The sequence below is a fragment of the Haliotis rubra genome, unplaced genomic scaffold, assembly GCF_003918875.1.
Source record: "Haliotis rubra isolate DU_JTF1 unplaced genomic scaffold, ASM391887v1 Scf282, whole genome shotgun sequence".
NCBI classification, from domain to species: domain Eukaryota; kingdom Metazoa; phylum Mollusca; class Gastropoda; order Lepetellida; family Haliotidae; genus Haliotis; species Haliotis rubra.
In genome coordinates this window covers 1,114,100-1,232,065 of record NW_025766914.1, presented here as the reverse complement: position 1 = coordinate 1,232,065, position 117,966 = coordinate 1,114,100, and the positions used below count along the sequence as shown (strand labels likewise).

The 117,966-nt window shown below is 38.5% G+C and overlaps 3 protein-coding genes across 3 annotated transcripts; 2 read left to right on the top strand and 1 right to left on the bottom strand.

Moving 5' to 3' along the window:
- Positions 1–24,443: 24,443 nt before the first annotated feature.
- On the top strand, positions 24,444–75,979 carry LOC124281313. The gene is made up of 14 exons (XM_046717336.1): positions 24,444–24,567; positions 54,429–54,507; positions 60,698–60,881; positions 62,093–62,156; positions 62,683–62,758; positions 64,087–64,182; positions 65,075–65,149; positions 65,217–65,297; positions 66,626–66,769; positions 68,402–68,536; positions 70,216–70,795; positions 71,627–71,728; positions 73,363–73,469; positions 74,112–75,979. Exons 1-14 carry the CDS (start codon positions 24,509–24,511, stop codon positions 74,214–74,216), a joined length of 1,887 nt encoding a protein of 628 aa, XP_046573292.1. The 5' UTR covers positions 24,444–24,508; the 3' UTR covers positions 74,217–75,979.
- Positions 75,980–77,737: 1,758 nt separating this feature from the next.
- On the bottom strand, positions 77,738–90,510 carry LOC124281338 (39S ribosomal protein L3, mitochondrial-like). Its single transcript, XM_046717372.1, has 9 exons — positions 90,365–90,510; positions 88,129–88,335; positions 84,812–84,902; positions 84,042–84,170; positions 82,996–83,095; positions 81,288–81,348; positions 80,592–80,703; positions 80,228–80,305; positions 77,738–78,326 (listed from the first exon to the last, which is right to left on the bottom strand). Exons 1-9 carry the CDS (start codon positions 90,451–90,453, stop codon positions 78,093–78,095), a joined length of 1,101 nt encoding a protein of 366 aa, XP_046573328.1. The 5' UTR covers positions 90,454–90,510; the 3' UTR covers positions 77,738–78,092.
- Positions 90,511–90,870: 360 nt separating this feature from the next.
- Positions 90,871–107,469, top strand: LOC124281337 (unconventional prefoldin RPB5 interactor-like). Its single transcript, XM_046717371.1, is given in 11 exon segments — positions 90,871–91,005; positions 91,635–91,747; positions 92,204–92,282; positions 93,088–93,223; positions 94,192–94,294; positions 96,420–96,423; positions 96,426–96,483; positions 97,506–97,668; positions 98,259–98,496; positions 99,695–99,910; positions 106,332–107,469. Coding segments are annotated over 10 exon segments (1,212 nt in total). The 5' UTR covers positions 90,871–91,005; positions 91,635–91,667; the 3' UTR covers positions 106,467–107,469.
- The last annotated feature ends 10,497 nt before the right edge of the window (positions 107,470–117,966 follow it).

The window sequence follows — 117,966 nt, the reverse complement described above, 5'->3', positions numbered from 1 at the left end:
TTGTCCACTGTGTGTCGTGTTTTGAAAAATATTGCAAATGGATATGGCATTGAGCACCGAATATGGCATTGAAGGCGCAGGTAGGCCCAGAAAATTGACTGTCGGTGACAGGAGGCGGCTTGGTATTCTTGTTTCTAAAATCAAACGAAGGGATTTAGAAAACTTAAGGCTGGATATGATTGACAGAGGAACTGTGGCTGTTTGTAAGGAGACAATTAGAACTGAGCTGCATGCAATGGGTTGGCAGAAAAGGCGAGGAATTCCATCACTGATCATGAAACCTGAACAAAAGGAGCGAAGGTTGAACTGGTGCTCACAGCATAGAAATTTTAACTGGGACAATGTGATTTTCTCAGATGAAAGTTCTGTGTGGCTGTTTCCTAATACACTGAAATTCTGCTGGACCAAACAAACTGAAAAACCTTTGTATCAGCGCCCAAAGTACAGTCCGAAATTTAACGTGTGGGGGTGGCATATCTGTGTTAGGGGCAACGCCCCTCTGTGTATTTGAAGGGAATATGAACAGTGAGCGGTACACAGATATTCTTGAGAGACATTTACTTCCATCTGCTCACGTGTTTTATTGAAAATTTTTGATTTTCCAGCAGGAAAACGACCCAAAACATCGTTCAAAGCTTTCACAGGCCTGGTTTCGGACCCAAAATATTACATTATTAGATTGGCCAAGCTATAGCCCTGACCTAAATCCAATAGAAAATGTTTTGGGACTTATGAAGGAAAGTGTCCATAAGAAAAATCTGACAAATATTGCTGAAATGAAAGAAGAGGTGGTCCGATATTGGCACAGCATGGACCACGACTTTCTAACTTCTTTGATCAGTGGTATGCCGCGCCACATTGAAGCCTGCATTGCTGCCCATGGTGACTTGACAAAATACTAACTGTTCACCTGTCTTTGAATCTGGAGTTACGTTCTGCTAATATTCATATTTAATACGTGAGTAATGTGTGAAAAAAAATATTACATTCTTTAAATTCTCAATAATTACTGGTTGTACTGTACATAATCTAAGTCTTCTATTCTCCCTGGTATTTTGTATCAGGTACTGAGTTCGACATTCACGAATGAAACTGTGGTTTAATTGGTCACCCGTGAACATGCGGGTTAGAACTGGTCTTGAGCAGCCCATGCTTGTCGTGAGGGGTGAGACCCGTGTAGAATTGGTCTTCAGTAACCCGTGCTTGTCGTAAGAGGTGATTTACGAATTCGGGTGGCCAGACTCGCAGACTTGGTTGACACACGTCATGGTATACCAGTTTCGTAGATCGCTGCTGCTGTTGATCACTGGATTGTCTGGTCCAGATTCAGTTACTTACACACTGCCGTCATATAGCTGGAATATTACCCAGTGTTGGGGTTAACGACAAAGAAACTTTCGCGAATTAACAGAAGCGCTCATAAAATATTTCTTATGCCCGGTTCAAACCAATAGTTTTATTTCCTTCAGTGACACAAATATATATCCGTTAAATATTTTGCCCAAAATGTAACTCTCTATAACTTCTATTTCATTTAATTCTGAAGATAGAAACGTGTTTGAAATATAGAGGTGATAAAGGCTTTCACTTTTTATTGGTCCTAATATCAAAACCATTTCAAAACCAGTTATTAATACATTGTATATGCAGAAAAATAAATGCTGATTCCAATGTAAGTATTTTATCGTGCATTTGCTTCAACGGTTATGAAGATGTATGTTCATTTATGTATGACACAAGCTTAAGTCTCATTTTTTTTTATATTTCTACTCAGATACAGTTATTTTAGTTTGACTCTTAGAGAAAAAAATAAGTTGACCCTAGCCTAAATTAAATAAGTATGCATGACCTTATTCTTTTAAGTGATAGAGGGAAGACTGATGGATTTAAATGACTTTTTAAGTTGCTATATTGCTTTCACTTTATGAAATAGAAAATACCTAATAAATAGAACATTTGACTTTCCATTTTAAATATTTGTTTTTGTTTTTTTATTTTTTTTCTGCTTGTTTGTTGTTAACTAATTCAGCTATATGATGGTGGCCTGTTCAGTCTAAGTAAATGTATGCTCAGTATTATTCGTTACACTGCTAGTATAAGCAGTGTACCAAAGCCATCCATTCATTATTACATCCAAAGGATTTGATTCATAAAAGTCTTGTTGTTTCTATTATCTTCCTAATTGTATCAATTGACCACGAAAAACGAAACAAAACGAAGATAAATTGTTGATATCCAAGATTGCTATTTTCAGAAATAACTTGTTATAACAACTATGTACAGTATTATGCATAGATGTGAACCTTCACATGCATCATGGAGTGGCATTAATAAAAGCCATTTAGGCTTGTTTGCCAATCCTTTCCTTTCTTTTTGAATGGAATAAAATATGTTTAAACCAAACTTAGACAGGTGGTCTGTTAACAATCAAGCCTGGACCAGACAATCTTGTGACTGATATCATGAGCATCAATCTACACCACTACTACATTGGGAACCAAGTGTCAACCAAGTCAGCAAGAGTGACTACCCCATCCCATGCTAGGATAAACATGGGTTGCTGAAGACCAATTCTACCCCAGACCTTCACAGGTGGATTTCCAGTAGAGCTGGACAACTCCAGCTTCGCCAGCCTCCTGTGTTACTTCTACGTTGGGTTGCTGTGTAACATGCACTAAGAAATATTCCAGCTATATGGCAGGGTCTGAGCATCAATTTACGCAAATAGAAAACGATGACATGTGTCAACCAAGTCACTGAGCCTGACCACCAATCCCGTTAGTCGCCTCTTATGACAAGCATGGGGTACTTCAGATCAATTCTAACCCGGATCTTCACGGGTCATTGACAGGCTCGCTGACTTAGTTGACACATGACATCGTATCCCAATTGTGTAGATCGAGGCTCATGCTGTTGATCACTGGATTGTCTGCTCCAGACTTGATTATTTACATACTGCCACCATACAGCCATCCTCGATAATCTCTAGGGTATACGTTACGATCACTCTCCACTATACCCTGGATGCATCCACGGCTTGGCCCGATAATTTTATTACCTCCCTTTGCTGGCTCCGCATTCTCACAGTAGCCAATCAGCTAAACCACCGTTACATCCGAGCTTGCCAGTGTCAACAAAGACAACGGTCGCAGTCGCGAGGTTTGTTCGCAGTGCCACTCAGATTTTTTAGGAAATAATACAGGCAAATTGACAGATCTGAAACTTTCAAAAAATATATGAAAGAGCTCCTTCTACCTCTTTCGGAGTACCTCTGTATCAATTGTGTTGCCAAGTTCAAACGGTTAGATAATTTAAGAAGCGAAAGTAAGTTGTGATTGGTTCGCTCAACTTCCCAGCATAGACACCTGATTGGATAAAAAGCCAGCCAAGGGAGATAATAAAAGCATAGGGCCAATCCGTGGATGCATCCAGGGTATAGTGGAGAGTGATCATAACGTATACCCTGGAGATTATCGAGGATGCCATATAGCGTGAGTACAGTGTTAACCAAGGAACCAACCATCATCTCAGATTCAGGTGGGCCACAACAAAAACCCACATAGGGTGGTACATGAGAATACAATGGTATACAATTTAACATAAATATGCAATCAAGATGGCGGATACCAGAATAGTTAACTAAATTATTTTTATAGCACAATTCGTTTACAGTTTCAGTGCATTTGACAAGGCATTTAAAAATTTAGCGAGGTTTTTCAATGTTTTGTTTTCTTTATTGAAAATAGCCATTTAAGTTTAAGTAACTGTTCCATGTCATGCAATGCGTGGATCAATGCTCACGATGTCAATCACGGGATTGTCTGGTCAATATTCAATTGTTTACAGAAGGTCACGATGTCACTGGAATAATTCTAAATGCAATGTTAAACAATTCGCAAACAAAGGTACACTAAAGCTACAACTGTCCTAACTGAAATATTTTCAAATAGACTTATGATAGTTAGTGCTATAATGATTGTAAGTTGCACACTTTTGAATAGGCCTATGATGATCCTAATGCTAAAATAATTGTTGGTCCCATACTTCATCATTCAGGTGTGATAAATATATCTTTAAGTTTACTCTAAGTGTATGGTTGGCAGCACTTGTGAAATTGTGTGCTTTGTCAGATCAGTCGATGAAACGCATATTGCCAAAGATGAGCCACATGGGCGCATCCAAGGGTTCAGGGGGTTCGAAACACACACACACCCACCCCCACACACCCACACACCCCACACACCCCACACCCACCCCCTTGAACATGACTAAAGACCACATCGAAGTTAAAGTGAACCCCTTGAACCAGAGACAATATCTATTATATGGTCTCTGCTTGAACAAACCCCCCTTTGAAAATTCCTGGATCCGCCCACTAGCCAAATAGTCTTTGTATTGTACTTTCTTAGTTTTAGTTTCATTTTTTATATCTTTCAATTTTGTTTTTCTTCATCGATTGATTAAAGACACTTTCGTTTTCATAAAATGGTCATTTCCTAAAAGAACAGTTGTAATATTCTATTGTGGGCCTCAGACCAGTGTTGTGTTGCTAAAACTGTGATTCATCTCAGGCGTGAAGCTGTATAAGTAGAGAAACTTTTTCATGTCATAATTTTTCTAACCTTTCCATTAATGAATATTAAAACTGTTTTGGAGATTTAGGAGAAAGCAACCACACTTTATTGCAGTAATTACAGCCTACAACTCATTTTTCTCTGAGCATGCAAATTTCTCATTAGACCAAAAATCAATTTTATTGATCCCAATAATGCACCATGGATAGAACTCAGTAATGTAAATTGAAGAACCAATTTCCCTTCGGAGCTACCAAGAAGGGCAAGAGCATGGTGGAAACTGGTTATTACTGTGTTTATTTCATTACCAACACAGAAAGAGTCAAATCAATGCAATGTGATTTATGTTGTGTTTGGGGCAAGGCAACTAAAGCTTAATGAAGTGGTGTTTATGTTGTTAAGGAGATCTGATGTTTCCTCGGAAAGCTAAATACGAGAAATTAAATTAATTAGTGCTGACTGGAAGATTATACACAACAGCTGCTTCAGGTAGGATATGAAATATTCATGTTTACCTGTGAAATGACAAGTTTTAGAATCAATCAACTTCAAAGATGTCAATTTCACTTTGAGGGCACATGGAAAATTATGAATGATTCACATTTCAAATGGTTTCTATTACTGATATAATACCTTTTGATTCTTTGGAAAGATATTACAGTTATAGGAGTGTGCTGAATAAACTGTTTCTATCAAATTCTAAAAATAATGAAATGAGTGTTCCATGTTCTTGAAATGTCAGTCAGTTGGCAAAATGCACTGAAGCAGATGGAAGAAAAAGCTATCAAGACCAAATTATTGATGCCTTTACTGAAACTGGGCGAGACTGAGGAAATTGTTCTCTGAATGTCTAAAGAAATTGTCAGGAAGACACAGAGTACAGGTGTTGTGACGAGGCAGACTGACAGATGCAATGTTGAGGAGACAGGTGGTCAGGTAGACAGCATCATTGATTGTCAGGTGAGTAGACATTTTTTGATTGAGGAAAGATAATTTGAAAGATTTGATGTATTTACAATTTTCTTTTAATAATCATGTACATTCATTCTGCTCTTAGTAGTTTTTTTATTTTTAAATATACTCATGCCAACAATGGTTGTCACCCCCTCCCACCCCAACCCTCCACACACCTCACCCCAACCCACACCCTCTCCAATTAAAAAAATTGAAGGGGGTGACAACCATTATTGGCATGAGTATACAAGTATGACATGTTTGTTATTTCATTGATGTTAGCATGAATTTTGTTTGTATATGTAGAAAGATGTGAATTCCATAGTCTACTTGGTGACCTCATGGTAGGGAAAGACTAGCAGGAAATCTTTAACTGTGTTTAAATAAAAAAATGAATGTAATATACCCTTTACTCTTTTGTTTATTAATCATAACTTTGCTCTTGGGTGGTGGTAAATATGTGTGATGCAAACTGCTTGGCAAAAGAAAGTATGCACAAATGTGTAATGGTACTGAAAAAAAGGTTTATTTGATGGTGATGTATCTGGCCCCGATTTCTCGAAACAAACTTGGTTTTTACTCAAATTTCAAACTGAGTTTGACAATTTGAAACAGCTGAATATTTAACTCTACTGCATTTTTTAAAAAAGGCCAAACAACTGTCAGAGTAAAATGAATGGGAAACTGATATTGGATCCTGCTGCCTAAGGGACATAACTCTTATACAGCAACAAATTACAGCATCTTAGATCACAGTGCTTCCAGTGCACCTGTATAGTGAGAATAGAGGGAATATGTGATCCGGTTCATTAAAGCGTGTCCCTGATGTAATGCCACATTCAATCCTTTACAGAGACAATGTGTGATCCGGTTCATTAAAGCGTGTCCCTGATGTAATGCCACATTCAATCCTTTACAGAGACAATGTGTGATCCGGTTCATTAAAGCGTGTCCCTGATGTATTGCCACATTCAATCCTTTACAGAGACAATGTGTGATCCGGTTCATTAAAGCGTGTCCCTGATGTATTGCCACATTCAATCCATTACAGAGACAATATGTGATCCGGTTCATTAAAGAGTGTCCCTGACGTAATGCCACATTCAATCCTTTACAGAGACAATGTGTGATCCGGTTCATTAAAGCGTGTCCCTGATGTATTGCCACATTCAATCCTTTACAGAGACAATGTGTGATCCGGTTCATTAAAGCGTGTCCCTGATGTATTGCCACATTCAATCCTTTACAGAGACAATGTGTGATCCGGTTCATTAAAGCGTGTCCCTGATGTAATGCCACATTCAATCCTTTACAGAGACAATGTGTGATCCAGTTCATTAAAGCATGTCCCTGATGTAATGCCACATTCAATCCTTTACAGAGACAATGTGTGATCCAGTTCATTAAAGCATGTCCCTGATGTAATGCCACATTCAATCCTTTACAGAGACAATATGTGATCCAGTTCATTAAAGCATGTCCCTGATGTAATGCCACATTCAATCCTTTACAGAGACAATATGTGATCCGGTTCATTAAAGCGTGTCCCTGATGTAATGCCACATTCAATCCTTTACAGAGACAATGTGTGATCCGGTTCATTAAAGCGTGTCCCTGATGTATTGCCACATTCAATCCTTTACAGAGACAATGTGTGATCCGGTTCATTAAAGCGTGTCCCTGATGTATTGCCACATTCAATCCTTTACAGAGACAATGTGTGATCCAGTTCATTAAAGCGTGTCCCTGATGTAATGCCACATTCAATCCTTTACAGAGACAATGTGTGATCCGGTTCATTAAAGCGTGTCCCTGATGTAATGCCACATTCAATCCTTTACAGAGACAATGTGTGATCCGGTTCATTAAAGCGTGTCCCTGATGTATTGCCACATTCAATCCTTTACAGAGACAATGTGTGATCCGGTTCATTAAAGCGTGTCCCTGATGTATTGCCACATTCAATCCTTTACAGAGACAATGTGTGATCCGGTTCATTAAAGCGTGTCCCTGATGTATTGCCACATTCAATCCTTTACAGAGACAATGTGTGATCCGGTTCATTAAAGCGTGTCCCTGATGTATTGCCACATTCAATCCTTTACAGAGACAATGTGTGATCCGTTCATTAAAGCGTGTCCCTGATGTAATGCCACATTCAATCCTTTACAGAGACAATGTGTGATCCAGTTCATTAAAGCATGTCCCTGATGTAATGCCACATTCAATCCTTTACAGAGACAATGTGTGATCCGGTTCATTAAAGCGTGTCCCTGATGTAATGCCACATTCAATCCTTTACAGAGACAATGTGTGATCCGGTTCATTAAAGCGTGTCCCTGATGTAATGCCACATTCAATCCTTTACAGAGACAATGTGTGTGATCCAGTTCATTAAAGCGTGTCCCTGATGTAATGCCACATTCAATCCTTTACAGAGACAATGTGTGATCCGGTTCATTAAAGCGTGTCCCTGATGTAATGCCACATTCAATCCTTTTACAGAGACAATGTGTTGCCACATCCAATTCTTTACAGAGACAATGTCCCTCCAGTGTAAAGCATGTCCCTGATGTAATGCCACATTCAATCCTTTACAGAGACAATGTGTGATCCAGTTCATTAAAGCATGTCCCTGATGTAATGCCACATTCAATCCTTTACAGAGACAATGTGTGATCCAGTTCATTAAAGCGTGTCCCTGATGTAATGCCACATTCAATCCTTTACAGAGACAATGTGTGATCCAGTTCATTAAAGCGTGTCCCTGATGTAATGCCACATTCAATCTTTACAGGAACACAATGTCTGGTGCTAGTGGCAGTAAGGGCTGTCCTCGAAGTAATGCCACATTTAATCCTTTACAGGAACACAATGTCTGGTGCTAGTGGCAGTAAGGGCTGTCCTCGAAGTAATGCCACATTGTCCTCGGTACGCCACATTTAATCTAGTGGCTTAATGCCACATTCACAGGAACACAATGTCTGGTGCTAGTGGCAGTAAGGGCAGTCCTCGAAGTAGGGCTGTCCTCGAAGTAATGCCACATTTAATCCTTTACAGGAACACAATGTCTGGTGCTAGTGGCAGTAAGGGCTGTCCTCGATGTAATGCCACATTCAATCTTTACAGGAACACAATGTCTGGTGCTAGTGGCAGTAAGGGCAGTCCTCGTGTAATGCCACATTGCCAATCCTTTACAGGAACACAATGTCTGGTGCTAGTGGCAGTAAGGGCAGTCCTCGAAGTAATGCCACATTTAATCCTTTACAGGAACACAATGTCTGGTGCTAGTGGCAGTAAGGGCAGTCCTCGATGTAATGCCACATTCAATCTTTACAGGAACACAATGTCTGGTGCTAGTGGCAGTAAGTGGCAGTCCTCGGCGGGCCACATTAATGCCACATTCCTTTACAGGAACACAATGTCTGGTGCTAGTGGCAGTAAGGGCAGTCCTCGGCAATCTTTACAGGAACACAATGTCTGGTGCTAGTGGCAGTAAGGGCAGTCCTCGAGTAATGCCACATTTAATCAGGAACACAATGTCTGGTGCTAGTGGCAGTAAGGGCAGTCCTCGATGTAATGCCACATTCAATCTTTACAGGAACACAATGTCTGGTGCTAGTGGCAGTAAGGGCAGTCCTCGACATTTAATGCACAATGTCATTAAGGGCAATCCACATTTTTACAGGAACACAATGTCTGGTGCTAGTGGCGGTAAGGGCAGTCCTCGAAGTAATGCCACATTTAATCCTTTACAGGCAGTATGTCTGGTGCTAGGGCAGTCCAGTCCTCGATGTAATGCCACATTCAATCTTTACAGGAACACAATGTCTGGTGCTAGTGTAAGCAGTAATGCCACATTTAATCCTTTACAGGAACACAATGTCTGGTGCACAGTAAGGGCAATGTAATGCCACATTCAATCTTTACAGGAACACAATGTCTGGTGGCAGTAAGGGCTAGGATGTAATGCCACATTCAATCTTTACAGGAACACAATGTCTGGTGCTAGTGGCAGTAAGGGCAGTCCTAGAAGTAATGCCACATTTAATCCTTTACAGGAACACAATGTCTGGTGCTAGTGGCAGTAAGGGCAGTCCTCGATGTAATGCCACATTCAATCTTTACAGGAACACAATGTCTGGTGCTAGTGGCAGTAAGGGCTGTCCTCGAAGTAATGCCACATTTAATCCTTTACAGGAACACAATGTCTGGTGCTAGTGGCAGTAAGGGCAGTCCTCGATGTAATGCCACATTCAATCTTTACAGGAACACAATGTCTGGTGCTGTGGTGCAGTAAGGGCAGTGGCAGTAAGGGCAGTCCTCGAAGTAATGCCACATTTAATCCTTTACAGGAACACAATGTCTGGTGCTAGTGGCAGTAAGGGCAGTCCTCGATGTAATGCCACATTCAATCTTTACAGGAACACAATGTCTGGTGCTAGTGGCAGTAAGGGCAGTCCTCGATGTAATGCCACATTCAATCTTTACAGGAACACAATGTCTGGTGCTAGTGGCAGTAAGGGCAGTCCTCGATGCCACATTCAATCTTTACAGGAACACAATGTCTGCTAGTGGCAGTAAGGGCAGTCCTCGTGTAATGCCACATTCAATCTTTTACAGGCAGTCCTCGATGTAATGCCACATTCAATCTTTACAGGAACACAATGTCTGGTGCTAGTGGCAGTAAGGGCAGTCCTCGATGTAATGCCACATTCAATCTTTACAGGAACACAATGTCTGGTGCTAGTGGCAGTAAGGGCTGTCCTCGAAGTAATGCCACATTCAATCTTTACAGGAACACAATGTCTGGCGCTAGTGGCAGTAAGGGCTGCCCACGGTGTAATGCCAGTTCCAAAGTGTGGGGAAGAAAGAGAGTGGTCCTCCAAAGGCCGGATGCTGAGAAAGTCCTAATCAAACAACTTGAAGCATCGCTGGCAGAGGGGTAAGCAAGGTTTATAGCAAATATTACTTTGGTTTCAGTGTTTAAAATGTTCTGATTTTTCAGTAGATGAGCAAAAGGTAACCAAAGTAAGTGTCATAATGAAAGATACTTTTGGAATCAGCCAGTGAAAGTGAATCCTGATTCACAAAAACTCTGGTCAGAATAGAATGAAGGATGATACTTACCACCGAACCTGAATATAACATCCTCTCGTACAGTTTTTATCACCCGAGTTCCCGATTTGACCCCTTCTTACCCTACCTGGGTACCTGCTGTACGTCTCTAGATTTATGTACAAAATATCTGATTGAGCGCTGGCCAAAAGTATTTAGATACAATTGTGAAACAATCTGCACATTAATAACCACTTGATTGAAGTTTTATCTTTCTGTACACATATACATACAAGTAAGAAGGAATATATTCATTGTCGGTAAAAATGTAAACATTTTCATTAGTTTTATGATTATGGTCCTTAAACAATATACCAAATGACTGAACATTGGAGTTCAAGTAGTCCTGAATGGACATCTGTTATAATAGTCAAAAATAAAATCCACGAAAGAATACTTAAATTGGTCTGTTCAACATATAATAAATATGAAATTATATATTAAACCATGGGGTTCCGTTAGTCCCACACAGGATCCACAGGGGTGGAAATAACCAATTGCCCGACGTCCGAGTCCAGTGTTTTTTTCCATCGGGCAAGCAAATTTGTATATCACGCTGTACCGGTGTCCAGTTGACTTTCCAATGTTAATAATGTTGTTTATTTAAAAACCAACAAGAACACGGACGGTATAGTGGAAAACTTATCAGGGCAAGTGATTTTATATGTGCCACTCACTCACCTGCCTTTCCCTGGTCCAGCCAGAGTAGACGGTGTTGTGATCACCATAAATAACTTATCTGTTTACCATAATGTTTCATTGATGCAGCATAGCTTATTAAATGTGAAATATAAATATTATATTAACAAATCCATGGACAAAGCAATAAATACTGTGCAGGGTCAGAAGGTTGCCCAACACTTAACCTCGGATTAGTTCCCTTCAGGAGAATAGTATTTGTGTATGTGCTGCTTACTAATGTTTAGCATGCACACAGCTCAGCAACAAATAGAACTGTATAGTCAAACTGTCCAGGTGTTTATCAGTCACGTAGACACTGATGTTCCTTGTATGGAGTTCTAAGTAAACAGCCCCTTGCTAAGTGGCCAATACAGGCTTGTCTGTTATCAGACAGAGAAAGGAAAATGTTTTGTTTGTCGACGAGTCTAGATGGTACAAAATTGTAGTGTGTTGGCTATTTGATCTTGTCCTGAGGCTCTACAGGGAGGGGAATGGTGTTTGAGGTTTTCCTAATGGGTATATACTGCACTTGGGTTGATAGTAATGGAAGGCATCAATCCAGGCCTGAAGGCTTGAAGACCTAGAGTATCATGTGACCTATCATGTCACTATGTATGAAAAAGTATGGCATTATAGCCAGGATGCTCTGTATGTATTGGTCTTTCAAACAAACTTCTTTTCTAAAACAGATATGAAAACAGGTGAAATATTTGTATAAACTTTTCACGCTGTAACAGCTGTATTATGGTTTTGTACAATATTGTATAATGGTTTTGTACAATATTGTATAATGGTTTTGTACAATATTGTATAATGGTTTTGTACAATATTGTATAATGGTTTTGTACAATATTGTATAATGGTTTTGTACAATATTGTATAATGGTTTTGTACAATATTGTATAATGGTTTTGTACAATATTGTATAATGGTTTTGCAGTAACTGTAGCACATATTGATCCCATGATGCAGTATAGCTGATGGCATGTAACCATGCCCCAGTTTGCAGATCTCTGCTCTCTCTCCTGTGATTAACTCACTCCCTCATTGTTGGATCAACTGTCATTAGGGGGCGGTGGGATAGCCTAGTGGTGAAAGCGTTCGCTTGTGGCGCCGAAAACCCGGGTTCAATTCCCCACATGGATACAATGTGTGAAACCCATTTCTGGTGTCCCCAGCGATGATATTGCTGGAATATGGCTACAAGCGGTGTCGAACCATATTCACTCACTGTCATTAGACTTCAGTTGCCCTCTGACACAGGACAGTAACATCAAACGCCAACAGATGGTTTGATGCTTGGATATAAGAAGACTATTGGGGGCTATATAGCTCTATTTGACCTACTCACTAAGATAATGACGATGATAATGAGTCATGGTGGTGGTAAATATGAAGTGGTGGTGGTGGTGGTGGTGGTGGTGGTGGTGGTGGTGATGATGATGATGATGATGATGATGATGATGATGATGATGATGATGATGATGATGGTGGTGATTATGATGACTACGATGATAATGAGTCATGGTGGTGGTAAATATGAAGATGTGGTGGTGGTGGTGGTGGTGGTGATGATGATGATGATGATGATGGTGATTACGATGACGATGATAATGAGTCATGGTGGTGGTAAATCATCATCATCATCATCATCATGTTGATGATGATATTGGTAAATGTGAAGAACTGCATCCCTCCATGCTCCTCTCTTGCATCAGACTGACTCAGTGCTAGTATATAACTGGAATACTTCTCAAAGTAGCAGTAACCACAGCTCACTTAAACCCATGCAGAGCTCAGAAAAGGGTCAGTGTGCAATCCACCTCCATTCTCAACTTCCTGAGGAGTATACAAGACACAACATTGCATACTTTGAAAGGACTTAACAGCATTTACTGAATATTCAGATTTACACTTATTTTCTTCAGACAGTAACCCAAAATCATTAAAATTTCTTCAACTTTCAACTCCCTTATAAGAACATCAAAGTGACGTGATCATTTCTAAAGAATTTTGATAAGAGGGAACTTTTCACAATAAAATTCTTGAGTCACCGAGATCACATTTCTGACCCTGTAGTAATTACTTTCCCCAGATTAAGATATTTTCAGTAGATAACATTTAAGTCTATCGAACCGTCCCAGAATGTTATCTCACCATTGTTAAGTTCAGATTACAGGTTAGCAATATGGAGGACAGTCATTAGGTAAACAGTGTGGAGGAGCATATGTTTAGTGGCTAGGTGCATAGGATTAACTATATTGACTTGTTGGTTGGGGAGTAGTGTGTACAAGAGGTTGTTGTTGGGTGTAGTTGTTGATGACTGATCTGTGGGAATGGTGTAGATGCTCATGGTCGTGTTGGGATGGACGGATTGGAAGAGTAAGTACAAGCTTTGTTGTGGAAGGAGTCTTTTTTATGTTAAAAATATGTTATGTTATGTAGTTAGGTCGTTAAAACACTCCTTGTTTTGGATTAAAAATATACAGTCAAATGAGGTTAATAACACATGGGCAATAGGATTGTAAAAAATGTAAAAAAACCATGACTTTCAACCAGTCCTATAGAACTAGGCTATACAATTCTACCGTAAAACATTCAATCAGAAATTACTATTCATTTGTAAAAGCAAATCTATGGTGTTACTGTTTAAATGTAGAACCTCTCAACAGGACTCACAATTCACATGTAAACCCTTGAAACAAAACCATCAGCAAGATACTAATAATACTTTAGAGAAAAGTGGCAGTAGATTTATGAGAACAAGTAAGGCCCGTGACTATAAATACATAATTCACACATCATTTGAATACAATCTAGTATTGTTTTTTACGTCATTCCTTCATTCATTTGATGTTCTTCCTTCATTCATTCATTTGATTTTCTTCCTTCATTCATTCATTTGATTTCCTTCATTCATTCATTCCCACGATCATTTATGAACCACTGGAAAATATGTTTAAGGACTACAGACAATAACATATAGCTCAGATATACCATTAATTAGATTGAGTTAAATATTTACGGAAATCAGTTAAATACAATTTAGCAGATTATGACTAGTCTTGAGGGCAAGTGATCTCATAGAACTGTGTTGCCTCACCAATAATTTTCCAGCTCTCTAAATGTCACATTAATGTTACATATTTGACATATGCTCACTGGATTGTCTTGTCCAGATACAGATTCAGGCAAACCTCATTTAGCTCTAATATTGCTGCATTGCAGCTGACACACTTGCTCCAATTATTACCTAGCTCCTAGTTCCATCAAATCGTTGTGTATTTGACATATGATGGGTAAGGTATTTCATTAACTTTCATTTAAATACTTCTCTAAGAAATAGTCCATCTGTTTGACAGCAGTCTGTAAATAGGGGTGAAACAGTACGCTCTTTCCACGGTGTGGTACATATTGCGGTACAAGGCCCTCGGTTCAGTCCATTTCGGTTCGGTATATGAGACATGATCCTAATGCAGAAAAGAAAAGAAACGCATAGATTTTGACAAAATGATTCAATTTCTAGACATTTTAGAAAAGGTTTAAAAAGGTTAATAAAATGATGGTACGAAAACCGAATATACTGATATTTTGGATTGCATCACAATATACCGAACCGAAGGCAAAATACCTCGGTTCTACTAATACCGCGCTATACCGTTTCACCCCTATCTGTAAATATTCTGTCTTGACCAGACAATCCAGTGATTGATATCATTAATATCAATTTAAATAGTTTGTGTATGACATGCATCAGAAAGTCAGCAGGCCCAACCACTAGATCCTGTTAGTTGCTTCTTACAACAAGTACACTCGTAGGTCAATTCTAACCTTAATATCGTCACGATAAGGCTGAAATATTGCTGATGTGACATTAAATAATAACTCACTCACTCACTCTAACCTTAATCATCCAGGCATTTCTAACTGGTAGTGAAGGAAAATCATCCCTCAGACACAAGGGGTAGTGGGATAGCGTGATGGTTAAAGTGTCCGCTCTGTTCCCCCCCATTTACTTAATGGACTACACCACATACATAGTCCAACTTAACATTCATGTTTCAGGTGGCAAACAAGGTATGACACTTAAAGTACTCAAAGGCCTGGAACATCTTGAATAGATTGTATTAAAATAAAAAAGTAATTTTAAAAGATAAAATCCCTCCTGCATAACATATTTGTAAACATGCTGTAAGATAACACATTATCTGGGACTTTATACCTGTGACAGGCAAACCAGGAAAAGTATTTAGTACAAACTAGTTTCTTGAATATTATTACTTTCAATTAAATACATTTTAAGCATTTTTGTTGGTCTGGTACTCAGAGTAATGTAAGCCAATAGTAAAACGGTGCAACAGTAGTTATTAATATTACCTGTGTTGGGAAATATAAATAAAACAAATTTCCATCATTTAAACTCTGTGATATGACTGGTACTTCCTAACAGGTCATGATATGTCTGTGAGAAAGAAAAGCCAGCAAAATCTAAAAATAATGACTGATTATGTTAAGCTTCTATTTATACTGTTCAGTACACATTCTTCCACTGAGAGACACACTCCTATGTATTGTCCAGCTACTGTGGAACTGAAAGCTGGGTTCTCCATTGAGACTGTTACCTTTAACAATGGTCTGTATATACACGAACCACCTCAAGACCCTCACTCCCATTTGTGGGGTGACCCCTCTCCCACCCAGGGTAACAAACCATGGCCTTTACAAATTACAATTATCTCATAGATCACTCTCATTGGTCCCTTCTGGCGTGAGTTGCATTTCACTAATGTTAAATATAGGAATATATCCTCCAGTACATGTCCTTGGGTAAATTCCTGGATGGGATCGGTGGAATTGGAATTATGTCAGTGTAGATTAACTTAAAAAATTAATGATTTGGTGAAGATGTTTAATAACGTCATTTATTCAGCTTGTGACATATTCTGACTGCTGTCATGTCTGTGATTCAGTGTGTGACTGTCGGACTAAATCCGACTATTATGATTATGATGGATGGAGGATCATGATGATTCAAGGATATGTCTTTGATAAAACTGACTCTACATGTATAAATTTGAGCAACGTTCAATGTGGATCTATTTGATTGAAATAAATTGGCATGCTGTGTCTGGGGAAGATTTAGACAGAAGTTTATTCCAACATTCTAAGAGGAGATATAGGAAATAACAGTTTCTACAACATGTTCTCAACAAGGTAAGATGAAAAAATGATTTTGGGATTATATTTCAAGCTTTCATTCCACAGAGACTTTTGTTAAGGGAAATATTGTTAATCCAGATTTTGCAATTTCCAGAATGCCAACAGGATTAGTGAAACATTGACCTGCATGGTATATCAGCATTCTCTATTTTCTGTGGTAGATTTCACTGTGCTTATTTCTAGAACACTGTGAGACTTTAACCACTCCAGCCTGCATTGTGAGGTGGGGTAGCCTAGTGGTTAAAGCGTTCATTTTTCACGCCAAAGATCTGGGTTCGATTCCCCACATGGGTACAGTGTGTGAAGCTCATTTCTGATGTGCCCTGCCATGAAATTACTGAAATAATGCTAAAGGCGGTGTAAAACTAAACTCAATCTCCAGTCCTCCACCTTATTGAGCCTGTACATGTGACCTGTCTATGGCAGTGATGTTATGAATGATACAGTATGTATCATGATACAGTCTCACATCAAGGGGGAGCCCTTCCTCTAATATAATACCTCTCTACTTGAAGGTGTGACAACTTGGGGCGATGTCATATTTGTCAAGTTAGTTTCAGTTTATTTTTGTTTTCACCACCGTTCAATCTTTCAGTGATTATAAAAATAAAAATAAAAGTAATGCAAAATATAAGTCACTATTATCACAATAAATGATCAGTATTTTCATGCAGTCTCTGGTCCTTGCCGAGGAGAACAAAACCATCTCAGAATATAATGAAAATGCATGCTGTAAATAATATGGCTTGCACTTGAAAAATTACTCCTGTTTTTTCGAAATAGATCAACCCATGAAGATATGGGTTAGAATTGATCTTCAGCAACCCACGCTTCTCGTAAGAGGCGACTAACGGGATTGAGTGGTCAGGCTCACTGACTGGGTTGACACATGTCATCACATCTCAGTTGCGTAGACTGATGCTCATGCTGCCAATTACTGGATTGTCTAAATTATTTACAGATCGCTGTTATGTTGCTAGAATATTGCTGAGTGTGGTATTAAACAACAAACCAACCAACCAATAAATCAACCAACAGAAACAATGTCATGTCATATGAAATAAACAATTATCAAGCTCATCAGCATTTATCTGTTTTATTTTGAATGGCTTTAGATAATTGTTCGCAAATATCCATAAATAATTTTGAAAAGGTGTACCCACATGTTAAGACTGTCTACCTGAAAACTTATTGTCACTCAACCTATGAGTACAAATTGCACAAAATGCACCTATTGATGCTAAATACAATCTAACTGAAAGGAAGCAATGTATTTGAAGTAGCCGTGAACGGTAATATTGAACAATCTGAATAAAAGGTTTGTATCCAGTGCCCTTGGCTAACTTTTGTGTACTCAGTTTGACTTACACTTTAACACTTATAGACTGTTTATTCTGACATCTTATGTCACCATTCTCTGACAATTCTGTCACAACCTCCAGTGTAAGTAACTAGATATACACTCCCCATTCTACTCTCAAACTGATCTTCACTCATACAGATCAATAGTCTCACCCTCATTGTTTACATTTTACGTATACAAGTGTTTACATGTAGATTTCTTCTTATTTGAAGACAGTATAATAGATTCTTTCACTATGCTGTAATTCTTTTCACAAAAAATGTCAGTATGAAAATGAAGAAGTTAAACTTTAAATTTTATTTCAAGCTACTGACCTCCTATTCCCTACAGGTTTTACAGAGCCAAAATATTGCATCTTATGATAAATATTGTGGATTGATTCAAATTATATATACTGTTTGTCCTGTGGGATAAAACTGTTTAATTAAGGCCAGTTTACTTATATATAAACTTACAATAATAAATATACATTACTGTCTGTGTCACTTTTCCTAGGGCAATCAATAACTTGCATTTCACACAGGAAACCAGCAAACATATGTAACGTAAAAAATTTTATTTAAAATATTAAGAAAAGTTTCATCATCAGCTGTCCATATTTTTCCTGTTTTCCATCTCCCTGCCACATTGAATTTTCATTCTAATATGAAATAATAAATAGTTTTCTTGTGTCAGTTTTCCCTGCTGATGCGGAAATATTTGCCCTGATGTGATTAAATAAATACCCATACCCTTCAGTAATCATAAAAAAAACATGTCTTCTTGATTTTTCTTTATCTGCATTCATTTCAAGAAGCAAAGGAATTTGATTTACATTATATATCAATTTCAGTATCATTACCAAGTGGTCTTGATAATATAATTTTATAAAAACATTACACAATTAATGAAAAAAATATTTTTATATTTTCTTATTTTCATTGTTGTTCTTATACTTGTCTTGTTGGTTGAGATTTGAGATGAGAAACATAAAGAGTACAGATGTCTATAGTGACAAGCTGTACAAATACTTCATGTTTCCATGGTTGTTGGTACCATTGTCACCCAAGCCCATGAATATGATTGGTAAACAGGAAAACGTTTTCTGAGGGAGGTTAAATGAGGTGAAGGGTCATGTTCAGGATAGTTCCACTCATATAGCAATGTGTGTGCATGTGGCTGCTTGTACTAGTCTGACAACTGTTGGGTTTATAGTGCTATAGTCTGTTTGCAGTGAAAACGTACCGATGAAATTCACTCTAATCAAAAAAGTAAATCGAATAAAGTGAAATTAAGATTGCGAATCCTCATAATTTTACCTTGCCAATTGAACATTTAAATCTCAGAATTTTATTCAACTTAGGATTAAAGTTGTTTAACAAACTATCATAGTTTCAAATCGCTATTATTGGTTTGTATTACAAGGGGGTATGTACTTTAAATGAAACACCGAGAACAAGTATGGTTGGTCTAAGTTAACGCTCATCAAGTACCGCACGTGCATTTGTTTCACTGTTCCATCTACTGCCCTTACCCCCTTGTAATACAAACCAATAATAGCGATTTGAATCTATGATCGTTTGTTAAACAACTTTCACCCTAAGTTGAATAAAAATATGAGATTTAAATGTTCATTTGGCAAGGTAAACTTTGAGGATTCGCAATCTTAATTTCACTTAATTTGATTTACTTTTTTGTTTAAAGTGATATTCATCGGTACGTTTTCACTGCAAACAGACTATAGTCTGCTGAGAAACTTACAGTTAAACACTGACACCCACACAGACACAATATACTGACTTTGTGATGACTAGTCCTTAACATGTACCACCACAAACATGTTTTGGTATGAAGCAACCAGCCAATCACACCACCCATATTCCTGGGTGGAGGCAGTTTCTCCACAAAGAATCCTCCACAAGAATTATTTGAAGTGCTCTTATTACCAAAACAAACAAATTGACTGCAGAGTCCTTTATGTTTTAATCTTTATTTCAAAACCAGATTTTGAGAGAAACATCTATCCTCCAAATGACAAACATAAAGACCTTTGCATTATTTTTCTATTTTGCATTCTTTGATATTCTGAACAAAAACATGACTTGTTTTAAATTGAAGTCAGCTTTCATGAAATTATCAATTCATAAACTTGCTAATAAGAATTCTTTTAATGGAAATTGTGATTCAGACTCAGTGCTTACAACTGATCTGTTTTGTGGTGTAGGGCAAATGTTTTTGAAAATGTGTATTTTCCTAAATTGTTGCCATTTGTGCCTAAACAAATGTCACATATATCTGTTTCTATGATTACACTGACAACCCTAGTTTGTATTATTGATTGAGTATTGGAATGTATTTGACTATTATCTTGATTGACGTCCAGACTTGTTTGACCAACACCGTTCAGTATTCAATAAAGAAAGTGAACAGTGATTTGTCTTGTGGGAACTATGTCTGTGATAATTTACTGAGAGCATATCACAGACAGTTTAATATCAAGTTTATCATGTACACAATCTTCAGAAGACTTTGTAACCAATATTCCCCACAACAAACACGTTTAAATGCTTGTTTATCACTTTCTACAGCCTTCTAAAGGGAGGGTCATAATATGGTTGTCACAGGGACTCTATGGCATGGTCTTTCTAATCTGTCTGTGCAAATATTCGGCTTAGGCGATGCCTTTTTAATGTAATGGTTTACAGTGTTATTGATACCAGGCTAATTGGTAAAGGTGAATATTTCATTTGGTATTAAATTATTTGGGTTGGTCAGATCATTTGGAAATAGGTTAGTGAGTGATGAGGAGCCATATTCAAGCAATTTAAGGGTGGGGTACAGCAGAAATAGGCTTCACACACAGCACGTATGTGGGGACTTAAACCAGGTTCGGGCAAAACATTTAACCACTTGACTACCCTGTCACACACAAAAAAACAAAAACAACTTGAATATGTTTCACCCATGAAGGTAAGATTTTACAAATAAAATTGTACCCTACTTGAACACCCTGCCCACCCCAAAAAGAAGGTAAGATTTTACATAGCAAGAATTTTGAGAGAGATCATGACTTGAATATGTTTTAATATCATGAAGGTAAGATTTTACAAATAAATATTGTATTATGCCAGCAAGTATTTAGAGAGCATTTGGCTACTTGAAAACACTGCAGGAATTTTCTGCTAGAGATTATGACTTGAATATGTTTCAATATCTTGAAGGTAAGATTTTACAAATAAAAATTGTATTATGCCAGCAAGTATTTAGAGAGCATTTGGCTATTTGAAAACACTGCAGGAACTATGCTGGATGATAAATAGAGACTTTCAGTATCAGATATAGCAACAGGAGTCGGTAAAAATTTATAACATTTTCATTTTTATTAAAAAGAATTTTATAGCATTAACCAGTGTTTTTAATGTAAGAGGAACTTCAGTGGCAGTGAGATTAGTGATGTCATTTGATTGTGACGTGGTAACTGTTGATGTCACAATGGTCTGCATTGCTTCAATTCATTGTAGCAATATTTGTTGATCTCACCCAAATGATTTGTTAAGTGGACGCCAGTTTGGGATGTCTCAGTCTGTATAGTACAGGATGTATTTACAGACATATATGTGTATATTTAGTTCAATAGTCATTAAATAACTAACATGCAATATATAATGATTTGATTAATAATGAATTAAAACCTTTATTATTTTGTATTATGTTTAAAGTCATAATTTCTACTTTTCCAATCTCGTAAGATAGAGTGTGAAGCAAAGTAAACTATAGTAAAGTTTGTCTCTAAATGCTGCTTTTGGTCAAATCCTAAACTGAGATATACCAATGTCAATAAAACCTATCTTTACCTCCAAAATCTCTCGTTTGAGGGGAGATGGGGTAGCCCAGTGGTTGAAGAGTTCGCTGATCACACTGAAGACCCAGGTTCGATTCCCCATGGGTAGAATGTGTGAAGCCCATTTCTGGTGTCCCCCACCATGATATTGCTGTAATATTGCTAAAAGTGGCGTAAAACCATACTCACTAAGTCACTTTAAATCACAGATTACATAGTCATGGTACAGAACTAGTCCAGTCTGTAAACCCAAAAATAAAAAGGTGTTGCCTTACTTTATATTTTATATATCTGGGTGGATCAGCGAGAGTTCATAGAACTTGTCAAATCAATAAACGTAGGTAGATATAGAGAGATCAGATGAAAATGCATAATGTGGACACAGGGACTCATTCACCTCATACAGGTCACTCCTTCTGACTCAGTATGTACTCACAGAATTTCATTTTTTGTAATATTGTCTTTTTATTGGATAGGATTTCTCGGCCGTGTAATTCTAAAGAATGTTTAATGGCCTGTCACTACTAACCTGAGATATTGCAGAAGGCTGTGTACAAAATGTATGTTTAAAGTCTAACCAATTTATTATTTTATCTTTGGAAGTACCTTCCAGAAACTTCCATATATATAAAAAGCTGTTGTACTGATTTAGAAAATATTCTTGAACTTTTTTTATTTGTATTTTTGATATTTTCTTTCCAAACTCACATCAGATCAACCCTTAACATATGGTGGGTTTTTCTTGCCTTCTCTCCCTCTGCATATTTCTGCAGAAAATCTGTAACTCATTTTAGGGAAATTCTGGTGAGATAGAATCCAGGGTCCCGATCCACAGAGCGTTCGTAACGTTATGACATGTCGTAACTCTATAGTTTACCATAGGCTTACGAATGTCGTAGCGCTACGAACACTTTGTGGATCAGGACCCTGGAAATTATGCACGCTGTAATGAACTCCATATTAATCTGTCAGCCACAAAATAAGATAAAATTGTTATTCTAGAATTGGTTGAACAAAATAATGTTTGTCCTTATAAGAGGGGTAGGCCTAACATTTTTGTCTCAGATGTTACAAAAAAAATGTAATAGTTTTATGGAGATTATGAACTGAAAAAAGAAAGTGTAAAAGGCTAGTATGGCTTCTCCGTTCAGAGGAACTAAATTGCATTTCTTGAAGCAGTGACAGAACTATATTTTGTCTCTACAATTCAAAGCCACCACCTCGGGATCGGGTGGTCAGGCTCGCTGACTTGGTTGACACATGTCATCGGTTCCCAATTGTGTTGATCGATGCTCTTGCTGTTGATCACTGGATTGTCTGGTCCAGACTCGATTATTTACAGACCGCTGCCATATAGCTGGAATATTGCTGAGTGCTGTATAAAACTAAACTCACTCACTCAAAGCCACCACCTACCTTTACCCCTTACCCCACTGTACCCACATCTGTCCCCAAACCTTATATACTTCTAGATCCTTTTAACTCACCCCTACTCCTGGGATATCAAGTGATCTGTCCCTTATAATTCAAATCAAGAGTTCCCTGGATTACCATGACTGCACACTCATCAAAGAAAAACAATCTTCATGAAAAAACAAATACCGGTACAAGTATGTACGTGGATTAAAAAACTAGCACAACCAGTGCCACTGACTAAATCAATCACTCTCAAGATAAACATGACTGGTTTATGAAAGCAAGTTTTTATTTCATGAGTTAACTTTTACCTGTGTTTATACCTGACTGTATAACAGAGATAATTTTAATCAAACTGGGACACGTGTAAGTGTACGGGTATATTTTCAGTGTTTTATTCCGCTGCCATGCATCTGGGCTAGGGGAGATTTATCTTTGTCAAGCTCTTGAGCGTTGTTAATGTAGACAGATCTCACGTTCGTGTTGGGAAACCTAGGCCAGTTATTTGCATATTGAAAGGAAGGTGTCAGGGTATTATCTCCCAAGCAATGGAATTGTGTTCATGGTTTGCATACATTGTCGACAGGTTCTCCCTCCGTGTGTGTGATCATTGAAGAGGTGCTAGCTTTCAGTGGTTATTGTGACATCTTATTCAATCACCTGATTTGTGTGGTATGTACGTGAAAAGTTTGTGAATATTTTGTTTCAATAATTTGTGGATAAATCAAATCTCACTTGAATCAGTTTTGGTATTAATGTGACTGATTTGTTTTGTATGTAAGTGAAAAGGTGGTTTATGAATATTTTATTTCTATAATTTCTGGATAAATCAAGTTTTATTTGATTGCTTTCTGTATTTGTCAATGGCATAATTTTGTTTAGTTGCTAAGTGAAAATTTGGTGTGGTATGATTTTTTAAATAATTCTTTGATGAATCAAGTGTTATATAGATCAGTTTTATTCATAGGGTTCTGTTTCATTTTACATGTAATTATTTTTAAAAAAAAATAAAATTATTAAAAAAAATAATTTAATTATTTTTCATTATTATTTTCAATTTTTCTGTTTGTAGTTTTCAAATATACATTATATTGTAAAAGTATGAATGTTTGGATGGTTAGATCAGTGTCTGTACAAACTGAGAAATAGGTATCTATAATATCATTGAGTGGTAGTGAGTGTGTGTCGAAATTGGTTTTAGAAAAAACTCTAACACAGACTTTGCATTTAAGTTGAATAGGATCTCTTGAAAATTTTAATTTTCTAGTGTTATGGTTATCAACCTAGGAACAGAGAACCTTCCCCTGCATGGTGTGTTTAGTGAGTGAGTGTGTTTGTGTAACGTGTCAGCCATATTGAAAAATGGAAGAAGCGGACTACCTTTGTGATCACTCCACCAACAAAATGCTCATTGTTGAGAGGTGAGTATACACAACAGTTATAATTTTGGTCTCTCAGGGGTGACTTGGATTTAACATTGCTTCATACAGTATTAACATCATTTTGCAGCAAGTCAGCTCATTTTTGAAGGAAAGGTAAAATTGACACTCGTCTCAGACCTTTATGATTTTGTTGAAAGATACAACCATGTAGGATTCTTAAAGAAGTGGTTTAACTGGATGATTACATATGGTATACCACAAATATCAACCATATGCAGGGGCGGATACAGCTTTTTGAGAAAGGGGGGCTGCACACTATTGAGAAAAGGAGGGGTGCACACTTCATTTTCACCCCAGCTTCAATGGTCATTTAACAAACCTTCAGCACAAAAGGGGGGGTGCACACCCCTGCACCCCCCCTCTGGATCGGCCTATGCATATGTATTCATAGACAATGGAATGCACACCACTGAAGTATTGTTGATAAATATTAGAGTGAGTGAGTATAGTTTTATGTACATTTATCCCGTTTCGAGGAGCGGTGGTGGGTTAGCCTAATGGTTAAAGTGTTTGCTTGCCACACCAAAGACCAGGTTCAGTTCATAGGGGAGCCTATTTCTGGTGTCCCTCACCATGATATTGCTGTAATATTGCTAAAAGGCATGTAAAACCATACTTACACATGATTCCAGGAATAATATGTTGGGGTACACCCAGGAATGGAGTTAACAAATTTTGGGGAATTGAATCCAGGCCTTTGGCATTATGAGAAATGTCTTTAACCATTGAGTTGCCCTCTGTTCCCCTTGTAAGAATATAAGGCTACAGTGATCATAAGGTGTTATTTGGTTCATTGTGTCACTTAGACAGCACAGTATAAATCTGCCAGGTCTCTAGCTTCCTGGAGGGTGGTGGGGTGGCCTTGCGGTTAAAGCGTTTGCCTCTCACACTGAAGACCTGGGTTAAGTGCCATGGTATTATAGAGGCCCTAAACTGCAGCTGTGGGTCCTATAATTCATTATTGTTTGATTTCAGAAAGTGGTGTGGTGTAACTGTTATGGCGATAATTTGTGTTGCAATTCATTGACAGTGACCATATATCATATATCGGTATATGATCTTTGTCATTAGCATGCATTGTGATATGTTTGTAAATATAGCAGTACATTGGAGCAAATATAAATATGTATATTTGGTCATATTTAAGTGGTCCATAATAGATATGGAGATGGAAAATTGTATCTGTCTGGCACAGCATGCCACTGATGGTCTTATTAATAAATTAGAATGTAGGTTTCACTACAATGTGACATATATACTATCTCCCTTGATTAAGAGCAACTAATGAGCAGATAATTTCGAGATTGTTGACTGCTGGTGATTGTTATTAAGGCATAACTCAGAAAAACTCATCAAAGTGTAGTATGGCAATACTTTGCCATACATATTGCAAGATAGGTTAAAGTGAAGCAATGTATTGCAATACAAAATCTAGGACAATCACAGTCTAAATATCAGTGTTTATATAGGTCACTATGTTTTCGTTTTTTTAAACTGAAATCCCTAGTTGAAGTTTCATGTTGACAACATGTGCGTATTTGGGGGTAATTATACCTCCGCTATGAAGTAACGGGGGTATATAGCGTTCATTCTGTCCGTCCGTCCGTCCCGAAACTTTGTCCGGAGCATATCTCTTAAAGTTTACATGCTAGGTTCACCAAACTTCACACACATGTTAATCATTACCCACTGATGTGCCTTTTGCTATTTTAAAGTTTTTTCAGAATTTGTTTTGTTGTTGTTTCCATGGAAACATGACTTGGTGCAAAATGTGTTTGATGGTTACCTGGCCACAGCATATCATCGAAACTATACATGCTAGGTTCACCAAACTTAATACACAAGTTAATCATGACCCACAGATATGCCATGTGCTAAAAAATAACAATCTTCATCTACGTCCACTTCATTGTGTGCAACAAGTTCAATTGTATGTCAGGTTTCCACGGGAAAAAAAAATAAAATAATGTTTCCATAAATTATTACTGTAATCAGTACATGGCAAAACTATTATCTAACATGTATATAAAGTTTAGTAGAGTCAAGGAGAAAGTCTTGTGAGCTGCTAATCCTTGTCACATTATATATATCAATATCAGTCATTTCCATGTCCCAACGTGGGAAGCGGGGGTATGTGAGCTGTGCTCACTTCTACACTTGTTGATTAAGGAAGTCAGTGAGGATGGTTCTATGCCAGTTTTATCAATGTTCCAGTAATATCAAGGCAGAGAACAGCAGAAATGGACATCAGACATAGTACCCATGTCGTGAATCAAACCCTTTTGTGTGATGTGTAAGTGCTTTAACCATTAGGCTCCTTCACCACCCATTAAGGTTTAGGTTGGTAGGTCTGATATGTAACCAACTTGAGCTGTAGAAGTGTGTACAGACTTTTCTGATCCATGACCCCAAAAAGAGTCATGGAGAAAACATTACAATAACTGAATGGCATAGGATAAGGGGTATTTGTAACCTGAAGACCACTCACGTCTTCCGCTGATCTAGCAGCACTGTAGTGGAAGAAGAGCTGTAAAATCTCCTGTCCACACCAAGATCAGTCTTGGTTAATACTTGGACCAGGTTCGTAGAGAGGCATTCAGGGGTATATATATGTGAGAAGCATTCATATGACATGTGATGTGATGTGAGGTGATGTGATGTGATGTGAGGTGAGGTGATGTGAGGTGAGGTGAGGTGAGGTGAGGTGAGGTGAAATTGGGTTTAACGTCGTGCTTGAGAATATTTCGCTCATATGACGACGTGCATGTGTGTGTATGTGTATGTGCGGCTGCTTGTACTAACCCAGACTGAAGCTGGTTTTATAGTGCTAGCCCACTGAGATACCATGCCGCAGTGAAGTATGAATATCCCACTCAGACACATTATACTGACTCCGAGCCGACCAGTCCTTGTTGTACCCATTAATGCCGAGTGCCAGGCAGGGACCAACAAGTACCATATTTTAACATCTTTTGGTATGACGCGGTCGGGGATCAAACCCGCCACCTTCCGCTCTCCGGGCGGACGCTCTAACCACTACACCACGGAGGCGGTCTGACATGTTTTGAGCATGTTTGAAATTAGAATTGTAACAAATAGTCACACTTACACAGATATTTGAACATTTAAGATGCATCAACCTTCAATATTTGTCACCATATATGACCATGTTCTTAGTTTAACTATTCTTCATTTTTAAACAAACAGAGTTTATGATATATGTTTTATTAAAAGCATTTATGTAAAGCATTTCAAACAAATATTCAATTAAAAATTAATGGTTTTGGTTTGCAGTCTTTGGGCCTTTATTCATTGACCCTGTCTCTCCCACCAAAGGGAATGACCTCTATATTGTCTGCATATACTGAAGGTGGCTTTTTGTGTGGATATACATGCAGGGTGTTGTCAGACACTTGTTGATGACGTATGCCATTGCTGATGTCAGACACTTTTGTTGATGTTGTCAGACTCTGATGTTATTTGATGCTGTTGCATGTTGTCAGACACTTGTTGATGATGTTGCATGCCGTTGTTGATGTTAAACATTTTTACTGATGTTGCCACACTCATCAGATTTCCTGCCATCATATACAAGATGAAAGAAGCCATCTCACAGCAGTTTTACAATCACAGTTTTCCTCATTACAAGCTGTTGTTTTTTGTCTCTGTTACTTTGGCAACTGATGCCCACTGGTGGAACGATACTGATGCCATGTAACATTATACTCCGGCTTCTCTGAAATCTTTAATGACTTGATCTGCATAACAGCACTCTCCATCTTACGTTTGGTTAATATATCTCCAAATTTGGGCGGTTCCGACACTCTCAAAGACCCAATTTGCATAATGGTAGACTCCATCTGTTCTGAACACACTGTCTGTTTTTCACCAAGTCCGGTGCCAGCTGAAAAGGCAGACTGGTGGAACTTGGTTGGCGCCATTCCTGGTCCTTGATTAACCCAAGCTTGGGAATGCCAATATGCATCATATTCACTTAGAACCAGGTCAGCATCTTCAGGTTCCTGAGATTTATCTTCTGGTTTATCAGTGCTAACTATTTCAAAACAGTCCTCCAACAGCTGGGCTTCAATAGATGTCATGTTGCTGATGCTTGTAGACAAATATACCTCAAATGTTTATTTTGTTGATGGACAGTTTCTTATAGAATGTGGAGCTTTGGCATGCAATTTACATATGCTTAGAATGTTGATAATTCCAATGTTGTATGACCAAGATAGTATTTGAAGAAGTAATCAAGGTTCTAATCCGATCACGTTCAACTGTCTCAGCTAACCAGAATATGCACCATAAAGAAAATAGTGGTTCACTTGCCATAGAAGAAACTTCTCTCTGGAGAAACTGGTTCACTTGTCCGTGGTGAAGCTGGTTAACATGACACTGGTCAAACGGATTCACTTGTCTCTGCATAAATTAGCTTACTTGTGTCTCACAAAGCAGTTTCAATGCATTCACTAAAGACACTAAACTGTCTCACTTTTGATAAGTTCTGTCTGTAAGCAAAATCCTGACTACATGCGTACAACGGAAAGAAAACAGCTGTTCTTTAAAACATCCAACAGGTTCTCTGTGAAACCTCCAACAGTTTGTCTCACACTATGTGTGTCAAGAGGCAGTCTTCCCACAGTGTGGCATATATATCTGTCAATATGGAAGCACTATTCTTCCATTAAAACACCTTAGGAATAAATGTAAACCATAAAAGTGAGACCAGTATCCTTGTGACTGTGAGAGTTCCGACTCAGGAAGGTGATCAGCCTCAATCTCCCCTCTCACAGGAGGCCAAGCCAGAGGCCAAGCTTGGGGTCATGATGTAACAGGGTGGGCTCGAGCTTGGGTCCACTCACTGCTGGAGTGAGGGTAGACTACACTTAGTCTCTGAATATATATAATTTTGATAGAAAGAAACAATTCCTTTTTAATTGAAAAGGAGCCCCAGTGAGATGGGAGATTCAGAACCTGAGGAAATCTAACATTTTACTGCATTATTTATAGATTATCTGTTTGATTGGCGTTTTAGAAGTTGATGGATTTATAGATTGCTGAAGAAATAACTTTTGGAAAATTACTTTTTTTGCCTGAATTCAATCATATTGAATGCATGTTGGACATAAACAATCGGACTAAAACTGGGGATATTTTTGTGGAGTTCTAAATTTATATTTGACATTTCATTGTCACATCGTTTTACTAGTTGGTATGATTCATGTCGTTAATTAAAATCCTAAATATAAATCTTGTTCAAACACTCTCTGTCTTCTTGACATAATGTTAATCATTTTTACACATAACCAATGAAATAATTTGCTTTCGGTCCATGTTTGTTGTACACAGTGTCTTCAGTGGAACAATGTTGTACTGTTGCTACTGAAGAGGAGTAAAATCTATACCCAACCCATGCTGGCTGTGTTGTTTTCGGACATGTCACTATTCCCTTGTAGAGGATTTGTCCAATGATCATCTAGATCTCTGAATATATAAAACTATGATATAATGAACTCATAAGGAACCACACATTTTGGTTCATTATAATTATAACTGTAGTCAGTTACACACATTTTGACTAAGATAAGACTAAGATTTTAACAAACCACAGTGTGTTATATCTGTCAGTTCATAGTAAGCGTGTTCATTATGGACATAGTTTTCTGTATTTAGGCCACACTTTTTTATTACTTGGTTACAGATGTTTTACAGCAATTTTTCTGTCGGTAGGGTTGTGAAAAAAAAGAAAGAAAATGAATGGCTATTTCAGATTTTATTTGTTTTAATCTTTAAAATTTTGTTTTGCAACGATGCTTAATTTGTAACAGAAAGTCAATTTCAATCAAGTAGATTTGTAAATTATTTATTGGATTTTATTTATTGGCAGTATATAAAAATAAAAAAATTGACATTTGTTTTCCACTTTAGCAAAAATTACGGTCGGCAGATCCGTAAACCAAGTAATAAACAAGTGTAGCCTAATGATAATATAGCTCAGACATGAACACATAGTCAAGCTGATCCTCAATTGTGTAGACCCCTTCTTGGCTGATTTCTAGTCACTCAGTGATGTTAACATGTATTTTTACGGGAGAGGGAAAAACACGGCATAAACTGAGTGTTGACAACGGAATATGATACTGATCTCACCCCAACCCAAGAAATCCCTACCCCCAACTCCCTCCCCACAACATGACCAGTTACTTATATCCCTTACTAAGATTATTTTCCTTGGTGTGTCAACTTACTTGTTCTAATAGGTTTTAGGGCAATTCCAGTTTTCTCCCTCGCTTAGCTAACATGCTGGAATAGATCTTCACTCACTCACTCACTCTCTTTGTTTAGTTAGCTACCATCAAACAATCTGTGGCATACATTTTCTACTGCCTCATAGGTTACATTATAAATATTGTTGCCAAAGAAAACTAAGAAATTGACTGTAGATCTATTTCAAATTGAAGTTTTATTTATATTGATAAACTGAAAGTTTTCATAGAATTATTAAAAAAGAGATAGAAAAATCCTAGTTTGAATTTTTTTTTTGGGTAAAAATGTATTGGAATAACAAAACTTGAATGTATCAAGGAAATACGTTCTAGGTAAAGCTATGAGAAAGATTTATTTCAATATTTTACTCTATGCTTTTGCCCAAGATAAATTCACAAACAGTGTATATGGCTTAGTTGATATACAAATTCACTTTCTACATGACTCTAAAAGCTTGAAAACAGCATGGTCATGTGACTCTGAACTGACCTGACCAGCGACAGTGTTGGTATATTTTCCTTGACCTTACCATGACCTCCTGTGAGCCAGCAAAATATTTGACAGTGTTAAGTTATCTCATAGATCAAGCAAATATTTGTTATATAGTTTGTTGTTATGAAACTATCAGGGGTATGTTTACTCATGGTGATTAACAAGAGAGAACCAGTTAGGTGATGCTGACTTTGCTAATACCCTCATGTTATTTGTTATGGTTGGTTTGTTGTTTAACGCCACGCTCAGCAATATTGTAGCTGTATGGCGGCCATTTGTAATGTATTGAGAATGAAAAACAATATTTCTTGTGTTTATACATTCAGGTGTCAAAACTGTTGAACTGAAAATATTATACTCTGTCCTCTTTGGTTTCCATGACTAAAAATTATCATGATTAAGTGTTTTATACTTAAGTTTATAAACTTTTGTTGGGAACAAATCTTGCAAGCTTCAGACTTGGGCTGTTATTATTCACTTTCGTATTTAGTAAACCAAACCATATCTCTCCATAAATGCAATTAATTTTTCTTGATAACTAGAACTGAATTTCCATGAATTTTAAAAAAAGGGTTTTTACTTGAAGTTTGATGTTATTTATCAAATGACAATATGCAAAATGAAGTATATCCACTCCAGGCAAGATGATACATGTAGTCAACAATCCAATGTATTTCATTTGACAATAATGTGCACATTGGTTATTGTCATGATTAATAAATGCTGGCAAAATAGTCGAAATATAAAAAAGAATTTATTTTGTAATTGTTTCACTGAATAATGCATCAACGCCTGACTTGTTCTTGTATTTGTTATCCAGTCTTCATGATATGTATCAGATTCATCTCAAAGTGGATTTGTTGTACACCAGGCTTATGTGAGCTCAGATCAATGTTTTTGTCAAATATTTCAATAACCATGTATAGCAATTTTGGAAAAAAAGTAATGTCACAACACTGAGAATATCTTGATTTGAGAAGGTCCAAAGTAAACTCAGGGGTGGAAATAACTTTTAAATTGATAGGGGACTCCGGTACAGTGGCACATGTAAAATCACTCGCCCTGATAATTTTTCCACTATACCGGCCATTTTCTTGTTGATTTATTAAATAAACAACATAATTAACATTGGAATATCAACTGGACACCAGTACAGCGTGATATACAAACTTGCTTCCCCGATAGAAAAAAACACTGGACTCAGACGTCGGGCAATGGGTTATTCCCACCCCTGAAACTAATCCTGCAAATACCTTACCTGTGTACTTCATCCTCAAACAGCAATATGTATTTGCTTTAGATCTTTAACTAATGTGAATGTTAAGCTTCAAAGATTCTAATGTTGAGTGTACGCGGTATAAACTGTACCCTGGTCTGGACCAGACAGACCACAGACTGAAAGCATGAGCATGGATCTGGGCAACTGAGTAGGGTTAAATTCAGCTAGAGAATAAACACCCAATATCCCCCTTCACCTGACTCATGCATGAAGTACTGGGGAACTGTCCTGCCGTTGTTAGACGAAAGGGGTCGGTAGGGTAGCCTAGTGGTTAGAGCATTGACTTGTCACACTGAAGACCCCGGGTTTGATTCCCAACATGGGTAAAATGTGTAAAGCCTATTTCTGGTGTCCCCCGCTGTGATATTGCTGGAATATTGCTAAAAGCGGCATAAAACAATACTCACTCACTCACTAAGACAAAAGGATAGAGACTGACATGGTTGATGCCATCGGATCCCAGTTTGGTAGTTCAATGCTCAAGACAATATTTATATTATTTTCATAGAGAGGGTATTGGTAGGTTGATGCTCATCAGTGGATGTCAGTAACTTGAGTGTCTGGTCTGGTCCAGAGTAAATTATTTACAGACCACTTTGATATAGTTAGAATTCTGCAACAGCAAATAAAACAGTTTTGTCGGTATTATAGCTTTACATCAAAGACATTTTAACATCTAGCCCGGGTGGGGTAGCCCAGTAGTTCAAGTGTTTGCTCTTCATGACAAAAACCTTGGTTCGCTTCCCGCATGGTTACAATGTGTGTGTCCAGCCATGATATTGCAGGAATATTGATGAAAGTGGTGTAAAACCATACTCACTCTCTCCTAACCTGAACTTGAAACCAGTTTTATGAATGTCTGATTCTAGAGCATGAACCACACATTCATAATACATTAAGAAACAAACGTTTTCCCAAAGATTTATATTATTGATACTTGACTGATGCCAGTTTAGTTGCGAAGTAATAGGTATTTGAAGGAAACATCTTCCCACATTGTGAAGTGCTGATTTATTTGTAACTAAGTGAATTTATTACATTACTGCAATGTTTCAGTGTGTGACATTCTCTTAATGGTACACAGAATGTAAAATGTACCATGATTGGTACCTTCTCAGCCTGCAATTTGCCTCTAGGGAAACAGTATCGGCTATGCTGGAATCTCCCACCTTGCTACAACTCATCAACTTTATTTGCAACAAGAGACAATGTAATGCTTCCACAAAACTAATTCCATGTGATTTGACATACTGTGACAGTTCCTGGCACATTCAGTCAGCAAAGCTGCCTAGGGCTGGTCTTACACTATCATAACCCAGAATCACTCAAGCAGCTTAACATACTAAAATCATCATTGAATATACAAGTAAAGAGTAGTATGGGCGTAAGCTGGGATATGCTTGTAATGGTTTATTAATGCAATTTTTAGACATTCGCCATGGAAAATAATCTCAATGCCTGTAGATGATAAAAGCACAAAGAAAAGCAATTCATAGATTGTTAAGAGTGAATTTCATCTTGATTATACTGTTACCTGCGATATACCTGAACGAGTTCTGTCGTACAATGTAGGGCTTAACACATATGTCTCCTGGGAAATGTATGTCTGTCAATCATGTCTGATATCGACAGCTTGAGGATGTGATGAAATGAATTTCTGATTTGGATTAAAGTGATTCAAAGAATTAACGATTCAACAGACTGAATTTTGTGGGGTTTGTTATATTCAATCTGTCGGACAAATGGAGGCTTATATATATATCTAGTGAAATATGTGCCTGTCAATCAACCATGATATCTACATCTGAAGGATTCGGACGAGATTAACATGTGTGGCCCCTGATTTGATACAAAAGAAACACACTGTTTCTATTGTGAGAGATGGACTTACAATACCAAATTCCTGATTGGCTTGCAATCAGCTTTGTCTACAGCCAAGCCCATTGATTCGTGAATGAAAGGTCGTAAAACTACAAGTCCATTTTGAAGCCGCTATCAACGGTACCTTATATTGAAGAGGAAATGATCCTTTCACTTGTCAATAAGGCTCTGAATAAGTTTCAAAGATCGGTTTGTGTTCAGAGAGTTTGTGGAGAGAGGGAATGGGATAGTTGTCCTGTGTTGACAAGTTGACAAGATTCATATTGATTGGTTGGACATGTGCTAGACGTTCACTGTCCGCTTTTATTGTGCTGATTTGTGACCAGGATCTGTCGAAGGGGTCTATAATCTCGTGTAATTACGTCCCTGATGGGTCAGTGGGATGTCGTGTCCACTGAAGACGTAACTATCTGACAAAGAGGATATATTCGTTATGGATTTCCCTGATGTCTTTAGTTCCATTGGATCTTAATTGTTGGTCTTTTGGGGACTTGTATCTGTGTCATCTTCGCACTATTTGAATTGTTGTAATTTTGATAGTTGTAATTAGAGTAACAAAATATAAGTGCCAATGTTGTAATGTCAAGATTCTGTCATTTATAGAAATATCTCAGTAATTGCTTCTTAAATCACATTTGTGATATTTATATTTAAAATTATCAATTTGAAAAATGAAAATAAAATATTTTTTAATTGAATTTCTAAAAATGTTCCTGCACAAAAACTGAAAAATAGCATAAAGATTGGTGTAAGACTGTGTGGTTTCTATTACATGGATAATGATTCAAGCGGAAATTTACTACAATATTTTCTATCAACTTATTACAAAGTTTAGTTAGAGCTAATATAAGTATAGAAAGGTTTGCCTAGAGAAAGGTATCCTGTTAGTTCCAATCAAACCATTTGTTTGCTGATGAACTAGTGTTTAGGTGATAACATTTTCAACAATAGCGATAAATGAGGAATTTGTTTGCCCTCTGCCACTCTATTTGTGCCCCCTGACCATGTACATCAAGTAACGGTAATCTACGGGCATGTCCTCGTGAAGGAATTTTGGAACTCTCGACATGACCACTTACTTATGAATCATTTCTGGGATTAAAGATATGAATATCGACTCATCAGACCTGAAAAAGACAAGATTTGCTATGTCGGGAAAGCAATCAGTGTAATGATAAATCATGCAGTCTTCTTGATCCGCACCGTGTTTGTCTTGGATACTGTTGGATACGGAAATAATGACCGATTCCAAGCTGAAAACTGCGTCATTATGGGCCAGAGCGGTGTCCAAGTCACGGGAGCATCGGAACAGTACTGTGACACCAGGGGGCAGCATGCTGCGGACGAGGATGAGCCTTCATTCCGTTGCCACGACGCTGTTAGAAACCAAGAAATTAACTGAAAGGTATTTAGTACTATATCATTTTAAACACAGTATATATTTCATGACATCCTGCCAGTCAGTTCTGTGACAATTGTTTGCCTTGGAATGTCATTTGTCTATCATGTGTCATTGTCTCTGTTGTTGTGATGGTAGATGCATGTGTCCATCTTGATAGAGGAAATTGCTGGAGCTGTGAAGCATAAACTCGATATCATCATCTTAGAGATATTACTTTTTAATACCTGATTTGTCAAAAATGAAAATAGATACAAATCAGTTATAGAGCTATTTTTATGTCTTATTTTTTTATTCTTATTCTAAAAATATTGATATATTTGAGGTTATTTAAGTCAAAGAAGTCATGAGCATACAGTGAATGTTTTCTTTTCCCTAATGGATAATTTCTTGTTGTATTTAAACAAATAGGTTTTTGATAATAGTGGGGGGAAAATATTTCATTAAAAACTGAGACTTTGTAAAGTCCTTATTTTCTAAATTCCTATGTTGATGTTGTGTCCCATTCTATAGAGTATTGCTAAGCATTGGTATCTTCATCTTTATTGGTCAGTTATCAGTGAAATACACAGCATCTCTACAAAGTCTTAAAGGCACAATGTCACACATTTTTGACAATAGTTTGACCTGTATTTTATACTCTCCCTTTAGCTCCCTATTGATGCAATAAATGACTTATTATCCCTTATGACTTGGAACATGGAATTGGATGTGGAAGAGTCGATTTAATGCAATGATGCACTAATTCATTCGAACTTTTTAATTAAATATTGTAATCAAATTACATCATTATTATTGGAATAAATTATATGGTAGCTTCCATGAGGGCTGATAGTATTATTGAGAGAAATGCATTACATATTTTTAGAGAAATGTGGTGTGACATTGTGGCTTTATCATTGGTTATAAGTGAATGAACATGAACTGGGAAATTCTGAGTTGCAGTTGCAGACTTACATAAGTCCCTGATGTTTGTCCTCTTTGTTCACAATGTGTTAACTCACCATGCAGAGTTGTGTCCCTTATCTGTGCAAGGATCTGTTTTCCTGGTTTGAATCCCAGATTTGCCCTGATTATGTCTAGATTTGTCAGCACATTTCCTTCAAGCTAGGGGTCAAGGAATAATTCATTTCAAGGGTCCTTGCAGGACATATGAGGGTAAAATTTGATAATAGTATAATATACAGATTCTTTTTTTGTCAATAAAAGGTACAAGGAATATCATTGCATATCCCTGGGTATGCAATATATTTCTCTTCTATGTCCATTCCATACAATGGAAGCACAGTTCTGCATCATGTAAGACTGAAGTAAATGTTTATCGCTTCAATTGGACCTTTTCTCAAATGCTACATCTTGCTAAGTTGTGACTTTTGACATGAATCACTTCTGTGATATCTTATGTGAAATACTCGGCAGATGTGGGGCATCATATGGATATGTACAAATTCATGTGAATTAAAACAGCGTTGCAGGTAGAATTATGTTGATGCATTTGTAGAATTATGTTTGAAAAAGGTTGACTTATTGTTATAAAAATACCAGAAAGACTGAACACATGAGAATAAAAGTATATTGACTAGCCAAAGAAAACTATCAAAAGGAAATATGGATAAAACATGAATGGAGTAAATATTGCCGGGACTAAAGCATTCTTATGCTCTTGTTTCAGTTTATGACAATTTTATGATCAAACAGTCATGTTTTGATAAAATTGTTTTAATACAGAATTAAAACAAATGATCTGATTAATTGCAAAACTACCATTTGTCATTGTTTTAACAACATATATTTCTAAGTTTTTGTAAAACCTATTTTTTATGAAATGTCACACACAAGAATAAATACTGTTTTATTTCTTTTGCTTGAGACAGTTTTTTAAGAGTTTAAGTTTGATGCAAGGCCATAAAAATCTCAAACTAACACTTTGCAGAGGCTATGGTCCTATTGAGGTTTGAGTAGAGATATTTACAAACATGTTTGGGCGTTATCTTTGTTGGTTGTAAATATAGCGTGTCAACCCATACCCCATTCAGTCACAGATTTCATGCGTTGAGGTATATCAGTGGGACCTTTATTGCTTAATACTTCAAGACTTTACGATCTGATTAAATTTGAATGTGATAAAACCACTAAATCAGTATCCCAGGGCTGCGGAAAGACATTTCATTTAATTATTTTCTCTTTTGAAGTGTTTAGAGAGGTCATGTATACATTTACAAGCATTTTCACCTAAGCCTTTTTAAAACTTAGTATAATACTTCAGTGTTTCAATATCTTGATATTTTGTTAGATGTATTTAGTGCTGTTTCATGCAGCAATGCATATTGTTTTGTCTAAGTTAATTAAGGGGTCAAGACTTGTGTCAAGAAGGAAATCTCAGCCGTCACTTTGATTTTGTTCATATTTGACCAGCTGGTTTGTTTTCTGTATTGACTGACTGACTGAGTTTGGTTTTACGCCGCTTTTAGCAATATTCCAGCAATATCACAGCGGGGGACACCAGAAATGGGCTTCACTCATTGTACCCATGTGGGGATTCGAACCCGGGTCTTCGGCGTGACGAGCCAACGCTTTAACCACTAGACTACCCCACCGCCCCTTTTTCTGTATTGAACCTACATTGATACTTTTTGTATTATTTTTATACAAAGCTGATTTATTGATTTTTAAGTTCTTTGTTTGTCAAAGGCTTTTTACTGAATAACACCAGTAGATTGATGACACATTAGATTTTAAAATTAACCATCAGGATTCAAACACAGACCATATGTACAGTAGGCTGACACCTTGTCTACTGTACCACCTCTGTATTTATCCTGACCGTTTTCCCTGGTAGGTTAAGTTATTACAGATACAGCATCCATTCTAGTTTCCCATGAGTGTTCCCTTCTGGCTTTACCATGACCGAAAATGTCCAATCTCACAAGAATGCCAAGGAAACAAAGGCAACCCCTTTTCCTAGAATAAACGGTAAATCGATAGTGACAAGGTTTGCTCTTCAGGGTGCTGTTCAGATAACAGATGTCCAGAATTTGGATATGTACTGAGGCACTTGACAAAGTTATGCTTGACAAATCTTTATGGTAGAAGGTGAGGTGAGGTGAAATATGGCTTCACATTGTGTTTACGATTACTGAACTGACATAGCAATGGTCATGCTTGTGTGTGTAATTGTGCTGGTTTTATGGCGACAGCCCACTGAGATTTTGATGGGCTTGTTACGAGCTATGCAGCCTTGATCTGGAAAAGAGTAACCTGGATTTTGTCTTTGTGAGTGAGTGTGTGAAAATATTCCAGCAGTATGACAGGGAACAACTGGAAATTGGCTGCACACATTGTACCCATGTTGTAATGAAACTGTGGCCATTAGTGTAAGAGCGAATGCTTTATCCACTAATAATTATTATATATTGGGAAACATGAAATTAAAAATCTTCAGAGATCTTCAATGCCACCACTAGTCGACTGCATTTGTTAATGAGGATAGCATCTTTGTGGGATAAATCCCTACAAATTTCATGTAATACAACTATCATCCAATTAAATACTAGAGGATAGCATCTTTGTGGGATAAATCCCTGCAAATTTCATGTAATACAACTATCATCCAATTAAATACTAGAGGATAGCATCTTTTAGGAGATAAACATCATGTGTTGGCCAATTTCCGGGTGTTATTGAGTATTTGAAGCACGGGAATTCATTTGGAACCGACGGCGTCAGCCGGAGGTTTCAAATGGAATATTCCCATGCTTCAAATACTCAATAACACCCGAAATTGGCCAACACATGATGTTTATCGACATTGTAAACACAAAAGTAAACCAAAAGGTCCACACGCGTTTTTGTGTGTGCACTCATTGACATCGAGTACGGGTACAGCAGTGCAATGTCATCAGCCGGCCGTTTCGGCTGTCTCCCATGGTAGCATCTAGAACTGCTCATTTGTGACGTCATTCGGACTTTACGTCACAATATGATTTGAATGACGTCATCTCAGCTGACGACGTAACAATACAATCGTGTGAGCGATGTTTGCATGTATTAATACGCAGCGAATTTCCGGGAATCAAATACCATTTGATCACGTTTTTCAACCAATCAGATTAAAGAACACAGTGACTTTTGGTTTACAATGTGGGATAAATCCCTGCAAATTTCATGTAATACAACTATCATCCAATTAAATACTAGAGGATAGCATCTTTTAGGAGATAAACATCATGTGTTGGCCAATTTCCGGGTGTTATTGAGTATTTGAAGCACGGGAATTCATTTGGAACCGACGGCGTCAGCCGGAGGTTTCAAATGGAATATTCCCATGCTTCAAATACTCAATAACACCCGAAATTGGCCAACACATGATGTTTATCGACATTGTAAACACAAAAAGTAAACCAAAAGGTCCACACACGTTTTGTGTGTGCACTCATTGACATCGAATGCACGGTACAGCAGTGCAATGTCATCAGCCGGCCGTTTCGGCTGTCTCCCATGGTAGCATCTAGAACTGCTCATTTGTGACGTCATTCGGACTTTACGTCACAATATGATTTGAATGACGTCATCTCAGCTGACGACGTAACAATACAATCGTGTGAGCGATGTTTGCATGTATTAATACGCAGCGAATTTCCGGGAATCAAATACCATTTGATCACGTTTTTCAACCAATCAGATTAAAGAACACAGTGACTTTTGGTTTACAATGTGGGATAAATCCCTGCAAATTTCATGTAATACAACTATCATCCAATTAAATACTAGAGGATAGCATCTTTGTGGGATAAATCCCTGCAAATTTCATGTAATACAACTATCATCCAATTAAATACTAGAAATCATTGCTTTTTGCTCTGTATCATATAATTCAGCTACAAGCCCAAGGACAAAGGAGCCATTGTTAATCCTAAACATATTTGTTAATTGATTAAATGCAGTGTTCACGAATAGCGTCTGACCCTCTGACAAATCCGGCAGATTCGCCAACGGTCAGACAGAAGTCTACAACCCGCCGGCCCCAGTGTCTGACTGTATATTTCACAATGACTTTGACTGAAGTTGTTTTATGTGACATGAGACACTTGTTTGCTGTTTATAAATCTTATGTTTGTTAATAATTTCAATGTCAATTATAAGAAATATTAAATCTGAAATGTGTGTATAATTTTATTCCATGGGTCCTGTGCATTTTCAATGGGTCAGACAGACATCTGAAACTTACAGGACCCAATGTCCTGTGACTTTGAAACACCATTCGTGAACACTGTAAATGCGTATGCTTTATATTAATTTGATATACAACATGTAATAATTGTTTCACATTTTGGAAATCTAACACTTTATGAGTCAGAAATATAATTTGAAAGCAATACAATTGTTCCATTTGAAACCCCTGAGTCTCAGACACAGTATTAAACCCAAACTGACTTAATAGCACATACCATTTATCTACAGCATATATGTCTATACTATTTTGTAATGGAAATAATATATTACAATATCCTCTTTGAGGTATTGATATATAAGTAATATTGTGTATGATGAATGAATCCATCAAATGTTGGCAGGCCATAGTTTTGACACAAGATATTTACAACATCTATTATACAAGATTAGTGTTATGTTCTTCACAGGATATAGCTTGATAACAGTGAACGATGTTATGATTTACAAGCGTGGCCTTCTGTCAGAGTAGTCTTGACATCTGTTAGGCCTCATATGTATTAGACCCACCCTTTCAACACAGAATGGAGATCTGTTCGTTCTTTCGTCCGTCCGTCTGTTCGTTCATCATTCATTAATTTGCTCTTTCATTCATTCATTCATTCATTCATTCATTCATTCATTCCTTCGTTTGTTCATCATTCATTCATTTGCTCTTTCATTCATTCATTCGTTCGTTCGTTCGTTCATCATTCATTCATTTGCTCTTTCATTCGTTCGTTCGTTCATCATTCATTCATTTGCTCTTTCATTCATTCATTCATTCATTAAGCGGATCACCTTTCTTGGGTTTGATTCCCATATTCGCTGTGGTCATGATCCCTGGTCTGTCAGCACCAATACCATGCTTGTATGTTTCAGCAGCATGTTATGAATGTGTCACTTAGATTGTGTACCACTCGAGGCTGACATGAGTAACAGAGATGGAGTATTGTTCAAGTACTAAATCCCAACTCACATATAAATGGGAGGTCTAGTGGATAGAGTGTATGTCCGCAGCATTGAAACTCTGTGTCATGCAAAAATATATGTAAAAACTTGTTACTTTGCCTTGTCTTGGCATCTTGTCACTGTATCTTGTCTTGGCATTTAAGGGGAATTGGCATTTGTGTTAAACTGCAGCATGGATCTTAGTTTGCTATAACTGGTGTTAGTCCAGATTAGTTCCAGCAGCCATAAACAGGCCAGACTGATGTGTAGTCTCTGAAAATATTAATTGAACGTTGATTAAAACCAGCATCTACAGTTTAACTAAAAAGGAGCTCCAGTGAGTTGAACCTGGAAGTCTAGACTTGCTTCATTTAGGAGTGTAGACTTGCAGTTTGGGCTTGGTACAGTGGAAAGTAATATGGTTCAGTGTCCAGGACTGACTGACACATGGTCATGCACATAACTCTAGGAGTGCAATAAACTTGACACATGGTTTTGAACCCCATTTCACCATCATCATTGTACATGAACACTTGTATAATACAGACAAAACAAAAAGAAGAGAAAACATTAAAGTCATAATGTACAAAATGTAAAATTCTGATGCCAGGCACATGAGAACCCTTTTTGAAACCAGAAAATGATTCTGAAATTAAAAACATACTCTACAAATCAGTCCAGCTACATTTATGCTGATTTAGAATTTCTTTATTGTAGATTTAAGAAGAACAAATGCTTTGTTAGTTCTAGATACATACTACTCAACATGAGAATACACAATGCCATTTAGAAAGTGGTCAACTGTAACACACGTTATATTTGGAATTACACTTTCTCAGTTAAGTACAGATTCTTATCAGACAAAGTTCGTGGTCTAGACTACCAGTTGTCCAACTTCCTTTTTGTGGAAGCCACAATGGGTGAGTGGGTTAGATGGCTCACTTTGTGTGCTGGCGATTAGTGCCCGACTGATGGTGTGGGTCCGATTCCTGTACGGGACTCAACCTAACAAAAGTACTAGAATTTGTACTTTACTGAGAAAGTATAATTCCAAATATAACATGTTATACTCAAAATAAGTTAAGGAATAACAGACTGGCTATAGTAGATGGAAGTATCAGTTGAATCATGTGCTCTTTAACACTTTGAGTGGTATATATTGGTGGCTGGTAGACTTGCATAACTAGCTGAAACATGAAACTAAGACAACATGCGTCCAACACACCTGCGATGTCGTAATGGCTACCTGTCTCTACAGGTAAATTTGCATTGTCTCATAATCCATTAAGGAGTATTAATTGCTGTGGGAAGGTTGGAGAGAGTTCACAGACGCTAACTTCCAAGCCTGATGCCCATATGAATATCTGTCTGTGCTAGAAGCAGTGCTGAGTCACAGATTATGTGAGTATTCTGTTCTGATATCATTATATACACCTACCTGCCCTACATTAGATTGGAGTGTAATCTCAGAATATACACAATTTTGATAGAAACAGATAATTCTGTTTAAATTAAAAAGGAACGTCAGTGAGACAGGAGAATCAGGAAATCTAGACTTGCTTCATTTAGCCCTTTTATAAGCACTGATAAAAGGGCTGGACAGAAGAGAAAATAATGCCCCTCAATTCCACCTCTCATCTCAAACCAGGACTGAAGTGGTGCCATTTTTTATTTTGAATTTAGAATTACTTTTCATTTCTATTTCAAGATGCCCACTATGGTACACATTAACTCGTAATGTTTTCAACTGAGATAACTGAACACTGAAAAGCATGAACTTCTTCAAGACAACTTTAACTTGGTAGAATGTCTTTGGCATGTGGACTAGTGTTCATTTCTGTCTGCCAACCAAATATGTACAGTCCAACCCTGTTTTCTTGAAGTTTGATGTGTTGAATCCCAAGTTGTGTTGAATCCCAGATTGTGTTGAACTGGCAGTCCAGTCCTGACAAACTCTTGCATTATATATCCATCTTGAACCCAAATGTGTTGAATTCTCAGTTGTCTCAATCAAAAGAGTTCAAAATAACTTAAACTTTCCCTGATACATACAACTAAATCCTCGGGGAAGAGAAATTCCCACCAGGTAGAAATTGTATCTATTATAGTGGACAGCATGCCACAAACAGCACAGACAGACATTGACTTGTCAGAGGGTAGTAAGCTTTAGTATGTCGAACCTTGGATAAGTTGTTTTTCTGGACCTCAGGGATTTGAGACAATAAGGGGTTGGAGCATTCAGATGTAGGACAGGTGACTAATATAGGGAAGGAATGTTCAGTCGCGTTGTTATGAGGTATCCTGTCTGACATAACACCATAACTATGATGATGGCTGTTAATATGATTTTTATTATTTGGGTCGGTAATACTTAAGAAAAAACATCAATATTCTATGGAAATGTGATGGTGAGATTGGCCAGAATTATCAGATATATCAAATATTAGAGAATGGAGTCCTACCTCATGTCACATTCCTACCTTGGATTTCAGTCCTACCTCATGTCACATTCCTACCTTGGATTTCAGTCCTACCTAGGGTCACATTCCTACCTTGGATTGCAGTCCTACCTCATGTCACATTCCTACCTTGGATTTAAGTCCTACCTCATGTCACATTCCTACCTTGGATTTCAGTCCTCCCTCATGTCTCATTCCTACCTTGGATTTCAGTCCTACCTCATGTCTCATTCCTACATTGGATTTCAGTCCTACCTCATGTCTCATTCCTACCTTGGATTTCAGTCCTACCATGGATCACATTCCTTCCATAGGTTTCAGTCCCACCTGAGATCACATACCTACCTAGGATCACTTTCCTACCATGGATAATTGTTCTACCATGGATCACATTCTTATCTCTGTTCGCATTCCTACCTCGGATAATGGTCCTAACATATCACATTCCTACCTCTGATCACAGTCCAACCATTGGGCTCAGTCAGCTTTTAAAATTTCCACCTGCCCAACCGTCCGGACGGTCTATTTTCATCTCGGATGGTAAAATTTCAAAAGTTGCCTGTAAATGCTATGTTGTTCATTGCGATGCCTACAAACAGTAAAGTTTTCAGGAACCTGATTTTTTTCATTGTTGAAAACCGGACAGGCGAGTTTGTATCCGGACTGGTAATTGTTTAAGTTACCAGTCCGGCTGTCTGGCTTGGAATTTTGGGAGTTTTAAACACTGCTCAGTCCTACCTTGGATAACTGCTTATCCATGCAATGTTTACATTTCTCAGAGTCTTCACAAAACCTACCTTTAGAAAGTACAGCAAATGAGGTAAACAAATTGTTCAAATAGTGGTTTAGATTACATTAGTCATTGTTGAAAGTGCACTTGACAGATACTTACAAACGTGACAATATGGACTTTGGTGTTGTTTGAAAGCAATGTATGTAATTCGTAGTGTTCACAATTGATATACATACACCGTTCCAGTCAGGTTGGCAAGACTCCCACAGTGAAACTGATTGAAAGTTTCATTTCTCTTCTATAAACCATACCTCGTCTATCAATTCAAAAACATGTTCAGTAATGTATATTTCTCTTCTATAAACCTTACCTCGGCTATCAATTCAAAAACATGTTCAATAATGTATATTTCAATATCAAAGATTGAAACCATTGTCAAAGGTCTGTTGCTGTGTATTTCAATCCTAAGTAGTTTTATGGAAAGTAGAACTGTTAATAACGATATGTATTGAGGAAAGTAATATTTTACCAATGGTGGATGAATCCCTTCTTCATGCTGTGAATGGTATTGTGTCAGGCGAATGCATGGGTGTATTCGTGTGGAGATTTGTTTTGTTGGCGTTCACATCAATCAGAAAGTTTAATAACTTTGCATATAGCAACATACTGAGATACTCTGTGATGTAGAAACATGATAAATATTGGCAGTATTGGTTGCCACTGATTGTGAAGGGGATTAAACCCGACAGTGGATTTACCAGTGACTTGTGCTGTGAGCTGTGAGCAGATCCTTCTGAAAACATTTGAGGGAATGATAAATCTCCAAGTCATACGGATGTGACTAAATGACACCTATGTGATTTCTTTGGATGTTTGGTCAATATGCCAAAAAGAACAAGGCAAATAAAGTAATCATTCATGTCAGAAATTATTTGCATTTAGTTTCATAAAAAGAACACATGGTCAATAGATTTAATTATTTCTAGAAATACTTCTACACTCATGGAATACATCGACAAAATATAGGCACGGGGGGGCAAGGAATAGCCCAGAAACGTTGTGTATACAATAGAGAAGAAGTTAACATCCATAATATTTTGTCTTATACTTGAATACCAACTTCTATATGCCTCTTAAGAACCTCGTGGAATATAACTTTACAATACAGAAACTACAAGATGTTATTAAAACAGCAACAGAAATGTGTGTTGGTCAGACCATTGTGAAAGGACTTTTGTAAGGATAGTGTTGTCGTGTGTCATTCTTGTTGTAAAGGATGGCCAATATGGGCATTGTGCTGTCAAAGAAAACGTCATGTCTGCCTGTTTGTTTTTCATTTCCAGAGCAGAACTCCTAAACCATTTCTTTTTTAATTTGTCATAAAGATCAGTCAAGTGGCAAACAGGTGATTTTCAGGAATTAGGATACTTTTTCACTTCTATTTTGTTTTCATGACAAGAAAATGGATTTTTCTGAAATGATGATGGTGCCCATTTTTGGAGCAGAACTCTGAAATGGGTTAATATTTTTGGATGAAACATGCCACACAAAAAAGTCTAGTCGAGAAGTAAATGTGCTCTGTAATGATTTGAGATTTTGTTTTTTTGTTTTCATGACAAGTTGGACTTTACTGAAAATGAGGTTTAATTCTGGTTATAAATTCAGCCATTTCACGCAAGAAAACATGCATAAAAATACATTGATAGTTTACGTTAAAAGTGCTTGATTTAAATTAAAGAAATCTAGGTATCAAATCCACAGTGACTTCAAGTTTCACGGCAGTTTGGTAGTGCCATCATGTCAGGCACCAAGCCCTGGGTTGTATAGGAAGACTAACTGTGTCAAGTGTGTCCCTGAACCCAGTGAATGTGAAATGGTTATTTGATTGTATGATTTCAAAGTTGGTTGAAAGGCATGGCCTGAGGTATTTAACTGACAGATCTATCTTTATTCATTGAAGAATTATCTGTCAGAGGCGACTGGCGATAGTCCTTTTGAATACACTGCAGAAAGCTGCATGATAAAAGTGGGATCAAAGGACAAAGCATGCACACTGTGTGTATTCGGTGATTGTGTTCACAGTACCATTAAGAAGTGAAATGAATTTTTGTCATGTAAAAGCCGGTCGTTGATGGGACTGAACTTTACAGGTCTAAATAGGTCTAAATGTTTATAACAAGGTTGTTTGTAACACTGAGGGTCATGATGGGGTACCCCACTATTAACTCCAAACTTTCATATTAATGTTACTCAATATTTTTATTGTCTTTTTTTATCTGTAATAATTGTTTATCAATTTTATTATGTTTTTAGTGTAATATTGATGAAATTTTAAATTAATTTAGATTTGTAGATTGGATGCCTCATGGAGAGCCTCACATGTAATGCGTAGCGACTGGTTTCTATATAGCCGACTCACACATTGAAAAATAACCATGGCCTCTAGGAGAAGATATTCCGCATTTGATGCCTTGTGTGTATTGAAAACTGCTAAATCGTGGTAAATAATTATGTATATTTTACTTGAGAAGTTTTATGATCTGATTCTTATACACAATTCATATCATAAAATAAGTTCCTCTATTTTGATGTATTTGTTGTACATGTTCCACAAAATTTTCTCTGAATATGGACAATGAACAAATATACGTCAGTGATGTAAATTATTTCCTCATTGATGCATGTGTTTTATGTCATGGGATCCAGACAAACTGTATCACATAATTAGAACATTTCAAGATCTTTTGATATCATATATATTAACACTCATCCGTAAAAGTACAATCTACAAGGTGTTCCATGGAGTTTTAGACTTGCATCGGAAGGTGTGTTGATATATTTCATGTTTAAAGGTGAGATTATATTTATCATTCAATATAAACTTTTGGGGGTTTGTAAACAGCACTAAGCAGTGTCCTGAGTGTAACATACTGCTATTAAACACCTGTTTTAGTGGCAGAAATATTAGTGATGTCATGGATATTGATGACATCACAATGGTCTGCGATGCATTGTGATACAATTCCATTACAGGGGCGATGAGGTAGCCTAGTGGTTAAAGCGTTTGCTCTTCACGCCGAAGATCCGGGTTCGAATCCCGTCATGGGCACAATGTGTGAAGACCATTTCTGGTGTCCCCTGCCGTGATATTGCTGGGATATGGCTAAAAGAGGCGTAAAACTAAACTTAACTCACTCACTCATTATAGTTTGTTTTTAGCATTGTGACTGAAATATACTGAGGAACAAAAATAACTCACTCACTCACTCAATTCCATTACAGGGTATCATAAGGAAGATATGCCTTGATCTCACCAAGGAGTTACCACCTGTGAAGCCACTTTATATACAAATACATGTATATTATTGCTTGACACCAAAATAACAAGACGATGTTTCACTTGTTATATTTATGTTTGTGGTGTAATGAAGAAATGGCAATATTGCATTCTGTAAATGATCAGGTCTGAACCAAACAATCCAGTGATTGATATTATAAGCAACTGTCCATACCATCAGGGCATGATGACCTTATCATCCAAGTCTAATCATCCGACCCATTCAGTCACAAGCGTAAGCTGCTGGGGTACAAACTCTAACCTGGAATTCTGATGGGGCTTGTGAAATCAAATTGATTTCAATTCAAGAATATCCTTATCTTCCTATTTTTGAGGGTATAACAGATACAAATGTATACACTTTAGGATGGTGAACATAGTATTAGACGAGGGCTCTCGTGTTATTTCAGGGGATGGTGGGGTGGCTTAGTGGTTAAAGCAATATGTGAAGCCCATTTCTGGTGTCCCCTGCCGTGATATTGCTGTAATATTGCTAAAAGCGGCGTAAAACAAACTCATTCTCTCATCTTATGTCATCATGTTTGTTATAGATAAACATGAAAATATAAAATATAAATGGCAGAGAGTAGAGTAGGAAGAGCAATAATGAGCAAAGTCCAAATGTTAACATCGGCTAAAGAACTTGCCCATCTGCCAAATTGTTTCTGCGATTTCATCTATCATGAGCATGTGTAATAAGTTACTGTTATAGAGATAATACCAGGTGTAATATAACAGCAAGCCTCTCTGGCCCCACCCTTCACAAACACATGGAAAAGGTAAGTCAGTTGTTCACCTGAAAAGACATGGAACATGTTGTTGCATAAGTCAAAATAGGGAAGAGAATTTTATCACTTATGGTGAAAATTTGGAAATATTTACCAATAAACTTTTTGAACACCTAAACTGAGGCCTTGAATGTCGATAAAACAACTTTTGAACAAGAGCTATAGTCCGTTTGGCTCAAAAGCGGACCGATGAACTGCAATCTAACTCGAAAACTTATTAACATAAAATACTCAATGAAACACTGATCATAATGAAAACATCAGACCAACTCTGAGAGGTTTTTACAGAATGTATGTCCTAAAAATAGAAAAGTTGTTTAACAAACTATCATTAAAATATCGACACAGTTCACTATTTGTTACGAGGGGTTGAGTGCAGAGAAAGGGACAGCCTGGTGTGCGAGAAAGGATGGAGACAGCACAGCACAGGTTAATGAATCAATAACGTTGTCGGCACTTGTGCACGTGCTTCTCTAACACCTGGCTGTCCCTTTCTCTGCACTCCTCCCTCGTAACAAATAGTGAACTGTGTCAATATTTTAATGATAGTTTGTTAAACAACTTTTTTAATTTTAGGACATAAATTCTGCAAACAAATCACAGAGTTGGTCTGATATTTTGATTATGATCAGCGTTTCATTGAGTATTATATGTTTATTAGTTTTTGAGTTAGATTGCAATTAATCGGTCTGCTTTTGAGCCAAACGCACTATATATGGAGCTCTGTTAAGTCTTTGTTGTTAGCCTGGCGTACATCAGGAGTTGTAGGGAATGTAGCACTAAAGGATGTAACTGATGGAATGTTGCTTGACTATATGTACAAGCGTACCATTTAAAAGTTGAAATCATTTGCTTGTCAAACAGTCTTGTGGAGATATTTTTGTCACTTTGTGCTTACATCTACACATGAAACAGACCGACGTGGTGGTCGCAATGATCTCTTCCATTTCTACTTCAGCTGGGTAAATAAGTGGAATTGAAGTGGTCCTTTCAGATCAGCAATATACCTGTAGCTTAAGTAAACTACAGTAGACTTCAGTTATGATGAAATAGGGGCCACTAATTTTTGTTCATTATAGATGTGGGGTGGTGGGATATGTGGTTAAAGCATCGTCCCTACATAGGTACAATGTGTGAAGCCCTTTTCTGGTGTTTCCGGCTGTGATATTGGTGGAATATTGCTTAAAGCGGTGTAAAACTAAACTTAACTCACTCACTCTTCATAGTTTGTTTTAAGCATTGTGACTGAAATATATAGCAAGTGGCCATGGCTGAAAAAAGAGTTTGATATCTGTCAGTTTGTGAAAACCAGCAGGCTTGTCACCTAACTGTCAAAATGTTCTAGCAGCCTGACCAGGGCTTCTCACAATAATGTGTTGAGCAGTGCATAGTATTTGTGTTCAGTAGATCATCAGCCACATTCATGTAAGTGGGTTTATCTCATATAATGGGATTCAATGACTGTCTAACAATATTTTACATCACTCGGCCAGCTTTTTCAGCTACTGAATGTCAATATCATGACTTTCTCTGCATTGTACATCCAAATTTGCTATTAGCAGCCTTCACTGGCTGAAATGTCACAAATGGTCCAATAATTTTTTTCAAACATATTAGTCATAGTTCTGAAAATACCAAAGATGTTATTCCTTCAAATGACTCGACATCCATAAGTTATGTTAGTGAAAGTGAAAATATACATTCAGATGTTGAAACGAAAATCAGTTTATTCTCAGAGTATTTAGACCAGATAATTTGGTAAATTATTGCTGTTTATAGAAATCAAAAGCCACAAACATTTCTCAGCCTAATATCAATGGCAAAAACGAAAATAGAAGACAGTCCACATGACCCTGGGTCGATGACAGACTTTGATATTGCTTGTTATATCCGACTATTTAATAGCAACAGTGTATATCAGTGAAACAGTCCAATGAATGTTTCTTTTATATTGTTTAAGGTATATAACTCCCTATTGTTTGCCCAGATAATATGGACTTAGGTACTGGTGTGATTTAGGTATTGAAATCAGCTCTGCACAACATGTTAGTCACAGTTTATCAGGCATTAAGTTCCAGTCAGACCAGCTTAATCATTGTATTTTCATGATAATGAATTATTGTACACAAAGATATGCAATAAAGGTGATCAGCATTATGCTTTATATGATCACCATATTAATATTTCCCTAACATGACTACCTCATAATAAGCTAATATCTTGCATTTCTTATTAAGTCAATATGGTATACACAACCTGGCCATTTGTGAAGAGCTTATGTGAAAATCCTTTCTCCTTCATTGGACAATACTTCCTTTCCCTTCAAGGTGCTGGTCAACGACTAATTGTGATAGTGACCTGTGGTGAATGGACAGTGTTTATACTGGGACGTGTTTCTGTTGTAATGGTGGGGCAGTTAAGGTTTATAAAGTTTTTACATAAACATTAGTGTGTGGGAATAACAGCTGACATTACTGGGTATTAACATAGTCAATAGATGTGTTGTAACTCTGGATGGGTTGGTTTATTTGCAGCTACTGCTGATAATGAAGGGCAGAGTGAACACCCTTGTTGAACTCAGTTTGTGGATTTCGTGTAGGTGGTCACTGGAATCTACTGGATGGATGATATAAGTTTAAATTGATCAAACAAGTTGTTTGTAACATGTAGAGTTGGAAATATATGGACAAGTCAAAAATGGATAAGTATAGTTTTGGTGTGGAGGTGGAAAATGTGATTTTGTGAACTGACTGTACAGTTTGTTTTGCTGTTTTAAGATGCACTGCAGATAAGACACCTATTTACATAAATGTAAATCCCAGCCATTTTATGTTTGGTACAAAAGTTGAAGGTTATTGACCAGTATTATATATACTTGGTGATGATATACCGGTACAATTGTTCCAGTGTATCAGATGATAATTTTTCTCAGATATTTTTCGAGAACTTGGCTGATTAAAGAAAATACGTATTATTCACGTAAATAAGCCCAAAGATTATCAAAATGGCGGGTACAAATAAATGTGTAACTCGCAAAATATCTCGGACACATCTTCAACCATCATTGGCAGAAGTTGCTGCGGCTAATACTGAGAGGTAAGATGAACTCTGATCATGAAGTGGTCACTATATCCATCTGAATTGAAGTTTTACAACAGTAAAACTTTTATTACGAGTGCAGCATCTGAAATGACTTACAACTGATCTTACTGTGTTGCTGTAAATTTATCAACAAATGGCAAGTGTTTCCATGGCAATTGAGTGGCTAACCAACCTAATGTTTGTGGTTTTTTTTGCCTTTACCTAAAACACTAGGTCCTACCCGCTAACAGACAACTTTTGTTGATTGTGTTGCTTAGTTACACTGAATGTTGTGTCTGACTTTTTATCTTTGTTTGATTGAATTAGCACTCTCAAGTTATTAGTCTTTTCTTATCTATCTGTAAGAATTTACCTCTATGTTTATGTTATATTTACAGGAGTTTTTACATTAAAATGACATTGAAGTTTTTATTAATTTAGATTATGGAAATATTTTTTGTTTTACAATGAAGACATACTTTAAATGGGCTATGAGTGTGTCAAGTTGTTTGACAGTGGCTTGAATGTAACAGTTGATTGTTGAATGATCAACTTTGTCTGTTCCTTCAGCCATTGATGAGCATGGTAACACAAACAGGCAGAGAGGTTTATTTGTTACATTATCTTCAAAAACACGTCCAACATGCGCTGATGGATTTAGTGACTTCTACATCTCTACACGGCTGCAAATGATAAACTATTGTCAATATATAAGTACCCACCAGGGATAGAAATTAATAATGTTTCATGTGTACCATAAGCCAGTTATAAAGATGTTTAGTTCCTTATATGAATTTAAGTCTACAATTCAAAATAGCAAGTTTGATCAATGACAAAAGAAGATTACTTGAAATGTGTGTGTTCTGTTCGCCTACAGTCTGTTTGGGTCAAAATGATACCAATGCCTCACAATCTAACTCCAAAATTTCCTCAGATTCCAGTCCAGAAGAGTTTTGATACAACCCCTAAATGTAGACATCTGAAGCTGCACGTGCTTCCCGCCCTTGAGGCGACAGTACTACCGTTACTCTACCCTTGTAAAACTTCACACAGAAAATCAAAACAAAATAATGATAGTTTCTTAAGTAACTTTTCTAATTTGGAGACAAACATTATGAAACTTTTTTCAGAGTTGGTCTGATGTTTTCATTACATTGTCATGAAATGAATGTTTAATCATGAACCAATTTGGAGTTCATCCATATCATTTTGACCTAAACAGATTATAATCAATTCGTTCATCACTCAGTGTCACTCACTGGTTTCTATGGTTACAGAAGTCCATGTCAATCCATCAAAACTCTCCATGGACAGCCATTTTGAAATTACTGGCTGTCAGTCTCAGTGAATGTTATCTCGTAGGCTAGATAAGCAGGATTAATTTAGAAAGTTTGTCTTTCCTGTGCATTGAAATTGATAACATTGATATACATTTCAGGTTCTGAATTCCATGTGTGTGTTGTATTATCATGTTTATATGTCCGATTATTATTTTTCATGTGACACTATGTCAGCAGTCTATAACATGGACATTCAAACCTTGAAATCTCTTAAGCATTTACCTTAAAGCATGGATACTTTTTAATCAAACGTTGGATAATGAAATTTATAGTTTGTCCAGTATTCTTGTGAGACAGTAAATTTATAACTTTATACAATAACCATCATTACAAGGTATTGAATACGTATGATTTCCCTGTGTGCAATATAAGCTCATTATCTCGACCTTGCTTACTTGACTTTTACTGTGCCATTCGCAGTCTATAACATAGAAATTCAAATCATGAAATCTCTTAGTCTCTTACCTCAAAGTAGGCATACTTTTTCATTACAAGTTGGATAATGATTTTTCTATAATAAAACCAAAACAAATCACTTAAAACAAGATGGCAGCTCCCATGAAGCCTCTGCTGTTATGTTGTGTCGTAATTTGGATGTTGACTTGATCGTGTTACCTTGCAGGGAGAAGGAGCTAAAGGCCAAACAAGATGAGCTGGACAACTTCAGGGGGAAGTACAACAGGGAGAGGGAGGAGAAGAAGGTAGGAGTAGCATCTGGAAATCTTGGGGTGGGGGGGCGAACTCATGTCCCCCATTATCTGTCTGACAGGAATATGTCCATGACACTATGTGTTGTCCAAAACTCCCTGACAGTTAGTGAAACAGATGGGTCAGGAAGTACTCCTGCTTAGGGACCATTCATGATTTATGGCTTGGGGTGGTGGTGATGATTTTTATGGAGAAGCATGTGCAATGTGAATGACCCCTCTAAAATTTATGTACAAAATAAATCAGCCCCACTGCATGCATGTCATGTACAAAATCAATTACCCCCCAACCCCCTTCATAATTTTGGAGCATATTTTAAAAATATATTTATGTGCCAAATTGCTGACCCCCCTACCTCCCCAGAACAAAATGGGTTTCCCCCCCTTAAAATCATCATCATCATCAAACCCCACCCCCACCCCCACTAGTAGGGGGTAATGGGGTGAGATCTAAGGGCCTGACAAAAGCTTTATTTGTGAAATAAGGCTTTGCAGAGGCTTTGTTGGACTTGATTTCGTACTCCCCATTATATATACTACTACACAAATCAAGTCCAACAAAAGCCTCTGCAAAGCCTTATTTCACAAATAAAGCTTTTGTCAGGCCCTTAGATCTCGCCCAATTACCCCTACTCCACTCCCTAGCCATAAATCATGAACGGTCCCTAAAACACAGTCAGACTCTCCTCCTGATAATACCTTGAAAATGTCATTGTCAAGTTGTTCCCATGTTACTGTTTTCTTTGGAGGATATTTTTCCATGGAACAGTTTTTACAGAGAAAATCACTCCACGATACTAATTTCATACTGAACTGATTGTTATTGACAAAAACAACTTCTCCATGTGAGCACATACTACCGTATTTATGGAGGAATAATGAGAATTTGACGTGAATCCTGTTATGGTTTCTGGCCCAGCATCAACATTGGGGAAGGATAACAATCTATGGATGAACAACTTCTTCGCTACAACTTCTTTGAGTGGCATGTAGAAGTTGGTGTGATAAACAGCGATGAGAGTTCCATGGATATACAACTTCTTTAATATTAATATGAGTGACATTTCGGTGTAGGTTCTAACACCATTATCAAGCAAGTGATGAACCTAAACTTGCAATGGTTTGGCATTATGTTAAAGGTCACATGCAACCAAAAAATCAAACATAATTAAAACACAATTATCACTTATTCATGACATATAATATACATTGCTGGTTATGAAAAATTATATAAACAAAATTATAAGCGTACAATCGCAAATCGAAAGTGCAAAATTGTGTACTTCGGTTTACTTCCCAAGAAACGAAGCAGCCGGGATACCGAACCCAGTCAGAGCGGGTGGGTGTGCACTCAAGTGTAACGGCTGGTTCATTTGCAGATGTCTTCACGGCTAATTGTGTGTATATATATAGAGAGATGTTGGGTTTTGTAAATACATGCTCATTTTTGGTGTATAACATTTTGCAATCAACAGACATCATAACATGTCATGTGTTCAAGTATCACGCCTGCCTGTCTGTGTAATTACATAATGTGACAGAGACCAAACTCGGGCCATAAATCAATGCATTTTGTTTATGGTGTATAGCCTGATTGGTGTTAAGTTCAAATCGCTTGTGGTCTGTGATAGCAGCTGTGTATTGAATATTGTCATTAGCAGACAGGCAGGCAGACACACAGGTGTCAATAAAACAAGACATTGAGTTTTGTCTGTGACAACGACATATCTATATCACAGTTAGAAATTCTGTCAACGCTAAATAATGACATTGCTTTTAAGTATCGAACTGAGAAAGTGTCTCAGTAAGAAGAACGTGTGGTGAAATAGACAAATGAAATTATATAAACAGTTAATTTACTGTCATCACATATAAAAGCTTCGGCGCCTGTGAGATATCAACAAAACATTAGAAAATAGCTCACACCAAAGCCTTCACAGAGTATTCACCCGACAACCCGCTTCCAAGCTGCGCGAACCTATTTACTTGCGCATGTGCTATGAGCGCAGCCCAGCTGTTGAAACCCGTTTTCCCCAGAAAAGTCTGGGGAAAATTAGTGAAACGTTTGAACTCCGATTTCGCGCGTTTTTTTTCATTGCGTTATTTTTCAACTTTATAAGTTGAATTTGCATTTTTGACGATTTGTTTCGGTATGTCCATACCGAAAGGTATCAGAATCTGCAAAGTTGTGTTTTACGTTGCATGTGACCTTTAATAGTTTAGTGTGCAGTATGCAAGGCGGTGACTGTTTAGCTATGATCCGACTGAAACATAGAAAGTTAGAGGGGGAAAATCTATAATGAGAATATTCAGAGATCGTACAAATGCTAAGAGTATGTTTACACAAAGATTGTACAGTTGGATTTTGGGACACAAGGACATTAGGACCACATTAAAACATAGAGGGACATAGTTGGGACATTGGGACACTAGAGGACTTTGTAGGATGCCAGGACATTGTAGGACGCCAGGACATCAGGAGGACATTAAGACATGAGTAAACAAGGCTGTAGATGGTCAGCCATGATCTGAACAAAAAGAGAAAGGCAGAGAGGAAAAAATTCTTTCATGTACAAAGATTGTTCATAACAAGTACAGTTGAACTTTTGCTGGGGAGCAAGGAAATTAGGAGTGAGTGAGTGAGTGAGTTATGATTTACGCCGCTTTTAGCAATATTCCAGCAACATCACAGCGGGGACACCAGAAAATGGGCTTAACATATTGTACCCATGTGGGGACATTAGGAGGACATAGTAGTGACACTAGGACAGTAAGTGGTCCTTTGGTAACACTGGGACAGTAATAGGTCAATTGGTAACACTAGGTCTGTAAGAGGTCATTTGGTAACACTGGGACATTAAGAGGTCATTTGGTAACACTAGGACAGTAAGAGATCATTTGGTAACACTAAGACTGTAAGAGATCATTTGGTAACATTAGGACAGCAAGAGATCATTTGGTAACACTAGGTCATTAAGAGGTCATATGGTAACACCAGGACAGTAAGAGATCGTTTGGTAACACTGGGACATTGAGAGATCATTTGGTAACACTAGGACATTATGAGGTGATTTGGTAACACTAGGTCTGTAAGAGGTCATTTGGTAACATTAGGACATTGAGAGGTCATTTGGTAACACTAGGACAGTAAGAGGTCATTTGGTAACATTAGGACATTAAGGGGTCATTTGGTAACACTAGGACATTATGAGGTCATTTGGTGACACTAGGACATTAAGAGGTCATTTGGTAACACTAGGACATTAAGAGGTCATTTGGTAACACTAGGACATGAGGTCATTTGGTGACACTAGGACATTAAGGAGTCATATGGTAACACTAGGACATTAAGAAGTCATTTGGTAACACTAGGACATTAAGAGGTCATTTGGTAACACTAGGACATTAAGAGGTCATTTGGTAACACTAGGACATTAAGGGGTCATTTGGTAACATTAGGACATTAAGGGGTCATTTGGTAACACTATGACATTATGAGGTCATTTGGTGACACTAGGACATTAAGAGGTCATTTGGTAACACGAGGACATTAAGAAGTCATTTGGTAACACTAGGACATTTAGAGGTCATTTGGTAACACTAGGACATTATGAGGTCATTTGGTAACACTAGGACATTAAGAGGTCATTTGGTAACACTAGGACATTAATGGGTCATTTGGTAACACTAGGACACTATGAGGTCATTTGGTGACACTAGGACATTATGAGGTCATTTGGTAACACTAGGACATTATGAGGTCATTTGGTAACACTAGGACATTAAGAGGTCATTTGCATTTGGTGACATTAAGATGACATTGGCTGTCATTGTTCAGGTTCTGAAGTGGTCTTTCAGCTGTAGTAACACCTGTGTATACGGAATCGGATAACTAATGTCACTGCGTGGAACGGCGCCAACGACATTGTTTCTGTTCCAGTTCAGTGTATTATTTTGTGTCTATTTTTACCCTCCAGCTGCAAGGTGGGCTAATCCTTCTTAGAAAGCAGGACCAGCCAGGCAGGGGTCTAATTAGGGTGTCTGTCATTAAGGCAGTGACAGGGGGGTTCTGACAGGGGAAGGGGGATCAAGTCGGATCAGACCTAGGTAAGAACCTTAGCTGGATAGCATCAGTTTCAGGTGATCGAGATGTTTCTAGAACACGCGGAATAGAATGCTGTCTTGCTGAACAATCAGATATGCCAATTACAACTTTGGCAGAATTATAACATCAGGCAGCCAGTATCATTGATGAGGTTTTGCTTGCTTTTGTTTGTCTAGGGTTGTTGATTTTGAGGAGTAAAAAATTATAATGCAAAAGATTATGGAAGGGGGCTTGAAAAAAATTACATAGAAATAATGTTTATTATTATTATTAGCGCCATGAGCATGCATTCGTGGGTGGACACTGGCACTTTATAAATATCCCTAATATTTTTATTTATTGTAATTTCTAATTGCTAGATTGTGGAATAGTCGAGCATCTCTGTTGAACACATGTAAAACATGTTCTAGTTCACCAAGACTTAGGTCAATTTACGTTTTATCTGATGTCTAGGTGAAGTATTTCCTTGACCACAATAGCTGATGGCATCAGGAAACATTAGAGATCTTTGACCTTCAGCCTAATCAGAGACCATATAATAGTCTGTGTCTATTATATGGTCTCTGGCCTAATGATTGAAAGTGCATTCTTGTGCTGATTTCAAATGTTGAGTTTCTGAAACTATTCAGCTTCATTTCCTCACCACTTTGATTTTGAAATTTCAATCGTTAAGCAAAAGAACACCAACAACAGAACACCCTTTTTGGTGACGATGCTATGATACTCAAAAGAATAATAATGTTATATTTTTGCATTCAGAACTCCCTGTGTATGTTTGTTTTCAAGATACAGAAGTCAGATTTGCTGGCCTGAACGCTAAGATTGTTCACTTGTACTGAAACACAAGGGGCCTCACTGCTGATTGGTTTATTTGGAAGATAGATATAAATAAGTTTTCCACTTTCACCACATCTACAGCACCTGTTTCAAATGTAAAATTGAATTTCAATACCATTCTGAGAAAGTAACTGTTTGTTGATACTGTAAACAAATGGAAGTGTTATGATTGGGGACTCTTTGTTGATGCTCAGTGTCTGCTTTGATCCAATTCTAATGTGGTTCAGTTGGACTTGGTGATCACAGATGAAGTAAGTAAGCTGACTTAATTTTTATAAAGATATGTCACGTTAGTGTGCATATTTTTCAGTAATATATTATCAAAATGTTCTGGCATCTGTGTACTTTATCTGTCGACAGATTCACATGTTGCATTAGTGAGGTGAGGTGAGGTGAGGTGAAATTGGGTTTTACGTCGTGCTTGAGAATATTTCGCTCATATGACGACGTGCATGCGTGTGTATGTGTATGTGCAGCTGCTTGTACTAGCCCAGACTGAAGCTGGTTTTATAGTGCTAGCCCACTGAGATACCATGCCGAAGTGAAGCATGAATACCCCACTCAGACACATTATACTGACTCCGAGCCGACCAGTCCTTATTGTACCCATTAATGCCGAGCGCCAGACAGGGACCAACAAGTACCATATTTTAACGTCTTTTGGTATGACGCGGTCGGGGATCGAACCCGCGACCTTCCGCTCTCCGGGCGGACACTCTAACCACTACACCACGGAGGCGGTCACATGTTGCATTCGTACTTGGTTGGACTGTTACTGTGTTTGCTGTATTAGGGGTGATTGTTCCCAACCATTTGATCTCAGATGTAATTTGTTTTGTTTGGTTTGATAAGCACCATGTTATCAATTGCTTTTAAGAGTTTAAATACAATGTATAGGGCAACTAACAATGTTTTAATTTCCTGACGCAATCGAATCCAAGTGCTGACATTTGAATTATTTTAGTGGCATATATTTCATGATTTACAGTATTTCATCAAAGGAGGCAGGCTCCACATTGATTTTCTTCACATATAGGTTTTTCTGGATATGCAATCCCCCAAAAGAGCATCAAGACTCTGAAGCTCCTCACCTTTTAGATATGATGGCAGCCATATTTGAATTGGGATCAGAATTCTGTGAGCATTTTTAGAGACTGTGATCATTTGCTCAAAGATTCAGCTTCGAAGGTTGTGCCTAGGAATTTTAACCAGATCTGAACCTGAATGATTTGGTGTTGACAGAAACTGCAGGAGGACTATGATCGTCTGCTGTCCAGCCAAGGGGACGCCAGTCAGAGACTCGTCCTGGCTAATGAGTCTCTGGACAAGTTGCGTCTGGAATCCAAGAAGAAGAATGATCAGCTGGAGAAGCAACAGCGTGCCATGAATGTCATGGAGGACAGGATGCGCAACCTGGAAATACGAGGTATTGACCTGCCGTTGTGCAAATGAGGATCTTAAATAATTATCAATAGTTTTTTAAAACTTTGTTTATAGATCCACAGACCCTGAATGTGAACAAAATCAGTGAGAACATACTATTTAATGAATTTCTCTGTCACCACCTGATAATTTGAAACAGAAAGAAAAAAATGGTTTATTGAAGGAACTTTTTTCAAGTACTTCAAAAGAGGAAAATGAAATGTTTCTGTTATTATTTTGCTACAAATGTGTGAGCCAAGAAAAAAATATCTCAGATTTATGAACACTGGTATGATAGGTGATTCATATCTGCAGATCTAATATGAAAAATGTCAGTATTCTTTTATGTAATGTAGAAATTGTCAAATCAGTTGCAAAACTCTATTTAAACAGGCATTTCACCAATTTGACCAGGAAATTTCATATTCTACATTTCTGTGTAATTTTATAGCCATACGTAGATCCAGGACCACGCAAGCGCAAATCTGGCACAATGTTCACTTTTCAAACTGTATAAAAATGTGCGCCTGAAAACAATTTCGGCAGCCAGGGGGTTAAACAGGCATTTCACCGATTTGACCAGAAAGGCTGCAGCAGGCCATGTTTGTGCCCCAGTAGCTATATCATTCTTTCTATTATTTTCTGGAACATCTTTCTGTTTAAATCCGAGGTCCCACCCACATAAATATAGAGGCTGGTCCCAGATTCTGCCTTGAATGTGAACTGAGACGTATTATGGGGGTATTCCAGGTTAGAATAGGTCCCCAGCCACCTAGGCTGGTCATAAGAGGTGATGCAATGGATAAAGAGGTCAGGACCACTGACATGGTTTATTGATGTGATCATATCCCAGGTTCATGAATTGTTGCTCATGACGTCAATCACTGGATTGTCTGCTCATGACGACAGTCACATTGATTTTCAGTCTGCTGTCATATTTCTGGAATTTTTGTGAGTGTGCTGCTAAAACCTGACTAACTGACTGACTGAGTTTGTTTTTTTACGCTACTTTTAGCAATATTCCAGCAACATCATGGCGGGGGACACCAGAAATGGGCTTCACACATTGTGCCCATGTGGGGATTCGAACCCGGGTCTTCGGCGTGACAAGCCAACGCTTAAACCATTAGGCTACCCCACCGCCCAAAACCAAATGAACAAAACAATAGGTTTCTTTGGTTCTAGTGCTAGTATAACGTGGGTTTTTTCCCCCAGCATCTGAAGTGGAGAAGGCGGAGTTGACTCTCGAGTCCACGAAGAAGAACCTGGAGGTGACAGTGTAAGTAGCAGTAGTTTGTTGTTCAATTCGTTTTGGAAAATTAATGTTTTATTGCTGAGTCCTTGTTACAGAGTTTGCTGTTTGTGTAATTAGATTTCTTAGTTGTCATGACTGTTCTTAGGTAACAACTTTTCAATTTAAATTTTAATTTAATTTTAAACTTTACTTTTTGAGTTTTTGAACTGTCCACTCTATGTGTCATATTTGGGAGGGATCTCTTGGCCTTGTGTCTTCACTTCACACTTGTACCTGTCATAGCCAAAAGTGCTCATATTGAAGAATAAAGAAAACATTGTTCCTGCCAAAACAGTGCGAAAGAACAAATCAGGGAAAGAATATGTAAATTAAACTTAATTTCATCACTACAGTTAATTATCAATATTATCAATGACACCATTTTCATGTCAATCATCATTATTAGTGTCATTTTTCCTATTGATGATAATTACAATCACTGATAATTTTAGACAGCCCTATCAAATGTCTTTACTCTTCTTGTAGATTCTTATCAATTTGTTTCTTTCAGAGCTGAAAGTCGATCTAAGGATACAGAAATTAGGAAAATGGTTTCCCAGTGTGAAGAAAAAGACATGAAACTACATGTAAGTTTCTGGATGGATTATATATTTAATAGATTGTAGTATTTGGAGTCAGATAAACATGATGGACTGAAAAAGAATAGTCTTTATTATTCATTTCATTTTCGTTGGAAATTTTTTTTGTTTTGTGTCCACTTCATTATGACTCGTTAACCCAAATAATCAACAGCATAAACCAGATATTCACCAGACAAGCTATATTGTATCGGTTTGATGTATAAAGTAGTTATTCATAGGTATATTTTTGTTGGTTATCATAATATATTCTTAAGGTATTAACAAGCTTTTCATAACTTCCGGCATTTAGAAGCTGGTATTATGAAGAGGAACAAATCTATGGATTGACAATTTCTTTAGTGCAATAAATGCAACCTTTTGGCGTAGATGTTAACACCGTTATCAAGCAAGTTAGCATCTACATCTACATACCTGTCAACTCTCACGCATTTGGCGTGAGTCTCACGCTTTATTGACAAATGTCACGCTCTCACGCCTCCAAATAATAATCTCACGCATATCTGGTAGCCAAGAATAATTTCAAAATTAATACGCATTTTCGTTCGTTTTTGCGTAAAGTTGAACATTGAAAGAACGCCTGAATGAACGAAGTACTAAAACGATGTTTATGCGAATGATTCGGCTTATTGTTATTTATTAGCATGCATCTTTTAGTGTCAAAATAATGCCACCAGAAGGCTCCAAATGCTCCTGAAAATCACTAAACTTCATTTTCGGGGGCGGGGGGCTTCGCCTCCCAGAGACCCCCCACCAGGGCGTCGCCCTCGACATGACCCCGGCTGGACCCCGGCTTATTTTTTTTTCAGTCTCACTCCAAACCATCTTTAGGGGTTGACAGCTCTGCATCTATTGCAATCCATATAACTTGTTCCTCTTCATGGTATTCATAGTTAACTCATAGCATATTCATAACATATGCTTAAGTTATTCACTGGATATTCACAGCATATTTGATGGTATTCAGAGTGTATCAATGGAATCGGTAAGATTAAAATTCAGACATACATTTAGTATATCTCTAGTAATGGTTGTTTGAGTATACACAACCGTACAATGCTTGTAGCTTTTTGCAATAGTGGCCCTCAAGGGAGGTAACTCTGATGGTCAATCTTTACGTCTGCTATGTTTTTTTACATGCTTTAGCTCTTGCCCTGAAACAATCCTTACTCAGTTCTCTATCATAGAGATGCACATTTATATTGTACGTTTGACCTAGTTGATTGTGAGTCACTCGTGCTATCAACCCCTACTTTACTGGTATCAGACTCAAATGACTCAGCAAATGAAAAGATATTTTGCTGCATGTATTTCAGGCAGCCAATGAGAAGATATCAACTCTGGAGAAGAAGATGAACGACCTCAAGCTGCAGGTCCGCCACGAACTCATGAAGAACGAGAACATAGAGAAGGTGATGGTCTGTTAACACATTTCAGCCATACAGCAGCATGGCAAAATCATTTCCATGATATTTCTATAAGGTAGCGCAGATGCAGCAGGCCATGAAGTCATTCTACAGGTGTATCTTTCCCTACAGTCTGTTTGCAGTGGAAACGTACCGATGAATTTCACTTTACACAATAAAGTAAATCAAATAAAGTGAAATTAAGATTGCGAATCCTCATAATTTTACCTTGCCAATTGAACTTTTAAATCTCAGAATTTTATTCAACTTAGGATAAAAGTTATTTAACAAACAATCATAGTTTCAAATCGCTATTATTGGTTCGTATTACAAGGGGGTACGTGCAGTAGTTGGAACAATAAAACAAATGCATGTGCGGTCCGTAATGAGCGTTAACTTAGACCACCGTAGAAACCAACCTTCTTGTTCTAGGGGTTTCATTTAATGTGCATATCCCCTTGTAATACAAATCAATAATAGCGATTTGAAACTGATTGTTTTTTTTATGCTAAGTTGAATAAAATTCTGAGATTTAAAAGTTCAATTGGCAAGGTAAAATGATGAGGATTTGCAATCTTAAGTTCACTTTATTTGATTTTCTTTTTTGATTAAAGTGAAATTCATTGGTACGTTTCCACTGCAAACAGACTATAGTAATGATTTGAGTCTATATGGTCATGTGGACAAGGTGTCTAACTTCATATCAGAAGGTCTGTGGTTCAAATCCAATCAGTTGTGTATTGATATTCATCACTATTCAGATATATTGAAGCTCTATGACTGAGAAAAAGACTCTTTGTGTTTCATGATTAGTACTTCTCTAAGTTTTGTTCAAACAACAAAAAATTAGACTTAATAGTTGCTGAAGGTGGGAGTGACATTAATTTGTGTTATTCAGGGCCTTGAGACAATTCCTCGTCTGAAAGAAGAAATTGTGGATCGTGACAAGCGGATCAAGAAGTTGATAAAGGAGGTGGAGGAGAAAACTGGATGGAGAAACTACAAGGATAAACTGAGGGGTAAGTTGACATAGAGCCAAGGCAAGGGGTGGGGTGGAGGAGAAAACTGCCTTGATGACGGCAGCCAGGAAAGCTGTCCGAGACTACAAGGATAAACTCAGGGTAAGTTGACATAGAGTTGTCATAACAAGGCAACGGTGGGGTGGAGGAGAAAACTGCCTTGATGACGGCAGCCAGGAAAGCTGTCCGAGACTACAAGGATAAACTGAGGGTAAGTTGACATAGAGTTGTCATAACAAGGTGGCGCATAGTCCCGTGCACAGAGCTCAGGTCACAAATCAGATGAAGTTAAGCAACATCGAGCTCGGAGAATCCTTGGATGGGTGACTGTGTTTGGCAGCTTGACTTCTGAGAGTTTCTAGGAGATCAGTCCTGCCCCACAACGAATCATATGGGATACATGTGGTCTCACCTTAGGCAAGTGAGTTTGTTCAAAATTGTCTCTGTTCACCCAGCAGACAAATGGGTACCCGGTGGGATAAGTCATGTGACTATAACCTTCTTGTGCCTCACAGGCAGCTTGGGTTATCCGGGGTAATAATAATCAGACTGTAACAAAAGTTGTAGTGCTTTGAGCATGCCCTAGTGCATGGAGTCTAGCGCTCTACAAATACACTGTATTATTATTATAAGGGTGGGTCAGGGTGGAGGAGGGAACAGCCTTGATGACAGCAGCCAGGAAAGCTGCCTAAGTCTGCAAGGATGAACTTAAGGTAATTATCTCCAGAGATGTCATTATAATGCAAAGATGGGACAGAGGAGAATATACCCATGATGACAGGAAGCAGGTTCAACGGTTTTTGACATTTTCAACATAAATCCCTTGAAAAGCTTACAAAGATAGAACCAAATCCTAGGTGTCCATCGGGTTAGAATTGATCTTTAGCATATTGCTGGAATATTGCTAAAAGCGGCGTTAAATCATACTCACTCACTCACTTCTAAACACATACCACCTGGATAATAACGCTTTAAATCTATGGCTAACGTCAGGCAATATCAGGCTGAACGACATACACACGATTGGTATTTTCTTCTCTTTCTTCTTCTTCTTCGTGGACCCGTGAAGGTCCGGGTTAGAAAATTGATCTGCAGTAACCCATGCTTGTCGTAAGAGACTAATGGGATCGAGTGGTTGGCTTGCTGACTTGGTTGACACATGTTATCGGTTCCCAATTGTGTAGATCGATGCTCATGCTGTTAATCACAGAATTGTCTGGTCCAGACTCGATTATTAACAGACTGCCTCCATATAGCTGGAATATTGCTGAGTGTGTCATTAAACAACAAACAAACCAACCAACCATGTCCATGGTAATGGTAGTTCCTGAGCAGTGTGACTTGTTTATGGGCAGGTATGACCAGTTCCTGAACAGGTATGACTGTTGTTGTTGACATTGATGACACTTTACATCTTGCTATCTGGGCAGGATGCTGACAAGAAGCTGGATGCGTCCAAGGACCTTGACCTGGAACTGCAGCTGGCCCGCTGTGAAGTGGCCACTCTCAAGAAACTCATGTCCGGCAAGGATTCCTTGGTCCTACAGAAGTGTCAGGCTCTGGACCTAGCCAAGGTGAGTGAGTGAGTGAATGAAAGACTTAGTAGTGTAAGTGGTTGACAAAGTGAGTGAGTATTGTAATTGCCTGAGTAAGTGCCCGAGTAACTTGGGTGAGTGAGTGAGTATTGTAATTGCCTGAGTAAGTGGCCGAGTAACTTGGGTGAGTGAGTGAGTATTGTAATTGCCTGAGTAAGTGCCCGAGTAACTTGGGTGAGTGAGTGAGTATTGTAATTGCCTGAGTAACTTGGGTGAGTGAGTGAGTATTGTAATTGCCTGAGTAACTTGGGTGAGTGAGTGAGTATTGTAATTGCCTGAGTAAGTGGCCGAGTAACTTGGGTGAGTGAGTGAGTATTGTAATTGCCTGAGTAACTTGGGTGAGTGAGTGAGTATTGTAATTGCCTGAGTAAGTGGCCGAGTAACTTGGGTGAGTGAGTGAGTATTGTAATTGCCTGAGTAACTTGGGTGAGTGAGTGAGTATTGTAATTGCCTGAGTAAGTGGCCGAGTAACTTGGGTGAGTGAGTGAGTATTGTAATTGCCTGAGTAACTTGGGTGAGTGAGTGAGTAAGTATTGTAATGGCCCGAGTAACTTGGGTGAGTGAGTGAGTATTGTAATTGCCCGAGTAACTTGGGTGAGTGAGTATTGTAATTGCCTGAGTAACTTGGGTGAGTGAGTGAGTATTGTAATTGCCTGAGTAACTTGGGTGAGTGAGTGAGTATTGTAATTGCCCGAGTAACTTGGGTGAGTGAGTGAGTATTGTAATTGCCTGAGTAACTTGGGTGAGTGAGTGAGTATTGTAATTGCCTGAGTAACTTGGGTGAGTGAGTGAGTATTGTAATTGCTTGAGTAAGTGGCCGAGTAACTTGGGTGAGTGAGTGAGTATTGTAATTGCCCGAGTAACTTGGGTGAGTGAGTGAGTATTGTAAGTGCCCGAGTAACTTGGGTGAGTGAGTGAGTATTGTAATTGCCTGAGTAACTTGGGTGAGTGGTGTGAGTATTGTAATTGCCTGAGTAAGTGGGCCAGTGGCTTGGGTGAGTGAGTGAGTATTGTAATTGCCTGAGTAACTTGGGTGAGTGAGTGAGTATTGTAATTGCCTGAGTAAGTGGCCGAGTAACTTGGGTGAGTGAGTGAGTATTGTAATTGCCTGAGTAACTTGGGTGAGTGAGTGAGTATTGTAATTGCCTGAGTAAGTGGCCGAGTAACTTGGTTGAGTGAGTGAGTATTGTAATTGCCTGAGTAAGTGGCCGAGTAACTTGGGTGAGTGAGTGAGTATTGTAAGTGGCTGAATATTTGCATGACTTAGTAGTTTTTGTGCCTAGCCAAGGTGGATGAAGGAGTGAGTGAGCTGGGTCCAGTGCTGTGGTTTACACTGCATGGCATGACAGATTATTATATTAAGGAAAGCCCAAAGTGATAGGCCCTCATAAGTTGGGGTATGGAGGTGGCACACTAAGATCACAATAAAGTAAATCTTCAACCCATTCACTCACTCACATATCTCTTACCACTGTGTGTTGCAAGCCAGTGAAACAAAATCTAAAACGCTGAGTGAATCATTTGTATGATGGTTGGTATCTGCATTCCATCTAGGCTGTCATGTAGCTCAGTGTAGTGATAATCAACATTCTGTCCAATGTAATGTTGCAGGAGGTAATTGACTCACTGAACACATCCGCAGTGGACCCTGAGAAGCTGGGCAGGATACAGAAGGTGCTTGAGAGGCTGTGCAACCCAGCAGATCCCCTCAAGGAGGAGGACATATTCAAGGAGGGGGGACACCAGGTGAGGAGGGGGACTATGTGGAGGAGGAGTGAGGGGGGTTGATGGGCAGTAAAATGGAGGAGCAAATGATTACGTAAAATACACAAAAAGGGAAAACAGAGGTACAGATAAGCTGCTTATCTGCGTAAATTACGTGAAAACTGAATTCCTATTAAGTCTATTGCGTACAAGTACGCTTGAATTTGTGTAAATACTCAATAAATGTGATCTTACATGCGTACACACAAAAATGTCAAATCTTAGCTTGCGTATCGGTGGATAGATAAAATAACTGAGGTATATTGAGAGGTTCTATTTCAGGACATGAACTTGACAACTTGCAGTCTTTCTTATCGTTTCTCATATTATATATCAAATATAAATAACAAACACTAACATTTAAACTTTATTATATTTTTTTAATTAATGGAAAATTTCAAAATACCCAGTTGTGTTTGAGTGAGGTGAGTACAATTTATTTGGTTACTCAAAGGAAAATTAGGATACCCAATTGAGATGAACACAAGTGAGTACATAACTCAATGACCCAAAACGTTATCTGTAGCTCTGGGAAAATATGTATTTGTTATATAGATAAAAGGGCCTCATTGTCATTATTTTTTTAATATTTTCCCTAACGTTTTTGTAAAGGAATGGTAAATCAACTAATACAAATAGTAACATGGATGCTGGAGCTCACCTATATGTAGCAGATTAAAAAATGTCAACAAGAGCATCTTTGTTTCTCAAATATTTTCTGCATTACTACTGAGGATTAACATATAGGAATACGTTTTAACAATCATGATAAGGGGAAACATTCAAAAGTTCCGAAGTCTGTCAATATCAGAGCAGAAGCAGTATAGAGAGTCATTAAAGTTTGGGGAGAATTTAAGACCACAGACAAAACAAGCTGAAAATATAAAATATTGTGAATAAAAATGTTGAGCCCTACCACAAATTATGGTTATACAATGGTTAAAATTAAGCCATGAGTTCAAATATAAATATACATGATGGACAAAACATTCATGACAAACAGATGACTACCGGTACATAAATCAAGTTCACAGAAATAAGGCCTCATGATATGAAATGTGAAACATGGATATGTCATTTGTGATTGCGCTTTTTCCAGCCTTCCAGCAGAGTCCTCCATTTCCTCCAATGTGGTGCCGTCAGATCGTAGTGGAGGGAGCAAATCTCGTATGGGGCTTCTGCGGCCCTCTTCCTCGCCTCATATGGTGAGTAACTTCCCTGACATTGCTTTAATCCTGTTCTACCCGTTAAGATCCAGGTTAGAATGAAACTTCAGTAACCTATGCTTGTCGTAAGAGGCGACTAATGGGATCGGATGGCCAGTTTTGCTGTCTTGGTTGACACATGTCATCGGTTCCCTTTTGTGCTGACTGATGCTCATGCTGTTGATCACTGGATTGTCTGGTCCAGACTCGATTATTTACGGACCGCCGCCATATAGCTGGAATATTGCTGAGTGCGGCGTAAAACTAAACTCACTAGTGGTCAAAGCGTTCACTCATCATGCCGAAGACCCAGGTTCAATTCCAGACATGGGTACAATGTGTGAATCCCATTTCTGGTGTCCCCACTGGGATGTGACCTGTTGGTGTTTTCGCTTGTGGCTGTCCTACTCATGATCATATCTTGTGAAACTCAGTTTACTCACTCTCACTCAACAGAATGACTCCAACAAGGAGAACATGATCAACGTGAACATCAACCCATACTCCATGGACAACGGCCATGCAGATCACTCCCAGCGGGCTTCCCCATTCCCAGACCGACCAAGACACCATCGAAACAACATGCCCACCCGGCCAAAAACAGCCCAGGTTAGACGGAGTGCTTCCTTCCATGATCCAAGTTTCCATCTCCCAAGTTCAAGGTCAACATCTTTCCGATCATCTGCGAACACAGAAGCCAAGTGTAATGGACACATGTACAAATCAGAAACTCGCACTGGTTACAAATTCCAGCCATCCCTTGAATACAGTATAGGAGTGTCGGAATCCAAGAGGAAGCAGACGCGACCGTATTCGGCCATGATGGGTTCACCCACGGAAGACTCCGACAGTGACACGGGATGGAGTGTTCCGGACAATGCGGAGCTGTTGCAGAGACTGAGTCACGAGCAGAGGGTGGCTCTGTCCAACATGACGGCAGCCGACAAGGACAAGCTGTTGATGGAGGTCATCAACATCGGGGACCGAGTGTCCATCAGTGTACCTCAGAAGGCTCCCCGGTACGGCAGGAAGAAAGGTATGTGTGTGTTGACCACTTCATGTAATCATCATATAAGAGATAGTCATTAAGTGATGAAAATGATCCAATCACAACTTCCAAAAATATAAATCAGGCACGCAGAAGAAACTACCTTGCATTGAGTGAGTGAGTGAGTGAGTGAGTATGGTTTTACATCGCTTTTAGCAATATTCCAGCAATATCACGGCGGGGGACACCAGAAATGGGCTTCACACATTGTGCCCATGGGGAATCGAACCCTGGTCTTCAGCATGAATCTTGCACTGAGTCTCTTCTTGCTCCGTATGTTACCAATTGTGCCCAATGAGTTTAGCTATGTGTTCTGTTCACAAACATGGCATAAAATTATTTGGCATTATAACTGGGGTTGTTCACTCAAGCATTGTATTGATATTCTGTTTCTAAAGTTATGTGAGTGATTTTGATTATTTTTTAAATGACATTTTGCAAAAAAGGGATTATTATGCATGTATGTTTCGAATGTGAACCTATCATATATCAGGAATAAAATATCCCAAAGAACATGCATAATAAAATTTTTGTTGTATGAAATGTACCACATGGAAACCAAACAGCTAACAGTCTCTACTTAACCATTCAAAGGGTGTCATATTAAGCATCACAGCTTATTATGCAGAATTACACCTTTTGCCCTAATTCAACCTCATATCGATGCTTGCATGTCTGATTCAAGATTTGAACTAAACAGAAACTGTTTAACCTGTGTCGCAATGGACCTATGAAAGCTGACTCTCTCAAATTGTTTTAAAAATGATTCAGTTGAAGAGAAGGGATGTTTTATCAATGTACCATGACTGCTGTTTCCAGTGAAGCCGATCGTGTACACAGGTATGGTCAAGTATCGCGGCAACCTGGACAAGGAGTACTATGATGCTCGGATGTATGCTGGACTCAAGCTGGACGAACCCAGTAAGATGTCATGTCATTCAGACGATGTCTTAAATAATATATAGCTTATGGACAAATAGTTGTCGTCCATCATATATAAAAATGGGAATTCATCATTTTTAAACCACTGTTTTATAACTATTAAAATATATAAAATTAAAAGATTTAAATGTCATACATATCCATACTGTGATGTAAATGTTATGAAATGGTACTGGTCTGAAATCTTTTCCAGAACATGTGATGTATAGCATGGCACCCAGCTGAAATAAGCTTGTAAAAGACCATGGTATACCATGGTTCACAGACCATGGTTGACCATGGTGTATCATGGTGTACCATGGCTTACCACGTGCGGTAAATGGCACCACAGTTTACCATGGTAAAAAAAGACCATGGTCTACCATGGTAAAAAGAGACCATAGTGTACCATGGTCAACCATGGTAAAAAGAGACCATGGTATACCATGGATTACCACGGTACAAAAAGATCATGGATTTAACCCAGCTGAAATGAGCATGATTTAACCCCAGCTGAAATGAGCATGTAAAAGACCATGGTATACCATGGATCACAGACCATGGTCTACCATAGGGAGAAATGTTGGTGACCACGGTCTACCATGACTTCTGGTGACCATGGTCTATAATGACCATGGTCTAAATGTTGGTGACCATGGTCTACCATGACTTCTGGTGACCATGGTCTAAATGTTGGTGACCATGGTCTACCATGACTTCTGGTGACCATGGTCTAAATGTTGGTGACCATGGTCTAAATGTTGGTGACCATGGTCTACCATGACTTCTGGTGACCATGGTGACCATGGTCTAAATGTTGGTGACCATGGTCTACCATGACTTCTGGTGACCATGGTCTAAATGTTGGTGACCATGGTCTACCATGACTTCTGGTGACCATGGTCTATAATGACCATGGTCTAAATGTTGGTGACCATGGTCTACCATGACTTCTGGTGACCATGGTCTATAATGACCATGGTCTAAATGTTGGTGACCATGGTCTACCATGACTTCTGGTGACCATGGTCTAAATGTTGGTGACCATGGTCTACCATGACTTCTGGTGACCATGGTCTAAATGTTGGTGACCATGGTCTACCATGACTTCTGGTGACCATGGTCTATAATGACCATGGTCTAAATGTTGGTGGCCATGGTCTACCATGACTTCTGGTGACCATGGTCTAAAATGTTGGTGGCCATGGTCTAAATGTTGGTGACCATGGTCTGGCCATGACTAAATGTTGTGACCATGGTCTAAATGACCATGGTCTAAATGTTGGTGACCATGGTCTACCATGACTTCTGGTGACCATGGTCTAAATGTTGGTGACCATGGTCTACCATGACTTCTGGTGACCATGGTCTATAATGACCATGGTCTAAATGTTGGTGACCATGGTCTACCATGACTTCTGGTGACCATGGTCTAAATGTTGGTGACCAAGGTCCACCATGACTTCTGGTGACCATGGTCTATAATGACCATGGTCTGCCGTGGTATACCATGGTCTAAATGTTGGTGGCCATGGTCTACCATGACTTCTGGTGACCATGGTTTAGCATGGTTTTCAGCTGGGCACTGTCAGCAGACATACATTATAAGAGCTATCTTGTCTGACGTCTTGTAGTTGGTGATTCTGACGGAACCCACAAGGGGAAGCGGTACATGTTTACTCCAGCAGAACACGGCAAGTTCGTCAAGATGAGAGACATCACATTAATTCTCAATGTACAGGTAAGTTTTCTGAGCCACTGGCGGGCTGGGTGCTGTGCAGATATTAAGTCTCTGTAATTTACTGCAGAGTTGTGACCCTTTATCTTGCCATGGGTTCAAATTCTAGTTTGGTCTTGATAATGTTTGTTGGTTTGAGAACTGTGTGTTACACTCAAGTGCTTAAAACCCTCATCACCCTAGGCTTTGATGACACTGTTTGATGTGTTAAACAAAACCCTCTTCAGGCATGATGGGGAAATCATGATATTATTTATATCAGGAACTATTGTTTCTGCAGTCAAGTTTTGTCAAGTTCATGGACTATGAAAGATCCTACATGTATTTCTACTGAACCTTTCATGTCAAATCATTTGTGGTTTAAAGACAAAATACCTATATATATTGACCTAAAAATGTTACAGAGAATGTACAGGTGACAATAATGTGACAATAATGTACATGCCTGTGAAGCAGGCATTATCTGGCTTTGAACTGCGATTAATTGTTGGCTAATTGACCTAATTTTGTTTTTAATTTAATCACCAGGGAGCATCAGTGAAACAGTCATACTTAATCACATTTGCAAAACTGCAGTTTGTGCATTTTTAAGCGTGTTGTCATTGTTAACTTGTACCAGGACTAAGCAGCCTGTGTGTGTTTCAGTCTGGTCACTACATGCCTCTGGCCCAGATGCTTCTCCTTCACCTGGTCAGGAAAGCTCAGGAAGGCGGGGACACCGAGTCCAGCCACAGTCTGAACAGTTCCTAGGCAAAACCAAACACCCGAAGTCTTCAAGGATGCCAGGAACCGAGGAGTAGTGGGACTGAAGAGGCGTCTGCCCAGGAAACATCTCTCTGAATGTAATATAGGACGACTGATTGCTCGGTGTGTGACGTCTGCTCAGGGCAACAGATCTCTGGACGTAATACAGGACTACTGATCTGTGTGTGCAAGGTCTGTGCAGGACAACAGATTTCTAAATATAACATCTGTGAAGACCATTGATCTATGCGTGATGCAGTCAGAACTACTGATCTATATGTGTGAGGTCTGTGCAAGACAACGGATCTCTGACGTAACATCTGTGAAGGCCATCGATGTGTGTGTGACATCTGTCAGAACTACTGACCTCTGTTTGCGAGGCCTTTGCAAGACAACAGATCTCTGACATAACATCTGTGAAGAACATTGATCTGTAACATGTCAGATCTACTGATCTTTGTGTCATGTCTGCATATCCATCCATTGAAGCTGTGATACATGTGAATTTTATTGGATACCTCAATCACATAGAACATGACAAGTGGTAAACTGTTACGTCTAGTGCTTACTTGGTAGTTGATATATCTAATATATAAGTCCAACATGACCGATTTCTCAAGACTCCATTTCTGTGATGTATTCATTGTCCGGTGCTCTCTCGCCCAGACCTTGGCGCCATCTTGGATTACTTGTCAGTGTTAAATGTTTCCCTGTGACGTGAGTGTAATGTGGGAACAAAGTCCCAAGTGAAGAAAGTCTGAGACTACTGTAGTGAAACCCTGAGGGTTATTTGCTGCCAAACCAAAATCATGGAGGATGACTCTGGCATCTAATACCAAGATTATAGTTTCAGGCATGCCTAAAGAAGCAATATGAATGATATTTTATTGGAGTCAACCGTCCAAGCCATGTGATAACTTCTGAGGGATTTAAATGGTACACAGGATATGAATCAGCATCATGTAACCATCATGTGACTATCATGTGACCATTATGTGACTATCATGTGACCTTCAGTGGAATGTTATGACATCACCTAAACTTGCTATTTCAATTTAGTTGTAAAATTGTGAAAAGCTGGTGGAGATTTCTTCAATCCACCACCAGGAATCTTCTTGTTATATTTACATCATATTTACCTTTCATGAGATGGGAGTTCTGGTTTAGTGACAAGCTCAACAACCAAAAAGGAATAGGTTACGGTATTTATTTTCCTGCTTTGACCTTTGTTGAAGTTACTTATCAGAAGAAATGTGATATTTTTTAAATTCCATCCAAATGTATACATATATTTATTATACATGTGGAGATATATTATTATTATTTATTTATATATACACATTGAACAGACCAGTTGACAAAGTGAAAATTAAGCTTAAAACATCACTTATCTGAATTGAATATATATTTTTTCAAAGTGCTATTAGGTACACTCCATTGTATAATTAGTAGACATTGTAAGACATTTGCACTGGCATTTAACACAGTAGAATACTTCACATCATGCCATGTTTGTTTCTTGTTTAATACTGCACTCCAGAATAAAGACAGCAGCCTGTAGGTATTTAAGACGATCTGGAGATTCAGTTACTGAACAAACTGAAACAATTACACATAATCTACTACGTGAATCTACTGAGACTGACCCCTTGATCCATAAAGCCACCTTGTACAATGAGGATGGGATTTTATGGACCATTTCGGAACCAAGAATCCCCTTTACAGGGGGTATGTGAGGATATGTAGAATGATGTGAATGAGGGTCTATGTAGAAATGCCCTAGACTAACAACTAGTCTCTGAAATGAACATATTTTACTGAAAAAAGTTCATAGTAAAAAAATATAAAATATAATGAAAAGGAGCCCTGAGACTTTCTTCATTTTCAGAAGCTGAGGAAATCTAGACTTGCCACATTTTCTAGACTTGTGCGGGCTTTCTTGGATATATTTGTTTCAGGGTCTGTACGACAGACTAGGAATGCCCCAACGACCAGGAAACGGTTTCGTGTTAGGCAAGAATCTCACTTACTGGATACTTTCCGTCATTTTGGTAAGGAATGTGTACAAGCTCAATCACTCGCCATTTTTTAGCCACTTTGCGAAAATAACACAATTTTAGAGAGCCTGCCCCAACACAGACACTTAAATTAAATGCTTTCATAGCTAAATGTAAGTCTTAGTACCAAAGTTACTGAAAGTACTACATGTTGGTTGAAATGTGGGGTTGCTGCAAGCCATTATGGAACATCTAGTTTCGGATACTGTTTTGATGTTGATGTCCCATCAAATGCATGCAGCATCATTTTCCTCTTTATTTTGAGCTGCTTAATGTTTCCAATAGTAAAGCGGTCTCACATGGCTAATATTAGTATCAAACAAACATGTGGATTGTGTGGTAAAATGCGCATGTACAGCATTGTACAACCATGTGAAAGATTCTTAAGGCCAAATAAATATAATATTGTGGTTCCGATCACACCTCTTTAAAATTTAGGGTAGGTAGGAATTTTTTTGTAAAAATATTTTTTAGAAGTAAAGTACAAACAAATATCACATTTATCAATGTATGATTGTTTATTCAATCAAGGTTTCAGCCATCATGTCGAATTTCTCTATCAGAATGACCGATGTCCGTCGGGGACGTGAAAAAACTGGTATCTAAAAGCGAATTTAATTTATACTGTTTAAAAAAATTAGGGTCGACACCAGAATTCAAGGGTTGGTCAGGTATTCGGAACCACAACATTTATTATTTTTTAGGCCTTAGCGAGTGGGTAATTGAGAATGTTTACATATTCCTTAACTATTTCGACATTCATATGTGCCACATGACCATTTAGGCATTTCTCCCATCTACCTTCCCAGTTAAATCTAAATATATGTAGTTTTAAGAAATGTCTTGATGACTGACTTTTAAACTGTATTTTCTTCACAACACTACTGAATAAAACCACCACGAGAATTCATTTGTCTTTATATTTTATACTGGTCATATGTTCAATAAAATATTTGTTTGTTTGTTGTTTAATGCTGCACTCGGCAATATTCCAGCAATAAAACAGTGGTCTGTAAATAATCAAGTCTGGACCAGTGATCAACAGCATGAGCATCGATCTACACCACTGGGATACGTAACGTGTGTCAACCAAGTCAGCAAGCCTTACCACCCGATCCCCCATCTGGGTTGTTGAAGACCAATTCTAACCTGGATCTTCACAGGTTCAACAAAATGAGTAACTGACTGACTGAGTTTGGTTTTACGCTGCTTTTAGCAATATTCCAGCAGCATCACGGCGGGGGGACACCAGAAATGGGCTTCACACATTGTGCCCATGTGGGAATTCGAACCCGGGTCTTCGGCGTGACGAGCCAAAGCTTTAACCATTAGGCTACCACCGCCCCACAAAATGAGTAAAGTCACGTAATGCAGGTAACTGCTAACATGATATGTAAACAACTTGTCAGCAGAAGGTGACGGTAGCCCCAGAAGTGTGTTGGGTATTTTAAATTCGAATCAAAACAAATACCCTATTGAAATTCCTTTTATCCTTTACAAGATCCCAATCAATCATGAGTTGACAATAACATGGCACTAACGAGTTCTAAAACAGAAGGACTGTCTTCAGAATGGCACTATGTTCTATCAGTTGACTGTATTATCTCTGAGGTTGGCGGAACAAATTTCATTCCTTCAAGTTGTGACACATTCAATCCTTGTCAAGTAGAATGAAACTGCCCAGGGTTAAATGCACAAATGATACGATCAGTCCAACAGTCTTTATGTTTGTAAACATCTGCATGTACACATTTCTTCAATCTTTTAAACACATCCACACACACATTGAATAGTCTATCGTTTCTTGACCACCTCCTCCTCTGGTTCATACTGTATCGAGGGGGGATTTGAAGTTGAAAAGTTTGTCGTGGAAATACTCCTCTGGGACTTGTTGGTCGGAGTCGTCGGGGAACCACGTGGGCATGGGGGGTGGGGCGTCTGGGCTGGGCTTGCGGAGAGGCAGCACAGTGTCCATGACCCTGACGTACGTGTGGTTCTCCCCCGGGATGCAGGAGCTCTGGACGTACAGGATGTTGTACTTTGTGTTGATACGCCAGATCTAAAGCAGAAGTGAATGGATTCATTAGCATTCATAATTAAGACTGGAACAGTCTTCATTTTATTGTTGTGAGTGAGTGAGTATTGTTTTATGATACCTTTGGCAATATTCCAGCAATTTCACATCAGATATGGGCTGCATACAAAACGAGTTTGATGTGATACATAGATACGCATCTGGTATGCTCAAAATGTGGGGCAATGGGGAAGCCTAGTGGTTAAAGTCATCATGCCGATGACCCAGGTTCGATTCCCCACATGGGTACAATGTGTGAACATAGGCGGATCAAGAGGGGGGTTGCAGGGGTGTGCACCCCACCTTTTGTCCAGAAAGTTTGTTCAATGACCATTGAAACTCAGGTGAAAATAAAGTGTGCAGGCCCCCCTCCCCCTTCTGTGTGAAGACCATTTCTGGTGTCCCCCGCCATGATATTGCTAAAAGCGGCGTAAAACTCAACTCAACTCAACTCAACTCACTCACTCCAAATGGACGTAGCCAAACATGCTACTCTACAGGACACTTATTTATTATAAGAAAGTAATTAATCAGAGGGGACTGGACTAGTAGTTTTGTAGGTCAAGGTCAAACCTTGCACACAGTAGCCATGTGGGGTCTTTGGAGTGTCGAGTGAACACTTCAGCCACTATAGTTTGGCATGAAATGCATGTGGACCCGTTTTTTTGTAAATATCTCTTCATCCAATGACCCAATCGATCTCAAACTGTGCAAGTGGATGTTTTGTCAGACAACCTAATCACATTGTAAATCACCGATTTTATGCATTTGTATTAAAGAATCTGTCTATGTAACTGTCAACAAAATAAACAGCAGAACGCAGACGGCTTGCAGAGGGAGGGAGCCAATGACCTGTAACAGCGGCAGTGTTGGGTCATAAAGGTAAATGCACGTGCAGTTCATGATAGTTACCTGTGCACTGCACAGTGATAGACCGTTTGGATCATTCACATTGACTACTTCTAGCTGTCATCATGAAAGCTTAGTCAGATGTTGCTAAACGTTTAATTAGAAATGCGTTGAATTCTTTTTAAAAAGAGAGCAAACGTACAAACCGATTTATAAGGTGTCGGATTACATGAAACGTACAACTTTTGCTCTTGGCATGAAAAAGAACAGCGTGCTAAAAATTGTGAAAAATAAACCAACAACCAATAAACAGAACCTTGTACAAAAAGGTAGGCATCCAAAGTTAGATTCTTTTGACATCAGGGTCATCAGAGATGTCATTCGCCGGCTATTTGCTAGAAATGAACACCTCTTCATACCTGTCATGTGCATAGCTGACCTACATTGACGAACGTTGACCTTTATGACCCAACACTGCCGCTGTTACAGGTCATTGGCTCCCTCCCTCTGCAAGCAGTTTGCGTTCTGCTGTTTATTTTGTTGACAGTTACATAGACAGATTCTTTAATACAAATGCATAAAATCAGTGATTTACAATGTGATTAGGTTGTCTGACAAAACATCCACTTGCACAATTTGAGATCGATTGGGTCTTTGGATGAAGAGATATTTACAAAAAAACGGGTCCACATGCATTTCATGCCAAACTATAGGCTACTCCACTTCCCACAAGTTTTCTTATAACATACAGAGATACAATACATGTAGTTTGTTTTAATGTGCCCCCAACAATAAATAACATTTGTCTTGTTATTTAAGTTGAATGTCACACTACGCAATGTGTGTGACAGGATCCTGTAATGACCGAATCTGGATCTGAATCAAGGTACGAGGACACGGTATCGACCATGCAGATCTATTTGGTCACCTCTTATGACCAGCTCATGTCAGCAAGCAGTTGGGAACCACAATGTCTTTCAATATTGAACGTCCAAGCCAGGATTCAGTATATGCGATAGTGGTTTGAAAAGTCTCACCCTGAGGCCCTTGAGGACCTTCCATTCATTCCCCATGTGGCCAGGCATCTTCTTGCCCTTCCAGATACCCCCCTTGTCCTGCCAACACAAACCTCCATTACTTGGATACTCACAGTTGAAAGCAAGTTTGTCATAATCAGCAACTTTCTTGTTTGTACGGCTAATTCTACTTCAACGGAGATGTTGTGATAGCTGAAGATATGCTTTGTGTTACATTAAAATTAACTAAATCAATGATAAATTGAAGCCAAGGTAACTTTCTATGACATAGTATATCACTTCCTGTGAAAACATTACCACATTACCATTGTTGAAATGATATAATTCATACAATGAGCATCAGCGTAAGGTTGAAGCTACTTACCCCACCACCTCCTATAGATCCCATCCTTCTGTGAGCCTTCGTGACTCCATGTGACTGACTCTGTCCCTTGAAGCCCCATCTCTTCACCACCCCCTGAAAGCCATGATCAACCCTGGAACACAACCACCAAGGGAGACAACTGAAGTACTGTGCGTGACACATACACTGTCTCTACAGCTCATCCATCTTTAGGGCAATATCAGTCAGTCACAGACCAGGGATCAGTGTCTGGGAATCAGGCACTAGTAAAAAGAGACTACTCTAATGTGATGTTGAATCATGGACTAAACATGCATGTTGACTCCCTTGATTCTCATGATGAGGAGGTTCACACAACGTGTTTACAATGTACAAACAGAGATTTGATACCTCAAACACATTATATTTTCATTCTACCATGACACAAAGTGAAAACACAAACTCTTAGGTCAATGTTTAGGTGTAAATTTTAAAACAATTTCTAAGTTTATTGATAGTTTTCCGTTGGAGATACACTGCATCGCTTCATGTAACTAATTTTCTTTTAAGGTTACGATTTCAAGAGCAAAATAATTGTTTTATGTGAATTTGATACCACCAGCAGACAATCAGATTGCAGGATTCTAAAATGTCACTGAAGAATCACCCATAAAGCAATATATTTGAAGAACTACTCAGTAACTAATTTTCCAAACTTTAAGAAATATTGAGGTTTACGTTTTGGCCTGGCAGTCGACGTAGTCCCCAACTCGGAAGTGCATAACATTCAAGGGTGTACCTGGAACAGACCACAGACTTAAGGTGAGTGAGGGAATCAGTATCAATACACCATTAGGACACAAGGCAATATGGCACTAATACATAGCGACTTTCAGTTCCATGTCACTTTCAGCAGTATATAAATCATACACTTGCATGAATCTATGTCAAACGTTGCCTATACAGAATAAAGAAGTTGTATATCCATAAAAAAGTGTCGTCATTCTTCATACAAAGATTACCCGTGAAGGTCTGGGTTAGAATATTGATCTTCAGTAACCCAAGCTTGTCTTAAGAGGTTACTAACTGGATTGGGCGGTCAGACTCGCTGACTTGGTTGACACGTCATCGGTTCCCAATTACGCAGATAGATGCTCATGTTGTTGATCATGGGATTGTCTGGTCCAGACTCAATTATTTACAGACCGCCGCCATATAGCTGGAATATTGCTGAGTACGGCGTAAAACTAAACTCACTCACTTATACAAAGATAGTTACTTAGTGTTTGGAGAAAGCCCTTAATGAACCAGTTAAAGACTGAAATCTACTTGCATAGCTATGGACCAATGATCATAATTGGAAAGAAACTGGAGTTTGAACCCCAGGAATCAGCAGATCCTGGTACAGATAAGGATTGGTAGACAAGAAACATCTGAGAAAATGTTCCACACTGTGCCTTTATTACTGTATATTACAAACAACAGAAGACAACTTTGTCAGTAAAGACGTCAAATTTGCAATTAAACATCACTAGACAAGATTATTTACCTTTTAAGTTCTAAGTTGTTTTTACTTGGCATTGTATTATTTGCAGGGATTAAGATTACCGTGTGTATTTGAGCTGGAAATAGCAATCAGCTGTGCACACATTTCCCGGCGATCAAGTTCCAACATGCACATGTACATAGGAAGGTTTCACAACACTATTACCAATATTGGAACAACACTAAACTAAAAGAATAGGCATAAAACATTGCTGCCATGTCAAGCTGATGACAAGTCCACATTCGTACAACTAGGCTACCCATATGACCTTTTCTTGACACACAAACACTTATATTATTTCATGAGGTTGAGTGAGTGAGTGAGAGAGTGAGTATGCTTTTACACCCCTTTACCAATATTCCAGCAATATCACGGCAGGGGACACCAGAAATGGGCTTCACACATTGTACCCATGTGGGAAATCGAACCCAGGTCTTCTGCATGATGAGCGAACGCTTTAACCACTTGGCTACCCCAGCGCCCCCTCATGAGGTTGAAGTGAAATGGAGTTTAATGTCACATATATGATTATTCCACTCATAAGGAGCATGCACTCATGTGTGTGGCTGATTGTACGAAATTGGACAATCTGTAAGAGCAAGCCCATTGTGATATCATACTGTAGTTAAACATGGCTACCCAACTCAGACATGGACCCCAGTATTCGTCTTAATACTGAGTTCCAGGCAGGCTAACAACACCTACCATCTTCTACGTCTTTAGGCAGGACGCTCTTGGGAATAATTGAGGTCATTCAACCATGGTTGCCCAAAAATTTTAATATCATTGTTATATTTGGGATGCACTTTCTTGGCATTGTGTAATCATTTTAATATGACATCAAACTTTTGAACTTTTTCATTAAAATGTGTCACCATGACTACAAGAGCAATGACATACCTGGCTGGACTTTTGCATTTTCTGTAACAAGGAATCTGGTGAGTCTGCGTTTTGGTGGGACGCCTGCTTCTGCAAACAGGTTGTTGTAGTCCTTGGAGAACTGTGAACAAACAATATAAGGTCTTGCGTGCTGCATCACTTCATGAGTGAGTTGGTCTTAGTTCACAGTTATGAAGGTGTCAGCTTACTGTAGGAGGATAGTCTGAAGTCTGTTTGCTGGCACCCACAAGCACAGTTATGTTACAGACAAACTAAGGAACTTGATCATAAACCATGACACATACAGTGCTTCGGTACACCAAGGGAGGCAACTCTGTACAGCTGAAGTTTTCCTTGATAACGGCCACTTATGAACCCATCGAGTGTTGAAGTGAAAGTTCTAAGACAATGTAGCCAGCAATTTTCCAGCCATATGATAACTGTCTATAAATAAATGAGTCTGGAAGAGACAAATTCAGTGATTGACGTCATGAACATTAGTCTACGCTATTAGTTTAGTTTTACGCTTTTAGCAATATTCCAGCTATATCACAGCAGGGGACATTGTGCCCATGTGGAGAATCGAACCCAGGTACTCAGCGTGACGAGCGAACACCTTAACCACTAGGCTAGCCCACCGCCCCAACGCCATTAGGAAATGATTATATATATCAACCATATCAGAGCTTCACCACCTGATCCTGTCAGTCAGATCCCGTTAATCAGCTCTGATAACAAGCATGGTTGCTGAAGACCGATTCTAATCAGATAATCCAGATCAGTTGACCAGCAAGTTTAAAAATGTAATAGTGAGCGAATGGATTAATATGACGCCATTACCAATATGCCATCAGTATCACATCAGAGAACACCAGCAATGGGTTGCAATACTGTATCAGCGTGGGGAATCGAACCCAGGTCTTTTAGCATGAAGTGTTAACACTTTACCCACGAGGCTAGCCTTCCGCTCAAGATACCATAACTTATATACCCTATATATATAAACACATACAAGCAAACACATATTGGACACAATGCCTGACAAATGCAATGGAGATGTACAGTACCTCACTAGGATCGCAACTCAGAGCGCCAACCACAACGACACCATACTTGTTCTTCCACCATGGCCTCCATCCAGCAGACACCTGGTGTTTCTCCGGGGGAGTGTAGCGGATCACGTGGTTGTCTAGCACCTGGTCAAGTTGAGACAACATGCCAAAGTCAAGACTTGCAATATATGACGTGCAAGACTTGAAAGATGATATAACTTCTACATGATACAAGATAAGTAAACACAGATAATCCTCACGATCACCTGAACCACAAATTCTGGAGAGAATGTGCAAAAAGAAATTTCTCCCATACATAGATAAGTAAAATCAAATAAAAAACATGTTTGTGTGTTAACATTAACACAAGGTGTAATAGTTAATGTTGCAGTGAGTGAATATGGTGTTATTCCGCTTTAAGCAATATTCCAGCATTATCACGGTGGCGACACCAGAAATGGATTTCAGTGTTGCAACCTACAATGACAATAAGTTGTCAATGAAAAGTTATCTTATTGCTTACTATTTGAGTGAAAGATGTTAAATAATATCTACGTGTCTTAAGCACAAAAAATACATTTGTAACTCAAACAACCTTTCTGTCTCTAACCAACTTACTGACATGTTGACACTGAAACAATTGCTAAAATATGATCTCATAACACAAAAAAATAAACCAGTCCTGACAGTTTAACAGAGGCCATTTGATAGAAACCAATCTGTTTTAAGCTGAGTTAAATTTGTAAGCCAAACAAAGGTGTCCTTTAAACACATGAATACCTCACCTGTAACATGGTGGTGAATATCTTCTGCCCACCTGTCGTCCACTGGGGAACAACACCTATCTTCAACGCCAGGACACCTGTCCGGAAAGTTCTGAAACATGTCTACACATATATGGAACTGAAATAACAATTTACATGTCAGTGCTATTTACTTCCTCTGTGGGGTGATGGGGTAGCCTAGTAGTTAAAGCATTGCCTCGTCATGCAGATGACCTGGGTTCGATTCCCCACATTGGTACATAGCTTGAAGCCCATTTCTGGTGTCCCCAGCTGTGACATTGCTAGAATATTGCTAAGAGCGGCGTAAAAGTAACTCACTGCTTCCTCTGCTTGAAGGTTTTGTAAACACTGAAAGTCTGTTTTCATCTTATCATCATGATCACATGACTATTTTCAGCATCAGAAATTAATGGGGTGCTATGGAGTCAATGAAGGTTCCTGTCGCTATGGTCACTGAACTGTAACTGAATTTGGGAATCATTATTAATTACTAGTTTGACCTGGCCTACATTTTTGTGGAAGCTACGGTAGTGGAGAGGGTGAGACGGCTGACTTTGTGAGCTGGCGATTAGGTGCCTGACACTGAGGTGTGGGTTCGAATCCCACAGGGGATTCAACCCTAAAAAAGTACTAAAGTACTGTTGGAAATAAAAAAAACACCTGTTTTTTCGCATTTATATCTTCAATTTATGTAGTTAATATGTGAAAATGTGAAATATCTGTTCAACTAAGTTCGGCCTAACTACAGTCTCAGTGGTAGGGAGATAAGAAATGTAGACAAAAGGACTTTACTGAAGAGAGATTAGTGCAGAAATGAGCAATGCAGTCGAAAGCGACTTATTTGTAACAGACCATGGCTTTATGCAAATTAGTGTGCGATGATATTGTATTACAAAGGAAACTTTTTAAATGCCCATTTTGAAATTAAAATTAGCTTCATTATAAATGATAGCTGACGTAACAAATAATAACTTTAAGACTAAAACTATTAAGGATGAAGCTACCACGGAGTCTCACTATCACTATAAACAGAAACAGGTAGGAGGGGTCGTCTCAAAAGCAACACCAGGACAGTTGTCGCTGACGGCGGTGGGGGCGGGCTAGGGGATAGAGATATCCGCTAAGATGAGATAATTCTTTAGGGGAATTAAACTGGGGCAGTAAACAGCATGTCATAACAATTTACAAGAATGTCCAGTCCTGTCGATCTTCGGGTGGTCATGTCACCTATATATTCTTAGACATTTAATATGAGGGCTAATTTAAAGGTCACATGCAACGTGAAACACAAGTTTTCAGATTCTGATACCTTTCGGTATGGACTTACAGATACAAATCATCAAAAATGCAAATTCAACTTATAAAGTTGAAAAATAACATGATGGAAAACACACACACACACGAAATCGGAGTTCAAACGATTAACTAAATTCACCCCAGCTTGGGGTGAAAAGTGGTTTCAACAGCTGTTTAGCGCAGCTTGTAAGGGGGATGTCCGGATTATAAGGTCGTGAGCAGGAGTAGTCTTATCAAATCAAATAGTAAATAATCTACTCGTTACATAAAAGAACCTTGTTAGGATCTTGATCTACTCAGCTATGTGTCAACCAGTGAGGCGTTCAACATTTCAAGACGGAAAACCTTCGCTGGCGGTGAGTACTCGGTGAAGGCTTTGATGTGAGCTATTTTTCTAATGTTTTGTTGATATTTCACAGGCACAAGCTTTTTATATGTTATGACAGTAGATTACTGATTTAACTGTTCATATAATTTCATTTGTCTATTTCACCACACGTTCTTCTTACTGAGTCACTTTCTCAGTTTGATACTTAAAAGCAATGTCATTATTCAGCATTCACAGAAGTTCTAACTGTGATATAGATATGTCTTTATCACAGACAAAACTCAATGTCTGTTTTATTGAAACCTATGTGTCTGCCTGCCTGTCTGCTAATGACAATATGCAATACACAACTTCGATCACTGACCACATGCAATTTGAACTAAACACCTATCAGGCTATACACCATCAAAAAAACGCATTGATTTATGGCTCGTGCACCAGAGTTCGGTCTCTGTCACATTTTGTAATTACACAGACAGGCAGGTGTGATACTTGTACACATGACACGTTATGATGTCTGTTGATTGCAAAATGTTATACACAAAAAATGAGCATGTAGTTACAAAACCCAACATCTCTATTTACACACACACAATGAGCCGTGAGGGCATCTGCAAACAAACCAGCCAATCAAAGCTTTGTTACACTTGAGTGCACGCCCACCTGCTCTGACTGGGTTCGGTATCCCGGGTGCTTCATTTCGGGGGAAGTAAACCCAAGTACAAAATATTGCACTGTTGATTTGCGATTGTATGCTTATAATTTTGTTTATATGTTTTTTCATAATCAGCAATGTATATTATATGTCATGAATAAGTGATAATTGTGTTTTAATTATGTTTGATTTTTTGGTTGCATGTGACCTTTAAGCTTTTCTATGGGTATCATGGGCTTTTACATATCTCAACATAAACTTTACGAGAGAAAGACACGTAAGATGTTAATCAATAGATGAGACATATAGAACGCACATGAAAAAGCATAAAATATCTTTGAGATGACCCCTTGTGCCTGTATGCAGCACATGCATTTTATGCCAGGTGAGTCGACGGTCCGTCGTCATACCTGGCTGAGTGACCTAAATGCCATCTATAGTCTGATCTATTGTTTTCAGCAGCTATTCGTACTTTTTCTAAGTTTTGCCTGATTTTACGAGGAAACATGCTTTTCAGGATATCCTATTACGCATCCTACTGAATGCTCAGTTAGGCTGATGTGGGTTATTTCGACATATGCTATTTGCAATTGTGTAAATTTTAGGGATACAGAGTAACAGAATAAAAACAGGTTTTTTTCTATTTCCTACAGTACTTTAGAATCTGTACTTTACTGAGAATGTGTAATCCAAAATATAACATGAGCTACAAACATTACTCCTTGGGCCTGAAATAAAATACAAAGGCAACATCAATCTGAAGCAGTTAGTGTCTTTATGTTGGCCTCTCCATTGTAACTATCTGTCTGTCTTGTCTGTTGGTCTGTGAGCAGAGCAGTTGGAAACCCTCTTTGCTCTAGACCCATTGATAAAACAAAGATTACCCTTACTTCATGCTGATTTATATTCCAGTTTACCCATATTTGTTTTTTATTTAGAAAGTGTTAAACATCAATAATTGGTACCATTTTGTGCTTTTTACTAAAATAAAGCTGACCTGTTGTGTGATAAGTGAAATTCTGTGAGAAAGCTATTTACCTTTTTGTATACTCTTCCCGTGGCCAGGGTTCATCTCGGAGTGGACTGCTGCTTGTTTTGAAAACATCTACGGCCAATTCTTTAAGGAAATCCCTATTTTCCCGGGTCAGATCTTGGTTGTTTTGTGTTGGTTTCACACGTACAAACCAAGATGGTGGGGTGGATGTACGTTTTCGTCCCCTTGTTTGTTGGTGGTTGACGAGGATTCTAGGAATCACAAGAACAAAATCTGTGGTAAGAATCAGTTTACCTGTTTGTTGTATGGGACACAATAATAATAATAATAATGCACTATTATAGTGCCAACCAGTGCTGCTCAGTGGCCCTTTGACATACAAACCCAGCTGGTAGAAACTGCAAGGCAATGGAGATTAATCAAAGAGAGTCTTGAAAGAGATGTATTTTGAAGAGTTTCTTGAAGAGATATGTTTTTAAGAGTGTCTTGAAGAGATGTGTTTTGAAGAGTGTCTTGAAGAGATCGAGGGTTGCTGCAGATGTGATGCTGACAGGAAGAGTGTTCCACAGAGCAGGAGCAGCAGCAGAGAAAGCTATGTCTCCCTTGGATGTCTTGGTGACTGGAGCAGATAACTGACATGTTCTGATCTCAATGATTTTGCGGGTGGGTATATCATATGCATATGATATCCTTAAGGTATTGTGGTGAGCTGGTGTCATTCAAGGTTATGTAGGTGATGTAGAGGATCTATACAAATCATAATGGAAACTGTGATAAGTATCTACTATCCACTTCGCAAAACATTGAATGAAACCATGGATGCCCAGTTCCATAGAGAGACAAAATGACACACAATATGCCAAGTCACCACCCCATGGAAATGTGGAACCTATTTACCAATAAAATGTCACTTGACATCATTTTCAGTAGAAAGTCAGTATAGAAATCAGTGGCATCTGATCATGCTGACGTATCTGAAAAATATAATGGTGGAACTAATGCAATAGAATTACATACTTCAATATGACTCAAAAGAACTCTTCATAAAAGTCAACACACACTTGGTTGAGGTTTCAGATTTGAGCATTGTGTTTGGGGGTTTTCATTTATTGTGCACTTTGAAATGTTTCAGATGTATGACAACAATCTGGAAGCAACAGACTATCCAGTGATTAACATAATGAGCATCGATCATCCACAAGTAAAGACATGAAATGAAACATGTCATCGAGCCTGATCACCTGATGCATTTAGTGGCCTTCTAAGCAATAGGCCTATATGAAAGAGTCAGGGGAGTACTGCACTTTACCGGGCTCACTTTTTCAGATTAATTAGCGCTGTTAATTAGTGACGTAATGAGCAGACCCTCTACCTCGGGGCCACGATAACATCACAGTTAATGAGTGCTCGTTTAACAGGTCATTTGCACAGAAGTGAGGCGGAAGGGCAAGAAATTAAAACAAACCAAGCGCAATGGTTTGTGTACATTTCTCACTTCCGCCTCACTGTGCCATGCCCTTCCCATTCATTCTTTTTCGCGCCATTATTTCTTCGACTGCACTGACAAGTACCGGATGGATCGAAATGTGTTTCAATTGGATATAATAGGATTACACTGCCCTAAGGTAAGGTCTAACCCTAAATAAGGATCGGAAAAGGGTGCCTAACCCTAAGGAATCAGAAAGGTTCCCAAACACTACCCCACTCCCAACCCTAAGGGATCAGAAAAGTTCCCAAACCCTACCCCAATCCCAACCCTAAGGATCGGAAAGGATGTTAACCCTAAACCCTAAGGATCATAAAGGATTGTTTGACTCTAAAGATGCGTCAGCTCCCTAAGGATCGGAAAAGGTGTTAACCCTAAACCTTAGGATTGTAAAGGGTGCCATACCTTAACCCTTAGGATCGTAAAGGGTTGTTTGACTCTTAAGATGCGTCAGCTGCCCAAGGATCGGAACCCTAAGGATGGCTGACTGGCAAGTGAAGGGAGATGGAGCAATAACAGCGATATAGCGAGACAGCGCAGTAGCGCTATAATTGCCGAGCAGCCAGCAGTGAGGGCTGCGCCCGGTAAAGTGCATTCTGGCCAAGAGTCAAATCAACTCTACTGAGGTAACCTGTTATCTCCCTCGGTTTCACCTGTGGACTTATTCTTATGTTAGAATTTGGCAATGGCATTCCTTGAGCCACTAGAGGTCAGGGCTCCACATTTAATCGTGTTTATCCACAACACATCGACGGTTGGTTAAGCTGAACAGAATAAAAGTCATTGACCAATACCTTGGAACTGACAAAGTGTCCTTGAGAATGCAATTATTTACACAATTTGATGCACGACATAGCAGACTTCCATATCTTGCGGAGGCCATGCTTAGCCAGTCAAATACCGCCTACATGCAAAATGGATTTAAAATATGCTGTGAACATGATACTGTATGTGTAAACAATTTCAAATAATCGCGAATATACATGTGCAGTAGTGTATGTACTAAAATCGAGTAAAACTGTTGTAAAATTAGTATTTGTTGACATTTGAGTTTGTTAGAAGCGGTAAAATTCAAACGGAAATGAATATCATGTAAAAACAGGAAGAAACGGGTCCAATATTTGCATGTTATTATCCCATTATTCAGTCTCAAATCACAATTATTTTAGGACCATGAAGACACTACAGTATATAATATGCCGGTATTCCTGCAAATACCAATATGGTACGTACAATCACGATACTTTTGATAAAATAAAACTTGGATTTGCGCGGATCACATTCGTCCGTTTAACGAAATTCACCACGTGCGAATTGTACTTCCTGTTTACAATTCAGTCGTGCTTTGCCGCTTCGTATATAGACTGTCATTACAAGACAAGCGGAGATAACAACATTCCCAGAGCCTTTGAGTGTTCATACCGGCAAACCCTTGGTCAGTTTGATTTGAAAGTTGTCAATAAAATTTTGACAAACACAATTGAAGCTTCATTGACTGAATGTTGAAGGGTTGCATGACTGTTGCAAAAGTCGGACTGAGCAAAGACGTCTTTGGACTGAGGATGACATATAAAATCATTTAGTGCCCTGAATCCTTAGCCCTTGGAAAGGGACACAAGAGCAACAATTTCCGCTTTAACTTTACATCATGTTCAACATTGATCACTATCCTAATAAAATGGAGCTCAAAATGTACATCCACTCATAATCAAGACACAATAAAACCCTGTCAATGTCATTAATGATAAACAAGGCATTTAAGTTTAACACGGATTTGTGAATCATACTTAAATTTGGTACTGTATTCAGCTCTTCATCATAATATTGAACTCAGACTCTGGTAGATTTTTCACATTGTAACACGATTAAAGAAATGTTAAAAGTAATTTCAAAATTTAAGCAGGACCTGAATGTTATTATAAATGACAGATATTATTTACTGGTTTGAGTTTGATTTAGACCGACATTGGCAGTTTTGACTCCCATTTGTTAATACTGTATAATCATTACTATTTTTGTCTGTTAATATGCCAAGTTAAATAAAATGCTATACCTTTAGTTTAGAACCTCCTGGCTCCATGACAAGATCAGTCTAGTATGGAGGCAACTCAACTGGCAAGGCTTCGACAGGAGCAAGATAAAGCCATAGAGGAGACAGAGAATAAAATAGCACAATGGTAAGTGACAGCAATGATATTCATATATAACAGTGTATTACACTATTTGGAAAGATGTATGAAGTTTCTTGGCGAAAAATTCAAAGGAGACGAGAGGCTAAATATAGTTAAAACAATGTTGTCATTGTGGATTTGAAGTTAATTTCTAAGAATCAGAAAATAGATATTTAAGCAACAATACAACCTAAATATGTAGTAATAATGTAGTCGAATTTGAAACTGACAAATATATGCATTGCATATTTACATGTCAAACAGCATTCCTTGGTAGAATTGGAAGGTGAATGATGAGCGGATATCTATACCAGTTGTGAAAAAATGGCAAACTATTTCTTTTTGATAATTGAAAATGTTATTATGTTTTGATATTTGTGTGGTATGTTGTCCAACTCCAACTGAATTAGCCAGTGGTGACAGGCATAAACTGATCCTATTATTATCCCTTGATCATCCTAGGCAGCAGTACAAGTCTGACTATGAAGCTCTACACCGCAGACTCAAGACTCTCCCTGACAAAGTGGAACATGAGGTTATGGTATGTGCAGATTTCACTTAAACATGTTAAAGGGACGCAGTATGTCCTGAAAATTTACATTCCCCATTGGTCATGACATGCCCCTGTATAGCCTAACTTTCTTCCCACATGCAGGATACTTATAACATTAGACAGGCTGACAAGGTTTTGTGGGCTAGTGCCCAGCTGCATCCCTACCAGATTGCCTAACTCTTCACTTATTGGCTTGTTTTACTCATAGATCTTCATCAAAATGAAACTACCACCAGGATTCTGAAAAATGGGACACATAATTTTCAAAAATGGAGAATCCATTGATTAAGGGTTCCCTTGCACTGAGTTGCAGTCTGAACTGCTATATTATTTGTAATATACTTGATAAGATAAGTGTTGAAAAAAAACATGTTTCGATTCTAGATGAGATAGATGAAAGTAAATGAACTGCTGTGTAAGGGAGGTAACTCCATAAACATTTTTATCAACATGGATTTGATGTCAGGATATCATTGCGCCTGGTTAGTGGATGAAGCTGATCTTATTTGTTGTTAATTATTTCAAGTTTAAGGATTATTTTCATCTTAGTATATCCTGTGCCATGTTTGTTGGTGTCTGGTACAGATCCTGAAACACAACCACCCAAAACACCCAAGCCAGTCTACAATACTGTGACAAGTCTAGATTTCCCAATATAATTGAAGTATTCTTTGGGGTCTTTGCAGCAATTATTGTTAAAACAATGTAAAATAAGAAATATTTTCATCGCAGGACTACATGTTAGTCTTACATGTTTTGTTTCACTGTTCATGTAATTTTTGAATATTGGCAGGTGCCCTTTGGTTCCCTTGCCTTCATGCCAGGGAGACTGGTGCACACCAATGAGGTGATGGTTCTACTGGGAGACAACTGGTTTGCAGAGAGATCAGCCAAACAAGCTGCAGAAATTGTATCCAGGAGGATCAAAGGTAGATAACTGTTCCTGGAAAGAATCCTCATTAATTCAATAATCTGTTATGTTAGTGTAACCTAATGATCCCAGTAGCATCAATATGTGGTCTGAAAAAAGTACACTGCTTGTCTTGTCCCAAGCAGAAGTAAACATATTTATGATTTTCTGAAGGACCTTCAGTGACAGTTTTGTCGTGAAGCCCAAGCCTTAATAATCATTTTACTTTGTTTCAGTCAATGATTGAGGCATATTGACCGCATCTCACCGTGGTGTAGTGGTTACATATTCGTCCTTGGCGGAGCAGAGAGAAGGTGGAAGGTCAGCGATCCCGACCGCGTCATACCAAAAACCGTTAAAATATGGTACTGGTTGGTCCCTGCCTGGCGCTCGGCATTAATGGGTACAAGGACTGGTCGGCTCGGAGTCAGTATAATGTGTCTGAGTGGGGTATTCATGCTTCACTGCGGCGTGGTAGCTCAGTGGGCTAGCACTATAAAACCAGCTTAAGTCTGGGCTAGTACAAGCAGCCGCACATACACATACACACGCATGCATGTCGTCATATGAGCGAAATATTCTCAAGCACAACGTCAAACCCAATTCCACCACCACCTCCTACATATTAATAACTATTTATCAGACAGAAATTTGGTTTGTGTTTGCTGTCAATTATGAGCAACTGTCCAGTCCATTGGGGTATAAATTGTATCAATCAAGCCACTGATCTGACCACCCAATCCACTAAGTCATCTCTGTAGACAAATATGAGTTGCTGCCGACTGGTTCTGTGCAGGAACCATAATGGGGATGAGATCATATGGATTCAAAGTCTGTGACACCAACACGTCCAGGAAACACTGGAACAGCACAGGTCTTTGAAACCTTGTCTGTTAGCATTGTGTTTACGGTACTTGTGCACAATCAAGTTATCCAGCACAAAATGAGAAACTGGATTAATGTAATAAAAACATGGCTTTGTGGCAGCTGTCGAAGTCAGCCTGGAGAAGTTGACAGAGGAGAAGAGGCTGTTGACGCCACGCCAAGTCTTCACTCAGGAGTTGGAGGAGTTGGTGAGGACATGGCTCAGGTGAGTGTACAATGTACACTGTACAGGTGTTCAAGAAGGCGTGGGTCAGGTGAGTGTACAGGTGTTTACTAAAAGAAGAGTGAGGGAGTGTGTTCAATGTACACTGTACAGGTGTGTCACTCAGTGGACGTGGGTCAGGTGTTCAGGTGTTCACAAGAAGGCGTGGGTCAGGTGAGTGTAGTCAAAAGACATGACAATGTACAGTACAGGTGTTCACTACTAGAAGTGGGTCAGGTGAGTGTACAGGTGTTTACTAGAAGACAGGTGTTTACTAAAAGTGAGTGAGGTGAGTGTTTTCAATGTACACTGTACAGGTGTTCACTAGAAGACGTGGGTCAGGTGAGTGTACAGGTGTTCACAAGAAGACGTGGGTCACGTGAGTGTACAGGTGTTTATTAAAAGACATGAGTGAGGTGAGTGTGTTCAATGTACACTGTACGGATGTTCACCAGAAGGCGTGGGTCAGGTGAGTGTACAGGTGACTAAAGACATGTAGGTGAGGTGTTCAATGTACACTGTACAGGTGGTCATGGGTCAGGTGAGTGTACAGGTGTTTACTAAAAGACATGGGTCAGGTGAGTGTACAGGTGTTCACAAGAAGAGGTGGGTCAGGTGAGTGTACAGGTGTTTACTAAAAGACATGAGTGAGGTGAGTGTGTTCAATGTACACTGTACAGGTGTTCACTAGAAGACGTGGGTCAGGTGAGTGTACAGGTGTTCACAAAAAGACGTGGGTCAGGTGAGTGTACAGGTGTATGTTCAGTGTGTACACTGTACAGGTGTTCACTAGAAGACGTGGGTCAGGTGGGTCAGGTGAGTGTACAGGTGTTCACAAGAAGACGTGGGTCAGGTGAGTGTACAGGTGTTTACTAAAAGACATGAGTGAGGTGAGTGTGTTCAATGTACACTGTACAGGTGTTCACTAGAAGACGTGGGTCAGGTGAGTGTACAGGTGTTCACAGGAAAGCGTGGGTCAGGTGAGTGTACAGGTGTGTACAGGTGTTCAAGACATGAGTGTCAAGGTGAGTCAGGTTCAGTGTACAGTGTACAGGTGTTCACTAGAAGACGTGGGTCAGGTGAGTGTACAGGTGTTCACTAGAAGACGTGGGTCAGGTGAGTGTTCACTGTACAGGTGTTCACTAGAAGACGTGGGTCAGGTGAGTGTACAGGTGTTCACAAGAAGACGTGGGTCAGGTGAGTGTACAGGTGTTCACTAGAAGACGTGGGTCAGGTGAGTGTACAGGTGTTCACTAGAAGACGTGGGTCAGGTGAGTGTACAGGTGTTCACTAGAAGACGTGGGTCAGGTGAGTGTGTTCACAGGTGTTCACTAGAAGACGTGGGTCAGGTGAGTGTACAGGTGTTCACAAGAAGACGTGGGTCAGGTGAGTGTACAGGTGTTTACTAAAAGACATGAGTGAGGTGAGTGTGTTGAATGTACACTGTACAGGTGTTCACTAGAAGACGTGGGTCAGGTGAGTGTACAGGTGCTTACTAAAAGACATGAGTGAGGTGAGTGTGTTCAATGTACACTGTACAGGTGTTCACTAGAAGACGTGGGTCAGGTGAGTGTACAGGTGTTGACTAGAAGACGTGGGTCAGGTGAGTGTACAGGTGTTCACAAGAAGACGTGGGTCAGGTGAGTGTACAGGTGTTCACTAGAAGACGTGGGTCAGGTGAGTGTACAGGTGTTCACAAGAAGACGTGGGTCAGGTGAGTGTACAGGTGTTCACTAGAAGACGTGGGTCAGGTGAGTGTACAGGTGTTCACAAGAAGACGTGGGTCAGGTGAGTGTACAGGTGTTCACTAGAAGACGTGGGTCAGGTGAGTGTACAGGTGTTCACTAGAAGACGTGGGTCAGGTGAGTGTGTTCAGTGGACAGGTGTTCACTAGAAGATGTGGGTCAGGGTGAAGTGAGTGTACAGGTATTCACTAGAAATGGGTCATTAGAGTTTACAGGTGTTCAGTGTACAGGTGTTCAGTGTAAAGATGTTCGCTAGAAGACATGGGTCAGGTGTAATAAATGTTGTAAAGTCATGTATGTTTTCTGAAAACGTGTAAATAAATATGCTGGAAAATCTCAGGTATGTTAATATTGCCTGTGACGTTAGTGTCCATTCTTTTCAGGGATCATCAGATATGAAGGAAATTGTAGAAAAATATGATTCTGACACAGAAAGAGAATGGCGAGGTAAGATTGGGAATTTTGTTATTCTTTATTTTCATTGGCCGTGATATTGCTGGAATATTGCTGAAAGTGGTGTTAAACTAAACTCACTTTATTTTCGTTGAATCCATTTGTGTGGGTTCACAATGATATATAGTGAATGCAGCATCTGAATATGAAGAGACATAAAATATCTGCCTGTCACTGACTGTGTGGTCAAGGGGACATAACTCTTCCATCCCTGTTTTGGCATGTTTTCATATGTCTCTCAGTTCAACCGTTGTTTTGTCAGTGGAATCATCTCCAGCAGCCATTTGTAGCTCATTAATGTTTAGCATGTTTAGTTACATGAGTGTGTAACTTAATGACTTTCTAATAAATATGTCAGAATATTTCTGTGAGAATTTTATGAATTCAGTAAGAGATGTTGCTGTAATAAAAAAATAATGTTTTCTCTGAAAGCAGGATTATTGGGGTCAGCATGATGTTGACAGAAGTACTCTTGTCACAGTGCCTCACCTGGCTAGAATTAGTGCTCATGTTGTCATCCACTTGTTTACTCAAATGTCGCTGCAACATTAAAAAAGTGTAAACAGTTTTCGTTCACCCTTTCACCTTTCTAAGCTTGATAGGTTAACAGATTTCGTTATTTCTTCTTATTATTTTATTATCTAATTATTTGTTTGTTGTTTAATGCTAGCCAGATTTCAACCATATGATGATGGTCTGTAAATACTCAAGTCAGTGCCAGATAATCCAGTGATTGACATCATGAGCATCTATATATAGATGTGATACAATGACATGAACCAATTGAGTCAGCGATCTTGACCACCCAATGACATTATTAGATTCATGTGACTCAAGGGTTGCCAAGGATCAGATCTAACCTAGCTCTTCACAGGATCAGATCTAACCTAGCTCTTCACAGGATCAGATCTAACCTAGCTCTTCACTGGGAGACAAACGCAGTTGTTGGTGACTTTTTCTGACCCAGATCTTGAGGAGTTATCTTTTCATGTGATTGTTATGAACTTATGTTGTAGTCCAACATCGGAAGAATGTCCAAGTTTACCGAGAACAGTTACAACAGGACAAATCCAAACAACAGCCTAAGAAGAAACATGAAGAACCATTGAGTGATGATGCATTGTGGGCAAGGCTGGACGAACTCGAGAAGCAGGAAGGGGAACAGCAGGAATTTGACCAGTAAATTTTCTGCCCTTTTAGATTATCCTTTAACAAACATTTTAATATGTGTATTTTCCAGTTATGTGTTGCATCAACAAATGCAACACGCTACTTCTTTGTCAAGCTTCAGAAACACTGGCATGTACACCCATGCTTTGGGGTAAATGGCATTCTGCGTGCAATGGAAGAATCCACGTCCTGTCAACACAATACTGTATTGGAGTGTTACTTGGTTTGGAGTTCATGTACAATGTGTTTTGTTTGCTTGTTTGTTTGTTGTTTAATGCCGCGCTCAGCAATATTCCAGATATAGGACGGCGGTATGTAAATATAAGTCTGGTCCAAACAGTCCAATGATCAACATCATGAGCATCAAGCTACATAATTGAGATACGATGACATGTGTCAACCATGCCTGACCACTCGATCCCATTAGTCGCCTCTTATGACAAACATGGGTGTACAATGTGTAGTCATCAGCGTGCCACGTCCATAAATTGTGTCCTTGAAGCAGGTCTGAGAGTTCAGAAGTGTTGTGGTGGATTTCTTAGCTTGTCTGGTTAGAATATAATGCTAAATGTTATATAATCCTGAATCCCTTTTCATAGAATGGATGACGATATTGAAGAGGCAGATGTAACAACCAAGGAGAGACCTGCTAGTCCTCCTCCAGCCGAACAGCAGCGTCGGGTGTCGTGGGCAGACAAAGCAAAGCATGATGGGAGTGAAGAGGAAGAGGAAGAGGAAGAGAGTACGTCGGCCAGTGACTACGACACTGATACAGAGGAGGAGTTAGCTCGGAAACAGATGTCTCGCATAACCTTCACTCATTCTGGTCCGCAGAAGGTAGATCTAATACAGAATTACCTGGCCTATCTATCTATATGTCGTGGATGCTTTTTAGTGGCACAAACTATGAAATTATTTGGCACACACCTGCTTACGACATGTGGCATACATCATGTACATGATTCTCAAGCCTTTAATGTCATCTTATCATTTCAACAGGTTTGAAAAAATATTACTAACTGATAGGGGTGGGCGATAATAACAGTTAACCGGTATATTGCAATTCGAACTTCACAATACGATATATTGCAGTATACTTTTCGCGAACCGGTTCACCCGATACGATCGGCAATTTCTGTGAACATGACCGGTAATTTTCGTGATGTAGTAAAAATTACTAACAACATTTATATTTCCTTTCTATTATTATACGTCATTAGTTTGGGGAATGTTTATTGGTCATGCAATTGCATTTGCGTGACTATTAAACCATATAAATAAAAAAAGTACATCGAGTGCTGGTACCAAACATACCAAAATGGCGGGCGCGGCTGCAGACGCTTTTTCCAAACTTTAGAGCGAAGTCTTCAATTTGTTAACATTTTCAATTGATCGCTTGTACAATCATATCTGAGTCCTGACAGTGACCAGTGGCATTGTTTCAAAAGAAAGGAAACACCTTATACCACGTGTGACACTTCCACAATATATTGCAATACGTATTGCAATATGTGAACACGTATCACAATATATCGCAATACGAAAATTTTGGCAATGCCCAACCCTACTAACTGAGAAAAATGGAAACTGTACAGTCTCGAGCTTTATTGTATTTCTTAAATATAGCAATAGACAATGTAATGGTAATGAGTTTGTTTGAATGATTTGCTTTTCATCAAGAAGTCTGTTAGTGTAAAGGACAAAATCTTAATTGAAAACTGTTGCACAAATATGAATGTGTCCTTGGAACTGACTCAAAGTGTTTTAGTCTTTTAGTTTTTTTAATCTTTTAGTTAGTCCAGCATCACATTGTCTGGGGTTCAAGCCATGTGAAGACTTTAAGCAACAAAGAGATAAAACGTGTCATAAACACTGTGATTCAGTTCCTTAGTTTGACCATGACCACGGTGGTCAACTAAGACCTTTCTTCACATGTGAAACTGTCATTTTGGATGTAATTGAAACAGTGTTCAGAGCAAGATACAACTCACTCACTCACTCTACATCCTGACACAATGTATGCCTGTGTTTTCAGTCTTCATCTGAGGACACGGGTACGACCAACACAGGGAGCAGTGGTGAAGCCCCAGAGATTCAGAGTCCCAGTGACATTTATAAACATTTTCTGGACAATCTGCAGCCAAAGTCAATACTGAAGAAGAAGAAGACGAAAGAAAGAACAGTGCAGGAGAGAAAGGCAGCAGAGCTAGAGCGGGAGAAGGCAAAAGCCAAGGCTGCTGCAGATCTAAAGGTCAGTTTGTTTTCTCTCAGCAATGTTACAGGTAGTTTTTGGGAACCATTCATAATTCACGATTGCCTTAGTAGGTTGTATGATATTGTATTGATATTGTATGTCACAGATGGGGGGACACATATTTTCTTAAGCTTAAAGGAGGGGGCATTAAATTATGGGAGAAATTGTTTCTGGTCCATTTACTTTACTTACTTTTCAAAAAATGTTTTCTAACAGAAAAATGGAAGTCTTGTCAAAACTGAGTATGGTGTAACATGGCGTGGCATGTGTGGTGTGGTGTGTGCATTGATGTGTGTAGTGTTATGTGGTAATGTGTGTGTCAAAGTGCGGTAGAGTTATGTGGTGTTTGTGTTTCGCTATATTTTGCATGAGTTCCAAGAAGTACTGCCTTCTTGATAGTGTGACTGGTGATTCAGGTCTTTTGTTACAAAATACACAGGCAAATCAAGATCAGATCGATAGCTACGAGTCTATGAGGTACAGAATTTACCATACTACAACCTGCTTAACTCATAGACTTGACCATTATTACTTGGCAAACAGTTCCCAGTCTCATCATGTGCTTACATGGGAGATAACTCTTGGCACCAGATTTTCTCATTGTCAAACCAGACTCAATGAAGAGTCATAAAATCTCCCTACTGCCACTGCTTGGAGATACCCCTGTTGCACAAGATTGTACATTGTCAGCCAACATGAAGCGTCATATAATATATCTCCCTTATCAAACAAAGCTACATGACTATAATAAATATGAAGAACACAATTTTACTTAGCCTTTATTCCACACGTGTGTCTCATAGTGCGTCCTTTGGTCATCCATGAACCTAAGTCCCGCGTTATGGTGAGGGATGACCGTATCTCCCTGACTGTGTATGAAGATATACCCTTGATACCAGTTTTGAAACAGTATCTAACCATAACAATTTTGTGAAAACTTTATGAAGTGTCATAAAATCCCTCTTGCTACCTGACTATGGTAATAACATGTCCTAGGATAACCATCTTAGTCCCTGTTGAAGTGACTCCCCAAGCAAAGAAGATGTGTTCGGAGTGAATACCTGAGTACATTGCAAACCAGGATCAGGAGGTCACTGACTTGGTTGACACATGTCATCGTATTCCAATGCTGTTGATGCCCATGCTGTTGATCACTGGATTGCCTGGTCCAAACTAGACTACTTACAGAACAACACCATGTAGCAGGAATATTGCTGAGTGTGGTGTTAAACAACAAACACACAAAAACTATACACACAGAAAGCCAGTTCTTTACTGTCAGAAATTAATGACACCAACATCAGAATTCTACAGGAGGTTTATAGTGAAACATTTTTGAACACCAGTGTTACACCATAATATCATGCAAACCGTCATTTCATTACATTTTTACAAAAAGTATTATTTATGCTTTTAGAGAACCATTCAAACCACACCACCTCATAAACATTATATATGTTTATTTATCCAGTGTGGTAGTAGCAGCATATTAGACCAGTAAACATCTGCTCCCATAACCCTGAGGATAAATATTGCAGTTATCTCCCTTTGACCTGTCTACCCACAGCCTCATGCCTTTTGTTTTTTGATTGAAGTTTGGGATGGAAATTTGTCTAAAATGTTCTGCCTATTTTGGTACTTTCTTCAGACCGGAAATATTCTTAGGCTTTTCTCCTCCCAGTGATTGGCATTAAGTGTTGTTGTTATGAGGAAATATCTTGGTTGTTGATAGGCGTTGTTTTTCCTTCTATCAGTGTGAGATAGTTATCTATCTGTGAGTGAGGTGGCTCCTACATCACTTTAGTGATCTGGCCAAAGTGAAGTTAGGGACTCCAGGTTAGAACAAGTCCCCAGCAACCTACAGCTGGAATGTTGCTGAGTGTGGTGTAAAAAAACTAACAAAAGTAAATCGTGCCGTAAGGGGACACAAGAAATGTGTCACACATTGTGTGCATGAGAGGAAATGAGAGTGGGAGGCCAACACTTGAACCACTGTGCCACCTCGCTGTCCTTACTGACACCCTCTCTCGGCTGCAAAATCATAGCTATGTACTGCCCTTCCCTTACAATTTGTTATATCACCAATTGTGAAGCCCATTTCTGGTGTCCCCAGCCGTGATGTTGCTGGAATATTGCTAAAAGCAGCATAAAACCAAACTCAGTCAGTCAGTCAGTATATCACCAATACATGGTATCCAAAGCAGTAGACTTGACCTCTTTGTGATGACTGGTTCATTTCTTTTCACAATCAAAATATAGGCTGTGCTTATTGATAAATGGTTTTAGAAATGAGGGGTATAAATAAAAATATTTCTTGCTGTCCTCTCCAACCAGTGAGTTTAGTTTTACGCCACACTCAGCAATATTCCATCTATATGGCGGCAGTCTGTAAATAATCGAGTCTGGACCAGACGATCCAGTGATCAACACCATGAGCATTGATCTATGCAATATTGGGATAAGATGACATGTGAACCATGTCAGTGAGCCTGACCACCCAATCCTGTTAATCGCTTCTTATGACAAGCATAGGTTGCTGAAGAAGAATTCTAATCTGGATCTTCATGGGTTCAATGAGTTATAGCATTGTGTAGCAACCAGTAGATGTCCAACTGTACAAACAGAGCAGTCGATATGTATGATACTGCAGGTTGTTTAGAGGTTATGCTGCAACAAGTTTCAGTGCATGTTATAACTGGCGTAGCAGAGATATTTTGTGCTGCTAACAAGTTTCAGTAATATAGTTATATTAAGTCCAAAAAATGAACCAGTTTTATATGCTTTCCTGAAAATTAGCAAAATTTCATTTGATCAAATCAGTTGATTCTGTGTCTTTGATTCTGCATGGTTCTGTCCCTTTGTTGAGTCAGGATCTAGTGGTAATAGGTTCTACTCTGGATTTGTCCTAGTCTTGATATTTGATCATCTACCACCATACCTGAGATACTTTGACTTTCCTCTTACATTAACCAGACAATGTCAATATCACTGAAATACTGGTCATGGCAGTGGTATCCTCAACTCATGCACCTATCGTGTTGTCCGTTTAATCTAAAACCCTTCATATCAGAACAAAAGAGATTTTACTATTGCTGTGCATGAATAGAAGCTTCATTTTGGTACGACCGCCTCCGTGGTCTAGTGGTTAGAGCGTCCGCCTGTAGAGCGGAATGTCGCGGGTTCGATCCCCGACCGCGTCATACCAAAATACGTTAAAATATGGTACTGGTTGGTCCCTGCCTGGCGCTCGGCATTAATGGGTACAACAAGGACTGGTCGGCTCGGAGTCAGTATAATGTGTCTGAGTGGGGTATTCATGCTTCACTGCGTCATGGTATCTCAGTGGGCTAGCACTATAAAACCAGCTTAAGTCTGGGCTAGTACAAGCAGCCACACATACACATACACATGCATGCATGTCGTCATATGAGCGAAATATTCTTAAACACGACGTAAAACCCAATTTCACCTCACCTCGCCTCATTTTGGTACAGTTTATTTATGGTAACATTTGGACTTGACTCAATAAAAATAGGTAGAAATAGTTGCGAGGTTGTTGATGCAGCATAAAGCACCACTCTCTGAAATTAGAACAAAGCCAATAAGAAAACAGCAGCAAACTCCAGATGGAGTTTGATTTTTTGAAAATGTTAATACTTATGAATTATTTAGAAGTACTTTAAATAAAAACTGTTTGGATCGAGTTTGGTCAGTTTATTTCGCCAGTCCTCGGGGCACAGACTTGCTTTTTGGACCTGTGCTCTAATCTATTGATGTCTCTGCAGTAATCCTGGTATTGTAGACGGCCTGCTGCAACTTGATTGTCTAATTGCAGTCTTTATTATGAGGATTACTGCTCCTGCATGTTTACAATGCATTCACCAGCAGCTCATAATTGCCTGACAACTCCTTCTGTGTTTTACCACCTCAGGCTATAGCCTCCAATCAAACTGAGACATTTTTCAAAAAAGTTATTAATCTGTAACATTGCCTTAAGGAAAATAGCATCTTCTTTTTGTTATGTGTAAGTAGTGGTCAGACCTATGTGTTTTTGGGTATGGAGATTTAGCCAGGTGTGACAGTGTTTTTATTGCATGAACGGGGGGTTATGGATGGGGAATGGGGTCATGTTTTGTCTTTTTTGTGTGACTGGCGGTTTTATTGGCTCCGAGCTGTGCCATCTGTGACAGGAGGTAACTGTAAATGATATTTGACTTGGGTCGCCATCATGGAAAGTTTGAGACAGATTATTGTGGGAAGAGAACGAGATTAAAGGGAAGTAGGTGATCATGAAAATATGACACAGGAAAAGGGAGCCATAAAGAAATGACACAATTCATTTTTTTTTAAAATAAAATGGCTAAAGGTTTCAACATGATATAGGAACTAGTCAGTTATTGTAGGGAAGGGGTAATGTAAAATTGTTACATGTATTTGATTGGGTTGGAGGAAGGGCATGGATCTTTTTCACATAAAATGGGGAGATGGGTCTTTGTCAACAAAATATGATAAGTCAAATTTCCCAAGCCCACCCACACCGGCCCACTGCCCCACCCCTATAATAAAATACCAGTTCTTAAAGAACAACATTTGGGTTCTGGGAAACTTGAATCAGCAGAAGGTAACCTGTGTGATAACACTTTGTACATGTGATAACACTTTGTACATGTGATAACACTTTGTACATGTAATAACACTTTGTACATGTGATAACACTTTGTACATGTGATAACACTCTGTACATGTGATAACACTGTACATGTAATAACACTTTGTACATGTGATAACACTTTGTACATGTGATGTGATAACACACTTTACATGTGTAACATGTGATAACACTTTGTACATGTGATAACACTTTGTACATGTGATAACACTTTGTACCTGTTTTAGGCAAACTTTGCACAAGGAAACATATTAGATAGTGACAACATTGTTTAGCATGTGTACTTGAGATTGAACATATTTTTAACATTTCTATGTTTGGTGGAATATGAATAAATAATTATTCAAGATGATTTCAAGAAGGACATTAAACACAAATCAGCCCTGGCAACATACGTTTTGCCATTGTCCCAGAACATCTATACTAAAAAAGTAAATCTTGAAAATGGTGATTGCATTTCATCATTTGTATAAGTTCTTTCAACATGTTCAAACCTAAGACCACAGGCTCCAGTTACGTACACATGGAATATTAACGTGTGGTATTGGGATCTTTTTATTGGCATTTGTTTTCCTTTAATTCTTTTTGACCAATTGCGAAATGGAAAATGCAGTGTAAGTACTTTGTGAATCTTGAGTTATTCATAAAATCGATGAAAATGTAACTATTTGTTTTTATGGTTCCTGACTTGGCCATTTCTGATTATCAGTCACTGAGAATAATTTGACTGTCTGCCATTTTTATCTTTAGAATATAATTATTTTATTGCATGTTGTTCTCTTAGATGAACCTGAAGCTATACCCTGATGCCCATTCTGGTTATAATGCTTGAGACATAGGGATTACCCACAAACTGGGCCCTGTCTCATGTACTGGTCATTAACTGTCTGCATTAGAGGAAGAGCAACAGATGCAGCATAACAGTTAATTAGCGATCTATTTGCCACAAGGCAAAGACGGCTTGATTGGATGTAGTCTTAATTATATCTGATCATTATGTGTACAACTACAGTTAGGACAAACAAACATGCATAAGTTTTTGTACTTGTATTTGTACTTTGTATTTATTCACATATTTTAGCTCTGATTATTTTCTTTTTGTTTTGTTTTTTTAAGTCTTGGTCAGCAGGTGGGGAAAAATATATAGCAACCCATTTGGGATTTTATTTTTGTTCTTAAATATGAAACCATGTGTACAGTGTTATTCAGACTTGTCTCATTTATTTAAAGTTTGATATAATGTTTTCTTACAAATATGTAAAAGTAATTTGTAAGTTTGCATTGGATGGAATATGAAAAATATAAAGTACAAGTAGCATTACATTACCTTCAACACCATTCACGATCCTCAGTACCACACTATCTTCAAACTCTTCTTTCAACTCACAAGCTAGCTTATAACCTATGGTCTATCGATCAAATATATTTAACTGTACCAGACACCAACACAAAATTGGATGAAAGATCTTTCTCAGTTGTTTCTCTCACTCTATTAGAACTTACTACATCTTTTCATCAGAACTCAGAATTCATCCGTTTTTCTAGAAAATGTTTCTAAAGTTTGCAGTAGATTCCTCACAGCAACCTGAGCAGCATACTGTGTTAAAAGTCGGGTGTTATGTTCACATTATTTATTGTTATGATTAATATTAATTGTGGGTGCTGTAGCTCAAAGACCACTTGTATAACAGGGTTGGGAATCAAACTTGTTCACTTCGAAATATATATGTCTTGTTTATTTATTTACAGAATGCCTTCACCGGCACAGTGGTAGAAAACCCCGTCCATGGCGCTGGTGCAGCAGAAACACACGCAGCACCTCCAACACGACCTGTGTCTAAGTTCCGTGCCCAGAGACAGCAGCGAGGTGGAGCCAGGAGGTAGCACACAGTCCAAGACAATATGCTGTCACTTGGAAATGTAAAGACTGAACAGTGAGATGGCTAAGGTACAACTTGATGCTGATGAATTTCTCGCAAGACAATTGTGATTCTGTTCTGGACGTGGTTGTTAGTGGTTGTTATTGGGTGTTTGGACTCAAGATGTTATTTGAGGATTGTTGCTTGAATCCAAATCCTGAAAGTGAATATATTAAAGCACCTGGAAATGAAGTGATTTATCCATGTGTCAATTACTGTTGAAGTATCAAGGACACCTTGTCCTTCTCTGGATTGTTGAACAATTTGAGGAAGATTGAAGAAGTTACATTTTGCTGATATTTTATGTACTGTTTTGTTATTTATAGTTAAGTTTCTGATTTAATCGGGTGGCCCTTGTATGGACCTGGGTCAGAATAGGTTCCCAGCCACCTACAAACAACCAACAATCTGGGTCTAGTGGTGAGACCACGTGACTTTGTCGATATTTTGTCCATGTAAGCTGGTGAGACCACTTTCTTACATTGTGAAATTACACATTGTGTATTTCATAGCTTTCGGACGTGGGAGCTGAACCAATTTACACTTATCAGAGGGGTACACAAAGTACGTGTTCTATAATACCAGTCAGACCTCCATTTTTTTGGAAGCTACGCTGGCTGTGTGGGTTAGATGGCTCACTTTGTGTGCTGGCGATTAGGTGTCTGACTCTGAGAGTGTGGGTTTGATTCCTGGATGGGACTCAACCCCAAATTAAGTACTAGAATCTGTACTTTACTCAGAAATTGTAATCCCATATATAACAAAAGTTGCATTTGACCACTTTCTAAAAAGTATTGTGGGAATATATTTGTTATCCGTGGTAACTGCCTTCTTTCAGTACATTTAGTAGAATAAAAGTCCTTAACATTTTTGTCAATATGTAACTCACAAACAGAATATGAATATGATAACATCTCAGAGATGTTTGAGTGCCAGGAATGTGGAAAATAAAAGAATACATCTTAAAATGTGTTTGTTTCCCATGTCATGACTCTCCCTCAATTACAATAGCTAAAGATGGGATTATTACACAGATGTGGGTCTCACTATCATATTACTCTCATGGTAAGAACTGAAAGAACACAACATGCTTCCTGTATGTCGATGTTTGTTTTCTTGACTATGAAGCACTTTTTTAACAAATAGGAGTTACTCAAAGAATGATAATTGTTCATTGTCATGGTTTGTGAGTGAGTAAATATGGTTTTTCACCACTTCTAGTAATAACCATTCTTTGTATCTGTACTTAAAGGAGAATACGAACGAAAACAAAACAGAATTTACCTTTAACATTTTAAAGTGGGAGACACTTGATCAGTGGATTCCAATATTTTACTTCTTTTCAAGTACTGATAGGTAGTCTGGTTGTTAAAGCATGCGCTCGTCACGCCGAAGACCCGGGTTCAATTCCCCCATGGATACAATGTGTGAAGCCCATTTCTGATGTTCCCTGACATGATGTTGATGGAATATTGCTAAACCTCACCACTTTTGTTCAATGCAACACTCTAAGGACACTCTACAGAATTTACCTTTAACATTGAGTTTTGACAAGGTTCCCAGTGCATACCTGATTGTGTTAGGACAAGAATTAGTTTCGTTATGCTGAGTTACAAGGGGAGCCTTCAAAACCTTTGAGAACAGACTCTCATGACAGAAGTCATAACTGAGGCAGGCTGATCCCATGTTGCATGTTGTTGTATCACATGACAGCTGCCGGCTCAATGTACTGTTATACATCAGTACTGTTAGCTGAAGTGTACATGGGTAGGGTATTAATGTCAGCCTCGTGACTGTAACCTTTCATCACCAGCCGTGAGTGTACTGTTATACAGTCACAGATATTAATGCCAGCCTTGCTACTGTTAGAGTTAATGACTTAAAATATAACATTACATTGCCATTATTTCAACAGTATAGCAACTGTCGCTATTAGAACGCTATTACATTTAACATTGCATTGCTTAACTATTAGAGAGCTATAGCCCCATATCACCTGCCACCAGTGGTACTGTTATACAATGTTGACAAAGATATCAGTGGCCTCCTGATACTGTTATTAGGAAATATGATACTGTTGTATTACCTCATATCAATTGTTGTACTATTGTACAAGGTAGCCATAGAGATATATTAACCCTAGCCTTGATACTAGTAGTTAGATATAACCTTGTATCATCTGACACTGTTATACAAGATAATTGCAGAGATGTTAATTCCAGTCTGGTACTGTTAGGAAGCTATAGCCTCATATCACATTTCACTTGTAGTACTGTTATACAAGATAGTCGCCTTGATATGAATTCCAGTCTGGTACTGTTAGGAAGCTATAGACCAGTAGAACTGTTATACAAGATGGTCACCATTATATCAATTCCAGCCAGGAAGTTTATTTTCCTATTTTGGTGATTTTTGTTCTGTGTTGGTGTATATGAGTTCAGTTTTGAGGATGTGTTCACCGTTTGTATGGTAGGCCTGTGTTAGGAAGCTATAACCTTATGTTGAATTATCTCATATCACCTGCCATCTCTACTACTGTTGTACACTGTAGCCAGGGTATTAGTGTCAGCCCTGGTGCTGGGCCCTGTTAGTGTCCTGTGTACATCCTCCACACCTACTGGTGATGCAGAGTTACATACAGCCACGATGTGTATGTCTCTTAATTACAGGATGCTGGATGCTGATGATGGTTACAGGGTTAATTTGTTACTGGCATGAAATATCTGTGTTGAATCATTCTCTGATTCAGTTTGTGCAGATTATTTGGTTAATGTTATGTTTTGGTGGAAATATGATAAAATGAAAGGTGAAACTTCTCCAACAAGTCAGTCAGAGTGGAAACTTTGCTAAGTATATGAGGACAGAAGGCATGCTGACTCTTATGATCTCTCAGAAGAACACATTTTTTAGAGAAAATACAATTCGTAAATTGTCTTATTAAAAATAATTCAAAGAAGCCTAGGTACTCTTCATTTTCAGAAACTGCAGTAATCTAGATTTGCCTACTGTTATAGATTTGCATAGGCTGTATTGTCTATATTGCTTCTGGGTCCGTTGACTGACCAGCTCTTAGTTGATGTAAGGAAGACAGATTCTTTGAAAGTACAGATTTCAGAAGGTTAAGACAGAAAGTTGTAGGATTAGAGTAAGATGAAATATTGTCATTCATTGTTTATGCTTTTTATGTCCTCCGTTGTCCTCTGTTGTCCTTCGTTGTCCTCTGGTATAGTAAGCTTGTTCAAGAGTTTGTTCAGCACACGAGGGACCTGTGTTTGAATACCCGATGTGTGAAGTTGATAAAGGATCATACGTTTTGTATGAATGTCTTTACCATTCTTTTCTTAAAACTAGATGGCAAAATAATCATATGAAAATTATCTTCAATCAAAGTCAGAAGGAGCAGTGATTTTTTAGAATCATTTAGGGAATATGACCTGCTGATACCCAGTGTGTGCCGTCTCGACACTACAAGCTAGGACGTATTGTCTCCAAGCAGGGATTCTGGGTTAGAACTGCTCCTCAGCAACCTGTGCTTTTCATGAAGCGATTTAGTGGAATAGGTGGTCAGATGCTGTCATTTACAGTCCACTGTCATATATTGCTGAATGCTATATGAAACAAGGAACAAAGTTCTTGAAATTTGTGAAAGGCATTAAGAAGTTGGACGAACATGAATACATGACATGTTTTATGGTTAACGACTTCTTTTTATTCTGGGGCGGTGGGGTAGCCTAATGGTTAAAGCGTTGGCTTGTCACGCTGAAGACCCGGGTTCGAATCCCTATATGGATACAATGTGTGAAGCTCATTTCTGGTGTCCCCCACCGTGATGTTGCTGGAATAATGCTAAAAGCGGCGTAAAACCAAACTCAGTCAGTCTTTTTATTCTTTATAGGACGTTTCAGAGCTAATTCTGTAGGAGCAAAAATTAGTTCTGAAATGTCGTATAAAGAATAAAAAGACGTTAACCATAAAACGTGCCGTGTATTCATGTTCATCAAGGAACAAGTTACACAGAACTGTATGTATCCCACATTCATATTCAGTTCTATCTGGAACATTATAACATGTTGTCTCTAAAATTAAAGTACTCTTAGATTGTGTGAATAGAAAAAAAGCACAGATAACTGTTTTCATTGTTAATACTTCATTGCTGAAGAAATCAGTTTCCAATTATTATGGACTTGAATGAAATTCCTTTTGATATTTTTTTAAGAGTCTTTATGAGACTTGTATTGAATGTGCATTTTTTAGGCTAATATTGCAAGAGGAAATGTAACTTCACTACTTTAGGCTTTGAATGGTGTCTAATGTTGAAGGCTTCAGCCAAATGTTGATGAACGTTGAGACAGACAGGTTTATTGCGTAGTAGGAAAGTATTACACAGGAAAAGAAACTAAATCTGTCAGTGCTGAGACCAAGCTTTGGAGCAGACTGAAACAACAATGCATGCATGTAGACACTACCCCAGACACCATTGTCTAACCTGACGTAAAGCTAGGCTGAGAGTTGTGGGTAAAGACACCTATTGAAGAGAAAGGCCATGAAAGTGATCTAACATATGAAGAGATGTATAGGAATGAATGCATCAATTGTTGATGGATCTGAATACAAGAAAGCTTCCAAATCTCACACTCTCTGCTTTCATGTAAGGGACATGCATAACAAGTTGGATAACATGAGGGGAAGTCAGTATTCAGAGATAGGTGCCACAGGGTATAGCATTGTAGAAAGAGACGGTACTGAGCGTGGATAGGAACGTTCCAGATGAATTACATCCGTTACCCACTGTTGAACAATACCCAACATGCTTAGCACACATGGTATAACACCAGCCCCAATCTAATCAGTTTTAATGAATCCTAATCCACAAAGGTTCTGGTGAAAATTGGCGGGAAATTTCTTTTGAGCAGACGACACATCTCAGCTGGAAATGGAAGCTTTGTTGAGAACAATGCTCTCTAGGTGTATAACACTTTGACTGTTTAATCAGCCCAGTGTTTGTTAATCTACACTCAGTAGCAGCTAGGGAATTATTTTGGCGGGAATTTCTTTGAAAGCAGACAACATTTTTCTAAAAGAAGAGGAACACTTTTGTGAATGGTCATTGGTCTATGATGGTGGTACATAATACTTTGGACAATCTAATCAGGCTTAATCAGTTTTAATCCTAGTTGGGAGGGGTAGTTTGGAAGTAATTCATTGAAGCAAATAACATTACTTTTAATTGTAGAGACACTTTTGTATTTATCAGTGGTTGGTCCTTGACATTTACCATCAGTGGTCATTTAGGCTGGATGTAATGAAATTTGGGTACATTTTGAAGCAAAGTCTCTCATTTTCTCAGTGAAGGGACATTGTGTACAGTTAATGAGGATTTATCAGGATGACAGTGGGTGAACTGTAGGCCATGGTGGAGCATGCATAGTAGGAAAGATTGCATGGTTATATGAAAGGAAAAAAACAATAACTTACAATACTAATGCAATACAAATGTAACATTAAGTATGATCTATTTTAGCTTTGATGAAAATGATAATGAGAATATTACTTATTTTGTATTTTTAACCGACACACTGTTTTGATAGGAAAAAGAAATATATCCTATCAATTCTTGTGTAATAGTAATGTTTTAAAAATAACATCTTGTGATAGTGCGATAATATGATAGGATATTTTCATCAGAACTTAATAAATTTTCCTGATCAATATGTGAAGTGGGAAAAAAATGAATGTTTAATGTCTGACAAAGAAGATATTACAATACGGGTTAACACATGTATACAAGCAAAAGCATGTTATAGTCTTTTAAATCCAGCGTTTGTTTCATATAATTTACCTGAATGAAATTGGCTGGGCTCGTCCATTACACAAGGAGATGAACTGGTCTATACTTACTGAGATATGCCTGTGTGTTGTACGTTTAGGTGTACAACTGGACTGCAGAAATTGACAAGATAGATAATATTGGTATTCACAGATCAGTATTGTACAGACAGTGAGACACTGATTCACTTTCATCACGGGAATGTAAAGTTCTGATTTCACTAATGCCTGTCTGTTCTGTGTTTTTACACCTGTGACCGCCTTCGTGGTGTAGTGGTTAGAACGTCCGCCCGGAGAGCGGAAGGTCGCGGGTTCGATCCCCGACCGCGTCAAACCAAAAGACGTAAAAATATCGTACTTGTTGGTCCCTGCCTGGCGTTCGGCATTAATGGGTACAACAAGGACTGGTCGGCTGGGAGTCAGTATAATGTGTCTGAGTGGGGTATTCATGCTTCACTGCGGCATGGTATCTCAGTGGGCTAGCACTATAAAACCAGCTTAAGTCTGGGCTAGTACAAGCAGCCGCACATACACATACACACGCATGCATGTCGTCATATGAGCGAAATATTCTCAAGCACGACGTTAAAACCCAATTTCACTTCACCTCACCTCTTACACCTGTTATGTGGATAATGGTATGTTGGTATAATGTCTCAATATTTTGATGAAGAGCTCGGATTCCAGTGCTCACATCTGAGGTGTGATTTCCAAATCGCATAACTGCACTGGAACAGGTTAAACTGACAGATATCAGCTACTGCAGCAGAAATGGGCTTCACACATTGTAACCAAATCAGGTAATGGTATAGTATATTATATATATAATTTCTGCATATTTGAATGAAAAGTTCAGATTCCAGTGCCTTCAACTGAGATTTGATTTCCTTATCACATAACTGCACCGGAACAGATTGAAATCTTCAAGTGCTGATATAAGCAGAAATGGGCTTCACACATTGTACTCATGTGGAGAATCGAACTTGGGACTCATGCATGACAAACAAATGCTTTAACCACATGGCTACCCCATTGCTACAAATGTTTTTTTGGTGTGATGAACAAGGGACACAGATCTGTAGATATATAGCTTCTTTATTATAATAAATGTGATATTTTGGTGTTGATACTAGTCTGTCTCACAGTCCATGAACCACATTATTGCCCTACTGCCTAGCCCTCTCTGCAGTGCTTAAGTCCTAAGTAAAGCAAGTCTAGATTTCCTCAGGTCTCTGGTCTCCAAGGGGCTCCTTTTCAATTTATATGGGCTTGTTTGTTACTATCAGTAAGTCCAGTGTCTTTTTCTGTCGGGCAAGCAAATTTGTATATCACACTGTACCGGTGTCCAGTTGACTTTCCAATGTTAATTATGTTGTTTATTTAAAAAAATCAACAAGAAAACAGCCGGTATAGTGGGAAAATGATCAGGGCAAGTGATTTTACATGTGCCACTGTATCGGAGTACACTAGCAATTTTAAAGTTATTTCCACCCCTGTGTACCCGGTATGGAGGGCAAATACATGTTTTATTGGTAGTAAGGTGATCATTGGGAGGTGATTATGATAATATTGCTCTAATAATTCAAATTGATGATGAATGAGGACTAATTTTATGGATAGACAACTTCTTTATTCTGTATAGGCGGCATTTCGACATAGATTCTAATGTCATTAAGCAAGTGGTTAAAATTGATGCTGAAAATAAAATAAAATCAACATTATTGCATCTGGACTTTTTGAGTAAAAGTGATATGATCTACTGCCACATGATAAAGTCTTTGGTTCGCATTTTTAAGTTGAAAGTACCGGTACATAAATACTGTACATGACGGTAGATAAAAGAAATTTGGAAGGCAAAAAAATCAGTCGTAGAAGGGGGTTGCTTTTTTACAGGTTACTCTTTCGTCAAACTTTTGTTCTTCTGATGAACAAGAGAAAGGACTTTGTCAGTGAAGACGTCAAATTTCCAAATAAGCATCACTAGACTAGAATATTTAACTTTTCATACAGATAATAAGACCTTTAATTTTTGTAATGACATTTCATAACTACTTCTTTACTTTTCATCATCTGAAATATCTTCCAGAAGACTTAAACAAGATATGGTCCATCAAAACAGTATCATGTTGCCATTATATGAAGGATTACATAGCGCATGAAATATAGTTCTGATGTGACAGTAAATATACTTTAACTTCACTCATATCAAATGGGGCGGTGGGGTAGTCTAGTGGTTAAAGCGTTGGCTCGTCACGCCGAAGACCTGGGTTCGAATCCCCAGATGGGCACAATGTGTGAAGCCCATTTCTGGTGTCCCCCGCCGTGATGTTGCTGGAATATTGCTAAAAGCGGCGTAAAACCAAACTCAGTCAGTCAGTCAGTCGGTCATATCAAATGTCCTGAATAGACCAAACTCCAGACCAGCGTGCTAATTACTATCAGAGATGTGTTAATACCAAATATAACCAGAAATGTGGTGTAAATTCTGCCGTATTGTACAGGTAATCAAATATTGACAAACTACTAAATTAATTCCACTAAAGCCTTTTATATCAAGTAACATGTTTTTGTATATAATTACTTGTTAATGGTACACTGAAGCTATTTATTTGTCGTACATCAACAACATTTATCTTCAAGTAACATGTTTTTGTATATAATTACTTGTTAATGGTACACTGCAGCTATTTATTTGTCGTACATCAACAACAAATACACGCACAGACATTCTAATCAGCCAGGCGACTACGAACATGCATCTATCAATCAAATCTGGCGGCTTGAGGGTCACCTGCAGCAGTTCTTACCTGGTAAGAAGTCTCATTGTCCTCTGTTAAGGTCATCGGTGTCTAATTGGTTCGGAATGACCTGAGATATACATCAAAGACGGACTGGCCAGTGGCTAGTTGTGTAAGGGTCGGTAACGTAGGTATTGGTTATCCGATTGTCTGAAGTGAGGACAGATGAAAGGGGGGATAATTTGATTAATTTTGTTGGTGGTGAATTTTTAATAAGTGTTTTTGAACTCCCAAAATTAGCTCCTTTCTTAGCAAAATGTACCAAATTGTAATGTCGGTGTAATAATAATAACATACTTTCTTTGTTGTGATGAGTTCAGAAGGAGCACGAAGGAAGGATGAGATATATCTTACATATTATTCTTGCCCATATTGTCAGAACTCTCACCCTTTTTCAGAATCTTAATACAGATCTAATCTGATGGATGGATTGATTCATCTGCAATATATGTAAATATGCACAAACATGCTTTTGAAATTAAGTGGACAGAACTATATGGAATGATAGATTAGATAATATGGAAGGATTTGGTGTTCTTTAACATCTTTGAGTAGTATGTTATGGGGGCGGTGGGGTAGCCTAGTGGTTAAAGCGTTGGCTCGTCACGCCGAAGACCCGGGTTCGAATCCCCACATGGGTACAATGTATGAAGCCCATTTCTGGTGTCCCCTGCCGTGATGTTGCTGGAATATTGCTAAAAGCTGCGTAAAACCAAACTCCGTCAGTCAGTCAGTATGTTATGTAATTCTTGGCATTGGCAGACTTTGCAAGATGGTTCAGTTTAGCAGATATGGGTGTGACCATGAGATATGTTTACTTAACAGTTGATTTGGCTTATAGTTGTTAATTGTTGTTCAGCATTATTTAATATGATTTCTTATTTCAAAAATGTTATTTAGAATTATTTATGATTGATGATAATAGATAGTGTTCCAGCCATACCCAGGGACATTTCAGAGTGCTGTATGCATGATTGTTTTAAAAGAATTAAAGAGGTACTGCTTCTGAAGTTGGCCTTCAAACCAAATAAAGATTAAAAAACACACTAAAGTCCACTAACTCGAAAATGAAAACCCCAAACATTTTGTGGATGTATGAAAACAACACTTTCTCTGTACCTCTAAATCTGTTCAAATTGAAGAGTTCCTCTACCTAAAATGAATTAGGGCTTCAACTTGTGTATGTCTAATATGCCTAAGAATGCATGTTCAATGAAGTATTGTGACAAGACAGGTTTTATTTTAATTATTTTTATTGTAATTAAATTTTGTTTTATTTAAATTAACTTTTTTTATACCTTGTGCTGACATTATTTTGTGTATTTCTCTTAAAACATTTTATTAACATTTGGGGGAACTTAACCTCAAGTCAACTCTGATAATATTTTTTTTGTTTTCTGCTAGCTTCTGCCTGCCAAAAATTCATGATGACAAAATAGACACAATTAATACTCTTAAACAACTGTAGAACAAAAAGTGAGATTTATTGGTTGTATTGACTGACATCAGTGGAATGTGTTAATTGATAAAAGAGGGATTGATTGATTCAATTAATTGGCAGATTAGACAGGTGCTTGAATATTGATGAGTATGTTTTAAATGGCCTAAGCAATAAGAATTGTTACATAACACCTTAGCTTCAGGGTGTACATGCTTTCTGACCTATCTGTACACTGCAGTAAGTATGGGTGACAGGATTTTACTGTTATGGGTATTCTATCATGTAGATCTCATGTAAGGATGGTCATTTGATTGGTTGATGAATTTGACTGATTGACAGTGTTGACTTTGATATTGAAGAGATTGTAATTGTAATCAGTTTGGGGAGATCAGTTTTATTGGCGTGACAGAAGTCTGGGCCAGTGACATGGAGATCAATGTTCTTTCTATCAAGGGTTTAGCCTGGCAGAATGGCAGAACCCATTTGTGGTGAAAGATTTGAGGAAATTGACTAGTGACATACTTGATGGTACACAGAGAACTGTTTGATTTGATATCAATAACATAGATTGATTTGTCTGGGAGTAAGAATAACCAAATCCTGAATGTTTTACACACATAACAAATACCTATTATTAAGGACTGTTTTGACTGCCTTGCTGGTCTAGTGGAAAGAGCATCACTCCAGAGAGCTGAAAGAGATGGGTTTGATCCCCAGATCTCATCAACGACATCTTACAATAAATATTTCATCTCATCCCTGTTTTGTGTATCCATGATGGGGAAATACTTAGAAATTATTTGCAAATATTTCCATCCTGACATGTTTGGACATATTTGTTGTGTAAGTTTGTGACCTGTAGGAGAGGTAAACAATGTAAAATGAAAATGAACGAACAAAGTACTGTCATTCAAAGATTATATCATAGCCAAATAAGTATATGTAACAAGCATTGCAATAAAGTATGTGTATGTATGTTAAGAGTGTGTGTTCACTCCCTCACTGCACTACATGCTTGTCGGAAGCGGTGACTAACGAGATTGGGTGGACGGACATTGTTGACACATGTCATCGTATCCCAGTTGCGCAGATCGATGCTCATGATGTTGATCACTGGATTGTGTAGTCTAGACTCGATTATCTACAGACTACCGGCATATATCTGGAATATTGCTGAGTGTGGTGTTAAACAACAAACCAACCAATGCCGACTACACTGCACCCCACCCCACCCCACCCACACACACAACACTCCACACAGCACCAAGCCACACTATTTTGACAGTCAAATATCAACAATACTCACCTTAACACTACTGAATTCTACTTGCTCAGATTCTTACTCTTTGAAGCTACGGAATATTTTTTTTAATTTATGAAGTTACGATCAATCATAAATA

What these genes read in the sequence shown, in the direction of transcription:
- LOC124281313 (XM_046717336.1), top strand. Translation starts at nt 24,509, where the DNA reads ATGGAAGAAGCGGACTACCTTTGTGATCACTCCACCAACAAAATGCTC. An exon ending in TCAAGGAGGGGGGACACCAG is followed by an intron (nt 68,537 to 70,215) that starts GTGAGGAGGGGG and finishes CTCACTCAACAG; the next exon opens with AATGACTCCAACAAGGAGAA. An exon ending in ACTCAAGCTGGACGAACCCA is followed by an intron (nt 71,729 to 73,362) that starts GTAAGATGTCAT and finishes GACGTCTTGTAG; the next exon opens with TTGGTGATTCTGACGGAACC.
- LOC124281338 (XM_046717372.1), bottom strand. Translation starts at nt 90,453, where the DNA reads ATGGCCTCCGCAAGATATGGAAGTCTGCTATGTCGTGCATCAAATTGT. An exon ending in GACACTTTGTCAGTTCCAAG is followed by an intron (nt 88,336 to 90,364) that starts GTATTGGTCAAT and finishes TGTGATTCCTAG; the next exon opens with AATCCTCGTCAACCACCAAC. An exon ending in AGGTCCTCAAGGGCCTCAGG is followed by an intron (nt 78,327 to 80,227) that starts GTGAGACTTTTC and finishes CTTCTGCTTTAG; the next exon opens with ATCTGGCGTATCAACACAAA.